The 144,179-nt window shown below is 44.1% G+C and overlaps 4 protein-coding genes across 7 annotated transcripts in view; 2 read left to right on the plus strand and 2 right to left on the minus strand.

The window, feature by feature from the left end:
* The first annotated feature begins 4,825 nt into the window (after nt 1-4,825).
* ACO2 (aconitase 2) lies at nt 4,826-30,968 on the plus strand. The gene is made up of 17 exons (XM_083156548.1): nt 4,826-4,935; nt 8,769-8,911; nt 9,156-9,414; nt 9,527-9,619; nt 14,567-14,725; nt 17,221-17,476; nt 19,723-19,814; nt 20,061-20,166; nt 20,262-20,419; nt 20,562-20,635; nt 20,732-20,843; nt 21,881-22,003; nt 22,767-22,922; nt 23,063-23,254; nt 25,540-25,672; nt 26,534-26,655; nt 27,873-30,968. The coding sequence occupies exons 1-17, from the start codon at nt 4,900-4,902 to the stop codon at nt 28,005-28,007; spliced, it is 2,349 nt and encodes a 782-aa protein (XP_083012674.1). The 5' UTR covers nt 4,826-4,899; the 3' UTR covers nt 28,008-30,968.
* Nucleotides 30,969-40,668: 9,700 nt separating this feature from the next.
* Nucleotides 40,669-67,563, minus strand: POLR3H (RNA polymerase III subunit H). 2 transcript variants are annotated; one of them, XM_083156550.1, is made up of 7 exons: nt 67,424-67,563; nt 59,449-59,577; nt 58,245-58,341; nt 54,914-55,000; nt 54,101-54,164; nt 44,584-44,791; nt 40,669-42,838 (listed from the first exon to the last, which is right to left on the minus strand). In XM_083156550.1, the coding sequence occupies exons 2-7, from the start codon at nt 59,557-59,559 to the stop codon at nt 42,785-42,787; spliced, it is 621 nt and encodes a 206-aa protein (XP_083012676.1). In that variant the 5' UTR covers nt 59,560-59,577; nt 67,424-67,563; the 3' UTR covers nt 40,669-42,784. The 2 variants fall into 2 exon arrangements, with proteins under 2 accessions (XP_083012676.1, XP_083012675.1); XM_083156549.1 differs by lacking the exon at nt 67,424-67,563 and adding an exon at nt 65,709-65,877.
* Nucleotides 66,155-117,546, plus strand: CSDC2 (cold shock domain containing C2). Of its 3 annotated transcripts, none has more exons than XM_083156553.1 (4): nt 66,155-66,341; nt 108,672-108,879; nt 113,387-113,509; nt 116,252-117,546. In XM_083156553.1, exons 2-4 carry the CDS (start codon nt 108,710-108,712, stop codon nt 116,412-116,414), a joined length of 456 nt encoding a protein of 151 aa, XP_083012679.1. In that variant the 5' UTR covers nt 66,155-66,341; nt 108,672-108,709; the 3' UTR covers nt 116,415-117,546. The 3 variants fall into 3 exon arrangements, with proteins under 3 accessions (XP_083012679.1, XP_083012677.1, XP_083012678.1); XM_083156551.1 differs by lacking the exon at nt 66,155-66,341 and adding an exon at nt 66,559-66,860; XM_083156552.1 differs by lacking the exon at nt 66,155-66,341 and adding an exon at nt 66,560-66,779.
* A 17,049-nt stretch (nt 117,547-134,595) lies between these two features.
* PMM1 (phosphomannomutase 1) overlaps nt 134,596-144,179 on the minus strand; it is a 66,085-nt gene continuing 56,501 nt past the window's right edge. The window contains exon 8 of the mRNA XM_083156554.1: nt 134,596-135,637. Coding sequence (XP_083012680.1) covers nt 135,515-135,637 — 123 coding nt within the window. The 3' untranslated portion in view covers nt 134,596-135,514. The remainder of the gene's footprint in view (nt 135,638-144,179) is intronic.

The following is a 144,179-nucleotide window of genomic DNA, read 5'->3' on the forward strand; positions in this document are numbered from 1 at the left end:
ATGGTGTTGAGTGACACTCCATAATGACATACTTTAGTTGAGAAAGTCAGACATAAAGTAAATATTATTCATCTATGTAATAAGGCTTCTTTGGTAATGGGCAGCCAATTAGTAAATTTGCTCCAATAAGCACAATGAAATGAGGAAGATTATGTCATTAAATAATTGGTTGAGAATGGTTTGGCTGCGTGCATATGGTTGGAGTTGCGAATGAATTCACCCACAGAGGATGTTTGCACCTAGGCCCTTATTCTGGTTGGTGCGGCCAGAGCCGCACACGGGGCTCCGGCCGCACAAACCAATCCCCGCCCACCCTACGGATCGCCACGGCCGTCCGTACACGGACGGCTGGCGATCCGCACGAAAATGGTGGAGGCGTACGCCTCCACCATGGTGGGAGCTGCCCCCTGCATTCGATGGTCGTCGACCATCGAAGGCAGGTCCGCACGCCCCAGCAGCTCCCGCAAGCTGAGACCACACGGACAATCGTCCGTGTGTTAGCTTGTATGGGGGCTGAAAGCTGACATCCGGCGACGTCAGCTTTCCGCCCCCATGAGTTGCGTCATACCCTCATTACCATGCGTACGCCCCGCGTTTGCATGGGAACGCCCATGAAACGCGGGGCGTATACATAGGGAAATGAGGGCATGAAGCCCCTCACTCCCCTATACGCCCCCTTTGCGGCGTAGTAACGTTATGTGCGGCGAATTCGCCTGCACATGCGCAGATTGACCTCTGCGCATGTGCAGACGGAAAACATCGGCGGTACGGCCGCACGCGGGCCGTACCGCTCGAAACAGAATAAGGGCCCTAGAGCCTAACCCAATCCCCGTACTTATCTCTGGGACTATCAGGATCTTTCTGATGGTTTTCTGATTGCTGGGATCCTGACATCCTCCCACACGGGTGTGTATGGTCCACACACACTGGCCTGCACACACTGGGCCTGCTTCAGATCCAATCGGTACTGCGTGCATTTCGCACGCAGTACCGATGTTGTGCGTCTGCGCAAGTGGGTATCTGCGCATGTGCAGGCGTATGGTGCGTGCACCCACGGCGACCTTTCGGCGTGGGGGGGGGCGGAGATGGGCGGGGGGCGCTGGACTGCCCCATTACCATATGGGAACGCCCAGCGTTCCATTGGCGTTCCCATGAGAACGCTGGGCGTTCTCATGGTAATGAGGCAGTGATGCGGGTGTGGGGGGCGGGTAGCTGACATCACCGGATGTCAGCTGCCCGGCCATATCCACACCAGCGTGCACACATATATCCGCAACTGAAAAGTCACTTATATATGCGTGCACGCTAAACATCATTCGATGGTCGGTGACCAACAAAAGATGTGGGCGGTTACCCGAGCCATGCGAATGGATGTTTATGCAAAACATCCATTCGCAGCTGTTCGGGCGAAGCCGCACTTTGAGGGGGCGGCGGGGGGGGCGGTCGTTTGCGGGGCAAAATCAAAAAACATGACAAAATCAAAGCATGGGTACATTCCCATTAGTGTCTGTCATTCCTGTCAGGGCTCGGGTCTCTGGTGTTCCCGGCTGTGACAGCAGTGGGCCAGTGGTGGATGCTGGGAACTGGAACATGGGATTTAGGTAAGGACAGTTCTTAAGAGTAACACTGACACTGCGGGCACAGCTGGGCGGAGTTGACGAGACTCTGGTCAGAGGCGCAGAGTCTAACACCACCGACGGTTTTCACCAGGGACACCCGCAAGCAGGGCCGTCTTTTCGTATGGGCTTAATGGGCACTTGCCCAGGGGCCCCAGGTGTGTAAGGGCCCTATCCTGATAGCTGAGGATCCCCTTTTTCCAGGGATTCCAGAATTTTGAAAATCGGCCCTGGGGAACTGGAGATATTCTACTTCAAAGCAGCAGTCCACATCCGACCTGTTAATTGCAATTCCTAGTCATATTTCTCAGGTTTTCTATAACTTGGAGATTGTCTGAGAGTATATTCCAAAAGCGGGGACTCTCCCCTTTCTGTTGACACTAGCAGCTTGTCTCTACCATGCCGAGAACCAGAGATATCAGGCTTCCAGCAGCCAGTCCCTGCTCCAGCTCCAAACGTCTGGTGTACAGTTTTATATTTTTGTCAATGGATTGCTCTGGCTCCTGATCTCTGATCCCCAAGTCTGCAGCACCTCCTGAAAGTTGGGACTCTAGGTTTTTAAACTTTTGAAGGCTAAGAAATCTATTTTTTAGATAATGGCGATACCTGCAGTCAAACAAGCTGCCCTTCTATCGGAAAATGATGAATATTAAGCCCACTCCATTATCCAACCCTCCTCTGCATATAAAACACCCCCTCCTCCCTGGAAGTCATTTACAAGGGACCCTTCATTCAGCTCAGTGCCCCCTTCCACACGTTAGTGTTCTCCCTCCCACCACCTGTGCAGTAAAGGAGTAATAAGCAGAAGTTACTGCTCCAGGTCCTACATGTTGAATGGAAGATAGAGCACCCCCTGCCACCCGTGGGACATCAAAGCTGCTGCTGATACCACCCCCCACCCCTAGGAGGGGAGAATGGGTAAGGGCCCCAGTGCATTACTTTGCCCAAGGGCCCACACTGCTGTTAAGACGGCCCTGCCCGCAAGGAGGTTTGGACTCTGCTGAGTTCGGTGGCGAGGTCTTGGCCCTCTGACCTGAGTTCCCCACAGCTAACTGGCCAGTCACAGGAGAAGGAAAGTGACTAGTGGCAGTGACACTAGGGGAATACAGGAACTGCAGAGTTGACATCTGTGTCGATTTGGAAGTCGTAGATGGTATGGCCCTTTAAGGGCAGTAGCAAACTCTGCTGAGTGATGCTGTAATGCTCTATCCTGTTCCCTTGGGAGCTGGAGATGGTAGACATCAAGGAAGGTAACCTGGCAGCCGGGGAGAGCCAGGAAGCTTTAATATCAGCAGCAGATGACAGGGGCCTGCGCCGCAAGACACACCAGCGAGCGGGTAAGGAACGCAGACGCAATGTGAACCATGGCCTTTTCTAGGTTTTGTTTGTGAAAACACAGGCGTGACCAGGCATTTTTCGGGTGGGTCTCTAACATTAGCGATGACCACTTCCAGCTTGGTTCTTGAACAAATTAGTGGAAACCCTAGAATGGAGCAGATGGGAAAAACTGCTCAATGGTTCTGTTTTTGAGAATGGGCCTCCAAAAATTTCGCTATTTGCGTTGCATTTGCAATTGTGCAAGGCTTATCGTCTGGGCGGTGGCTTTCTGCTTGCAGTCTACAGCAAATCTTCTGATTAGCAATCCAACCTGAATAAGCACCTAAACCTACAAGCAATTGCTTATCAAAAATTCATCGGTCAAATGTGCAGAAAGAGTTAGGGGTAAATTTACTAAGCTGGGAGTTCTATTGAAGATGGAATGTTGCCCATAGCAACCAATCAGAATCTATCTATTATCTTCTAGAAAGTGTTTAATAAATAAGAAGTATAATCTGACTGGTTGCTATGGCATACCTCCCAACTGTTGTTGAAGGCAAGGAGGGACATCCTTGTGCGGCGTACGAGCGTTACCGAAATTAGGGACGTGTCCTTGTGGCAAGGGACGTGGCCTATAAATTGTGTAATTTCGCTATGCCATGCCCCTGTTTTCCGACACTGTGGGGTCATGGCTAGCAGCTCTGTAAGCTGCTGGCCAGCCCCCAGCCCCTCTGCTTGCTGGAATAGACGATATTCATCGGGTGATGGGGGGGGGGGGGGGACTCCCAACTGCCCCCCCCCCCCCCGCCAGGGGACACTGCCGGAGGGATGCGGGAACGTCCCCAAAAACTGGGATGTTCCTGCGGTATGTGGGACACTTGGGAGGTATGCTACGGGCAACATCCCATCTTTAAAAGAACTCCCATCTGAGCATATTTACCGCCATGATTAATGAAGATTTCCCTGTCCATTTGTAATTCATACAGTGATCTTTAGTAGTACATGGGGTCTAATTCAGACTGGATCACAAAGAACATTTTTTTTCAAATGGACAAAACCATGGGCCCAATTCAGACTTGCTTGCTCTGCTGCAAATTCACCCGGCCCAGCACTTTGCAGGGACAGGATTGCTTTCAGAGCCCTGTCCCTGCACATGGGGGATGATACATCGCGCTGATAGGATCACATATTACAATGCAATGCAATCCTGGGCGGTAATATTCCACCCGCGATCCTTGATAAATGGGCCCCCATATCTATGTAGACCTGCGCATGCACACTAGACTACTAGTCTACTAGTGACCCTAGTGTGCTGCTGGCTGTCAACCATTAGTGGTTGACCTAATGACCGTAGCACGAAAACACATTAGGCACAGTAGTGTGTTAGCAGAACTTATAGCACTACAATCTTCATCATGCCATTGTTTAATGAATATAATTGAAACGTACTTTGTATTAAAAATTTCAAGTACACCTATATAATGTACAGGGCCTGATTAAAGGTTCCAGGTGCCTTAAGCTGATACACTTGGAGCTCCCCTTACAGGCAGCTGCCGGGTACTTTGCCTGTGCCATACAACCATGTGCTGGTGTGTCCCCAGCCTGCAGCAGCAGCAGCCAGCAGAAGGACACCAGTGGTCACCTTCATCTGGTAAAGTCACTCTGCACGATCCTAGCAGGGAGCTGCCTGTGTATTTATAACCAGGTACATCCATGGGTGACTTATACCAGATTACTGCATGTCCTTATGTCGTCCAGACACACATGCTACAGAGTAGATCGATAGACGGTGTTAGGATATGTGACATTTTTATACATGTTGTGCGAGTTGGCTTGTGTTATGCATCTGACAGGACTTTCCCAGGCACACCCACCCTTCATCTCCAGCTCCGCCCACTCATTGCTCTTTATAAAAACTATCGATGGACGTCACATCCATGTGACCTCATCTTTGTCAGTGAACAAAATGGCGCCGTACTGTGTCCTGGCAGGCCGGCTGCAGGTGAGCGGGCGGAGAGGGGATGGGTAGCGTTGGTCAGCTAAGAGGGCTGACACTGCTGCTAGGAGCACGGGATGTGTTGGCGGTGCTACGGTATGTCGGATCGCTGTGTAGGTGCTGTCATCATGAAGTCTGGGTGCTTCTAACATAGGGGTGACCTGGCTCTTGTTGCCATGGCGACGAACATGTGTTCTTTACCTATGGCTGAATGTGTTGCCGGATAGTTGTCTGTGGCTCCTCATCCTGAGTTAGCTGTCACCTGCCAACCAACTGTTATGTTCAAGGTGATCCCAAGGTGACAGAGCGTGCTACTACTGCGACTCTACCGCGGCACTCAGTGCCAGCTATCACATATGGGTATTCTGCTCCATGGTAGGGAAGGAAATAAAGTGGCTGCACCGGTTATGATGTTTGGCTGAGAATAGGCCCCTGCACATCATTTAGAAATTTGTTTCACATCATCTGTTAACTTGTTTCCAAGCAAAGGAAAAGTTTTTGTTGTGCTCTTGGGAGGGGGAGAAGTACAATGATGCCCATAGCAGACTCGAACTATCATTTCGAGCATGTACTATGTATATAAAAGCTAGAATTTGGTTTCTATGAGCACCACCTTATACTTCCCTTTTTCTCTCCTATCTGGTAAAAGCCCACCTCATTATTGACACGAAGCAGGAAGCTTTACCAACAAGATGCATGATCCGGCAGACAAGATAATACATGTGAATACTCACCCCTCCAGTGTTATCTGCCAGTGCACAAATCTCACCAGTTTAGTGCTTATGCGAAGTCTACCTGCCCTTTCGGTTCCATTGCAAAAGTACGAGCTCATGTGCCAGATGCAGTAAATTTTCCAGGAGAGTCTGCGAATGTAGCGCAGCTCAGTCCGAAAAATTTCGGCCATACAACGAAGTGGTTAATACATCTGTCCCTCTGTTTTTGGTACAGAAACAGTTCATGTCTTCTGGGTCAACCTTGGACCTTTTTAGAATGTGACAGTTGGTCATACATTGTGCAACTGTAACATATTGAATATGTTAAGGTTCCTGAGAACTGGACTTTAGACACTACATTAGTTTAATGTGGTGTTTTTGTTTTTTATTTTATTTTTCCCATGACCTGAAACGTGTATCTTGCAAGATTTGCTGTCTTCCCAAATGTCACATGCTATTACTTTAGTTTCCAACATGAACAAATGAGCAGAACAAGAAAACCGTACATGACAATGCAGGGCAATTACAGATGTGTCAGGTGGTGTTGTACGCATTTGGGCATAGACTTCTGGTATGCATAGACTTAAATGGCAGCCAGGCAGGGGGAAAACCACTCAGTGTGTATGCACTGAGCGGCTTTCCCCCTAGTGGTGACCACGATCATCACTGCCCATACATGCTGGGCATAGTCCCCCAGTGTATATGGACCTTAAGAGACTGCATCCGGGCCATAACTTTATCAACAGATACATGGGAAAGAAGTGAAGGCCCATACACACTGGGCGCCTTTGAGCTGAAACCCGCTCAAAACAACATGTTTTAGCGGCGTTCAGCTCAAAGCCGGGCAGTGTGTACGGCCCACCGATGAGCGGTGATGCGTGCTCCCGCATCATCGCCGGGTAATACCAGCAGATGGTTGGCTTTGCATAGCATAGCACTGCGCTATGCAAAGCCCCATGCCCCCCTGCTGACTGCGCCGGGCAGGGGGAAAGTCGCTCAGTGTGTATGGACCTTCAGAGCTGCTAAGATGGAGCGGGCAAGGTGATGAGGTCTTGGTGGGATTGGATGTATATGGTACAGTTTGTATGTGACGTTTGTGGCAAGGGCAGAAAGTGAGGAAGTGGTGGCCAGTTTTATGGTCCGCTACCTAATATGCGGGGGGGGGGTGTTTGAGGGTGCTGTGTGCGTGAAGAAGCAGACCTTTAAACTGTTATGCTGCTTTCCCACTACCTACATGGGTGAAGACACATTTTTTTTTTTTTAAACGGGTAAGAGCCATAAAGATCCTTTCCCACTGCAGATTTTAAATGGTAAATTACTGTTTAAAAGCCGTTTTTGGCACATTCACACTTACCCGTTTAAAAACCCGTTTAAACTATAGTAAAAATGAGGGTGGGGGGGTCCCCCCCACTGCGGGCTGGTATTAAAAAATCAGGAAACCCGACAAATAGGGCTTCGCTGTTTTTTTTTTTTTTTTTAAACCAGCTCCAGGTCCGGGGCTGGATCCCAAAATACTGGGGACAAAATGACTAGGGGTCCCCCGTATTTTAAGAACCAGCCCCAGGCCAAACCAGCCACCAGGGTAATGCCACAGCCGGGGGGAGACTTTTTATACAAGTCCCCCCCCCCGGCCAAAGCATTCAGCCCTCTGACCGGTCAGCCTGGCCAGGGGCCCTGGGGGAGTGGGGACCCCCCAATTAAGGGGTCTCCCCCCCCCCCCCCCCCCTCCAGGACTTACCTGACCAGGCTGAAGCCTGGTGCTGTCCCCGGTGACCCTGTGCGATGGTCACTGGGCTGATTGAAGTGTAAAAAAAAAAAAATAGAATAAAAACTATTGTCTTTTTTACTGTGGAACTATGAGTCCCAGCAAGCCTCCCCCGCATGCTGGGACTTGGAGAAACACAAGTCCCAGCATGCGGGGCATTAAAGGGCCCGCTGGCACTTGTAGTTCCACAGAATAGTCAAACACACACTGACACACAATAAAAATAAAACTTTTTAATACATCCAAAGCCCATACATACTGATACTTGCCTATCTTGAGCCCGTCGGTAGGTCCCTGGTTCCGGGGCTCTAGGGCTGAAGAGTCCAGGGTCCTGGATCCGAAGAAATCCATGGGGGACCTGTGGAAGGAAATCCTACTCACCAGGTCTTCTGGCGACGATCCCGTCATCTTCTCCGTAGTCAGCCGCCGGTACCCATCCGACTTTGAGAGGCGCAGAGGTGTTTCATCTTCCGCGCCTCATCCGAATGATTCTATTGGCCACTAGGCAGCTCTACCTGTTTAGAAAGGCTAAAAAAAGGGCAAATTACCGTTTAAGAGCTGCAGTGGGAAAGGGGTATCACACTACAGTGTACTATTACACTTCTAAAGCATTATTGAAAAGATCAATGAGTTTATGTTGACTCTGACCTACCTTCAATTATTGTGCTATTGTTTTTTTGTTGTGTTGTATGTGAGCCTGGCACCTGATGCTTCAATATAAACCTTTTCAAAATAAAAAATATCAATGATTTCTAGAAACACTAAGAGGTAAATTTACCAAGTGTGTATTTGCCATAGCAACCAATCAGATTCTACTTGTTTATGTAGCACCTTCAAGAGGATAATAGCTAGCATCTGTTTGGCTGCTTTGAGCAACATATCTAGTAAATTTACCACTAAGTTTCTTCTGTTCCTCTGTGTGGGGGTTACTCTGATTCACTCGGAAAGGCACAATCACTCTCTAATGGACAAAACCATGTGCACTGCAAGTGGGGCTGATGTAACATGTGCAGAGAGAGTTAGATTTGGGTGTTTTATTGTTTCTGTGCAGGGTAAATACTGGCTGCTGTATTTTTACACTGCAATATAGGTATCAGTTTGAAGTACACACCCCACCCAAATCTAACTCTCTAACCCCCTGTGCATGGAATGTAACCGTTGCACAATGAAGACCTAAACCCGATGTGAATAAGAACAAAGTAATTGAACATTAATTCCGCTGTATGATATATACTTAATATGCTATAGTGGGTATAGGCATTTGAATGTGTATATTGAATCGATGGCACTTATATAGATTGTTACGGAGTTCATAACTAGACTGTGGTTATTTATTCCTATCTTTTCTTTATTTCCTATAGCAAGCCTTGGGCTATGGAGCTCGCAGATACCACATTTCAGCTGTCATGTGCCAGAGAGCCAAGGTGGCAATGAGCCACTTTGAGCCCAATGAGTATGTCAACTATGAGAAACTGGAGAAAACCATAAACATTGTTCGTAAGCGGTAAGGCATAATGATTACTCAGACTTCGCTTCACATTTCTCCATTAAACCAAATCCAATATGTGACTATTAGTTCTTAAACTGAATTCTATAGACATATTTAAATTAAGAACCAAGCTCCCAATTATTTTTAAATGTTCTTCCTGTAACAACTGTATTTGTGTTATGCAGTAGCTATAAATGAGAGAATTATCTGTCTTCTCTAAATGGTTTGTCTGATAACTCCTCCCAATGTGTCTTCCCAGTTTGGACCGTCCCCTTACCCTGTCAGAAAAGATTGTGTATGGCCATATTGATGACCCCGTGAAACAGGAAATAGTAAGGGGGGAGACCTACCTTCGGTTACGCCCTGATAGGGTAGCCATGCAGGATGCCACTGCCCAGATGGCCATGATGCAGTTCATTAGCAGTGGGCTGCCTAAAGTGGCTGTGCCCTCAACCATCCACTGTGACCATCTGATTGAGGCCCAGCTTGGTGGAGATAAGGATCTCAAAAGAGCCAAGGTATAAACAATACTGGACAATTCCTTATCCAAATAATGACATGTCAGTGTGTGTGTGTGTGTGTGTGTGTGCGCGCATCTTCACATATCAGATCTTCTCGTTTCACCATTAGGATGTCAACCAGGAGGTTTATAACTTTTTGGCAAGTGCTGGAGCGAAGTATGGTGTTGGTTTTTGGAAACCAGGCTCAGGCATCATCCATCAGGTAAGTCTTCTGTGGCATATGGGATGGTTGTTTACCATGGCTTTTTGCTGCTATCTATTGGTTCTTGATCTCACTCCTTTATATAACCCTTCTAAATGTTCTAACAAAGTTGTATAATATATTTGTTATGATTCCCATACAATCATAACACAGACTGGTAAACTTTTATTCTGATGAGGTTGGACACTAGGCAACAAACACTCCTCAGCTGGGGACAGTGCCCAAAGTATGTGTGGAAGAGCATGTCGCTGTACATCGCTTCCAACAGTCACCTGAGATGACCTGAAGAGTTTGTGCAGCTTAGCAGGGAAGAGATGCCAACTATAAATTTCTTGCTGTTCATGTAACCAGAAGCAGCGTGTTGTCTAATTTCTTCCTGGCCCTCCTCATCCGTAGACTCTCCCAAATCTATCCTAAGCCCCCTCTGGAACATAAGGCCTGATTTTTAAAGGTGGATTCAAATCTGTTGTGATTGTGAAACTGTATGCATTGATTATCAGAAAATATGCTAATGCCACAGCTGTGGGGATTTGTCAAATATTCCCACCAGCAAGGTCTCATCTGAGACAAAAGTTAAACCTTGCATCTTTTGTACTTTAAAGTATCCCTATGGTTGCTCAGAATTGCTCAGGCAATTGGATCTAAGATGCTGGGACCAGTGAACTGTGACAGTATTCTTATAACCTACCTGTATTTTAAAAAGCCATGTGCTGTTACTGAACAGAAATGCTCAGTGACTGCTGTCAATTGCAGCACATGTGTAGCCACCCCCCCCCCCCTAACAAACTGCACAGATCTGCAAACGTTGGCATTGAGTCCACCTCAATCAGACTCCGTGTTTCATAGACAGATTAACATTTCATATTTGTTTGGTCTGTAGGTAAAGGTAGAATCTCAGAAAATATAAGATATTATATAAAGGGACCATTCGTTCAGACGGGAGTTTATTAGAATTGTACATTACCTCTGTCCCAGAAGCTGAAATTGGACTTTGTAAAATTCTTGATAATAGATCAATCTGTGCTCTATAATGGAGCAACGCTGATGGGGACCAATATTTAATCAATCATTGAATTGTTAAGCCAGTTTAAATGTAGTAACATTATAAAACGCCCTGTATTCTCTTAAGGTCTATAAATTCATAAATTGGTCCAATTGCCTAAATATTCATGTATTGCCAACTACATAAGAAATAGGTGGATGATTTATACTTTAGAATAATACAGAGGAAGGATAGTTAGGCGCTCACCTAGTGTGTGTTAGTAGTAATATATATGATGCATATGCAGTAAGTAAAGAAAATATGTTTATTGTAACAACAATTGGTATTTACAGTAAGTAGAGGTAAAACAAGTGGGGTGTGGGTGCCCTGGGCACAAATGTTACTCTGTAATTGAGTTGGAGGTGATAAGTCAATGACAATGAGCCCTGGTGGGGAATAAGGGTGTCAGCAGACCCCTTTTTACCATAAACCTCCTGCAGTTTATGTCTCAAAGTAATGGTGGAGTGGGAAGGTGTGCTGGGACCCTGTAGGGAATGAGGGAATCAGCGGATTCCTTTGTGACCATAAACCTCCTAGGTTTATGTCCCATGCGGTGGGAGCCTGAGGTGCGGTATGAGTTAATGTTATTGCGGTGAGGGGGTGTGATGGCAGTGAGCGGCGTCCCACTTACCCTGTCAGCCGGCGGCAGAGATGCGTAACGGAGCTCAGTGTGCCGCTCCGTGTGATGTGGTCCTCATTCTTGTAAGTTCCAGCCTGGTGGGTGCTGGATCCAACAGACGGTGCGGCTGGGGATGGACGTGCTGTCCGCCGCTGCCCGGCTCACGGACTGTGCGGCTGGCGCGTCACTTCCGGGTAGCGGTGATTGGCTGTGCGCCGCTTGTCCCGGAATGACGTTACCAGGAGTCCGTGCGCTCAACTCAGAGTGGAGGAGACTTGGCCGTGGATCTGTCAGTCTGGATGTTGCTGTGCCGGCAACGCGACGCGATTTTTAGCCCCTATACGATGAAAGATTGTATAAGCACCCTAAAGGGTGCTTTTAACCGTAATGGGTGCTTACAATGTTAAATGCACCCCCCACTATAAACGTGAACCCGAAGCGTGGCGAGCGCAGCGGTACGCGTCCTCCAACCTTTTCATACCCCCACTATCCACGTCGGCCCTGGAGTTGAGAATAGAGTGGCGAGCCCGAAGCGTGGCGAGGGGACGCGGATACCTTCACAGGTATCGGAGTCCACTCGCTGGCTTTACAGGTATCCGCGTCCCCTCGCTGCGCTTGCCACGCTTCGGGTTCACGTTTATAGTGGGGGGGGGGTGGCGTGGGGGTGCATTTAACATTGTAAGCACCCATTAGGGTGCTTATACAATGTCGCATCGCATTGTATGCCATACAATTTTAAAATTGTATGGCATTGTACAATATCGCATACCATCGTATGCGATGGGTGCCGCCAAAATACACAAGTACCCAAAAATTCATCAATCTTTCTCAATATTACAAGAGTGTGATTTTTGTCTAGATAGTGAAAATCATGTGGATTTTTTATTTTTTTTGCACTAACCTTCTAGGCGGTGTTAAACATGAAGTCAATACCAATGCGCGGCCTGCTAATTCAGTATCTCTTAGCAAAATAGACTGCAGACAAGGCAATTTGGACTAGATCAGACTATCCTAGTGAATATAGTCAAAATCTCCAGTGCATGTAGTCAATATAGCTGGGGCAAAATCACCGGAGCGCTAATTAAAGCTAGAGCATAGTCTGAAAGACTTTATATTTACCACGAGTCAGTAAATTAAACAGGGGTCCGTAGCTTCTGGACTGATGTGTTTCGCTCCTATATGGGAGCTTTGTCAAAGAATCGTAAAATTCTTTAGGAATATGAGGATATTTCCAGTCTAATGCATATCGCTTGGCTTATGTTGCCTCATGAATTTAACATTTGACTACTAGACTGAAGGCTGCTTACAGAATTAAATATATATATATTTTTTTCATACATTGCATATAACATGATTTTTCTCCTCTCCCATTCTATTCCTATAACAATCTGTTGCATATTGTAAATGTGTATTGATATAATGGGCCAGATTCTCTAAGCTTCAAAAGTGATAAAATGGAGAGTGATAAACAGCCAGCCAATCAGCTCCTACCTGCCATGTCACAGACTGTTTGAAAAATGTCAGACAGGAGATGATTGGCCCGCTGTTTATCACTATCCATTTTATCACGTTTGAAGCTTAGAGAATCTGGCCCTTTATACGGAATCGCTGAAGAGATTTTTTTTTTTTTAACGAACCTTTTGACACGGTTTCTAACCTAGATTTTGTATCCGGATTTCTAGAATAAAACCATGGTAACACACACTTGTTAAATCAGAGTGTATTCTGCCCAGTAAAAGACACTTGCCTGCCAGCTCTGAGGGGTTTCCTTATTAACAATCATCTCCTGAATCCTTTCCCTTTCCAGTAACAGTACTACTGCTGTTTGCTCTAGATCAATGTGTCCTGGCACAGTGTTGGGTCCTCTGCCATAACACTTGGCACTATTACAGTATGTCAGATCGTCCCTGCTGTGGAGAGATCTTGGCAGCACCAAAGGTGACTGACTGAAGTTCTGGATGTATGTGTAAATGCTGGATCCTTCTCTCCCCAGTAGAAATACAAAAATGTCTCATCCCTTTTTAAACATTCAGCTGCTTTATTTACCCCATTTCTCTGTTAATTCTGTGGATTATACATGCCATATTCAATAATTCTACATATCTTTATATTTTTTTTCTTGTTTTTTTCTATGATATTGTTTTATAGCCCTGTAGTACAGGGCTCGAAATTTCTTTAAAATCTAGGAGCCAGGATGAAGGTATTGGAGCCAGACAAACTAAGGGACAGTGCACGGCAAAGCCACGTGCCAAAAATTTACACTGTAATGCCTATTATACGTGCCGCACACCATTACATATTATGCCATAATGCCCATTAAGCATTGTGCTGCACACAGGAATACCTATTGCATATTATACCACACACCATAATACCCAGTACACGTAATACCAAACACTGTACTGCCTATTACACATTATGCCACACACTGTAATGTCTATTTCTGAAGGGAAGAAATCCTTCAATGGTCGGCAAGCATTGAATGACCTTCGGTCCCCTTCTGCTGCATGCAGGGGGCGGGCGTTCGTTGCTTACCTGCACAGTTCTAGAGGCTCTGTGCTAGAACTAGAATTTTTTTCCAAACCAAACTTGCCTGTTTATGCATGCATTTCATTTGGTTTCTGGAGAAAGTGGGTTTTCTTAAGTTTATTATGTTTTAATGCAAAGCACTGAGTCCTATAAGAATTCTTCAAGCATTGCAATTTGTGCTGCAGTAAGGCACTTAGAGGTTAATGAACATAACAATTGTCTCTTTATAGGAATCCTGGGAAGTGGATTTTGTCTGCAAGGTCCTCATTCTGGTTGGCTCGTAAAGCAGCGTTCATTTGACGCTCTGTCATCCTTGTATCACTGTGTGGTCTAACGCCCGCCCCACCGCTATTCTGCAATTTGTTTTTTTCCCCTACCCCCGCGCAGTGCTGCAAATGAATGTTTTGCAGCCTTGTGTGGGTGCCCGAAATAATTTGATCAATGATTTTTGAAGCGCTTGCTAATGTAAGTCACTCTTTAGTGCCTTCGATTAGCGGTGTCTAAATGCATGCCAATGCCTCCTGCATGATCCCACTGCGAGCACCACGGAGACTATGCAAGTCTCAGGGTGCCCACAGTGAATGCACGCATAAGTGCTTTTGCGTTTTAAACATCGGTTGCCATTGCGAGTTTGCAGCGTAGGTGACCAATCCGAATGTTCAATGTACAGCTATTGCAGGCCATGATTATCTCTCTCTCGTTCTTCTGTTCCAAAGTACGTACATGTTTTTAATTTTTAATTTTTTTTTCACTTAAGATTATCCTGGAAAACTATGCATATCCTGGAGTTCTCCTCATTGGTACAGACTCTCACACTCCTAATGGTGGAGGTTTGGGGGGCATCTGCATCGGAGTTGGTGGGGCTGATGCTGTAGATGTAATGGCTGGAATTGCCTGGGAACTGAAGTGTCCAAAGGTGAGTTGCTTGGGGTTATACTTTCTACTCCTTGATGGTCCCCTAATGTACATCTAACAAGAGCTAGATGTAATAGTTCTCCGCATTTCTAAAGGTTTTTTCCTCACTGCATATGTTTAATGAAATATCTTGCTTCATTATTTAAAGGGAGGGGGGGGGGGGGGGCTGTGTGTGTGTGTGTGTGGTTTTTTTTTTTTGTTTTTGTTTTTTTTCTTCCTCAGTGATTCATTGTCTTCCGGAATCTTATCCAGGACCAATTGTTTTAGCATGGTTCTATACAGGACTAAGCAGAACTTGCTTTTAAGTAAATTATAATATCTCAAGGTGACATAACTTTTTTTTTTTTTATTTTGTTTCTTATATAGCGCACACATATTCCACAGCGCTTTACAGAGACTTGAACAATCACATCAGTCTCTGCCCCAGAGGAGTTTACAATCTATATTCCCTACCACGTATAAACCGACATTCTAGGGTTAATAATTTATTTTTTTGTAAGCCAATCAACTTACCAATATATTTTTGGCTTGTGGGAGGAAACCCATGCAAGCACAGGGAGAATATACAAACTCTACACACAGAAGAGCCATGGTGGGAATAGCTGCCCCAGATACTTGTATAAGTGTTAGATATTCTCTCCACACATGAAGGATGGTCCTGCTGAAATGAGCTAACAGTATAATCCCGGATTTTAAATCTGGCTTCCTGGAGGTCACATGGGATAGTTACAATTACTGATATTGTAGATGGCAAAATATGGTCAGATTGTTAATTGGTAGCAAGCACACTGTGATCTTCCGGACCGATACTGCTGCCCACCTCTAATATTTGACTAGGATTTCCACTGGTCATTTTAGGGGCTCTATTAGATTCTGGTACATTATGACACAAGGTATTACTGAGGATAGTAAATCTCCCTCACAACTGAAGATGGAATCTGATTTGACCTGCTTATTTACCCAGAAACTGAGTCTATTTACACCTCATCACATACGATGTCTAAGTGGGTATGCAATCTGGGATCACGTCTGTTGATCCCCGCCGACAGCCGTGATCCTGGCCCATTTGCTGTCAGACGGGATTCAATGTCCCGCCTGCCGCTGGGCGAAAACGGCCACGGATTGTCGATCTGCGGCCTGGATAAGGACACTCCACTGCGGTTATCGGCAGAAGGGGCCCGACAGCTTCTGAAGTCTGCCGTGATCCTGCATTTTAATCATTAATGACGGCATTGAATAGGGAGCCGCCGCTATTTCTACATCAGAAATAGCGGCGGCAAATTGCATTCCCCCCCTAAATGTAGTAATTGCATAGAAATGCACTTCAGTTTAATACATGGTCTATATTGTACACCTGCTAAATTGTAGATGATCTGGCCTACAGTATCTAAACGATGTTGGAGAAATTGCCTACAGGCAGGTGATATCTTTTGCTATATTCTGGTCCTGTCCCAAGATTCATCAGCTCTGGAAAAATGCTTTTTGCTTTAGCATCTACAATCCTCCAAACTTCTATCCTGATGTCACTTGCCCTGGCTCTGTTACATATTTATCCGGGAAACTTGCCTAATGCAAGTTGCTACGTGTTCAGCAACATACTACTTGCTACTAGAGCTGCTACAGCACAAGACTGGAAGAATCCCTCTTCCCCACCCCTTTCTAAAATCCATTCTGCCTATCAGATGGAAACTTTAGTTTTACACTACTCACCTCAAGGCAACTTCTCCATTAGCCAATTGGGTTATCTGGCACGAATATTCAGCCTCTAGAGATGGAGCAGATCTCTTATGCTGTGTTCACTCTGATTCAGGGTCATTTTCGATTTGGACTACTTAAAGACATTTTCCTTTTTTTTTTTTTTTTTAAATTTGTGTGATTTAAGATCGAAGATTCATCAGATGCCTATTTTAAATGCTACTTTAATGTCTAATTGATTTTATGATACAGTTTCTGTATCCCTTTCCATAGTTAATGGAACACAACACTCAATAAAAAATTGATGCAAAAAATAAAAATTAGCTTAGTCAGAGTTGTGTGGAACACCTAGTAAGGTGTTAGGTTTAATATAAGTTGTATGTTCCCAAGCAATGTGCTGTTGCTGGACCTTTACCTTGGTCCCAGAGCCCACTTTTGCTACACATATTTCTTCCATATCCAAACTTTGGTAGTAGCACCTTATTTAATGTTTCACTACATGAAAATGCACAAAATAAAAATACATTACTTTTGGGCTATAAATGCACTTCAAGGTTTAGATTTTGGTCTCTTCCCCAAGGTGTCTTAAACTACCAAATTATCTCTGTGTAATACAGGTCTGAAATACTTGGGACCAGAATTATTTGGTATTTCACCAGGTAAGTTTAATGACTACCCAGCGGGAAAGTACTAATGGACTGAGACTATTATAAGTCAGAATAAAATATAAAAGCCTATAAAATATGAACATTCACTGGGTAGTAAAACTTTATTTATTTTTCAATATTTTGTCTGTTTCAGGTCATTGGTGTTAAATTGACTGGAAAGTTATCTGGATGGACTTCACCAAAAGATGTCATTCTGAAAGTAGCAGGTATCCTGACTGTGAAGGGCGGCACTGGAGCCATTGTAGAATATCATGGGCCCGGAGTGGACTCTATCTCATGTACTGGAATGGCAACAATCTGTAATATGGGAGCTGAGATTGGAGCTACAACCTCTGTATTTCCCTACAACCACCGCATGAAAACCTACTTGGATAAAACAGGGCGTTCAGGTGTGTTTGTGGTTCTTTTTCTCTACTTGTTTATACAGGCACCTTGGCTGCAGTGCTAGTTATATGCAATATGACCTCAGTCTTTCGCATCTCTTATTTCACTATATATTGACATGGTTACACAGTTGATTTATACAAGCCCTAACAGTGCCCACACATGGTGAGGTGTGCTACGTTAGATTTGAGCTATACAATGTTTGCTATGCAATTTGAACATTGTACAGTTTGAGTATTCCTTATTTGAAATGCTCAGGACCATGAGTATTTCAGATAAGGGATTTTGGATTGCTTTTTAATTTTTCATACTTGCCTGGTCCCACGGCGTCCTTCAGGATCTTCAGTGGTCCCAGGGTTGCATTGAGCGAGTTTGCAGGTGCGCCGTTTATGTCACCCGCACAATGCACTCTTGAAGAAGATGCTGAAGGCCGCCGTGGACATCAGGGGACTTGGTAAGTATGAACAAAGGGGCAGGGGGGAATCCAAAATATTCTAAATACCACGGTTTTTGGAATATATTTTGGATAAGAGATCTCCGAATACAGGAGACTCTAACTGTACACTCTGCTATTTGCATTACATAACATTTGAGCTAGACTACAATATGTAAAGTACATATTATGTGATTTGAACTAGACGCTGTGCAATGTAGTATAAAAATACCTGCCTGCACATACTATCTGACTTGCAATATGGACTATACAGAAGCGTGCATCATAAGGCAAAATAAACCCTGCGATTTGCACTAGATGTGATTTTTAGCTAAAGTTCAAAGCGCATGTGGGAATCGCACCATGTGGAAACTAACTCCACTATACCCCATAAGTTTTCGTGCTATTTAAATCCAGAGTTCTCAGGCCAGTGATTCTTCAGTCCTTCTATATCTGCTTTCATATTTTGAGTGGCTGTAGACAAAGTGGCTTTTGCCCTAAAATTCCAATGTAGTTAACATTGAAACATAGTTTGTGAGGTTGAAGACTTGAAGTCCATAGAGTTCAACCCATTTATAAATTGTGTGTGTGTGTGTGTGTGTGTGTGTGTATCTATCTCAGTACTGTTACTGGCTACCTAGCTGGCTGTGCCATCACCATGTGGTGCCGCTGAATGGCGGCCTGGGTACGGCACAGCTCGGTAAATATGTTCCCCATGTTCATCTCCCTTTATTAGAATGCGTCTAGTGTGTGTGTGTGTGTGTGTGTGTGTGTGTGTGTATATTTGTACTGCCATTGTTGCCTGTTCCTTGTATCGATAACCCATTGTATTGCAGTATGTGCATTGTTTTTAATGTCTGTAAAGCGCCTTGAGTCCTGTTAGAGACAGTACGCTATATAAAAAAAAAACTTACTTAGTCTAGCATTCCCTGAGCCCCTGGCTGATATTTACCCTACTGTACCGCCCACTATGCATTCTCATTAATCGTTGCATCCCGGATGTAAGCTTTCTAATCACATTAAATTTCACCCAATGTGTCTAAATTCCTCATTACTTCATTGAAATGAGTCCTTCCATCTGCAGTAAACCTAGTATTTCGTGTCCTGAAAAAAGCAGAAACTTTATCCTAATTAAGTTTCACACCACAGTAGAACTAATAAGGTACACACTGCTCCTTTCCCCTTCTCCCCCCACAGACCTTTTTCTGTATATAGTTGGTTATGGGATTTCCTCCAGAGGAATCTGGTTCAGTGAATGCTCTTTTTACCTGTTGGGAAAGAGGAGTTTGCATACCCTGCTAGTACCAGCAGTCGTGTTGGCACTTCACCTCTGTTTCCATGAAAGCGGGTCTGGTAGGGGGCAGAATGAAATGGAGGGTCCAATACAAGGCAGTAATGAGATCGTGTGTGCTTTATAGTCTTAGTGCTGGGTTTGGGGGAATAGGGGGATATTCCTTATGGCTTTTTTTTTTTTTTGCCTTGGGAAAGCCTCAGACACGGAGACTCATAGATTTCGGAAGGATTTAATAAGTCTGACCTTTTTAGTTCTTTGGACTCCTGTCTGTATTGACTCCCTCCTGTGTACTATAGTTGCCAATTTTCCTAATTTATTTTAAGCTCTCACAATATTGTCCCAAACTAGGTGCACTTGCTACCTACCCATAGTCCTATGGGTGCTTAGGTAGCTAATGAGAATATCATTCTTTGATCACACGTTAGTGCAGACTTGCAGAATTAACCCTCTTTCATGTCCAGTAAAGATGTGTATATGGTTTACAGTGTGGTGCGTCATTATATATTATCTGTTCCTTATTTCAGAAGTTGCATCTCTAGCCGATGAGTTCAAGAGTAATCTGGTACCAGATGAAGGCTGTGAATATGATGAATTGATTGAAATTAACTTGGATGAGGTAAGTGCTCTCTGACTTTACCTGCTGTAGTTGTTGGATGGGGATTATGGCAGTAGGTGGTGGTTAATACTTAATAAAGGTTGAACTACTTCATTTAATGCCTCTGTGCTGACATTTAGGCATGGTGTTCAGTCCTTGCTGAGTTTTTAGTGGCCACACTACTGCTTTGTGTGCTGGGTTTAGGTGACCTTTATTACTTTGTAGGCAGGTAGTAATGGATGTCTAATGTCTGCTTATCTCCAACAGCTAAAGCCATACATCAATGGGCCTTTTACGCCAGACCTGGCCACACCGGTATCTGAGGTGGGAACTGTTGCAGAACAAAAGGGATGGCCTTTGGATATCAGAGTTGGTAAGCATATATCTAAATTATTTTTTTTCTTTCTTTTAAAAAAATCTAGACTTTAATGTTTTCAAGCAAACATCGCTTTCTTCTGGTTTTTGTAGGTCTGATTGGCAGCTGTACAAACTCCAGCTATGAGGACATGGGCCGCGCTGCGGCTGTAGCCAAGCAGGCTTTAGCACATGGACTGAAGTGTAAATCCCAGTTCACCATAACTCCAGGCTCTGAACAGATTCGAGCCACCATTGAGCGAGATGGTTATGTGAGTGCTAGGCTGTAAGAGGCAATGTTCTATGTTAGTGCAGTAATTGGCCCTTTATACCATAAATAAATTCCCTTCCATTTAATAAATGTAGCGCTTTGCAGTATTTGAAAATAAATACAAAATGTCTTTTTATTAACAGGCTGCCATACTCCGTGATGTGGGCGGTTTAGTGCTTGCAAATGCTTGTGGACCATGCATTGGCCAGTGGGATAGGTAAGGTTGCGTGCAGACATTTTTGTGATGTGACCAGTAGGGCCTTTAATCTATTTTCCAGCTTTATAATGAACTCCTTGCATGCCTCCAATTTAGGCAAGACATTAAGAAGGGAGAAAAGAACACTATTGTGACCTCCTATAACCGAAACTTTACAGGAAGGAATGATGCAAACCCAGAGACTCATGCCTTTGTCACATCCCCAGAGGTACTCTCACTACTTTGTTCAAAAGAATAAGCCACCACGGTTATTTATAGTTATATTGAAATGGTTTTAATTTAAAATGAAGTTCTGCCTCCTGAACCCACTGGCAGTATCCCTTCGTCCATGTAGTCCTTGGCACTTTTGAGAACTAGTTGCATTATATTATGTAATTTTTTTTTTTTTTTTTTTTCCAAGTAGTAGGTTGCTTTAAAAAAGGGGCAGACTAGATGGGCTAAGTGGTTCTTATCTGCCATCAAATTCTATGTCATTAGTTATTGTAAATGGTTATTCTTAGACTTTGGTCTCTGCAGTTAAGTGAAGGAATACAAGTCATAGGAACTTTATATAGGTACTTGTAAGCCCGCTTGACGCAAATGCTTCAAAAGCTAGTAGCTGTAGTTTCACTTGCTGCCAACAGATGGCCGTGTGTCGGGAGTCCTCTCCCTTTCCCTCTCGGCTTTAAACCAAAAGTTATCCAACAACTCAACCCCAAAAAAACCTACACATCTTATCTGATTTTAGCCATTGATACGTGCCCAAATTGAATGGCTATGTCTTCACACTCTTATATCAATATGTATACTTTGCAGTCTAAGGGGCATACACACCGGTCAATTTTAGCCCACTTTCTAAGTGATCTGACTAGATTGCTTTGAAATTTAGCACTGATTGCTCTGTGTGCATGCCCCCGAGCATTGGCAATGTGCGTTGCCTTCACCTGACTAGATCTTGGCTACCTGTGTCAAGATCTAGTGAAATCGCAAGTGTTTGCACAGATCGCCCATACACACATTGTTTGGGTGATCTAGCAAGCCCGGTGCGCTGAGCGATATGACTAGACTAGATCACTGAGGAAACAAGGCTCATACACATGGAGAAAAGTATGGGTGCACAGCTGCTTTTGGTTTTCTGTCTGTTCCCAGAGGGCTTGAAGATGGAGCCGCTTTTCTTCCCAAAAGTTTAAAACCGGCAACTTTTTAGTGTAATAAGACATGCTTAAAGTGAATAATTTCTGTTAAGACTGTTACATTTCTTTCTAGATAGTTACTGCTTTATCGATAGCTGGTACCTTGAAGTTTGACCCAGAAAAAGATCATCTCACTGGTGCTGATGGGAAGAAATTCAAACTGGAACCACCAGATGCAGATGAGCTGCCAAAATTGGTATGTGTCATTATAACTACAGAAGTGACAATTGGTTATAACACTCCAGAAGTACAATATAATTCCAGACCCAGGAAATGTCACTTGCATTTTGAGCTACAGTTCTGGTATTAGGAGGGAAATCTACAAAGATGGGAGTTCTAATTCACAAGGGACGTTGCTATGGGCTATCTACTTAGTACTAAATGAATATCTAGAAGATAATAGTATCTGGTTGCCCATGTGAAATAAAACTCATATCTTGGTAAACATCCCCCTAGGAGTCTGTTCAAATGTATTATGTGCTCTTTCACCACAACAATTATGATTTTATATATATATATATATATATATATATATATATATATATATATATATATATATATATATATATATATATATATATATATATATATATATATATATATATATATATATATATATTTTTTTTTTTTTTCTCCTCTTCCAAAAAGAGTTCTATTGCGCCTGGCCATTAATTCTTTTAGGACAGCATCTTCTGACCTTGGTTAACAGTAAAGCCATTACGCACCCTGATATGTTCAGTAGTTCTTTCCTTATTTCTGTAAATCTGGTGTTAATGTTAGGATAATACTATTTTTCCTACATTTAACCAAAATGAAACATTCAGAATTTTTTAAATTTTAAAACTTTTTTTTTTTTTTTTTTTTTTTTTAAATGATTCCTACCATTATATGAAATGTTAGACATCGCAATGATTGCTGTAGGATTTGTTACATATTGGGTCCTTTACCACTTCCTACAGAACTTTGACCCCGGTCAGGACACCTACCAATATCCACCCAAGGATGCGAGCAGTAAACCAGTGGATGTGAGTCCAACCAGCCAGCGCCTACAACTCCTGGAGCCTTTTGACAAGTGGGATGGGAAAGATCTGGTTGACTTGAAGATTCTTATAAAGGTAAACTTTTACTTTTTTTTTTTTTTTTTTTGTGGGGGTTGGTTTAACCGGGGCTTTTAATTTTTTTGTCTTATATTTAAACAAATTCTGCACCAACAGTGTTGCCTGTCCTAAATGTTGTGTTTGTTTTTTTTCCACAGGTGAAGGGCAAGTGCACAACAGATCACATTTCTGCAGCTGGCCCATGGCTGAAATTTAGGGGCCACTTGGACAACATTTCTAATAATTTGCTGATTGGTGCCATCAACATTGAGAACAACAAGGCAAATAGTGTGAAGAACTTTCTGACCCAGGAATATGGATCTGTCCCTGACACTGCTCGCTATTATAAGGTAATGCTGCAAGTCATTCTGGCCAGTAGAGTTAAGTAGATGTAACCAAGGTACTGTGAGGGTTAAATGACTGAAGGTGACATTACAATAACGAAGATGTTTTTTAAAATGTATAACTATTTGGCAATAGTGGTATTTATCACATAAGGTGGTGACTTTCTCCTCATACTTTACAAATAGTCATCTGGAACTAAAAAAATTTACAGACCAAGGCTGAATAAACCAAATGCACAATTTGCTGTGCCCTTGTGTCTAGAAGGGCAGCTAGATACAAAAGTTTTATATTCACTATAAATACATAATTATAAAAATAAATATGCACATCAAAATCTCCTCTGGGTATTGTTATGGTCTAGTCTGTTCCACTTGTTTTTGTCTCTATACCCACGGTCTATGCTGTCCATATATACGAGTTGATTTACTAAAGTATGAAAGGACAAACTACACAGAATGTCACTGTACCACAATGGACCTTTTCAGAAAGGTACAATAACAGGTGGTAGTGGTAGTAATGAAGGTACCAGCTTTATATAGGGGAGTTGTTAGCTCCTCCTTTCTCAGAGTTCAGGAGCAAACAAGAGCTGCCGACCACTTGGACTCCGGGACACAAGTATTATTGTGTTCACATGGATTGAATAAACTGGATTGGCGCATGACCACTTACCCATAAGGACCAGGAAGGGAACATAGGGGTACATTTATTAAGCTTGGTGAAGTGATAGTGTCTAATCTTTATCACCGGCCAATCAGCTCCTACCTGTCATTTTTCAAACCAAGCCTGCAACTTTACAGTTAGGAGCTGATTGGCCTGTGATAAAGTACCAGCCACATTCTCACTTCACTGAGCTTAATAAATCTGTCCCTCAATCCCTTGTAGTAAGGAACTGCTGGTGGGGGAGCATTAAAACCTCTAATGCCTGTTGTACCTTGTCTTAAAACACGATTTTGGTATTTTTTATTTTTTGATCTCTAGTTTTACACTTTAACACTTTAACTGCACTATGAGAATTGTCCATGTCATTTCAAAATAACAGAAGGGACAAAGTGCAGGGCTTTAGACAATGCAAGTGCAGAGGTCCACTTCTGACATAAGACTTTCTTTTTGGACGGAAGTTCTGAATACCCAGAAGAGTGCTTGATACGTGTGTGTGTGTGTTTATTATTTTTTTTACGTTGGCATTGACTCAGATCTATAGACCAGGGGTGGCCAACCAATCCGGGCAAAAAGCCAAAAAATGTTCTGGTAAGGCAAAAAGCCGCTACAATGCGAAAATGGGCTTGGCCTATATACATATAAAGCCAGTTTCATCTATCTGGCCTTAAATTTCTTAAAGGGCCCTGCTTACAAGGGACCTTGGGGCAGCCAGGAGGGATCAGGATGGCAGGCAGAGCATTAACTGAACAAGCTGTGAGGGGCGTAACTTATTGCACCCTAACCTTACCCTGCACCCCATGCCCTCTGCCTTACTGAACCTCCATGTTACTCTGCAGACAGAAGACACATGGTAAACCTCGCCTTCCCATGCCGGTCAGCTATTTCATGTGGAAGGCCATGCTGGTAACCAGGGATCAGTGTCCACTCTGCAACCACCATTGCTCGTGGACACTCTCAGACCAAAGTTCAGCATCTTGTCCATCTCAATGTTCCCGGGGTGCACACTGCAGAAAGCCAGTAGTGCAGGAAGAAACTGCAATGGGTGGGACTGAAGCAGGCGCTCCACAGTTACTTCCTGGCCAGCCTCTCCCTGCTGCACTTTTCACAGTAGTGCTTTGCAGCATGGGAAAAGTTAGAGGGGAGGAGGGAGGGAGAAGCCAATGGTCTCAGGCTCTTTTCTCCCTCTGCAGAACTGCTACTGTCCCTCTAATCGCATCTCTTATCCCCCGGGGGAGGATGTTAGTAGTATTGCTGGAGACGCTGCTGCCGCCAGTGTCCTCCTAGTGCGACCGCACATGCACAGCACCTCCGGGCCACGGCTGCATAAGGGGTGACCTGGCGTGTGTGCTGTATCGCTAGGAGGATACTGGCAGCAGCAACTCAAGCGCCAGTTCAATACTAGTAGCGTGTTCGGGTCTCTACTTATGCGGTGGCGCTGTGCACACCCGAGCTGCAGATAAGGGGGAGAAGAGCCACATGTGGCTCAGCCACACCTGCTATAGACACTTGGATTAATATACCTGATTTGTGTGAAGCCTCCAGGATTTCTAGTAGGTTAAATAAGGGAGCTGTTCTGTATGTAATGGTATCATTCAGGTCAGATGGTTACCAAAACACTTCTCTTTTGTAGGCACATGGGATTAAATGGGTGGTGGTCGGTGATGAGAACTATGGAGAGGGATCCAGCAGAGAGCATGCAGCCCTGGAGCCGCGGCACTTAGGAGGCAGAGCCATTATTACAAAGAGCTTTGCAAGAATTCATGGTGAGTTTGTAGTATGACCTAGACCCATTAAGCCATTCTATATGTGGTTTCTGAATGCTGTTCAGGGTTCATAGAATATTTTTTTGGTCCCCTCTTTCCTCGCCCTTTTCTTTTGACAGTCCAAATTGAGCATAAAACAACCTTCCTAATGATAGTTGTCTGTAGTTTGGCTTTTGGGCATGTCCTTTTTCTAGAAAAGCATTGTGATTCTTAAACGATATGGTCTTTTCCTTGACCTACTCCATCACTCACATGTTCCCGCAGATTGGGTGTTTATGTTAAGGATAGTAATATTGGGGCAGATTTATTACGCTTGGAGAAGAGAGAAACTGGAGATAAAGCGGAGAAAAGGTAAAAGGAGATAAGCACCAGCCAATCAACTCCCAACTGTCTTTTTCAAACACAGCTGATTGGCTGGTGCTTTATCTTATTTTACCTTTTCTCCGTTATCTCCAGTTTATCTCTTCTCCAAGCTTAATAAATCTGCCCCATTATTCCTGTATAAAGGTTGTTGGATTTCTGTTTCGCTTTCCGGAATCACCAGGGTAACTTTATTTTTATTTTTTCTTGTTTTGACCCACAATATCCCTGGGCTAAGGAATGACTTAAATGATGGTTCTAGGGCAATCTCTAAGTTGGATTTTTGTTTAGATCGCTAAATATGGTTACAAACAAACCTATGAATTTGCTTTCTAGAATATACTCATGGTTGTCTTAGTATGACCGTTGGGTTGTATTTTACATTTTTCGCGGAAGGAGGGTAGCTAGTCTCCTAGTGGTTACATGGTCTGTCACTCAGTGGCCAAAGAATTATGTAGAAGTATTTTTTTTCACAGCATCCTAATGCTAGATTTATTGCAGAAACTAACCTGAAGAAGCAGGGACTGCTACCTCTCACCTTCGCAGACCCAACTGACTATGAGAAGATTCACCCTGAGGACAAGATATCACTTGTTGGACTTAAGGATTTTGCACCTGGAAAGGTAAGTGTATAAATCCTGACCCTTTATGGTACACCATAACCTTTTGGTTTTATAATGTTTTAGATTTCACACTGATAGCTTACAAATAAAATCTATTCAAGGGAATCCAAACCTGAAGATGGCATCGTGCTGCCGGGACTTGGGTTGCTGGCAGTTAAGACACAGCAGCATCCCAATGCGCATGTTCTAGACACCTGGGTGTCAAGTACCCTAATCCTACCTTCATGAAGCATGGCCCTACCTGGTGTCTTCCCCCCTTTGCATAAGTTCCCCTATACTACCTAGAACTCAATTATTGAGCCCAGTTCTATTCAGGGGTGCCTGGGCAAGTCACTATTTTTCCTACAAGTAACTATTTGGGGGGGGGAAAGACTGAGGGGTTAATTGACCAAGATGGGATGTTGCTACAAAAAGGAGTGCAAACAAAACCTTTGCATCTGTTCAGCAGGGACCCTGTCCAATATAAGAGAAGGACTAGCAAAAAGTAGTGCTGGTAAGGCACAGCCAAGACCAACCGCTGCCAGGACTACTTCTTAATATCACTAACTTAATCCCCATCAGGGGAGGAAAGTTTATAAAAGGAAGAAAGCCTGTTCATTCATAAATTTTAATGCCTAAAAGAAGTGGCTTGAGTACAACTTACAAACAGGGGTGTAACCAGAATTTGGTAAGCCCCATAGTAACATATAAAATGGGCCCCTGTCCTAATTCTTCTGGTGACATCTCTGCCGCAGTTGTTAGTGCTCTGAACCATAGTAGTGGTCTTACTGCATTGTTGCCCTACAAAGTACCCCAAATCACTTTGCCATAGTGCCCCCAGTCCTTATACAGTACAACCACTATATAATGTGCCACATTACAGTTCCCCAGTTCATATTATGTAACCTGATAATGACCTCTACTACATTTTATACCAAAGTAGTATATCTAGGAATGCCCCTTGACAAGCTCATTGTAAAGGGTCCCATGGCAAAAGTGTGTAAGAACCCCTATTTACCACTGAATGTTGAAAAAGTATTCAAGTTTTTGTTTTCACATGGAAGGTGGGCCCCATAGTAGCTGCACTCCTTGCACCTATGGCAGTACTTGGTTACAAACATTAATGAAGTACTATACAATATGGCATGGAAGACTTAAGCTAATGTTATAGGTGAAGTTTAATGGTACTTTTTTTTTTTTTTTTCTTCCCTTTTTTTTTTTTTTCTGGCCACCTGCAGCCTGTGCAGTGCATAATCACTCATCAGAATGGTAAACAAGAGACCATCCTCCTGAATCACACCTTCAACGAGACACAGATTGAATGGTTCCAGGCTGGCAGCGCACTCAATCGTATGAAAGAGCTTCAACACTAGAATCGCATCACTGGCCACATGTGGTGGTTTTATATTTTCTCTCTTCCATTTAACAGACTGTTCAGTGAATGATCCATTAGAATGGTTAATCACTTAATGATGCAGCAGTATGAAATACATCTTAAATTGTACCCTCCCCACTTTTTTTTTCTTTCTGCGAACTTTTCCAGGACCTGCTACAGTATGATTTGTACACCATGCCTATGTATTGTATTTATTGCAAATTGCTGTTGCTGCTGTGATTTTGTTTTCCAGTCTGTGGAAAACTTAAAAGATCTATGCGCAATGTTAACAAAAAAAAAAAAAAATCTGTATTTTAACGCCAAACAAAGTGGTTCTAAACGTCCCATTGTACAAGTTATTTTTTTTTCTACTATTTTGGTCATGTCTAAATTAATATAATTTTTCCTGTTGCATTACATCATTTTAAACATGGTGTTAAATGGGGTTTAATCAGCCTGTTCTGTGACTACTTTCCACTGTTCATTTTGCATGGCTGTAAGCTGTAGAAGTGAGGCTCTGTTGGCACTGTGGTACAACATGTTGCTAGTTTTTATGTGAGGTGTCACTAACATTATGGTTAATACCTGGTATGGCAAAGTGTGGAAAGCGATACTGATGCAGTGTAATGCTCTAGAAGGAAATAAATGGATTATATCTGGGATAAAATATAACCTTCCTTCTGATGGTGTTATTTCACCCATGTACAACTATTACCTGCATAATATAATACTATTCTGTTTAAGTGATGGAAGATGTATGCCATCTTGTCTTTGGAACACCTACTTTTCTGGTTAGGCAAGAAAATCTTATGCAGTTGAAGAGTTTGGTTTGTAAGGCAGCAATCTCCCTGAGGACCTTATTCCTTGGTAGACGCTGAACATCTGCGATGACTCACAGCAGCGTAAATAAGCAAATGCCAACTTCAGCAGTCTCATCAGTTTTAAACGCCCAAGTCACTCCCACAACACCGCATATTACAAGCTTTTTGCCTTTTTCTTCAGTCACCTCCCAGAAATGCCTATGACTTACGGCCTTTACTTCTAATTATACTGATCTTGTGGCATTTCCTTACAGTAGCTAGAAAACAAACCTAATCTGCACTCTGTCCGCCTGTGAATCAGGCCCTAAATATCAAATGAGAAACTTTGAACAATGGGTGGGGGGGAGAAAAAGGTATCGCCAATGTATTCCAGTTCAACAGTCTATGGAAATGTGCTGTCTTATTCAGATCGCCATTTGTGTCCATTTACAATATGTTACGGTCTTCAGAAAACAGGTTTTCTCGGTATACCAAGCTCATGCTTTACTCAACTACTTGAGACAGTGGTTATTCTCTGAATGTATGTTGTATGAAATCTATTTACAAATCTGTAAATGCCAAACTAAGATAAATATACACTTTAACTTTCTGCACAAAATAGAAATACAGGCAAAATGCACCTTCTAATCTCCTGCACAGAAGTGATGGGCGCAGGAATATTTGATGTAATATCTGCCTCTTGTTCCTGCAATATCTTGCATGTTCACATGGTCTGTGAAGGGGCTCATTGAGGCTGGGTACACATTAGACGAACTGTGTCCAGCTGATTGCAGAAGCAACAGAACGCTATATGGCGCGGTGCATGCACTGCACAATCTAAACAACTGCATGATTTAGCATGACCCAGCCACATATAAATGCATGGGGTTGTCAGTTCCATCATCAGATTGCACCACTTGTAAACTAGATCTGCAAATGTGACTGTCAACCTTGTCTAATGCGTACCCAAAATGCATGGTAACTATGTAGAAAAGGGTAAAGGCTAAGGGGCCCGTTCCCTATGAGATTGCATATACAATGTGGTCTGGATGGGATCTATTACTGCCCAGGATCACCTAGCTATAGTCAGACGCTGGGACAGGGGCTGTGCATATGCCTTTGGTGCTGTGCGGTAAATTTCTAATCTCAGAATAGCGGTAGCCGCTGGAACCAATGCAAAACTACTTAATATGGATTCTATGGGTTAAGCGGCTGCCAGCAGGACAGGAGGGATTGGAAGTTGCTGCAGTCCCTCCTAGATACATTTGGGGGATACTTAATATTTGTGGTTAAACCCTGAAAACACAAGAATGAACCACAAATATTACATGGTAAAAGAGCCCCTAAATACTGAATGTAGCTCCAAGATGCACACAATGGGGTCGATGTTCTAAGCCTTGGAGAGAGTAAATGGGCTCCTCTTTTATAATGAACATTTTATGTAAGGATTGCATATACAATGTGATTGGGGTGGAATCTTAACATCCGGATGTATCTTCCTTCATATATGCGGGCCCTGAAAGAAGCCTGTCCCTGCAATCATCTACATACAGGCCGGCAGCACTTAATATTTGAGACTATTCAATTTTGGGGATTAAGATAAATCTTAAATGAAAAATGGGCCTCATAGGGATCTATATATTAAGCCTTTGACAGAGATAAAATACTAGGCAAATATCTCCGCACTGCCTGATTTTGAAAAATAGCAGAAGCTGGTTGCCTGATACTGTATCACAGTCCACTTCTTTTTTTCTTCTTCTCGCTCTCTCTATCCAACGCTTAATACATAGAACCTTTTAAACCAGTGGTCATGCAGTGCATGTTTTGCAGGTCTCCTCACAGAATCACAAGTTCTCCACCTGCGGACCTTATAAAATGTGTCTGAGTAATTAGTACACCTGTGCACCTGCTGGGTTACCAGCAAAACCTGCACTGTGTGGGGTAATGAGGACGAGTTCCCTGACCACTGTTTTAAACAATCCTTGGGAGTTTCACCTTCTAAAATGCACTTATCGAACGGTTGCAGTTGTGCAGATTATGCTGTTGATCAATGATTTTTTTTTTTTTCTGCAATGCAATATCTGAAAGACTTACTTCAGGAGTGAATAGTTTTTGTGTATATAAATCTTACAAAATAAAAAGGTAATCTTACATGAGGAGGAGGGTTCTTTGTTTTTCACTTGCGCTTTGTTTTTGTGTGTGTGAAGAATATTTTGATCAGTATTTCGGGAATGCAGTCATGATGCAGGGGAAAAGTGTATTTTCAGGCAGTGTCTCCTGCAAATTCCTATTACGAGGAATCTAGATGGTCTTGTACACATGACACTGCTTGGCATACTGCAAGAGTGCTATGATTGGCCTAGGAAAACTTGCTATATTGTCATAGTTGAAGCATGACACTTTATCTACAAGATATAACAAGTTATAACCACCCTGATTCCCACCTTGGGGGAGTGAAAACTGCCCACATTGGATGTCAGTTGGATGATACCTGCAGCTTTAGAGATTGATAGCTGTAGGTGTTGAAAAGGTCAGTGCCACTATCTTTTCACACATTGGCAGGTTGTCTTAAGGTGCGTACACACAAGGGCGATTTTGTGCAAAATCGCGGGAAATATGGTTGCTGAGCGACCATATTGCCCGCAATGGGAGTGTGCACCGGCGATATATCGCCGGGTGTGCGCTCCCGTTTTTGCCCCTGTGGTGATCGCTGGTCGCAGGAACATGCTCCTGCGACCAGCTGATTACCACTGCCGGGCTTCCCCCGGCAGTTTCTTTTTCATCAGCGACCATCTCTGGTCGCTGATGTAAAGTAGAAACTGAGCAATATATTGCTCAGCCATATATGGCTGAGCAATATATCTCCCCCGTGTGTACACAGCATTACAGATGACAGTGCCAATAATGACAGGAGCATACAGCGACCCTGTCATTTAGCACTCTGCTGCATTAATGCATGAGAGAGAAGTAGTATCAGCACACAATGGGTCAGATGTATTAAGCTTTAACAAGAGTTAAATGCAAGGGTGATAAAGAGAGATAAACGTCCAGCCAATCAGCTCCTAACTGCCATGTTAAAGGCTGTGTTTGAAAAAAGTCAGTAAGGAGCTGATTGGCTGGACATTTATCTCTCCTTATCACCCTTGCATTTATCTCTTGTTAAGGCTTAATACATCTGCCCCAATGTGTGCGGATACCATTTCACCCCTGTAACAACCGATAATACACCTACGCATCAGTCTCTTAATCCAACGGTCCACAAATTCTGTTACAATGTCCAGACTGCCCTTTTTATAGGAGCCATGAGAGGGGGATGCAGTGCCTGCTCGGAATCTACAATTTGATCAGGAGTGTTTCTCTTTCGTCCTATCCTGGTGACACAGCTAACCTTGGGATGTAGGAGGGTCCGCAGGAGCCAAGACACCTATGCTGAAGTCTTTGGACACAGGCTTCTCCCTTCTGTATCCCATGATGCTTCAGTTCGTTTTAGGTGCCCACAGGAGTGGGTGCTATGCTGATCGGTTGCTCCAGCAGCCAATGTTTTTTGGACAATTTTTTTAACCAGTTAGGAATTTGTATTTTTATTAACTTAGTGGTAGCACAGGTTTTCCCAGTGTGCAGCTTCTATCAGAAGCGCGGCACACAGAGTGCTCCAGAGACTGACAGAAATGCGTCCGATCAGTTCTCTGGGTGCAGGAGAACGCTGTCTGCGCCCACAGCACAGCACTTAACCCTTTCTTTACAAGGGTTTGCCTGGGTCTGGGGGTGTCCTGAACCGGCTCCTTGTGTAGAAGGGGATCGTGGGGGATAGACCCTCCGCTATGGCGGGTGCCATCTTGGAAGGCTTCCAGACTGAAATCCCACTAGGGAGGTAACGTCTGGTACAGGTTGATCCCAAAGAGACGCGGAGGTAAGAAGAAACACTTGTGAGAGCGGCTAAAGGGGGAAAAGGCGCCAATCTGGCTTCCTTACCCCGCTGAAGCAGAGACTAAGTCTCTTCCCACTCTGTGTATGGCGCCATTTCTCTCCTGGCTGCGGAGCTGAAATTGTATTTCTGCAGGAAAAAACCCTCAGTGGCAGTTTCTCCTGGAAGGCGCTTCCCCCGCTGAAAGCAGACAGTTAAGTACATGGTTTATATCTCTGTACTTTGCCTGATATTTTGCAGCGTGTTTTTATTATGATTGATGGTGGTGACATTGCTGCTGTGGGGGAGGAGGTGCGGGGCATTGTTATTGACTGCAGATTTTGCGGGGTAAAATTAACAAACGAACAGATGGATCAAGGAGATTTGTGCCCAGCCTGTGACTCTGTGCGCAGTGGATCGCAGGCCCAGAGGTCTGAGCAAATGCCTGAGTGGGCTGCTGCGTTGGGGAGGTCTATGAATGACCTGGTTGAGGCTTTGAATAGACAGGATAACTTGTCAAAGAGGTTTGCAAACATGTATCCCATGCCAGAAGAGCATGTAAAGTTGTGGGAGAAAGTCCCATTAGTGGATGCTCCTGTAGCAAGATTATCTAAGGCCACAGCCTTGCCGATGGAGGGTGGTGCAGCCTTTAAGGATCCTGTTGACAAGAAGGTTGAAGGATGCCTAAAAGCAGTGTTTGAAGGAGTGGGTTATACACTCCGTCCCATTATTGCTTCAGCATGGGTAGCCAAAGCTATGATTAAGTGGGCTGAGGCTTTAGGAGATCAGCTACAGCCTTATTCAGAGGCCTTTGCCTTAGCTGAGAAACTCAGATGTGCAGCAGAGTACATTACTAAGGCTGGGGAAGAAGGCTTCTAAAGTGTCTGCAACATCTGTGTCTGCAAGAGGAGCCTTCTGGCTTAAGGCTTGGGAAGCTGAAAGTGAGTCAAAGAAATCCCTAGAGTTTCTGGCTTTTAAAGGGGAGTTACTTTTTGGTTCCAAACTGGAATTCATAATAAAACAAGCCACCAGGGGTAAAAGTACATTTCTTCCTACCACCGCAAAAGCTTCTAGTTCAAAGTTTAGAGTGTTTAAACCCTCCTTTCGGGGAGGTTCTTCCAGTAAAGTGCAAGCGGGAAGAGGTAGATTCCCAGCAAATAGAGGGAAATCCTCCAAATCCAAATTTGGAGTTTTCAGCAAGAAGCAAGTGTCAAAAGGTGAGGATAAGTCCTCTGCATGACGGGGTACAGACTCCCCGTTCTGGCCTAAACAGAGTGGGGGGGGTCGCCTCCTACAGTTTCGGGACCAATGGAACCGTCCAACTTCAGACCCTTGGGTGAATTCCATGGTTTTAAAGGGTTACCAGATAAATCTCAGGGGTGCTCCCCCACAGATATTTCTTCCCACTCCGCTACCAAAATAAGCCAGTTCTCATTCTACTCTTCTGGGAGCAGCATTGGCTCTCAAGGAAAAGGAAGTGGTAATCCCGGTTCCTCAGGAGGAGCGAAGGAAAGGATTTTATTCAATCCTCTTCTTGGTCCCCAAACCAGACGGTTCTGTCAGGCCGATTCTAAATTTAAAGTCTTTAAATCAACATCTTTGGGTGGATCATTTCCGCATGGAGTCCCTGAGATCAGTGCTTTGCCGTATAGAGCCAGGGGAATTTCTGGCATCAGTGGATATTCAGAATGCATACCTGCATATCCCCATATGCAAGGAATGTCACTCCTTACTTCGCTTTGCGATAGGGGAAACTCATCTGCAGTTCCAGGCCCTACCCTTTGGGCTGACTACGGCTCCAAGGGTCTTCACAAAAGTGATGGCTGTCATGGCAGCGACCCTCAGGATAAAAGATGTATTAATTATACCCTACTTGGATGATCTGCTTTTCAAAGCAGAATCAGCAGACAGACTTCAAGAACATTTGACTGTGGCGACATAGTTCTTAAAGATCATGGGATGGATGTTAAATCCATCCCATCAGTCTCACTTGATTCCCACACAGAGATTGTTTTTTCTGGGAGTAATCTTGGATACTCATTTGTATCGAGTATTTCTGCCAGAATCCAAAGCAAGAGACATCTGTCAATTGGTGTTGAGGATCTTGCAAGCATCATGTTTGGGAAGAGGTGAAACTCTTGGGCAAGATGGTAGCAACGTTTGTGACGCTCCAGTTTGCCAGGTTTCATTCCAGGATGTTTTAATGGAACATTCTGTCCTGTGGGTCAGGGAATGCAAAAACCATGAAACAACAGAGATTACTCCTGTCTCAGGAGACAAAGGAGTCCTTAAATTGGTGGATCGACATAGAAACGGTGCAGTTGGGGCATTCTCTTCGTTCCTGGGACTGGGTGGTGATCACAACCGACGCCAGTCTCAGGGGTTGGGGGCGGTTGCTCTTCATCTCCGATTGCAGGGTCTAAGGTCAAATTAGGAATCCAGACTGCCAACAAACATATTGGAGCTTCGAGCCATCTGAAAGACTCTTCAGCAGGTGGAAGAAATTCTAAAGGGCCTCACGATAAGGGTGCAGTCGGACAACGCCAATGCGGTAGCCTACCTGAGTCATCAGGGCGGGACTCGCAGCAGGATGGCGATGCAGTCTCAAGGATCTTCACTTGGGCAGAAATCAACATTCCTGTTTTGTCAGAGGTTTTCATTCCGGGGATCCGGAATGTGGAGGCGGATTACCTCAGCAGAGAGGACCTGCTGGAGGGGGAGTGGTCATTACATCAAGAAGTATTCCAGGAGATTGTGAGTCGCTGGGGGCTCCCAGATGTGGACCTAATGGCGTCCAGGTACAACTGTCAGGTTCTGAGGTTTTGTTCTCGGACCAGAGACCCAACTGCTTGGGCAATAGATGCCATGACGATTCCGTGGCACTTTCACCTGGTTTACATATTTCCCCCGTTTCCTATGATTCCACGGGTGCTGAGAAGAGTGAGGTCTCAACAAGTGCAAGCAATTCTGATTGTACCAGATTGGCCCAAGAGGTCGTGGTACTGAGATTGTGAGCAGAGTCGTGGCCTCTTCCGCTTCGACAGGATCTTCTAAGACAAGGACCATTTCTGCACCAGGACCTAGCTCGGCTCAGTTTGACAGCCTGGCTTATGAAACCTCCATATTGAAGAATAAAGTAAAGTATTTTCAGATGACGTTATATAGACTATGCTCAGAGTTTGTAAACCGGTGTCTGCTGCAAATTATCATCGAGTCTGGAAAATTTACATCCGGAGGTGTGAACGCCATAAGGTTCACACCTCTAGATTTGAGGTGTCTAGACTACTAGACTTCATCCAGGACGGTTTCTCAAAGGGTTTAGGATTACAGTCTTTGAAAGGGATGCAGTTAAAATCCCGGCGTTCAGAATCCCGACACCGGAATCCCGACCGCCGAAATGCCGACACATTCTCCCTCCTGGGGTGTCCACGACACCCCTGGAGGGAGAATAAATTAGTGTGCCGAGCGTAGCGAGGCACCGGGCCCGCTGCGTGGCGAGCGCAGCGAGCCCGCAAGGGGGGGTGATCCACGTCCCCCCCTTTTCGGCATTTCGGCTGTCGGGATTCCGGCGTCGGGATTCTGAACGCCGGGATCCCGACTGCCGGGATTCAATACTGAATCCCTTTGAAAGTACAACTTTCTGCTCTGTCTATTTTCTTTCAGAAAAGTATAGCCTTTTTACCGGCGGTTCAAACCTTTTTGCAGGGTGTAACCAGGTTAAAACCCCCATATAGGCAGCCAGTGGCGCCTTGGTATTTATCGCTAATTCTGACTGTGTTACAGAATCCTCCTTTTGAAGCATTAAGGTTGGCTGACCTTAAATACATTACTTAGAAGTTGGCTTTTTTGTTAGCCATTGCGTCAGCTAGACTTGTTTCGGAGTTAGGAGCGTTGTCCTGTAAGTCTCCGCATAATTTTTCATGAAGATAGGCACTGTTTGAAGCACAGCCCTAAGTTTTTACCAAAAGTGGTTTCTTCCTTTCATTTAAACCAGGAGATTGTACTCCCGGTATTTTCCCCGCCAGAAGGGGTCAAAAATAGGGACAAATTAAGGAAGTTGGACGTAGTTCGTGCTTTACGTATTTATGTGGAAAAGGTAAAGGATATCCGCAGAACGGATCTGCTGTTGGTATTGCACAATGTACATAAAAGAGGGTGGCCTGCTTCTAAGCAGACTATTGAGAGGTGGTTAAGGTCAGTGATTGCCTTTGCTTACACCTAGGTAGGTAGACCTGTTCCTTCTCGGATAAATGCACATACCACCAGGTCAGTGGCTTCCTCCTGGGCTGTGCGTCATGGGACTACAGTGGAGCAGTTGTGCAGGGCTGCCACTTGGTCCTCTGTTCATACCTTTACCAAAGTTTACAGGTTCCATGAGTTTGCGTTGGAGGATGCTTCATTTGGACGGGCAGTGATGAGAACTGTGAGTCTGAGCGTACCCTCCCAAAGGACCGGCTCGTGAACGTCCCAAGGTCAGCCATGTCACAGGATAGGACGAAAGAAAAAAGGGGATTTTTGTAAGAACTTTCCGTTCAAACCCCTTTCTCTGAGTCCATCCTGATGACACAGCGATCCCTCCCTTACTCTCAGTAAATCATACCATTCATGTGTTGTCATGTTATGGTAATATGATGTGCATATATGTCGGGGTACTTATGTAATATCTGGACTCCCGTTTTTCTTATGAGACTGCGTCCCCTCGCGGGGCTCGCTGCGCTCTCCACGCTTCGGGCATGGTGGCTCGCTGCACTCGCCACACTATATAAAATCAACTCCATGCATAGTTGGATAGTAGGGGTATGAAAAAATAGGGTGCATTTAACATGGGAGTCCAGATAATACATAAGTACCTATGTCGGGCATTGTACTGAGTTATGTATCCTAGTGTGCTTTAGAAAATTAACTGAAGCATCATGGGATGCAGAAGGGAGGAGCCTGTGTCCAAAGACTTCAGCATAGGTGCCTTGGCTCCTGCGGACCCTCCTACATCCCAAGGTTAGCCGTGTCAACAGGATGGACTCAGAGAAAGGGGTTCGAACTGTAAGTTCTTGAAAAAATCCCCTTTATGACTGGCCTATTCTGGTTACTGGTTTCCTTTTGGATTAATAAAACACTCCCTTTTCTTGGAGGGATAAGTCTGCCATATAGCATGCCTCTTCTTTGGGTACTGGTTTGAGAATTTTCCGTGTCCTCTTGGTACAGTAATATTGTAATTCTCCATTGCAGTAACCTTTAAATACTCTGCTGTAAGGTGAATGTGCAACAACTGCCTTAAGAATGTGGCTTCTGCTGTTACATTTACTTGTGCTGAACTAATTGGAAAATGAGGAGGATCTGGGAGATTACAGAAGAAGGAGATGGTCAGGTTTCTCTTTCCCATGTTCTCCAAGGTCAGAGGTAAAACAACTGAAAAGGGGATTTTACAAACTCTGGCTACAATACTGCTAATAACTCCCTCTAGTTTATTAATATACTTTTGCTGGCCACACATCAGACCAGCTTTCCTCCAACTAGTTGGTTGGATGGAATAAAAATCTGGTACTGGATGGGAGCAAATGTAATTTGTAATTCAGTAATTTGCTCCGAAAATCTGGAAGCAGACAAAACCTGTCGCTCAAAGTAATGTAGTTTTGTCCGTTTGATTTAAATAATTTCACTGTATGTTTTTGTCCTTTTTCCTAGGTTTGTGGGCAAATTCCTCATTGTCATTTGCTCCCATCCAGTACCAGATTTTTATTCCATCCAACCAACTAGATGGATGAAAGTTAGTCTGATGTGTGGCCAGCATTTCTGTAGGTGAATTACAGCACCCCTAGAATATTAACATATTTTTTTCCCACGGCTAATAAGTTTATTATTGAAATATGTTGTGTACAGCAGTATTACTGTTTATGATATGCTGTAGTGGTTTTGTCCATCACTTTCACTATACAGTATTCGGTACTTGTTTCCCACGATATTCAGTCGTATGGCATCTTATGCATTGTATCGCATCGCATGCCATATACCTGCATGCAATGCGATTATAAATTGTATAAGCACCCTAATGGGTTTTTTTCAATGTTAAATGGCCCCCCTATACAATTTTTAATTGTATAAGCACCCTAATGGGTGCTTACAATGTTAAATGCACCCCCACTATCAACGCCAACCCAAAGCGTGGCAAGCGCAGCGGTACGCGTCCTCCGACCTTTTCATACCCCCACTATCCACGTCGGCGTGGAGTTTGATTTTATATAGTGTGGCGGAGGACGCTTACCGCTGCGCTCGCCACGCTTTGGGTTGGTGTTGATAGTGGGGGTGCTTTTAACATTGTAAGCACCCATTATGGTGATTATACAATTATAGGGGGCCCATTCAACATTGAAAACACCCATTAGGGTGCTTATACAATTTTAAATCGTATACCATTGTATATGGCATACAACGCGATGGTATACGATTTAAAATTGTATAACATCGGCTGCCATCGCGTAACATCGCATCGCATACCATTGTATGGCTTTATGGTATGCGATAGGCGCCGTGCTAGGAAACAAGTACCATGTATTCTATGTATCCTGGCCCACAAACCTGAGGCACCCAGTTTGGGAACCACTAAGTTAATGGATGTAGAGGCTTAGGGTGAAATTTAATAAACCATGGTAATTTAAAATAGCAAATTGATATTTCTATGGGCTACAGGTGGGAGGGGTAGCAGGGTTGGAGGCTAGGACCATGAAGAGGGAGAGTATTTTATGCACAAACCATAAAATGTCCATATTCATCACAATGGGGGGGGGGGGGGAGGAGGAGAAGCCAAGCCAGTGATAGTTACATTTGACAAGAACAAAAATACGCTGCTTGGCATAAATGGTCACAGTCCACACTCTGATAGACCCGTGGGAATGTTTCTAATAAATTGTTGAATGCAAGGTATTTTGTTGGTGAAAGGGGCATTAGTATATCTAGAATAGGTGCAGGGTGTGCAGAGCATGAGTCACCCTGCCACATGTATAATGTACTTTACTTATCACTGCAATTTTCCTTGAAAGAGCTGCTTATGCTGTAGGGCAGTGTTTTTCAACCACTGTGCCGTGGCACACTAGTGTGCCTTGAGCTGTTCTGAAGTGTGCCCCCAGATTTCGAAATGCCCAACCCAGTTTACAGCAATCACCAGTTCAACTGTTATTTACTGGTCTCTACTTTTCATGTAAAGGGCCAATGTATTTTATTTTGTTACCAGTGTGTTTGTTTTTTATATGGGGGCCAATAGGTTTGTTTTTTTCCTGTGCGGGCCAATGTGTTTTGCCCTGTGGGGATCTCATGGTGTGCCTTGGCAATTTTAAAATCATATTTAGTGTGCCACAAGGTAAAAAGGTTGAAAATCACTGCTGTAGGGAAATGCCAGAACATTCACAGCATATGTGCTGAGGTTGCACAAAGGTCCTTCCATTGGCCCTAACTAATAAAGGGGCTGCTAAGTTAATATGGTCCTCACTGTAATTAATGTGTCCATTTTTATCCAGTTTTCCTTGTCCCTATTGGTTTTCCATATAATGGTTTTAAAACCAGGAGTCAGACTGCAGTACTTATCTTCCATCTACAAAATACACACAACGCAGCAATATAAACTCAATGAAAGGGATGCTTCATAAGTACTTTGAGTTAAATGGATCGTGCATCATTTCTACTACAGTATAGGATTACATGCCCTCACCTTACCTAAAACAGCTGACACACTGCACACTGTATGTAGCTCTGAAATCTGATGCTGTCATAATGGTGGCATCTCGTTCAAGGTTGCGAGAAAGGTGACACCGGTGTTTAAATGCATTCACTTAGAAAGTCTCAAATAAAACAAAATGACTTAATTGCTGTATTATAACAGAGGGGTTTATAAACTATCAGAAGAAATGGGTGAAAGGTCATTGAATCTACATGGTTTAGGTACACACCTGAAATAAGTCGACATGTTTAAGGTCAACACAAGCATTTATTTATTTACAGTTTCTTATATAGCGCAGCAGATTCCGTTGCGCTTAGGTCATCAGTGTCTAGGTCCTTGATGGCTAACCTTGACAGTCCAGCTGTTGTTGAACTACGCATCCCAGCATTCTGGTTACCGAAGGTCCCCCATACGTTCGGACGGGGGAACAATGGTGAAGTTCTTGATTGTCATATGTTCTTGATTGTCGCCCTCGCAGACCTGCATGGGACCGCTCTGACATGGGAACCTCAAGTGTTTCATGGACGTTCTCATGTAAATTCTGGCGTAATGCGTGGTGCCAGACGGCAGGTGGGGGGGTGTAAGGTATTCACCGGGGCAGGCACTTTGGGACTCGGTAAGCTGCGAGCTTTGCATCTTACAGAGTCAACCAGAATAGGGGCCTAAATCCACTACTCCACTCCCACCACTAAAAATGATGCAAGATTGTGGATTCTGCCTTAGATATGTTGGATTTTATTTTGTTAGAGCTGGCTACAGAGTGAGACAAATTTTCATGCATAGCCTACAGTATATCTGTTTAGTAAGTAGTCTATGAAGCAAGGGATTCAAACAAAATATAATACAGGTTCTGTCATTTTGGATTTAGCCCAGGGTTGCCGACTTCTAAATGCTCCTCTCCGGGAGAAGCCCGGAGAGGAGACTTTCCTTACCCGATCGGGGGGTGGGGCTTGACTGTGATGTCATTAAGCCCCGCCCCCATTACGGGAAATAGGATAAATGACTGATCTCCATGGAGGGGGCGGGGCTAAATTGACACAATTGTGCCATTTTAGCTTCGCCCCCTCCTCTGAGACTCGCGGATTGCGGCATTTACATGCCGCGATTCGGGGGGCCCCCCAGATTCCGGGAGGGTTGCCCACCCTTCCGGGGGGCCGGGAGGGGGACCCGATTTTCGGGAGACTCCCGGGAATTCCGGGAGGGTCGGCAACCCTGATTTAGCCCCAGAGTAGCAGCATTCTTAGCTCTATTTTCACAAAGGTCCTTATAAATACATGGACTTTTGTACAGAGTTTCACAATGAGGAGTGCTTCGAGTATTGGCCAAAAATAAAAGCGTTTCTAGCAGCAGATGAACCACTGCCAAAGAAAATATTCCTGCAGTCGGGAAAACCACTGCCTGAAAAGTTCAGTAGTTATAGAAGAATAAATGGGTGTGGCATGTTTGGCTGCCGGTACTCAGAACGGCGAGCGCAAAAAAGCCCCTCGCGGACTCACGACACAGGTTCTATTCTCCTGCTATGGGGTTCATGGACCCCCACAAGGAAGAATAGTTAGTCAGTCGTGATCCTGACTGTCAAGCAATTTTTGCACTTTCAGATTCAGATGTCGGCGTACTGACCGTTGGTATCCCGATTGTTGCTCAGTCGTACGGCGCCTGAATAAACACATCCATAGAAGTTCTAAGATGAATAAACACCATGTCTATAATAGCGTTAAATAAATTATGAAGCAACATGAAATTGACAAATCTATACAGAAATACAGAACACAGAAAGGATACTGCATAATGCACATGATTTCTGTTCAAAAAGTTATTTTATAAACACTACCCGTGATCAACATTCTTTTCTTTTTTTAGCTGAACAACTTCCTTTTGCTTACTGTACAGTATACTTTTTTTTATAAACAGATCAGCTATTATTTCTTGTTTGTCAGGTGACTACCATGGCTCCCACAGTCACATGACAAATAATACAATGAGGAAGGAAAGCTTTATTTACAACTGAAGCCCCACAATATCTCCACATCATGTAAATGGAGATATGGCTCACATATCAGATGACCATCTCTTTGAGTTAGAAATGAGTTTGATGGGCTATGTAGCTTCAAAAAAAATAGAAAGTTTGATTTTCTTGTTTCAACCTCATCTGTTCGAGTAGAAAGTATAAAAAAAAACCTAAGATAAAGAGCCTAATTAGCTGGTTATTATCAGTCTTTAGCATGAAGGTAAATGTAGGGTTTCAACAGCTCCCGTTTGTCTCATTAATAGAGGAATGACCTTCAATGGCTACAGGAAAGAGGTAATTTAGTCCTCAGTATTCTGCAGAATATAACATTTACAAAATACAGCTCTGTTGTTCTTCAGTTGTTGGTCCACCAGGAAAGCAGGCCCAGCCCTGGCTCACTGATGGAGCCCTAAATGGAATGGAAACAAGAAACAAGTTTTAGCATTCAATTATTATTATTTTCATTAAAAATTTAAAAAGATGTTTATATATTCACCAATGCGTGATCTAGGAAGTGTAAAAACCTTACTAAAACACTTCAATATGCATATTAATAGCCATTATTTTTTTTGTTACACTTGCAAAACCAGCTAGGAGAGCCTCAGTTTACACAATTGTGCCTAGCTTTCACAAAGGGAACGTGTGCAGAGATGCTGATGTTTGCACAGACAAATGGAAAGATTTGTGTGGGGGAATTCTCCTTTGACAAGTACACAATAGGTGTGTCTTATTTGGCAGAGCTAGACTTCGATTTCACCATGAGGAGATTAACATAAAAGGGTGGAACATGCACATTAGCTGTGTTCCATGATACGCAAAGATAAAGCATAATGAAACCACAGCTCACCCAGCAGGAACAAGTTGCTGGGGTGCCATTTAGGAAATGGTGTAAAACAGCAATCTAATAATATTGCGGTATATCCCCTAATGGGAAATAAATTGCACTTACTAGACGTCAGAGAGATGTCCAGGTTAAAAAAAAATAATAAAAAAAAAAAAATAAAAAAAAAAAATGGCCAAAAGTATAAGCCAAGTTTCGGTCCTCACAGGGACCTTTCTCCAGTCTAAATTACTGTAGGTATATAAAGAGAAAAACGGGCCAACAGGTGGGAACAGGAAACCAGTTTTCAGTTCCCACCTGGTGACCCATTTTTCTCTTTAAATAATGAGTGCCATTTCTTCCACATTAGGGGATATACCTTGATATTATATATAGCTTTAAGTAATTGAGACCCCCCACTTCTTAATAGTTTGACCTCTGCTGCGGTGCGGTCGCTCAGCACTGACAAAGCAGTCAGTTGGTACTGCGAAACGCGTTGGTGACCACCCTATCCTTGGACCCCAATCACCTGAGGACTTTAACCCTTTATTTCCAAAGGACTGCCCCACCTGCTTATTTACCTGATCGGACCTCCACCATCTTGAAAGTCTCAAGCCACAACAAGTACAGTTGGACACCTGACCACTCGCAGTAGTGGGACTCCTGATAGGCTAATTCCATCGTTGCCATCAGTTGTAGTCCATGCTAACACCTTCAGGATACCACCAAGTGGCAAATAAGGACTTTCCAGTTCTCTCCAAGGATCAGAGCAGGTCAAATTCTACCTCCAAATTGGTGATTATAATTATTGGGTCCACCAATACATCATTACTTGAAATTTGCACATGCCAATGGTTCATTTTAATATATAATTTATGTTTTTATTATTGTGTACAATAAATTTTTCATTGTAATTTACAGCGCTGCTTTACCTTTTATTGTTGTTTTTTCTTGTATAATTGGGAGCTGACTACTCCCTTAAGCAGCTGCTGTGTTGATTAAACCACTCTTGGTAGGCGCTCCATACCAACCCAGGTTGGCTTTGTTGCTCAGCACTGACAGCCCACACCAGCATGATCGGTCAGCGCTGTGTACTGAGGGATTTGAAAGTGCCAGTGTTTTCCTGGCGACAGCTTGATTGATGGTCACTGACCATCAATCTTGGCCAGCGACGCACATTGCTGTCGCTATAGCCCCTACACACACACAGATATATATATATATATATGCATGTAGAATGCTTATTATTCTCTACTATTTTTATAAGGATTGTGTGGCTTTACATAGTAAGTTCTCTCACACACAGACACATAAATATATGTTGTGCCTCTCACCGCTAATGTATATGGTGCCTCCTTGCGTTGTGTCTCCTCTGCAGTTGTGGAGGAGGAAGCTTCGGCAGAGCTGGGCCCAGTTGGAGATGTGTCTATGAAGGTCTCATCCACCACACGGAATCGGATGTCCTCTCCGATATCCATGTACAGATCATGAGCTCCTTCCTCAGTCTCATACTCCCATACCCAAACTTGCTCTGCTTCATCACTGGTGCAAAGGCGTTCAGGATACATAAATGACTTTTTCCACATTAAATCAGGGCTGAACAAATGCTATAATAATTTTTTGACAATGACTATGAAAAAAAAATGCCAGCAACATACTGTACAAAACATAACGCACATAACAAACATAAGACACTGAAAAACTACTGCTGGTGGGTAAAATTTGGGAATGCACTTCTATTGTAATCAATTGATAAACACAATCTTTTGAGGAGTTAGGTATTATCTACTAATTTGTCCAATATTTGTATGCCCATGCATTACAGGTCAATCAGGGGTGTGTCGAAACAATGCAGGGTCCAGGTACAAAATATGTGCCGTGACCCCTCTATCTATGCCCACAATGCTCCAATGTTTTATGCCCTGCCTCCAGCTACCTAATAATACAGATTAGTACTACACAATACACGTTAAATATATACTATAGTGAAGGAAATTATTATTATTATTTTTTTTTAAAGTCTTCCAACAACTTTAAAAATGTGGATACACATATGTGCCCCAAATTGATCAGGCCGAAATGTGCATGGTTTTCTTACAGATAGGGTACCAAAGAAGTCAAACAATTAAAGATTATTATTATATATTAAGAGATTTTATAGGCTACAATAATCACTAAATAATACTAAAAAAAAAAGCAACAACTCTTTATTGAAGCCTCACATTGCATTTGAAAAGTTGCATCTGTTCAACATAAAACAGAGTTGAAATCAATTCACTGTTGCAATCGCGTAGGATACTAGTAATGAAAATCATATTTGCATTTCATATAAATCATATAAAGTGTATAACAGATTACGATGCATTTATAACCAACCATGACAACCAAAATGGAGTTCAGATTTGGCCACAGTCCATTCTACTCATGTAGCGCAATATGGGGGTCTCCCAATAACCGTCTATTTTCGTACCATTCTGGGGTGTAATGGTTAGCATTACTGCTTTACAGCGCTGACATCATGGGTTTGATTCCCACCATGGCCTTGTGTGGAGTTTGTATAGTCTCCCCATACTTGAGTGGGTTTACTCCGTTTTTTTCTCACAATCCAAAAATATACTGGTAGGTTAATTGGCTCCCAAATAAATTAACACTAGAATGTCTGTGTGCGTGTAAATGGGATAAGGAATATAGATTGTAAGCTCCTCTGGGGCAGGGATGGATGTGAATGTTCAAATGTTCTCTATAAAGCCCTGCAGAATATGAATATATAAATAACATAATAATAATATTCCTTAGGAGTACAAAACACATTATTTAACATTTACCGTGATGATATCAGTCTGCAGATATCCTAATGTAGCTTTAGGGTTCATTAAGAACTGTGTAAATTGACAGCTCTCCGTAATGAGACTTATTTCTTAGTAATATTTATTACATGAGACTCATTGTTTGGAAATTGCCTCATAAACCTTTACAAACAGATGACCAGCAACAATTACCTCACTGCTACATTGCAGATGTTATTTTGCACTAGTGTTAAACAGAAGCTTGACTAAAATGTAATACTTCTATACAGAGAATAGCACTTTTTGCAGGTGGAATTTATTAGCAGTAAGTGAATTATAAATATCTGTATGACTAGAGAGAATTCTTATGCCAAAAAGACTCAGAGCACTTGAGATGTTTGCAGACAGGTAAGGCAGCCATCTTTAATGCTGTTAAAGTCCTATATATTCAGTCACATCAGTTCCTGTATACACACAGGTTCATTCTTGTCAGATGCCACATAACCTATCCATATGCTTTGGAGCAGCTGGGGGGCACATACAAACTCCACACAAACAGTCTCTGGTGAGAATTACACACGTGAGGCTGTGCACTGCATAGGTAAAGTAGACACAATTCGACTGTCTGGTTGTGACTGTAAACTCTTCCTCAAATTCATGTGAAATATCAAGGCACAGACTAAAATGAGAGAGAGAGAGAGAGAGAGAGAGAGAGAGAGAGAGAGAGAGAGAGAGAGAGAGAGAGAGAGAGAGAGAGAGAGAGAGAGAGAGAGAGAGAGAGAGAGAGAGAGAGAGATTGATTCCCGGCACTCACTGTTGTAGAAGGGAGAACTTCGGTGCCACACGATCCTGGAAGGGATGGTAATACAAAGTGGTGGGTTGGCAATCATAACGTTTTTCACGTCTGCACGGCGGCAGATGTCAATAGAGTTGAGAACACAATCGTTTGTGGGTCAACGTTTCGGGCTCATGGCTGTTTATCAAGACATAAAGGGCGAGGAGCATGAAACGTTGACCCACAAACGCTTGTGTCCTCAACTTTATTGACCACTGCCACCATGCAGACGTGAAAAACCATATGAGTGCCAACCCACCACTTTGTGTGTGTATATATATTCCCACTACCACCGAGTACAACGTTGCTGCTGTCCGGGCCATTATTCAGGTGGACACCAGAGTGACCATTCCACAGTCCGAAAAGGAGACCAGCATCTGAATGGGATCCATCTGCTTGATACTTCCCAAAACACTTGGCCTGAGCAAGGTTTCTGCATGCTAGGTGCCCCATCGGCTGTCTTGAGAGCATGAGACATGACTTGAGACAATAAGTGGATCCCACTAAGAGGTGCGCTGCCAATGAAGTTACAATGGGAATGCAGCATGGCCAAGCAGATGGTGGTAATGTTTGTGGCCAAGACTGGTTATGTAGCAACTGTACCACTAATGTAGCAGCACATCATCACTAGAGAGATGCATGCATGCCAAAAGTACTGGAAACCATTTCCAGATGCCATCCAAAAGATTGCGATCACGTTGCCCTTCTTAATCACCACTATGCAATTACCCACAATTCCAAGAAAGTGCTGCAATTTCTGGCCTATGAAAGCATCAAGGAACTTTGTCATCCACCGCACAGTCCAGTCTGAGACCCCTGCAACTACTTTTTCTTCCCATAAATCAAGCAGAGATGTGCAGAATTTGTTTTGAGTTACCGGAAGCTGCAGTGGATACATTCATCCAGCATTTAGAAGACAAACCTGATTCAAACTGGTCCAGCTACAACACCAAGTGGTTGGTGATGGTGACCAATTACCTACATTTATGTAAATTTAGGTGTTTGAAGAATGTGAAATAGAAGAAAATAAGCAATACAAGTTATGTTGTTATACATGCTACATGCTGTTATAAATGCTACAGATCAGATATTTTTTTGTGGGAATCTGCCTTCAATCCTGTCAGAAAGTGGCACCCGCTATATCCCCCAGCGGGAAATACCATCCGAGATTGAAAATCCTCCATAGAAGATATGCACAAAATTGGCATTATGACTAGTCATTATCGCAAATATCCTTTGGAATATTGCCCAGTTTGTACGCACATTAACATTTGCTGGATACTTGCAAAAGTAGCCAGTATTTGCCCTGCACATAAAAATTATAGGACTTTGATAAAAAGTTATTGTCTTTTTGTTTGTAATGATCTTGTATAATCTTTATTGGTCTTTTAACATTTTATGGAGTTTAAAAAAAAAAAAAAAGTTTTTTTTATGTATTTGCTTCCCTTCCTTTGCATTGCATCATGGATTGCTTTACTTCCCAATCAGAATCAGGCCCGTTTCAACCTTTTTTTTTTGTAGAAAAGTTTAGTGTCCAAAACATTGCAATACAGTATGCATATATGCTGACATAACAATAAAAGAGTATAAAACTGATACATTTATGTATGCAAAGTCAGAAAAATAAAGTTCAGACATATATAAACTATAACCATTGGTGTATTATTATTATTTTTTAACAGTAAAGGGAGGGGCGTTTCAACCTTTTAACTGCTCAGGTGGGTGGGTGGGCACCAAAAGAATGCAAAATGTCAAAGTGCATTTCTGTTGTATAAACACATCCAACACATGCATCACACACATATAGACTTCCCCGGCAGCTCAGGGACTTCGGTGGGGCCAGGAAAGCACCCTTGCGCCACAGTGCCGGCCGGCCTCGGCCCCTTTAGTGGTGGCGGCGGCCTGGGACCGCCCACAACGATGATGTCAGTGGGCCCGGTCCGTCCCCCTTATGCTGCCCTACTTAGTTCCTGGAAGGAACACTAGGGGGCTGATGCAAGACATCCCCATGAAAACGCTGGCCATTCCCCTGGGTGTGCAGGCGGGACGTTGCCTGCTCAGGGCAGGTGGTTTACGTCACGACGCCAGACTTATTTGCGAATGGGCAGGTGCGATTGTTCACCTGTCTGGCAGCACGTGAGGGGATGTGTAAGCGTACACATCACCTCACATGCAAGGATTTGTGTGACGGGAGGGGGTGAGTGTTCGTCGCGATTATTTGTTGGCTATGCTGCGGAAATACGCAGCCTAGTGAACAGGCTGAATCAGGCCAAAGGTTCAAAACATGAAAAAAAGTTTGTGTACTCTCTCAGGCACCTAATGTGAATGCTAAGCAATCACCTTCTTGCACATATTTAGCGCCCCGGTCCCCAGCAGTGCCAGTTACAAAAAAAAAGGGGACATTCCAGAAACTATGGTTTTCGGAATCATTTGCATAACAGATATCTGGATAAGGGATACTCAACATGTAATTCAAAAGCCTGATTTAACATTGGGTTATTTTAGTATGTTTATAAAATACCTCACAGAACCTTTCTGCACACTACATCTACCCCCACCTGCAATGCAGCAAGGTTTTGCCCAATCTGCTTTACTTACAATCATGAATCAGGCCCATAATACTGTACACATTGTAAAAATAACATGTAAAATGACACTTATGATGCTGTAGGCAACTGTTAAACATTTCTAGCAGAACAATAGAAAGAACAAACAAAGGGCATTCTCTGAGGGCGGGCTTATTATTTTTTTCCAATATTTTTTTAATAATAGGGTAAATACAAAACTCAGCATGTTGTCACCTGTAGAACTGCTAAAACTCAACTTGCAGAATCCACTGAATGAATCAAAAATACAGAGTGAAGCTTAAAGAAGATGCAAATGACCTTTTACTTCTTCAGGAAGACAGGGAAGAAGCTGGCAGGACACCACAGACTCACCCAAATAACTCTGCATTCCTGTTCTGTATGGAAAGCAGTGACTCACGATCTTCCTGACAGCTCCCCCTGTGTCTCTGACATCAGTGTCAGCTTCCAGAACTAATAATAACCAACTATAAATGAATAAAGTACCTCATATCCCGAATGTATCATGCAGAATGTACTACTTCTATTAGCACCTACTGCAAAAGGGGACAGATGGCCACACCCTTATGGGCCCTACACACATAGGGGGTTATTCTAGTTCATTCTTTCTGACAAAATCCTTCTTAGATGGACAAAACCATGTGCACTGCGGGTGGGGCAGATGTAACTTGTGCAGAGAGAATTAGATTTGGGTGGGGTTTTTCTTCAAAGTGAGATCTATATTGCAGTGTAAAATAAAGCAGTCAGTATTAACCCTGCACAGAAACAAAACAACTCACCCAAATCTAATTCTATCTGCACATGTTACATCTGCCCCCCTGCAGTGCACATGGTTTTGTCCATCTAAGAAGGATTTTGTCAGAAAGAATGAACCAAAATAAGGCCCATAGCGAGGTATGTAGGGCGACCTAGCTATGCTAGGTCGGGCACTGCTGAACAGCTGTCACTCAGCACACAGAGCTGACAGCCCACACAGTGCGAACTGTTAGCAGAGAACACTGGCGACCAGCAGGATTGATGGTCACTGACTATCAATCTCGGCCAGCGACATTTGGGTATGCGCATTGCTGTTGCTATAGCCCCTACACACACACACCGATGTAGGGGCATTTTCTAAGCGACTTTGCCAAACTAAGGAAAGTCGCTTAGAAAATGCCTTAATATCCGCATGTGTGTAGGCCCTATAACATTTCCCAGTCTGCTGCTTGAAGATTGCCTCCACCCAGCATACAATATTGAAGGTTCCCATCTCTGAGCCTAATGCTGGGTACACACCTAAAGATTAATCTGTCAAATCTGTCTGGTGGGAGCAAAAAACTGGTAATGTGTCGCAGCGAACTGCAATAAATTATTCGCTCACAAATGCTAAAAAATGGACAAAAACTATTGTTTAAATCCATTTGATTTAACAAATGTATCCAATCAATTTGTGTGAATGGCCTCACATATGCATGTTCAATAGAAGACATACTTAGTTATATTGATATTGATATGTAAATAAGAGCTAAATACACATGAGCATTATTGGGAACAGGAGAGTTCTCCCTCTCCACTTTACCTGCTGCCAGGGTGCAATGAGACTTCACCTTGAGGCAAATAGCCCCCAGCAAGGAAGCTTCGACCAGGCAGTTTCTAGTTTAGTAGACATTTGGCTACAAGCCTCACTCTGGAAGACTATGGTCAGTGAACATGGTTCTGGTCCCCTATACATTCTAGGTAATCATTTTTAAACATGAAATGGCATGTGTTATAGAGCAGGCTTCTAAAATGGTGAGTCATGTTTGGTTTGCATAAAGGATGTGTGCTTTGTTACCTAGCCTGGTCCACCCCAAGCGTGCCAGCGGGATCACCCCAAAATTGTCTTTACAATTGGCAAAATGCTACCCTTTGCTATATACCTGCTTTATACAGGGGGAACAGACTCTTCCTTTGCACATAAGCTACTTCTGGCCGATCTGTACCACGCTACTCCAGTATTGCATCTGTACCCGCTATGCAGATTTCTCCTCCACCTTCATCGTGCCACTGTCTGCAAACCCACACAACCACCACCTTTGTGTCTGCCTCTGTCTCCAGTTTTGGACATGTACCCATGTTGCCCAGGAGGGCTCCTAATCTCCCTTTCTCTAGTGTCCTTTATCTATTCTGCTAAAGCCGACTGGAGTCATGTTGGCTGCCAATCTAAAGCACAATCATCTGAGCAACTGAATAGTTATGATGTAGGTGGTGTATGCATTGCAGAAAAAGTCCAGTTTCTTGTGGAAAGAAAGATCTGCACTTATCCCTTATATGTAACCTCATCTTAGATTGGTCAGTGAGATAGATTGTAGAAATGTATTCCCTTACCATACCCTCCAATCATATCTAAATAGTGACTTAGACTTTTGGTTCACATGAACAAACAGCGGTCACCTGATGTTGTTTTGTATTGTACTTTTTAAGTATTAAATTATGCACATCCGATTAAGATTAATTTAGAGGTGTGTGTATATATAGAGGCCCCCAGAAACTGCTCCAATATTCCAGCTTATGTAGAAGGTGTGTGTTTGCCAACGAAACGTGTTGAGCCATATCCATTGCATTGGTCCCGGACCAGATTAATCATCCCAGAGGTCACATCACCACCGTCTTCATACTTCCCTCATTCTGCGAGGATGCCTTACTAATTATAGACCATCTCAGATGGACTTTGACCTCCATTGGTTAACTACCAGTCTTCCGCTGGGCATTAGACCAGAACTTTTACCTTCACTGCTCTGCATTTGCTACTCTATTTACCACATTGCCATACGCATGGAAATAGGTCTTATTGTGACACTCTTCCAACTAAAATTATTGTGGTGACTTACCAACATGCTTCATTTAGACCCAATTGAGCAATTGATGTCCTTATTGAGGATTTACATATGCATACCTACATATTGTACCTCATATGAGGTTTTATTATTTTATTTTTGATGTGTAAATAAGTTCTATTGCAACAATAAATCAGTTGTATGTTTAAATTTACATTCAGTGAAACAAAGCGCTGTTCAAATCCCCTCTTTTTTGAGATATTAAAAAGGTAACGCTCTGAGCAAGATCTTTAAAAAAAAAAAAGACTAGTGTGCATGCTCAATATCATTAATGATGCGCTCCCGCATAGGTTTAACGCCCGCCCCAATCCATCTGCTGTACATGCAGGTACATTTTTGCTATGTAGCCAACAACCTACATGCGTAGCGGCCACAGGTGATGCCAATATGCGATATCAGTAACAACTTGCACGCACTATATCATTCAACAGCAGCTACCGCCAATATAGTTAACAATATCGTCTATGCTTCGGCTCGTCTAATGTGTTTGGGGCCTTAGTCAGGAATGCGCCAGTGAAGGCTTCACCGTGCAAACTCAACAAGTATTGAGGGGATGCAGAAACCGCCTTTGGGTTACCAGGTTAGACATTTTCAGTTATGGCTAGCTCAGGATTGCGAAAGCAGGATTTGAGGTTATTACTTAACCCTTTGCCAACATCTGTGGGAGATGTGCAAAATATGTGCTAAAAATTATAGCGTTACTCACATGTTATATAAATGAAAATTAAAAAAAGTTGTGTAAAAAAAAATCCTATATAAAAAAGGTAAACATTACAGGTCATTATGAGGAATAAAAATGTCTGCTTGGCAATTTTCACACCTATTTTGACAAATTCACTTGGCACTCAAAGGGTTAATAAAAAAAAAAAACACACACCTTTTAATGGACTAATACTAACGAACCAGCTTGCAAATGCGATTCATTGTAATTATTTGCACTGTTATGAACCCAGGAAAATACAGTGTTCCCGATTAGGCTTGTGGTGTATGATAAACAGTGCCATGACTGCAGGAGTTGCTCAGTTTCAACGTGTATAGACTCCTTTAACCATAGCAGGTACTTCATTACACAGATCATGGCAGACCCGGGCAAGGAATACAGATGTGTAATACTTACTACACAAAAGTAGTATACAGGATATACATTGTTATAACTGACTAACCCTCAAAGTAATCCAAAAATATACTGGCAGGCTCATTGGATCCCAACAAGATTAACCCTACAATGACTGTGTGTTCGTGTACATGTGGTAGGGAACATAGATTGTAAGCTGCTCTGGGGCAGGGACTGATGTGAATGTTCAAATATTCTGTTTTCTGACTTTACATACAGACATTTATTGGCTTTATATTTTTTTTATTGTTATGCCAGCATACATTCATATTGTATTGCAATGTTTTTGATGCTAAACGTTTCTACGGTGTATATAAATAAAGAGATTACAAAAAAATTAGTAAAATGCTACAGAATAACTGGTAATAAATAACCATGTTGAAATAATATATCTATATCCACACACATATAAATATACATAAACTGTCCCACGAAGTATATATTGAATAATAATATCCTCAAAGGCTATTTCAATCAATATAAACTCAGGAGGCCAGTGAATTTTATGGAGGAAATGATTTACAATAGTCAATAGCAGAGATTGCATACAGTACTGGATGTTATTTGTCATAATATTCCTGAAGCTGAAGAAATGACCTAACTAATCACTATATAGATTTTCTGCATATAGTAATAGAACACTCGCTACAATTCTATTCATGACAGAAAAGGATACAATTTAGCAGGCTGCTGCAGGGACTCGGGAGGTATAACAATATCATCAAAAAAGCCAAGAGACACTGAGGGAAAACAGGAGTGAATTATTAGTGACTGCTCTGGAAGATCTTAGAGTACAGTGAAAATGTGACAGATGTCTTGTTTAATAACACGCTTAGCAGCATTTCCTACCTAGAGAATGGGATGTTTACATTATATTGTCAGGTACATAAAATAACCGGCTCAGTATTACTATTGCAGTTCAGTGTAGTACAGAATGTAGCAGATTACACTGTCAGACAGCATTTTATGTTTATGCCACTGAGATAACAATGCTCTTCCCAAACTGTGTGCCGTGGCACCCTGGGTTGTTGCTCCAGGACCTATTCAAATTATTTATGGTCAATCTAAGAGGCAAAAACCAGTGCTGGTGGCTGCCAATCATATCATATGTGGCCAAACAGGAGCAAATCCTTACCCTCACCATATAACTAACCTAAGGATGACATATAAACACTTTGTGTAATTAGTTTTCTACATTTCTTAATAAAGAACATTTGGCCTAGGGGTGACGTAAAAACATTGTTAATGCTCCAGGGCCCCGTGTTAAAAAAAATAAAAAAAAAGCCACTTCATCTCCAACTGTGTCGACATTCGGGTAAAAAAACAGTGAAAAACTCATGTCGACCTAATGACTGTCGACCTTGGCCCATGTCGACCTTGAGGCCAGTCGACCTAATGACTGTCAACCTAAGTGTGATCTGACAGATGACCGTTTCCCCTGTAAACTTGCTATGCTCATTCATAGAAAAGGAAGACCAGACTCTCTTACCATGAACCCCTTCCTGGCTGCAGCCTTTAATTTTTCCCATTAGGATCTCATCAAGAAAAGGATGGAAGACAACATATCTGAAATGAACTGAAAGACAAGAACACAACACAAGTCAGAAGAGAACCAGACCTGCCAAGAAATGCTGCTATAGAGGATGAAATCCATTACAAACCTAATGTCATGCCTTAGAATATATGTAGAACGTCAATACAGTTAAAATGACTACATATCAAGGAAATAGTAGTTCTCGGTTCTGACAGCTTTTATCTGTAGGTTGGTAGTATTTTCTATGAAAAAAAAAAAATGCTACCAAAGCAGTAAACAAGGTCCATACACACCGAGGGGTATTGAATTTCTCTCAGAAAATATTTGCATTCAACTATACACCGTTTTAATGTGAAACCACATCAGATCTGGTATAAATTCCAGAATCTATGTGAAAAAACAGGGATTATAGGGCTGGCTATCGGGGATTTTGTTTCGCATTCTTAAGGCACGCAAAACAAATCCCTAATCCAGGGGCAGTTCAGGGTGTAGACTAGGATTTTACCTGAAGTCTATGCAAAAATTAAGGGTCCACATGTAAATTTGGCACGCAGCTGTAATCTCCTTCATAGGACCATAGTTACAGTGGGAGTAATTCAGAGATGGACATACACAACCTATATGTAGAAATGAGAAACACTGACCGCTAGAGTAGGTCTATGGCTATGCAGACTAGCTGCAACAGTACAAGGCAGATGCCATATTCTTGTATGCTAGGACTGGCAGCTGACATCAGATTCACGCTCTAAAACGGCAATGACATACCTGTGTTTTTACAACTACACCCCGCTACATCATGTTGGCACCCCCTTATTGTGTGCAGATACACAGCGGCACTTTTATCGCATGCGCAGTCTGTGATATAATCACTCAGTTCTGTTAAACAAAGACTTTGCGTCCACCTCTGAATCAGACCCAGTAGCCATATCTAAAGAAAGATTTAAGGGAGATGCTGCACAATGAGGGGTTTATGGTCAATGGTTGGATCCACCAGCACACTTCAGCAGTGCTCGAATATGCAAGTGGGCATTGCAAAGTCTTAAGGTGTGTACACATGGCAGATCCTGCCCTGAGATGAGATGAGTCCCGATGTGATCAGATTGCATCTCACGGCATGCTAGAGGGGCACAATTTACACTATATAGTGCAGATCTGCACTATATAGTCTTGCCTGCCCTCTCTATCTGGCTGCCGATTTGCACTCACACGGGAGCGTGCATCGGCAGCGCATCGGGCTTGCAAGCCCTAAAAAAAGTATGCGATTTGCATGCGATATGGCTTCCGATTCTCTCTATATCGGGAACATCGGAAGCCAAATCTTACCATCTGTATACACTATTAAAGTAAAATGCCTAAACTCGCATTTACATATTGTGCACTTGAAAAATCCATGAGTAATTGCAGCCTTGCATGATCATAAGATTATTTGTGTTGCAACATTCATTCCATGCATTATGGAACCATCTTCCAACTAACACCATTTACACAATAGGTTGGTGAATAAAAAGTGATGCATCACATTGTCAACAGCTTTGATTACGACATTACTGTAATGCCAATATTGAACAGGTAGACAAATGGAGAATGTAGACATGTGAAATGTTGATATACTGCATTACCAGCAGTGGGTTAGGCGTGAAGAGGATGGTTATGGTTAGGCAATAGGGGATGGTTATGATTAGACATACAACTGGAAGCTTTGCAAGAGGTGCTTGAAGACATTCTGATGTCACTGCCGGAGCCACCATATAAGGTAAGTCATTGCTAGATCACCAGGGACGTTTTGTTGATATTCTAATCATGTCAGCGTTTCATCGGAGCAGTCAATGTTGACAATCTTATAATCATCAAAATATACCACAGCCACTTAAAACTAGCCCCTCTAATCTGGAAGCTCTGACCGTTTAGTACTCACATCTTTAAATTACTATTTTTGTAGACTTTCATTTCAGATAATATAGTCTTGCAACGTTCAACTTTTTTTTCTCATATTCAGCAAGAGAGTCAAAACCAATAATATAAATATATGCACTGCATTCATATCCCTTAGTTCCTTGCTTGAGGATAAGTCCTCAGTTTTAAACAAGGCTGAGAAATCCCTTCCAAGGGGTCCCCAATATTGAGAGTTAACAGATCTAGAAGATTTTAATGACTTGGCGATTGTTGAATTTATGTTCTCCTGGACTGTGAAGTATGCACTGTAAATTTGGTAAAAATAACCACAGACAATTTCAAACTGGCCCATTTTGCCAAAGTCACATTGCTTCAAGAGAACACGCCGATACCAATGAAGCCTGTCCTTAAATATATTCCAGATTTTCATCCTAAACTCACCAGCCTTCCTGCTTGGATATTCCAGAGAACAGAAAGAATGTGCAGAACCATCACTTGAAGTCTCAAAACCAGATACACTTCAGAGTAGATCCACCAGGAAAAAGAAATTAAACTGCAAAAGACTGCCTCATCTAGAGACTTCTTTGGTAGAAAGGAAGTAGTATCATATACTACAAGTGCAAAGGTCTACTATACAGTGGTCTATTTTATCCCAAATCTGGGCACAAATTTTACTTTCCACACTGTACTTTGTCCACAGCATGTTTAGAGTTCCCTCCAAAACCCAGACATTGGTACTGCAATCTTGGATGTAGTCAGGTTACTCTCCACATCTGGATGCTACTTCAAGACCAGCTAACCACAACTCCCAGCTTCCGCTTTATGCTATAAAATGGGACTTCCTGCCAAGTCAACTCACCAGTACAACATTGCTTTTGTTGAAGTTACTACCAAGTACTGGATAGCCTCTCTGTTTGCTCTGGTTATACCAGTTTTGCCCTCAGCCTGATTGCACTATGTTAATTTGCCTGAGTGCTCTCCAGCTTCCAGATCTATCCTGGTAATCAAGAACTACTTCTGCTGTACTAGTTCCATTGGTATTTTATTCCAGTCTGGCAAAACTCTGCTTTAGTTGTATACCGAGTGCAGTCCAGTTCTAGCTGTACTCTCCTCAACTCCATCTTCAGTTGATTTCAGAGTGTGGACCAGTTTCAGTTGTATTTCAAATCCTACCAGTGCCATCAAGTTTCAGCTCCTAGTTCCTTGCAGACCAGTGCTTGCCCTGTTCCTGTACACCAGAGTTTAACAGTATTGTTTGTAATATGCCTCTTATACAGACGATGGGAGCTGGGAATGCATATCACTAGCGATGTGGTGGTGTGGAACAATTTTAGGAATTTGTCTTAACATGTTGTTATCACCAAGAAACAAACAGATAATATCTAGCACTAACCTTTAGTGTGTGAAGCTCCATCACCAGGAAAAATGTAAGAGTCTTCCAGCTTAGTAATGTCATACAGGCAAATACAGAGGCCCACATTATATACAACCTGGTCATAAAAGAAGTTTTAAAAAATAAATAAAAATCAAGAATAAGTGGTAACATGTAAAGAATCGCAAGTAAGTTTTTTCATTCTCAAAATGCAAACAAATCAGACACAGCATGTTTTAACACGTCACAAGGGAGAATTAAAAAACAAAAAAGTAATTGCAGGAAGGTTACTAAGACAATACAATTTAAGGGTGAGAACGGGGAATAGCAGTAAAAACAGAGGATTGGATGCTTTCGGGGTGTGTATAGGATATCAATTGTGATCATGTACATAGAGAAACACTAGCGTCACTAGTGCCCTGGCCAGTATGCATGACCATAGGGCTATTCGAGCAGTCAATGTTAATAATTATTGCCTACTGGCTGCGTTTGTGTACACAGATAACAATGAGTTTGCGATGGGCATCTATCTTCTTTTCTAGATCTCCGCTTCACTTGTGATAAGCAGTTCTGTAGCCTAAAAATGGCAGCTGCATATTCAAGTGTATACAATTACCTTTGTACATACTTCTTCTAAACAGATTGCTAAGATCACCTAACTTGCTGCCCCCACTCACTTGTGTGGCCCAATTCTTCTAGTGTGCTTCCCCCCGCCAAACACGGCTTGCCACTAGACGGAATTATGTAAGCAGACCTTTGCTTGTGTGGAACCTATCCTAATATATTAGAAGATACACATGCAGCAATCATGACAAGCACACTACTTAACAAAACCGTTTCTTAGTAAATTACTGTTGAAACATGACTTTTTCTGTAATGTTAAAAAGAGAAACAGTCACAATCCTTGAAAAGTATTTTAAAGACTGTGGTCTTGAATACATAAAATTATAAATCCTATTTGTGTTTCATCATCAATATGAAGTCCCACTGTGTACCAATTAATCAAACTACAGAGAGGCCCCCATCGCCGCCCTTTGAATGATTTGTCCAGGGCTTGCAAATATAATCAGCGGAGACTGACTTATATTTGCGGGCTTCCGGCTAAAGACAGGGTGGGTGGCTGTCGTGAAGTCAGCCACCCGTCCACGGCACCTCATTTGCATGGGAAGGTCCTGTGGAATTCCCATAAAACAGTGGAAGAACTTATATAATTAAAACTTCCCACCTTATTGGCCAATTTCTTGTTCAGTTCTTCTGCGATTGAGTCATTTAGCTTGCGTTCAAACTGCCACGGAGTTGTCCGTACAGTGTCCACCATTTCTACTAGGACAAACATAGTAGACAGTGGCGAGGGCTTCATTTTAGAGGAAACAAAACAAAAATTAACAAAAAATAAAACTTAAACATATTGTAACAAAACTCACTTACAAAATCATTAAAGACCAGAAGAGGTGCATTCAATTTAGACATCTAATATTGCCCAGGATGCTCATTAAAATTAAAAAACTATGGAGCAGTTTGCTTAAAACATTGTGACTACAATAAAGATAAAGAAAGTGTTGCTAGCGCTAGAGAGAATAGTGATCTATAATATGCTATGTAAAACAGCAGCCACTTGAAGGAGGTATGTCAGCCTCCAATAATAAATAGTACATACGGAAGAGATAGCCTTATTACATAACACACAGAATGAATAAAATATAACAATTTATTATTACAGCACAATATATATTCAAATAACCTCCGGGGGGTATAAAACATTAATGCATGAACATGCTAAAATATTTAAAAATATTGGCTAATTCTTAGCAGTAATAAAAATAAAGCCAGATACCATAAAATTCATATAAAAAGGTACCTTGTTGCGCTCAACTAGATCCTTTAAAAGGTTCTGGGTTATATAGAGCAGTGGTTCTCAACCTTGGTCCTCAAGTACCCCCAACAGTTCGGCCAGTATTCAATGCTTCAGATTCGCCGTTTTTTTTTCAGTGAATCTGGCAATTCGCTGGGTTAACGGCAAATTTTCTGTTAGAAAAAACAATTCGCCATATTCAATGGAGGCAATTCGCCACAAATGAACAGCGAATGTCTGCCGATTCGCCGTAAATGATTCTCCACAATTCGCCTGTGATTTTCAATGGGGTTTTTAGTGGAATTCGCCGACAGTGTATTCAATGCTGAAATGGAGAACTGCTTTCTCCATAGATTTTTGCCATGATTCTCCATTTCACATTCGTCATCTTTTTTAGGTGAACTGGAATGTGATCCTTTAAAATGATGGGGATGATGGGGGTTTTTTTTGGGGGGGGGTGTAAAAAAATCAGTTATTAAATTTTTTTATGAGTCTTTCTATTTTTTTAACTGGACAAGTAACACAAATATATTTTTAATTATATAATTTTTTTTTACATACCATATGCAGGGGGGCGCTGCTGGTTACATATGCTGTGCGGCTGATTCACTTACATATTGCAGGGGGGCCCCGCTGATCTCAAATAAGGGTTGTAGGGACCCCCTGCCCGCTGGTGGGTGGCATGCAGTGGGGTCTGGCAGCGCAGGGTCATGTCAGGTAGTGCTGGCGTGCAGGAGGTCCCTGCAGTGTATGTGATATCAGTGGCGGGGTCCCTGCAGTGTATGGGAACTAGTATTTCACATCCACTGCAGGGACCCCGCCGTTGATTTCACATACACCGCAGGGACCTCCTGCCAGACCCTGCTGGATGCCACCCACCAGCGGACAGGGGGTTCCTGTCAGATCAACGGCGCCCCCCCGCCCGTTCAGTGTTTTGCGGACCTCTGCGGAGGGGAAAGGAGGGGGGCGCACCTGACCTGGAGGAAGCTGCCGCTCAGCAGCCCGGGCACCTCTCAGCCGGGATCCGACACGCAGCCCGCTCTGCTCCCCGACCCCAACAGGTGGGACACTGACAGAAGGGAGAGACGGCTCCAGCAGCAGCAGCACTAGCAGACCTCCGGCTCCAGCAGTCCCAGCGCGGTGATAGCAGATGTCAGCACACTGGGACTGCTGGAGACGGAGGTCTGCTATTGCTGCTGCTGGACCCGTCCCTGACACCTGAGGCTGTGCGGGGGCACCTGGCGGCATCAGCGGGCTCCCCCGCCGTGACTCCGCTCCATCCCCTGCAGTGGCAGTATTGCCGCAGAAGCAGGGGAGAGTGCCGGGAGCGGTATTCGCTGCAGGGGGGAATTTTCGCCGTCAGGGGTGGAGAGCCCCTGACGCGTTGAATAGGGTGGACGGGCGGCTGCCTGGCGAATCGCCCTACAGGGAGAATTGCGGCGAAAGTGCAGCTAATCCTACACAGGATTCGCTGCTGCCCGCGATTCTCCACATTGAATACCTGCCTTCATGTTTTCCAGGTCACCCGGCAGGTGAACAGGTGCACTCATTAGTCACTGACACATTTTAAAAGATCAAGTGGATCTCATTACTTAATTTGCGATTCTGTGTGGAGACCTGGAAAACGTGCACTGTTGGGGGTCCTTGAGGACCGAGGTTGAGAACCACTGATTTAGAGTACAAAGTTAGTTCTTGAATAATGATAAAGATATAGCTGGATTGAGTATAGGTCAGCCTGCAATATAAAGATGTCAAAATAACAAGAGGATCTCATATGCACGGCTGATAGATGTATAGACTGCGGCAGATGAATTCAACTGTGGCTTCTGTAAACTAAGTCGTCTTTAACTGTTGAAAAGACCCCTGGGAGCGGTCTATGTGGTCAGCAGATGTGTGGACTGTGTCACAATCCATCTAAGTGCCTGTCCAGACTGTCCCTGCATCTCAGGCCTGGGTGCTATCAGCACCCTGTGTGCAGAGCAGCTGTCCCCTGTGTCCATCCAGCGCCACTCAATCTGTGGCTGTGCAGCAGGTCTCCTCTCTCCCACTGGCCCACAGTTCTCAGCTCCCGAGGCCTTCTAGTTAGCCACCATTGTCCCGGCCACAAGCAAGTTGTTTCCAAATGAACTTTCCCGCCAGTGCCAAACATGAGGTCTGCCATGTCTAGTCTGGTCACCTATTCTCCTGAGTCAATCCTGTGAGACCTGTTTTCCGGTCATACTGTCTCAGTTAATCCCCGCTTCCCAGTGGGTAGAAGTATGCTGGGAAATCCAGTCCTAATTGCTAGTACTTCAGTTGACTCCTACTGGTACAGTTGTCTCTCTCTGCTGGTACAATTGTGTCTCTCTGCTGCAGTGTGCTTATTTCCAGGTATTCCAGCTCCTGTGATCCTCTGCCCAGAGAAGGATACTTACCTCAGCGCAGTCCTGCCTATTGAGCTATCGATGTTCCGCCATCTTTAATGAGCTATCAATATTCCGCCATCATTTATGAGCTATCGATATTCCACCATCGTTCCTGCATCCAACATCTGCAACTACAGTAACGTACCCCTCTGCATATTGTATCTAGTGGCCACTGTCGCATCAAATAAATGCAGGAGTGTTTACACTGCACCTGTTATCTTGTTCATCCCAGTATATGCAGCTATTGCCTCAATTGGACCTTAGTGTGCGCCATACGTTACTGTCGGATTCAAGTTGCCAATTCAAGTCTTATTCAATGCTGTAACCACCTATTGCATGATTAATAAAGACTGTGCTTTTACTACCTGCTTCCTCCATTCTGGTCACGCCTCCGGGCTATCATCAAGTACCACAATGTGGTTTCATGCACAAGAGCCGCATTAAACCTCCCCGGTTTATACATCGGTCAGAAGCAATGCCAGTGGCCTTCGCCACTCAGCCTCAGACCGCAGGCATGACAGACTGCAGTCAGATCTCCACAGCGCCAGAAGCCTTCAGACTCCACAAGACAATCAGCTGGGCAGCTGTGCCGTGCTCTGCTCAATTACAGTCAGATGGACACTGGTATAAGCGCAATTCTGTACTGAGCCATTGAACACAAAAATGCACCAGTCTCTACACGTTTCACCACACACAGGGTGGCTTTTTTTCCCCCCAAAAGACAGGGATGGTGCATGTTTATAGGTCTGCAGTTTTATACCTGTGTGGAGATTTATTGCTGACCAATTGGTCAGTGCCTGGTTCCTTTCTTAAGCTCCGTACACACGGGGGGGGGGAGATATATTGCCCAGCAATATATTGCTAGCAATATATTCCTGAGCAATATATTGCCCAATGTCTTCTTTGCATCAGCGACCAGAGATGGTCGCTGATGAAAAGGAACCTCTGCTGGGGGAGCTGCAGAGGTAATTACAATGGGGCAGTAAACGGGAGCGCGCACCCGGCGATTTATCGCTGGTGCGCACTCCAGTCACTGGCAATATGGTCGCCTGCGACCATATTCCCAGCGATTATAGCCCCTATCGCCCCCGTGTGTACACAGCATTGCTGATAGGTTTCCTATTCATTAGTCAGCAGGTGGGCCAGGTCTTCTGTCTGAACTTGGTTAATTCTCAAGGTGCCCATACACTGTACAATTATTGCAGGCAATTTGGACTAGATCACATCACATAAGTTTTGCAATGCAATGAGATGCAATCTAGTACAAAAAGTATCTGTGATGGGATGTGCACGGGAGACATTTAGACATTGTATTAAAATATCCGTAACCTTGTTTTGCACGCTAGCACCATACAACACATGAATTTGACGGCCTATGTAAAGCAAGCAAAGCTCAATCTGAACTAACTTGTATCTTGAAACATTTAATTTGTATGATATATAATGTAGTGGCATGCATAATGTGTAATGGGCATCACAGTGTGTGGCATAACGTGTAATAAGCATTACGGTGTGCATAATCCTGGAGCAGTGTGTCTAAGGCGGCTCTAGCTGTCACTACTGTGTGGTGTAATGTGAATTGGAACTATTATACTCCAACCACACTGTAGCTCCACCCACAATATCCACAATGAGGGGCGGCAAAATCTATGTTGGCTTGGCCACTCGGGCTGACCCTGCGTGCTTAGTCACTGGGGGGTATTCAATGTTGTGGGCGAGCGGTGACAGCGAGCAGAGCTTCCTGCTTGCTGTCACCACTCACCCTGACAGTATTCAACGCAGCCCCCACATACGCCAATTCCCCCTCGCTCCATTTTTTGAGCGAGGGGGAATTGGCGTATGCGGCTCCTGAACCAGCGAGACTCGCGGCTAAACACAGCGAGTTTTCTGCACTAGCCACGGGTCTCGCTGTTTTGGGGAATTCTCGCCGTCCTGTGATGGCGAGGATTTCCCCAGAACATTGAATAGAGCGAGCGGCCGGCGCGGGGGTTAAATGGCGAGGATCGCTGGTTTTCTGCAATCCTCACTGTTTAACCCCCTCGCCGGCCGCATTGAATACATGCCTATGTTGCAACTGGAAAGGGGAGGGTCAGGAGTCATACCCCCCCAAAAATGTGTAGATCCGCCCTTGGTCTGTGCATCACTGGCAAATGGCTAAAGAAATTGTGGCACTTTAAAAATGATATAATAATCATAATGTTCACTTCACATAAACAACATTCACATACCTCCCAACATAACCATCTCCAGGAGAGACAGAATGCTCTATTCCTGGACTTTAATTTATAATTACAATCAGCTGTGTGGCATCACCTTTCTTATCCATTTAAAAGAGGTGATGGCAATCAAACATAGGGGTAGATTTATTATAGCGGCGCCTATCGCGCCGCTATAACAGTTCCTGCTTCGCCTCATTAGCGAGGCGAAGTAGGAGGGGACACTGACAAGATCTATTAAGATCTTGCCGCCGGAGTGGGGGAGCGCTAACTCCCCCCTACGGCGATGTCCCTCCTGGAGACAGTGCATCAGTTTATACTGATGCGCCGTCTCCTTCCCCCCGGCCGGCTGACTGCGCATGCGCGGGATCACGCTAGACTCGCGAGATCCCAACGCAGCTCAGCAGCAGGGACAGCGCTGTCCCTGCTGTTAGGTATAGGGCATCGCCGCCTGCAGCTGGCGAAGTCGACAGCTGCAGGCGGCGGAACGGTCAGCGATGCTGACCGATCATAAATCTGGCAGGAGGCAGGGGCGCAGTGCAAAATATCGCCCCTGCGCTATGCCTCCTGCCCCACACCGCCGGCGTTAGAGTAAACGCTCGGCGGGTGTGATAGATCAGGGGAAGCGCTATCCCCTGCTATAACGCACGGGGATAGCGCAGATTCCCCTGATCGCCGAATAATAAATCTACCCCATTAAGAGAGAAGTTCAGAAACAGAGCATTGTGTCCTAGGGATGGCCATCGTTGCCAAAACTATTCAAAATCAGCCATAAACCATCGATGATTTCTAATCATTGATGGTCGATGGCCATCCCTATTGTGTCCTACTTGGAGAGGGTCATGTTGGGAGGTATGCATTCAGAGTAAACCATTGTGGATGAAGAAATCTGTTTTTCTTCTCAGTAGCCTCACTCTCCATCTACCATTACTTGGAGCTCCCTCTGTCAGCACATGCTCGGTGCCCACACCCAGCAGGCTTTCCCTATCCTGCATTCTGACAGCATAAGTACCTGCAGCCCGCCTCAGGCTCCTGCATACAATGCACGTGTGGGACACCGGCTACAGACAGCTCTCAGTCTCTAGCCTCCATCATTTCCGCTCAGCAAACGTCACCTAGGCAACAGTTCCGCCCTGTCAGTCCACCAACCAATCACCTTCCGCAAATGTGGCACGAGTGACAACGCATGCGTGGTCTGCACACTCCCCCAGGCGCGTCAGCGTGTATGTGAAAACTCTATTGACTGCGCAGACGCACTGGGGACTGTACGATACGGGTGTTTTATTTTTCTTTTTTTTTCTAAATCCCAAGTGTAGGTGTCTTTATGCGCATGCGCAGTGGTCTATTTCGCCCTGACTGTAAACAGAGTAGGGCAGCAGTTGGAAGTGTTATTTGTCAGTCAGTATGTATGTGCCTGCCACACCATACCCAATATATGGCCGCCAGGACCAGTATCCCCTGTGCTTGTATCTCGTTCTCTCTCTATTACTGTGCCACAAGATAGAGACCTAGCAATCTGTCACTCTCCATGTCTTACAAGCCGCATAATGCACTGAAAGCCCCTGACTTGCTGCCACTTGTAGTTCCATAACTGCAGAGCCACATGCTGCATCCAGGGGTCTTAAACAGACATAGCTGGCACCAGGTATGCCGTTACAATATTAAAACACTGTTCATTTTGTTGAATTATATTTTCATTTACTCAAAGGCTCCATTAGCTTTGTCACACACACCTGACACATAAAAGAAATGATTGTACAATTGTAAGGACTAGACGAGATTCGGGTCATCCGAGGTGTCATCTTCACTGCATGCCACAAGTGACCCAAAAGACCAATGATTGTCTAGTCCTCCGGCAGCCAGTGGGTTAAGGTGCCCTGTCCCTGGCACAGGTGGGAGAGGTGCTGTGTGAGCACTGCAGCCTGGCACATTGCTATTCACGCTGTGACTTTAATGGGACAGCCTTTTAAAAACCACTCCTATCTCTTGTCACGGACGTCAGGCTAAGGGGTGTGAAAGAGAACGTAGCTACAAAATAACAAGGAAGATCTGGATCGTGGAAGAACGTTATAACCTCTACAAGGTGAGGAATGGGGTACATACAGTAATACCTGTGTGGGAAGGAGGAAATCTTAGTCACCATCTATTACTGTGGGCACACAAGGTAAGGAATACCCCTAAAATCCACAATCCAAATGAGCTTTGGCGTGCAAAGGGTTTTAGAATGAGATTTTTCTGCAAAGGCTTGGTATGCACATGGAGAAAATGAACTGGTTAAATTAGGCATTTCCAATGTTATCACACACAAAATCTGGTGTGCTAAAATCTATTTTTTTTTATTAAATGTGTGAAATAACTATTGTTACATTGTTAAGATGTTGACAAGTGTGTGCAAAACCAATTTCTAATGAAGACAATATGATATGCTATTTGTATCATATCTGTTCCCAGGATAATATACATCATTTTAAGGTGATTACAAAGACAAATAATGTCTTGGTTAGATTGTTTTGTTCTGCCCTTCCCAAGTTTAATATTCTGTTTATTGCTGCTAGCCAAATAAGGACAGATTTCTTAGTATGTCACAATCCCAGCAGAGTGGGGGCTGATTGCAGTAGTGCATGTTTAGCTTCCCTGTGTGCTTCAGTAACCTTACATTTACTAATAGTATGCCTGATGGTAAAAGCTTGTTCTTCTTCTAGAATCTAGATGTTCTGTAGCACGTACCTTCTATATGAGACACAAAGAAAGATCCAGATAAGTTCAATGGCAGGGTGTTATATATAATCTGTTGAAATCCTTTTGCAACAACACCCCAAGGGACTAGCCAAATAACAATTGCAGGCAGTCTTTTGCAGAGCAGCTTATTAAATGGCTGGCACTTTCTCTGCAAAATATATTTCCCTAGTGTTGAGTACAGATAATGCTTTGGTCTGGCAGAATGGAGGTGCAAACTGAATTCAGAAGGAATACGTGATTCATCATTGAAATGAACCAAGTCATAGGACTACCCAATATAAATAGAGGAATAGTTTGTAATCATATACATTTATACTTCTTTTTGTTCTTGGTCATTTATATTATAGTTGGTAGATATAAAATTGTATTTATTTAATCAAAGGCAAGGGGCTGTTATACAATAATGTCTAAAAAATGTCAACGCATTCAAATAATGAGCTTAAAATTGTGTCTTAACAACATGATGAGAATATTCTAGCATGTGATCATCTGTCTATAAGAAGTGCATCATTATTGCCTGTAGTCTGTAAATTGCAGTATGTGTAAGAATGAAGTGTGTAACATGTTCTATAGCATTACTGAAGCCAAAGCCTGTTGCAGCATCTAATGTAAGGATATTTCTTTTTATTTTAACATTCACTGCATAGTGGTGCACAGGAGAGAACCAATTTGTGATTGGTGCATGTCCCTGTGGGTGCATTACCCTTTATTGTGGCCTAGTAGCTACGAGATATTGTATTGTCACTCATGAAAGAAACATGTGTACAGGGACAGACCTACAGTAGGTCTTAGCAACTTTTACCTGGAAATTACCTTATTCTTTAATATTGATTATTTGCATAATACAATTCCTGTTGTGCCTATTAGATGCACTGATTGTATACATTTATTATTTGCAATGGGTTTTATATTTAGCGAAGATAACTATTTAAAACATGTTATTGAATTCCAGGGACTACGACCGAGCTCGATATCGTTTTTTTTTCCATGTTGAGACCCGGGTCGCCTGTAATGCAAATGCATCCAACGGCTGTTATAAATCTGACAGGGTGTGGTGTGAATGCAGCCATTGCCTGTTCTCAATATGACAGGATGTGGTATGATGGCCTGGCAGTCGGGATTCCGGTGGTCAGTATACTGAAATTGGAATCCTGACTGGTAGGGGGGTGAGCACATCAAAGCCCCTTGTGGGTTTGCTGCATTCGCCACAGGTTCTATTCTCCCTTTATGGGGGTTGTGGACACCACAAGACGAAGAATAGCCCCTGTAAGTCAGGATCCTGACTGACAGGCATTTAACAGTTGGGATTCCGATGTCAGGGTACTGACTGTCAGAATCCCGACTGTCGGGAGGTCATCTGGCACCCATCTGTCAGAGAAGAAGCTGCTGACAAGCCATGGAGCAGCGTACAGGTAACGTCTCTGGGTCTATGTTGGCATCTCAATGTAGTGGGGCAGTGAGGTAATGTGATATATTGTAGTTCCAGAGTTCTGCTATACTCCTTAGTATTCTACTGTCTCTAGCCATCATCAGCAGGTCTGTTGCCTTTAATATTGCACTTTTTAGATTTTCCCACCTGTAATCACTTCTGTCAAATTCCTGTAATCCACCAATGAATTCCTCAACCATCTTCTTATTTTTGCAGTCTATTTTTAAAATCCAACACCTTTTTGTTTTTTGTGTGACAGGAGTTGGACCTTGTCTTTATACTAAACTATAATGATCACTGGTTCCAAAGTTCTACACACACACACACACACACACACACACCTATCTATCTATCGCCATACATCAGAAAGATATTGCACCCAATCATACAAACTCAATGGATTGTGTGTATACAATCACACAATCTCCCTAACCCCGGGAGATTGGAGGATTGATCCTCTGATCTGACGTGCTGCATGTCAGATCAGTTGGGATTGAGAGCAGATTGCATGCGCTTTTAAGGACATGCAATCGGACTTTAGATGGCTCATACAACCAGAGTCATGTGACACTCCCTCCCTGACTAGCAGAGAAGAGAGGTGCAGCTGCCAGGCGACCCATGGTAGTGAAGATGCTGGGAGCCGCAGATGTATCCAAGCGGCAAACGGGCAGGCGGCTGAAGAGAGCGGTGGATGTCCTTTTGCACAATTCTGACACTACTCTGAAAACAGTTTTCAGACGATTGCTTCATTAGGGCTATTTAATAATGGCATAACACAGCAGATGTGAGTAGATTGGTAGATGCTGGCAACCTGTAAATTTAAAAAATAAAAATAAAAAAACTGGATTTTTTTGGTACTCCTATCCTTTTGATCCTAGTAGGCCAGCCCCCTACTTAAATGAAGCTGCAATCATGCAGCAGTTTGATAGTATGACAGACTGTGAGCACATTGTGTGTCCAAAACCACCAAGGACTGCCAGAGAATTGAAGGGACATTGGACACAATCATGATTGTAAAACCGGTCTTTCTGATGTATGGCCACCTTATCTCTCTGATAATCTAGCTCTATTGCCTGACCAGATATTATGTCATCGTGAGTTGGCTCCACCTCCAACTTAAGGGATGCTCCCTGTAAGGAAATTAGAACTATGTCACTTGTAGCTGAACTAGCAAAAGACCCCTCCAAATTTACATCAAGTAGTTTAAAGTCTACCCCAGTGTGAATAGTATCCTTCTCCTCCATTTCTGTAATCACCCAAAGGGCCTCCATTTTTTTCATCAATACTTTGTGTTACAGTAGCATTGCCCCCCCCCCCCCCCCTTCTTAGATGGACAAAACCATGTGCACTGCAGGGGGGGCAGCTGTAAATTGTGCAGAGAGAATGAGATTTGGGTCAGTTATTTTGTTTCTGTGCAGGGTAAATACTGGATACTTTATTTTTACACTGCACTATAGATCTCATTTTGAAGTAAACCCCCACCCAAATCTAATTATCTCGGCACAAGTTACATCTGCCCCCCTGCAGTGCACATGGTTTTGTCCATCTAAGAAGGATTTTGTCAGAAAGAGTGAACTAGAATAAGGCCCACAGTACCTTGCTATCCCTCCTCCGATTCTTCCCCTTTTGTCCTTCCTAGTTTCCTGGCAAAACTATGTCCCAGTCATGTGTCTCATGCTGTAGCCTTATATCTAGTGTCTTAAAAATAAAAGATAATAAAGACTGATGCAGATTTGTTGGAAAACGTTTTTTTTTTTTTACTTTTTATTTATCAACCATTTGTTACATTTTTAAAAGCATCTAGTAATTTCTTTTTGCTGACTAGCATTCCTCTACATGAATATGTGAACAAAATTAGGTACTTAAAAGAGGTACCCCTTCAATGCGCTATAGGGCTATTTGCTGGGCAGTAATTCCGTTAGTCCCGCCTGTTAGTGGGGGAGGTAAAGGGAAAAAGAATGGATAGAAGAAAACAGAGTGCTCCCCTGGTATGTATTCCACCACCAAATCCAATAAGAAGAACCATAGTAACAATGTACAAATCACTGTTCAACAGGTTTAATACACATTTTTTCTATAAAATACAGTATAAAAGCACTTTTTTCATCTGTATGGAGAACAAAAAGCGCTTGATGATCAGGTGCGCATAACACAAAAGCTGCTTATCAACTATTAAGGTGACATTCAAAAACCACCTGGTGTGAGCAATATACAAAAAGGTAGAAATAGTCGAATTAGCGCTGATGTTGTTCCCGAAGAAATAAAGTCAGTGTGATAAATCACAAATCAGTTCAAAATAATGTCACCAATGGGGTCCAAGATGAATGGGAATCCTATTTTATACGGGTCCTCAATAAACCACGTCCTCTCAGCAGTGGAGTACAGTATGAAATGACTATTACTAAATCCATGCTTTTATTTGTTCTTCAAATTGTAAGTGCACATCTTTTATTAAAACTCCCTGTTTAAAAAGTTATGCACTATACTTTCTTTTTTGTGTCATTTCATACTGTACTCCACTGCTGAGAGGACGTGGTTTATTGAGGATCCGTATAAAATAGGATTCCCATTCATCTTGGACCCCATTGGTGACATTATTTTGTACTGATTTGTGATTTATCAAACTGACTTTATTTCTATGGGAACAACATCAGCGCTAATTCGACTATTTCTACCTTTTTGTATATTCATCTGTATGGAGTCAATGATTCAGTTCAACAAACAATTAGGTACTTGTGTAGTTTCACGGCGGCAGCGCGCGCCCGCTCTAGCTTTGAATCCTGGCAGCTTGCCAAACTGCCTTACGCCAGCGCGCGCCCACTCTTTCTAGCTTTGAATTCTGGCAGCTCGCCAGCTGCCTTACTTGTGTACTTTCACGGCGTAGTGACTCTGCGCAAGCCCAGCGCTGACAGGTCATTGTGGAACCTGTAGTTCCACAGAGAAATAGACAGCCCGGCACACCGCTAACAAAGGGGGTGTCTAAAATGTAAACTCTAAATTTAGATGCCAAAGCGTCTAAATTTAGTTGGGTATAGGGGTACATAGTGCTAAACACTATTAAACCTGGTCACAATGACACTAGTCGACATAACGACCTTGTTTATTCCACCATCCATGCCATCCCGAAGTGTGGCGAGCGGATGCGGTACACGTCCTCCCGAAATTTTCATACCCCCACTATCCACGTTGGCTTTTGCCACAGTTTATAAAATGAACTCCACGCCGATGTGGATAGTGGGGGGTATGAAAAGGTCGCTGCGCTCACCACACTTCTGGATGGTGGGGGTGTTTCAGGAACACATTCACACCTGCAAAATCATACACCTGAGACAGTAATGATGACATGTGTTAACAGTTTTTTAGTGAATGATAAAGAAGATGAATGAGGAAAAAATGATTAAGTAACGATACAATTAATTTTAATAACAATAAAAGACATAAAAAAGAAGAAAATCTAGAAAGAAGTCATTATTAAGGAACTGCAGTGCCATCATCCGCACTTGAACTGGAAGCAGCTGCTGAAGTGGACGCTGTCAACTTTGGCTCTGCGGCGTTGACTTTGTCTAGTTGGGGGAGCAGGGTCAGCATGTGCAGGATGCGTTTAAAGGGGTCCTCTGCACCTACGCTCTTCCTCCAGATGAACTCCTGGAGATACGAGTCCAGGAGTTTATTGCGCCATTTGCACAATCCCCATAGTCTTTCGATATTTTGGGTGTGAACCCCAGGGTCCGGATCCACGAAGTGGTACCGGTGGTTCACCCTGGCCAGCTGCTACCCAGCCTGCTCCAACTGCTGCGTGTCGCTGCAGTCGCTGTTGATAGTGGTACCCGGTTCCACGTGGGTTTCAATAGCAGCCATTAGTGTGCTGGCATCACGCCTCTCCACTGCCGTGATAAAGCACTGGCCTGTCTCCCTTGAGATGCCCCAGAAGACCCACTGCTGAGGCAGCATGCGGCCAAAGTTGCTCTTTCGCTGGACGTAGAGGCTCTCATCCACCTCCATGATGGTGACTGGGCCACCAATGCGCTGGTGAGACTGCGATAGCAGATTAACAGTGCAGGCCTCCCGCATCAAATTATTGTCTTCTGCGATATGCCCAGGTGACGCTCGCAGAACTGGATGCTGGTCATCTCTTCAGCCCAGCAGTACACAAAGCGGATCAGGGTGGCAAATGTCAGATGATGCCCACTGAACCACTGCGCTGTCCTGATGCTGACCTTTTTCCGGCAGCTGCAGATATGGCAGTGCCACATCCGCTCCCTCACACTGAGCCTCATGGGGTGACCATTGGGGCAGGTCTGGGTGTGTGGCAGGAATTGGTGGCCCTACAGGAATGCCACCGCCTCCTCCTCTGTCTGGGGCAGAGAGAAGATAGTCAGGTTCGCCATCATGTACGTCAGTCTCTCACACAATCCTACAGCTGACTGACTACGCTAACTGCGTACTGCTCTGACTGACTATGTTACGCTGTCCGCAGAAACACTGTACGCTGCTTCCGACAGGGACGCTACTACGCTGCCTCCGACTACAGGGACGCTATTCTACGCTAACTAAGGTGGTCACGGGGACACGATAACTGCAGCTAAAAACACTATCTTTGCTGACTAAAGAGGTGACGCTCAGCTGAAAACAAAGGTAACTAACGTAGCTTAGAGAAGTAAGGCAGTTTGGCAAGCTGCCAGGATTCAAAGCTAGAGCAGGCGCACGCCTGTGCCATGAAACTACACAAGTGCCCAAAATTATAATTATTCTGAGGTCCAAGAAGGTCTCTTCACATTTTGATGTTCTTCTCCCACATTACATATTGTAGAAAAGACACACGCCCATACATGCCGACTTTTTAAAACCCGGAGAGGAGTAAAAGGGGGCTGGATGTGGCTTCATTTTGGGGGCGGGGTGGGGCTGACGTCACCAAGCCCGCCTCCAAGACCGGCAGCTGCATTAATTCGTGGGACCGTGGATGGGGGGAGGGGCTAAAATGATGCGAAATTACACGATTTGCATAATTTTAGCCCCTCCCCGTGGACCCGAGGAATTCGGAAATTTATGCAGTGGGGAAGGGCAGGGGCTACAATTCAGGAGACTTGCCCACCTTCCCGGGGGTGCAGGGAGGGGGACAAAATGTGAGGGTAGGCAAGTAAGCACACACTTTGCTGCAAATATGGGGGGGAGGAGGGGCTACAGTGATGCAATTTACATTTGCTCCCACAGACCTCCCGCCGCAAGAGGCTGCCCGGATTCCGGGAGGCTTGCATACGTGGAGTGGGGAGGTTGACCCGATTTCCGGGACCCTTCAGGACATTCCGGGAGGGTATGTAACCCTTGTTAATAGGAATGTTTCATGATTTCAGAGTAATGTACTTAAAAAATCCCGAAACCATCTGAGTTTGTGAGTGATTACTGTAGTTAAATGAGTCATTGTTGCTGATTCCTCTAGTACAGTGGTTCCCAAACTGTGTGCCTAGGCTCCCTGGGGTGCCTCGGGACACTTGCAGGGGTGCCTCGGGTTGGTCGTCCAGGACCAATTCAAATGATTTATGATCAATTATTTCTGGACAAAACTAGTGCTGGTGGCTGCCAATCATAAAATGTGTACAATCAGAACCAAATCCTGCCCTTTACCACATAAGAACCTAAGAAGCACATATAAACTCAATCTACTTAATTTGATATATATATATATATTTTTGGGGCTTAGGGGTGCCGTGGAAAAATTCTGATACTCTAGGGCAGTGGTTCCCAACCCTGGTCCTAGAGTAGCCCCAACAGTGCACGTTTTCCAGGTCTCCACACAGAATCACAGGTGACATAATTAGCTCCACCTGTGGATCTTTTAAAATGTGTCTGAATAATGAGTGCACCTGCTGGGTGACTTGGAAAACGTGCACTGTTGGGGGTACTTGAGGACCAGGGTTGGGAACCACTGCTCTAGGGCATGGGTCTTCAAACTGTGGCCCTCCAGATGTTGTGAAACTACAAATCCCTGCATGCGTTGCCACAGTTTTGCTATAAGGGAGTGTTAAAACTGTGGCATGGCATGCTGGGATTTGTAGTTTCACAACATCTGGAGGGCCACAGGTTGAAGACCCATGCTCTAGGGCAGTGGTAGCCAACCCTAGCCCTCGAGAGCTACCAACAGTTCACATTTCCAGACAACCTAGCTGCTGCACAGCTGCACTCATTAATCACTGACACATTTTAAAAGATACACAGATGCAGCTAATTAGCTCACTTGTGATTCTGTGAGGAGACCTGCAAAACATGCACTGTTGGTAGCTCTCGAGGACTAGGGTTGGCTACCCCAGTTCTAGGGTGCCGTGATTTGAAAAAGATTTGGAACCTCTGCTCTAGTACACTAGACTAGTAGTCTCATTTTGGGGCGGAACTGTTCTGATATATGGCAACAGTTGGAAGGTTTATTTTCAAATTTGGAAATGAACTCTACCTTTCTCAGAGACCACAGATTTGATCAATTTAGAAACCAATCTGGCCGTTTACTTACCAGTCTAGTAAAGGGACAAAGACCCCCTATGGTGGGATACGTATACGGTCACTAGGTCACCAGCATGATGGTCGACAAGCATTAGGTCAACATGCATTAAGGTCGACATGGGTTAGGTCGAAACACAAGCATTAGGTCGACATGGGGAAAGTCGACAGTCAAAAGGTCGACATGGGGTTTTTAACATTTGTTTTTGAGCCGACATGTGCCGTCGGGCGGTATTTCATGTCCTACCATCCACTAGGGCAGGACAGGCCAACCTGTGGCTCTCCAGATGTTGTGAAACTACAAATTCCAGCATGCCTTGCCACAGTTTTAACACTCCCTTATAGCAAAACTGTGGCAAGGCATGATGAGATTTGTAGTTTCACAACATCTGGAGAGCCACAGGTTGGCCAGGCCTGCACTAGGGCATGGTGGGAGAATAAAATAGTTTGCCCGAAGCATGGCGAGCACACGCAGTGCTACGTTTCAGTGTCCATGTCGACATTCGGGACAAAAAATGTGAAAGACCCCATGTCGACCTTTTGACTGTTGACCTGTCCCTTTTTGACCTAATGACCCTGCCGCCCTAACCCATGTCGACCTAAATGCATGTCGACCTAATGGTGTCTACCTAATGCTTGTCGACCATATTGCTGTCTATCTAATGATCCATATCCGGTGATGCGTCCCCTCAAAATGTCAGATGGTAACCAGATTCTAAATAGCTCTCTACTCTCCCCTGTTTACTCCCACACTTGACATCACTCTTTTTGGGGATAATTTAGGTTTTTTTTACCCATGTCACTTCCTTAAACACTATTATTACTACATTTAGAAGTTTCAAACGCAATTACAAATTAAAAAAATGGGAAGGCTACGGGACCGGATGGCTTCAAAAATGAATATTATAAATTGTTAGAACCGACTGTATTGACATTATTTTACAATGTATTGCTATCGGCTCCTCTTTACCGCTTTATTTCATAAATTGTTAAGGTGCCCACACACGCACCGATCCCGGCGTGCGTTGTGGGCTTAACTAGCACACATAGCATCGCATCGTATGCCTTGTGCATACGATGTGCATGCGATGCAATGCTATGCTAGAAAAAGCTAGTACAAAAAGTATGTGCAGCACATACTTTTTGTACTGTGCGATGAGGTGCAGCGGGAGCGCGCCCCCCATCGTACAGCATCGCACCGCCGGGATCGGTGCGTGTGTGGGCACCTTTATAGAACCGACTGTATTGACACTATTTTACAATGTATTGCTATCGGCTCCTCTTTACCGCTTTATTACATGACCACAATTAATGTGATTCATAAACCTGGTAGAGACCTGTCTGATCCGGGGTCATACTGACCTATATCGTTACTTAATATCAATTTATAAAATGTTGACAAAAATACTAGCAGACAGATTAAAACTCGTTTTACCAACCATTGTCCACCCTGACCAGACAGCCGTAATTTCACTATCAGTATTCGTATTGGCAGCAATAAATCATAAACAACTCATTTTGTTTATGATGTCAAAAGGCCTTTGACATGGTTCATCTTGACCATCTTTATTTTTCACTTCCAAAATGTTGGTTTTCTGGAACAATCTACATATGAATAATTGAATGTTTGTGTGTGTGTGTGTGTGTGTGTGTGTGTGTGTGTGTGTGTGTATCAATGATCCATGATAACTCTTGCATGTTTGAACTAATTGTCTTCAAACTTTGCACACTACCTTATCATCTTAAGGGACAATCTTTTTAGATGGGTTTAATCGGACAACCCCTTAATAGTGCTGTCATAAGGATCCATGCATAGGTGTGCGCAGCACATTTTATTAGGGGGTGCACAGTCAAAGGGGTGTGTCTAGCACTACCTATTGGGCATGTCTAACACCGCCCATTGGGTGTGTCCAAACAGGCGTGTCTACCATCATCTATTGGCACTCACTACAATATAAAACCTCTCTCTGCCACACCATAATCTCCTGCCTATTTCTTATTTATTCTTTTAATTATTCTGTTACAGTACATGCAAATAAAGTCAAAACATACTGTATATGGATGACGCAGGTATGTAGTGATACATACCTCCCAACTTTTGAAGTTGGGAGGTCGGGACGTTCGCGCGGCGAAGCCGTGTGCGCTCCCGAAAAGGGGGCGTGGCCTCGAGAAAAGGGGCGTGGCCTCACGGGGTGACGCGAAATCCGGCCACGCCTCGTTTTCGCCGCTCGTCGTAATATAACTTCAGCCTCGTCGCTTCTTAGGAGGCACTGGCAATTCCCCCCCCCCCACACACACACCAACCAACCCCCCCCCCCCCCGCCCGTCTGTCCGTACTTACCGCTCGCTGGCTCTGCAGGACTTCATGCTCGGATGCTCCACTCAGACGCGCAGAGATGGCAGCTGCTGGATAGGAAGAGGACGTCACTGTGACCGCCCAGCAGCTTGCGCACATACGCTGGAGGCACAGTGACGTCCTAGAGAGCGTGGGGGCGTGGTTTATATCTCCCAACCATCTCGGGAAGCCGGGACTGCGGTCAGCAGTACCGGGACGACGGGACATCGGCCGTAAATCGTGAATGTCCCGCCGAATCCGGGACGGTTGGGAGGTATGGTGATATTACAATAGTCTAGTACAATTAACAATCCACAAAACTCATAATTACATAACATACAAACAGAAAAAAAGGGATTGTATTGGGTGGACGCACACCATGGGAAGTTCTTGCTAATTTTTTCAATGTTTATTAAAACTTCACCTTTATTATCTAAAAGATCCCATGTAGGGAGAAGCCAGCGGGAGGCACATTCTACTGTTGTTAGCACTGATCGGGAGATCCCCTTGTGCACACACCTACATATAGAGGCACAGATCTCTCAGTATCATACACACTGTGTGAGCATAAGTGAATATTGGTGGTAATTTGAGGGGTTTATACCACCATAATCACCAAGCTGTATCACCAAGCTAAGCTATACTTAAACACAGAGGCACAGATCCATAACTATTTTTATACTTGTATGAGCAGAAGTGAATGCCAGTGAACACCCCCAGCATAATATATAGCCGACAAACTTGAGGGGTTTACAGCACCAGTAATCACTAATCTACCTTACTGTGCGACTCAGATAATTGTGAATTGAGAATCACATAGAATTACTCAAACACCAAGTCACCTATTTGCCCTCCAATTAATAAAAGAATACTCACTGATTCAAAAGCGCTGACCCAATCTGATACAAAAAGTTTACAAAAACCACAACATACGATTGAGGGATACGGGGGATCCACTACGTTGGGGCTAATTCCCCTTTTTTTAATACTTACCTTGTCCTACCCTTATATGTGTGTTTTTATATGTCTCAGTTCTTAAAATAAAGAATAAAAGTTATATTTTATAAAAAAGATTCTTCAGGTGCGCCTTCCATGTGACAATCTTTCTTTCCTTCTCGAAAGGTACAGGATTAATCTCACAATCGACAAGCACTAGTTTTGGCTATTACAATGACCATAAATAATTTTATTTGGTCCTGGACTATCAACCTGCGGCACCCCTGCAAGTGTCCCGAGGTACCCCAGGGTGCCATGCCACACAGTTTGGGAACCACTGCACTAAGGCCTTCCTTGTTTGCACAATTCTCAGGGGGTGGGCCAGAGGGGAGGTTAAGCCCAGTTTCCATGGATAGGCTGAAAGAGTTGCTAAGCATAGTAAAGCTTGTTTGCAGCAGTTAAAGCAAGTCGTTACTCTTTAGGACCGCGTTTCTCGTGGCTTTTGGAGGCGCCTTTAGAGTGGGTTGACGGATACTCAGCCTGCTGTTAAAAAATGTGACATTAAAACATCTTTCCTGGCACTGGAAATTTCCTTGGAAACATGCAGAAATGCACAAATCTGTTAATTGTATCCTATGTTGTCTTTAATATAGATATCATAGTAACCCATATTAAAAGAACACCAGTGTCAGAAACAATTTCACCAGAGCATGCGATGGAAGCAGATGATGCCTGAAGGGTTTTAAATAGCAAACTATTACAACATAACTGGCAAGTGGGGACCTGTTTAAAGCAGCTCAGCATATGGGTTGTGGCAAGAGCCTGTTGGGTAAAATCACAGATCATAATCTGTATGTTAACAGAAGATCTTCACAGTACAGAAATGAACTCTTTATACCAGAGAATAATTTTATGTTTTAATTTCAAGAGGTATTACTTATAAAGAGCCAGCCTAGTGTTGTTTACTGCAATATGCAAAATATGTATTGGCCTGGGGTCGGACGCAGTAGCTCATAGCGTTGTCTCTGCGCAGTTACTGTTCTGAACTATGTTAATGCTGAAGGAGTAGTTTGTGTACATAGACTCATCCAGGCCGCTTATACAATTTTGTTGCTGAGTCCACAAAGCCGGCCCTTACAAAGTTGGTGCCCTAGGCAACATTTTTGTTTTGCCCCCTAGCACAAAATCCAACCACCTTCACTGAAGCAATGCACTGGCTGACCCAGTAGCCCTATTCCATAACCCTATTTAACCCCACATTCCCACACCCCTTATTCCACACATACATACTTGCTGCCAATAATCCTCCATGGCCCACATACACCCCCTAACACATATCTCCATACCCCAATAACCATCACACACCCTACTCCCCCCTGTCCACCCACATACACCTCATATGCCTTTAAACCCTTACGTACCCTACTGCCCATGTCTTTTTACATGCTCCCCTTAAAAAACTCGCCCAGTGGGGAGCGCTACCTTAAAAAAAACAAAAAAACACCACTGAAGGGGTTAATACTCCAGGAAGCGCCCCCTTCCCATTTTTCTGTTTTGCAAAGATTTGTTGCCTTCTCAGACCCGGGAGGATTGTCCACATGTGAAGTCCAACATTGGACTTTGGTGATAATTCATCCACCTTGCATAATATATATATATATATATATATATATATATATATATATATATAATGCACATACATCTTGAGGAAGACATTATATATGTCGAAATGCGTTGGTGCTTTTATTGAGGTACACACTGCAGGATTGAACTTACTTTGGGTGAACGTGTCCGGGTTCACATATCGCCCTTTTAGTATATTTCTTTCCATGTATTCCATCTAAGTGTGGTACCTGTTTCTTTCTACATCTTTTATAAATAAATTGATCTTAAAATTTATTATACTATTTTTTGGAGCCTTTTAAAAAGCAACTGGACCGCCCTTTTAAAGACCGTGTGAGCATATATTTTGGATTGCCTGAGTGGTGTGTTTCTTTGGCTAAAAGATACCTTTTATGTCTGGTGCCCTGATAAGAACGAAAGAACTCTTCACTACCCATAGTAGCAGAAGGGGGACCCCATCTCCACATAAATAGAACTTTTATTCTGTGAAACTGGTTACACTATGGTATTTTCCTTTTGTTCCCTCCACATGTTATAAACTCTTTGGAAAGAACAAGAAAAAAGGAATCAAAGAAGAACTGTACCCTGACCACTAATTAGTCCATGTGGTAAGAGCGCAACTAAAGGGACTATCTACATTGTTCATTGTATTCTAGCATTTAGAGGTTTGGCAACCTCTTTTGTGATAGTATCTAGGTACCTGCTCATAGCGCGGTAGTATTCTGTTATTTTCTGTGTGTGTGTGTGTGTATATATCTATATCTACATATATACACATATATATGTGTGTCCAGCACTCGCAAAACTAATAGACATCCACTCTGGTGCCTTTACAATGTTATATGGAAGATATATGGAAGATATAACTCACACAATCGGCGGAAATTTTTCAATCAAATAATAAGGCAGCACGGCACATATACCTTTCGGCAACAAAGCCCTTTGCCAAGACATGAAAACACAATAAAACATACTTACATATATACAGAAATGTATATTCACCCCACATTCAAAAACTGCCAGGGCCTATGACATCACATGTACCACTCAGCATGGGAACCCAGGGGTAGTGGGTGTATATCTATATTGGGTGCAGGGTGTGTGTTTCATCTAGGGGAAACCCACACTACACATGCTATACCCCTTGATAATATTTACCTCTCCATCGGCAACCACAAATATCACCGGAAACGTGATCCAGGCACCTTGAGATCTGTGCATGCACACTATAGAAATCACTTGGGAAAGTCGTACAGTGCAGTAGATTCTTGGCACTAGCCAGGAGTCTACTGCAGGTAAAGCTAGTGAGAGAATGAAGGCTGTCTCCTCTCTAGATTCATCCCTGCTTTACTGGCATACACAATTTATGTTTACTTGTCCCTGATCATCAAATGATTTCTCCTGCCTTCGCAAATAAAAGTCAGTGGAGACTGACTTTTATTTGTGGCCACCTGGACGAAGACATAAGTCATATGATGCCAGCCGCCCGCCACGACACACTTCATCCTGCCTGCATTCCCATGGGTATGCCCAGTGTTTTCATGGGGACGCCCATGAATCGTTGGGCGTACCCATGGGTGACACCGACTCTGCCGCCATATGCACCCACCCCGCCACAATCCCTGTGAACGGTTTGGCGACTATGGAAGTCACAGAAGCCGCTCATGAATGTGACCTGCACATGCGCATAAAAGACCATGCGCATGCGCAGTCCACCGACCATCAGAACTCTGGATTCGGTCATGTCCGAACAAACAATCACCCCGTATGTCAGTCAGAGGAGACCAGATTGGGGAGACCATTAAAGGATATAGATGAAGCTGTATTTTTAATCTATTCCTGTAACGCTAATACCACAACAGGGACCTTTTGTTGATTAAATCTTACATATCTTTTTTGGGGACTATCCTTAAATACCCATCAAGATTCAGACCTGTTCGCTAGGCTGCATATGTTCGCAGCCTAGCAAACAGGTAAACACTGCCTGGCCGAACACCCTCCACCCTCTCCTGTGTGAATCCCCTATCTAACATGTGAGGGGATGTGTACGCTAACACATTCCCTTGCATGCTGCCAAACTGAGGAGAAATCATTCAATGGTCGCTTACCATTAAATGATATCTCCTGCCTTCACTAAAAAGTCAACTTGGACTGACTTTTTCTAGTGCCTGTTGTCCTCCAACTTCGGAGCGGGCGCTGACATAATGTCATCCTCCTGCCCCAAGTATGCATCGACACACCGCTGTTAGTAGGGGAACGGCCAGCTGCCGCCATTCCTCCCCTCCCGGAATGAACGGCCCGGCGAGTATGAAACTTGCCATAGCCGTTTGCTCCCATGCAAACCCCGAACATCTGGGATGGGGGTGAATTTGGCCCATAACAAATGGGTCTGAATCGGCTCCTATGTTTGTTAGTATTATTAATATTCTGGATGACTCCGTGCCAGACCGCTCTACAAATCATTTACTTTATACAGGTTGTAATACAATCCACAGATGACCTTCAGGATAGTCAGTAGTTTCCACAAGCAAAGTTTTCACTTCCAGTGAAGACACCCTCCTCTATTTAGGGCTTTTGATAGACCCCTGCATGCTTCATCCGATGCTATTCTGGAGCCCAAGATTATAAATGTCTTGTCAGTTGCCTACTGAGCCACACTATATAGAATAACATAGAACACATTTCTAGTGTTACCAGATCTCTCCAGAGATTTTCAGTCAGATTCAAGTCCAGGCTCTGCCTGGGCCAATGAAGGACATTCACAGAGTTTACCTGAAGCCACTCCTTTGATATCTTCTCTGTGTGCTTAGGGTTGTTGTCCTGCTGAAAGATGAATCATTGCTTCAGTCTGAGGTCGAGCCTTCTGGAACAGGTTTTCATCCAGAATGTCTCTGTACATTGCTGCATTCATCTTTCCCTTGATCCTGACTAGTTTTCCAGTTACTGCCGCTGAAAAACACCACCAAAGCATGATACTGCCACCACCATGCTTCACTGTAGGGATGGTATAGGCCTGGTAATGAGTGGTGCCTGGTTTCCTCCTAAGATGTGACTCCGTCTGGCCACTCTACCATATACACTTGATTGGTGGATTGCTGCAGAGATGGTTGTCCTTCTGGAAGGTTCTCCTCTCTCCACAGAGGAATGCTGTAGCTCTAATTAAGTGACCATTGGGTTCTTGGTCACCTCCCTGACTGGGGCCTTTCTCCCCCCGAACACTCAGTTTAGATGGCCGGCCAGCTCTAGGATGAGTCTTGGTGGATCCAAACTTCTTCCATTTACGGATGATGGAGGCCACTGTACACATTGGGACCTTCAAATCAGCAGATATTTTTCTGTACCCTTCTCCAGATTTGTGACTCAAGACAATCCTGTATCTGAGGCCTTCAGACAATTCCTTTGACTTCATATTTGGTTTGTGCCAAGCACTATCATGTGTGGGACTTTATATAGACAGGTGTATGCCTTTCCAAATCATGTCCAATCATCTGAATTTACTACAGTTTGACTCCAATAAAGCTGTAGGAAAATCTCAGTGGAAACAGGATGCACCTGAGCTCCATTTGGAGGACATGGCAAAGGCTGTGAATACTTATGTACATGTGGTTTCTTTGTTTTTTCTTATTATTAATAAGCAATAGTCTCAAGAAATCCTTTTGTTGCGTTATTATGGGGTATTGTATAAAGAGTTTTTAGGGGAAAAATGAGTTTTGTGGAACAAATGAACTACTTTGAATAGTTTTATGGTAGCTCAGTACAATCAACTGCTATGTATTGACATCCATGAAAAATAGATTAGTTAGGTACAGTAGTTGTTTCATATAGAACCATTAGTTTATGTCTCAAAATTTTAGTTCCTTACTTTCAGTCTTGTATTTTGGTATTCTATATATATCTATATATATTCTATATATATACTGGTTACCCACTGGTGTCCCATACCTTATCTGCTATAGGGGGGTATTCAATGTGGGATTCCGGCAGTCTAAATCCTGGGCCATTTACAGGCAGCTCATCTGCAACTCAACAGGTGGAAATCAATGTTCCACATGTCAAAAGTGGGCATGTCGATGAAAACGGCTGTGGATTGTTGAGAAATAAAACAATCCATGGCCATTTCCCAACTTTTTTTTAAATTCGGATCTGTTTTGTCAAAATCCGCCTTCAATGCTTTGGGAAATGGCAGCATTGAATAGGTGGCGAGTGCTATTTCCTCTGTCGGAAATAGCGCCCAACATTGAATACAACCCATAGCCTTCACTTCAACTATATAACTGTTTTTAAAGTGGTGTATTGTATATCATTTGTTTAGAAACACACAAACATTAAGGGGGACATGTACTAAGAAAAATTTGTGGAAAAAAAAATCGTATTTTCATACGAAAATACAACTTTTTTTGTTTTTGGGCGTTTAAGGCAGGAAAATACACTTTATTTTCCTGTCATATTTGGCTTTAGCCTGCACGGATCAGTCAAATCCATGCAGGCTTCAGTGTGTAAAAAAATAGAAAAATAAATAAAAGAAAAACGGCTTGGGGTTTCCCCCATAGCCGTAACCAGCACCAAGTTGTAAGAGCCGGGTCTGGTACTAAAAAATCAGGGAACCCGGCAAATAGGGGTTCCCCGATTTTTATTTTATTTTTTTTTAAACCAGCTCCAGGTCCGGGGCTGGTCCTGAAAAAATGAATAGGGGTCCCCCGTATTTTAAGAACCAGGCCAAACCAGCCAGCAGGGTAATGCCACAGCCGGGGGACACTTAATATATAAGGTCCCGCGGCCAAAGCATTAATCCTACCGACCAGTCAGCCTGGCCAGGGGCCCTGGGGGAGTGGGGACCCCCCCCCATTAAAGGGGTCCCCCCCTCCAGGACTTACCTGACCAGGCCGAAGCCTGGTGCTGTCCTCGATGCCCCTTGGCGGTGGGCATCGAGCTGATTCAGTGTAAAAGAAAGATTTAACTATTGTTTAATACTGTGGAACTATGAGTCCCAGCAAGCCTCCCCCGCAAGCTGGGACTTGGAGAACCACAAGTCCCAGCATGCGGGGCATTAAAGGGCCCGCTGGCACTTGTAGTTCCACAGTATGAAAAATACTAAAATAAACACACTGACACACAAGAAAAATAAAACTTTAATACATCCAATGCCCACACATACTGATACTTACCTATCTTGAGCCCGTCGGTAGGTCCCTGGGTCCGGGGCTCCAGGGCTGAACAGTCCAGGGTCCTGGATCCGAAGAAATCCATAGGGGGACCAGTGGAAGGAAATCCAACTTACCAAGGTCCTCCGGCGAAGATCACGTCCTCTTCAGTCCGAAGTAGTCCTGGTCTTCTGAAAATAAGAAATACCGGCGGCACCCGACACGGACTGAGGAGAGGCGCAGAGATGTTTCATCTTCCGCGCCTTTCCCCCGAATGATTCTATTGGCCGTTTAGCGGCCAATCCGGAGCCGAGAAAGCCGGCCCCTGACTGGCCGCTAGGCGGCCAAAAGAATCATTTGGAGGAGAGGCGCAGAAGATGAAACATCTTCTCATCTCCTCTCTTTTTTTTTTTTTTTTTTAAAGAATCATTTGGAGGAGAGGCGCAGAAGATGAAACATCTTCTCATCTCCTCTCTTTTTTTTTTTTTATTTAATTTCAAACTGTGGAACAAATAGCTCCTGCACCAGTTGCTGCCATCATTCATGGTGACGAATATGGTACTACTACTAATACTAACGCCGTCGCTGGTTTGTGTTCAAGTGTGCAATGTGTATGTCATTTTTACAAGCTAAGGGTGCATGGGTGGGCCCAGGGACAATTCCATCTTGCACTTTTTTTTTTTTACATTATGTGCTTTTTGAGGCCTACTTTTTCAAACTGCCATCCTGTCTGCTGCTACAGTGCCACTCCTAGATAAGCCACGTGTTTGTGCCGCACACTTGTTTGGCTAGCATTGTTATCCAGCTACCTCAGTTCAACCTTTTGCCCTAAAAACAATATTGTAAGGTGTAAAGTGGTCACAATTGTCTGGAAAGGGCTGGAAATTAATGTTATTGAGGTTAATGCAATAACATATTAAATGCAAAAATTATGTGATTTGGGCTTGTTTTGACCATTTTTCAAAAAAATCAAATTCCAAAGCTTTTCACTGCCGCTCGACAAAGCCAAATCCAAATCTTGGCACCAAATCTAAATCTTTGGCCCCAGCACTCATCCCTAGTTCAAATTCGATTTAGAGCACTTTAGAGTTAAAGATTTTGAAAATATAAATATTGTGTTATTAAAAAAAATGTCCCCACCTAAATGTGATGTTTATTTAACCATAAATGGATTATTATTTAGTTAAGATTTTTTGAGTATTTTTTTTGAGACTTTAAGTTAAGACTATTTGAGATTTCCCTCCTATGAACATCATTTAAATTGTTGATTATTATTATTAGTATAATTAAACTTAAAGTGTGCGTTTTTAATAGCAAATATATGATAGAATTTGCCTGCTAGAGAAAAGGTGACCTATAAAAATCCTAATGAAGGGTGAGACATAGGGCCTTATTCTAGTTCACTCTTAGAGGCAAATTCCTTCTCAGATGGACAAAACCATGTGCACTGCAGGGGGGCAGATGTAACAGGTGCAGATAGAACTAGAATAAGGCCCATAGAGAGGTGGATTAACACAGATGTATGTAATTGGATAATTATATGAGAACCAATAGGAACGTGCAAGTTGGGTTCAAATAAGGTCCAAAAAACAACAATGGCACTCTGATAAAGTTCCCGATTAGTATTGAAATGCGTTAGAGACCTTCGGACCTGTGTACCCCCATGGGCTTTACTGGTCACTAGATGATCCACTTCCCAAGGACATCCTAAACACCTGCTTCAGCTATCAGAACGTTGCACTGCTAGTGCTACTCAGCACAAGCTGGGAGTGCTACCATCAGCACTTGCTGGAAGGAACTGGTCACTCCAAGGCACTCGGCACCACAGCACGTGGCGGCTAGTTGTATAGTAATGAGAAAAATTGTTTTATGCTTTGTGACTGACTTAAGGTATTGTTTTTTGACCGGTCATTTATTTATTTATTAAATGTATTTTATTGTTTCATATATGTATCTGAATTAATTTTTCCACCAAATAAAAAAGTGTAGTAAAGACTACATTTATGGTATACTATATGTATATTATTCTATTTAATATGCTAATTTATACTAATTAGGTATTGATTTATTTACAAAATTAACTCTATAGTGCCTGATTATACACATTGGTGTAGTAAGGGTTAGTTAAGGGGCCTGTGGAAACCCACGTAGTCGATCTTATGTCAGTATAGACATTGTGAATGCTGACATTTGACATGGTGTGCTCCTGTACATGTTGCTAGACTGACTGTTGGCATTAAGACCATATTGACATGGTGAATGTTTATGTATTCTACCACACCCTAGAAAATATGTATATGACCAACCAGTACCAACTTTATTAGACCAATGTTTCCAGTTGCATTAAAAATACTTTAAACATGCGTTACCATGAATCCCTATGTTATGTTATGTTATCATCTGTTGGGCAAAGAATCTAAATTGTCAAACAGTTCTGAAAGCAAATTCTGGACACCAAACTGAACCAGTTTAACCCATATATCAAGTTGTATTGAGGACTGGAGTAAGAAAAACACCATAATGTATTTTGTACATTTGTACAAGTCCAAACCTTAAACTTTATAGTTTGCAAGAAGCAGAAAGGGATCCTAGTAATAGAATAAGTGCAGTGGCAAATGCAGGATTTTTTGAGGGGGGTTTCCAAATGTAATCCAAAGTCTCACACTCTGCAGTACATTGGAGTAAGTACGGGAGTCTGGGGGAGTGGTAGCAGCCCTGAAAATTAGACTTTATATACACTGAATACAGTATTAATATTTAACAGTGGTCTATAGTACAGGCTGTTTCAAACATTTAAATAACATAAGTGGTAAGGAAAAGGTTAAACATGCCATAATAAATTAATAAATACACAGACATAATAGAACCAGTACTGCACTTTCTAAGCTCATATTCTCCCACCTCATGTTAAGGCTCCTGTCTCTTCCTCCTGGCAGCTACTCTCTGGTCTATTGCAATGCTTGCGTGCTCAGATCCACAAACAAACACACACACACACACACACACACACACACCAAACTTGGTAGAAGCTGCTCCCACAGGGCATGTACAGCAGCTCTGCACTGTCCCTAAAACTGATTTGTTGGCAGCTGTATTGATCATATTATATACCAGTGCTAATATTATCATAATTTAAGGCACTTGCTAATAGGAGGGGGGTTTCTGTGCAACCAGAAACCCCCCCCCCCTTGTGAAGTGACCCCATTTCACGCTGAGTTTATAAAAAAAAAAAAGAGGGGGGGGGAGTATTACTAGATTTCTCCCTATATTGAGTTCTTGTACTGTGTGTGCAGTCTCAAAAATGATGTATGACACACCCCAAATAACTAAGGTTGTAAGGCAGCATTTAAAAACATTAATACAAGTCTTTGGGATCATCCGCATCATTTTCTCAGTCTACATAAATGATTACTTCTTTTTTTACAGATCTGTCCTTTCATTAGCAAGATGTTAGAGTTGCAACACCTACAAGACAGCAGTCTCTCTGCAAAATCCAAGACGTTTCCTTTCCTTTTTTTTTTATTATCAAATGAGTTGCAAAATGAATAGAACATATAGTGAAGACATTGGCAAAGTTAGAAATAATGATTTTTATTTCAAATAATAATTTTGTCCTTCAAACTTTACTTTCGTCAAAGAATGCTCATTTTGCAGCAAATACAGCATTGCAGACCTTTGGCATTCTAGCTGTTAATTTGTTGAGGAAAAACGTAACTTAAGTAGTTCTTTCATAATTTGGAGGTATACATTGTCCTGTGTGAAGAGGAAATTGGCTTCAATTTATTCAAAATCCCTTTTACCCTGTACAACTCTCCCACTTTACCAGCACCAAAGAATCCCCAGACCATCACATTACCTCAACCATGCTTTATAGATGGCATCAGGAACTCTGCTAGCCTCTTTTCACTTGTTCTGCATTTCACAAATGTTCTTCTGTGTAATCCAAACACTTCAAACTTTGATTTGTCTTTCCATGACACTTTTTTATTCAATCTTGCTATATCCAATGTTCTTTTGCCCATATTAATCTTTTTATTTTATTGGCCAGTCTCAGATATCACTTTTCTTTGCCACTCTGCCTAGAAGGCCAGCATCCCAGAGTCGCCTCTTCACTGTAGATGTTGACACTGGCATTTGCGGGTACCATATAATGAAGCTGCCAGTTGAGGACCTATGAGGTATCTAATTCTCAAAATAGAGACTCTGTACTTGCCTTCTTGTTCAGTTGTGCCCCAGGGCCTTTCACTTCTCTTTATACTCTGGTTAGAGCCTGTTCTCTGAAGGGAGTATTACACACTGTTGTAGGAAAAATGTTCAGTTTCTTGGCAATTTCTCGCATGGAATAGCTTTCATTTCAAATAATGAGTTTTACATGAAAGTTAATTTTGAGAGTATAATCGAACCCACATATAAGTGATGCTCCAGATACTCAACTAGTTCAAAGGAAGGCCAGTTTTATAGCTTATTTAATGAGCAAACCCATTTTCAGCTGTGCTAGCATAATTGCACAAGGGTTTTCCGTTCATCCATTAGTGTTCTAATGCAACTATCAAACACAATGTACCATTAGAACAGTGGAGTTATGGTTGCTGGAAATGGGCCTCTATAAACCTATGTAGATATTCCTTTAAAAACCAGACGTTTGCAGCTAGTATATGTTATCTTCATTGAAAAAAAAAAAAAAAAACATGCAGTGACCCCAAACTTTTGTACGGTAGTGTGTATATGTATATAATATATATTTGTGCAGGGAGGGTGAAGCACTCCAGGTGACTTAAGCAAATAAATTCACAGGACCATTACAAGTAATGGTCCTGTGAATTTATTTACCCAAGTCATCTGGAGTCCTGCACCCCATAGGTGCTGAATTTATGTTTTTGCTGGTGGGTGCTCAAGCCAAAAATATAGGGGAGTGGCTTCATGGGAAGGGGCGTGGCCACAAAATAATACTGATTTATATTACGCAGCACAGTTGTCTCCAATATTCAAATTATGGCCACAGTGCAAGTACAAAAATCCCCCCACAGTGCCAAATACATACATGCCCCCACAGTGCCAAATACATAAATGCCCCCACAGCGCAGGTACATAAATGCCACAGAATCGGCACCTATGCTGCACCCTCCCTGCACAAGTTCCTGCTGTTCACAGGGAGAGCCGGATTACTTTGCCCACTATATAGTGGGGTGCCTTCCAAAAACTCCACAGGGAATAGCAAATATATACGACCAGGTGGCGGCCCTCCCAATAATGACCACTGTACAATGGCTGTAATATCAACATTTCAAATTCTATTTATTGGTTCTTTATCATGACATGAACTACATTACAAACCTAACCCACATTTATACATACCACCATGTAAATGCCAGCCTCCCGCGATTAGGTCACATCCCCAAAATTTTACCAGGGCCCGGCATACCTCTCGGCAGCCCTGTCCCCCCAGCTAGCTTAGATGCTTAAGATGGAGAGACAAGATACAATCTATGCTGATCTTTCTTGAACAAGACATCTGGCAGGATGGAGCTAAATTCTCCAGGATGAAGGTCCACTGGAATGGTTAAGTATGGAATGTGTACCGGACCTTAGGAACTTGCCAGTACTTGGCGGGGTAGGGGCAGGGCCGGCGCCACCACTAGGCAGCATTAGGCATTTAGAAAAAATAGAGGGAGAGAAAGTCTGTTTGTGGCGCACTGGGGACAATAATTGTTAAAATATAACTTTTATTAGTTTACTGTAAGATAATTGCCTATTGCCACAGTGAAATGTTTTAAAAACTTTGTAGAATGTGTGTGGGGAAAAAAGTGTTTTAAAATAAGTAAACTGTGTGTCCCACCTTTCTAGTTGTGTGTGTCACTTTAATTTCCTTTCTTGGGGCCTTATTTTGGTTCATTCTTTCTGTCAAAATCCTTCTTAGATGGACAAAACCATGTGCACTGCAGGGGGGGGGCAGATGTAACATGTGCAGAGAGAATTAGATTTGGGTGGGTAATTTTGTTTCTGTGCAGGGTAAATACTGACTGCTTTATTTTTACACTGCAATATAGATCTCACTTTGAAGTAAAACCCCACCCAAATCTAATTCTCTCTGCACATGTTACATCTGCCCCACCTGCAGTGCACATGGTTTTGCCCATCTTAAGGCCCATACACACTTGACGATTTTCACCTGAAAATCGTTCAAAACAGCCGTTTTGAGCGATTTTCAATTGAAAATTGCCTAGTGTGTATGCCCCACAGATTGCCTCCTAGCGATGATGCGCGCTCCCGCATCATCGCTAGCGAGGTCCCACGTCGGCTGGTTTTACCAGCATGCCAGCGATGATGGATGGTTTTTTATCCATCATCGCTGTATGTGTACGCTGCACGGGCTGAAAGATTAACCACTTTCAGCCCGTGTGCCGCCCCGCCGCCTCCCCCTGCTCCCTCCCCCTGCTCCCAGCACGGAGACGGAGCAGGGGGGAAAAGAGACTCACTGCCGTCTGCCAGCAGCCGCAGCAAGCCCGCCGCCACGCAGCAGCTCTCGGTCCCCCCTGTCACCGTGACCTGTCCTCCTCTCAGCACTCGGTGCCGGCGGCAAAGTGCTCCCAAGTGTCCCCCTGCTGACGCAGCTTCACTGCCACCAATGCAAGGTGTCCCAATATATATATATATATATATATATATATATATATATATATATATATATATGTATATATGTATGACCATTGCCACAATGCAAGGCTATATATATATATATATATATATATATATATATATATATATATATATATATATAAAATATAAATAACCACTGACACCAATGCAAGGTGCAAGGCTTCCTAATATTAATATATGTATATATATATATATATATATATATATATATATATATATATTATATATGTGTGTGTATACTGTGTGTGTGTGTGTGTATATATGTATATATATATATATATATATATATATATTATATAGATATATATATTATATCGATATATATCTATATATCGATATATCGAGATATATATATATATATATATATATATGTATATATAGATCCGGTATGGAATCCCGGAGGTCGGAATTCCGACCGCCGAAATCCCAACAAGGTGGACGTGGATTGCCCCCCCTTGCGGGCTCGCCACGCAGCGGGCCCGGTGCCTTGCTACGCTCGGCGCGCTAATTTATTCTCCCTCTATGGGTGTCGTGGACACCCACGGAGGGAGAAAGTTTCAGGATTTCGGCGGTCGGGATTCCAGCGTCGAGATTTTGACCGCCGGGAAATTAACCGCATCCCATATATATGCCCACCAATGTATATTATAGCGGTAACGGCCAGGGCGGCATTTACCTGATCGCTGGGCTCCTAATATACGCAGCCCAGCGATCAGTTCTGAATCAGGACCCAAGAACAGAAACGCACTGAAATTAAAGGGCCCCTGCTCCCACTCTTGGAATATAAACCCCGCCCATTATGTAAATATCCTTTTATAATGAAAGATTTTCATCAAAGTCTTTCGCCGGCTGAAAATCTCTCGCTCTTTGGTGAAAATAGCTCAGTGTGTACGAACTACTTTGGTGAAAGATATATCTTTCAGAGATTTTGCCAAAGTCTTTTGAAATGAAAATCTTTAAGTGTGTATGGGCCTTAAGAATGATTTTGTCAGAAAGAATGAACCAAAATAAGGCCCTTAATTAGTCACAAAGATGATTAAATTAGGGTAGATGTCTTGGTAATCAGAATGTATGCTTTAAATTCTGTATTTCATCCAGTGTACTTTATTAGTATAACTTTTGATTAAATACTTTGATATTTTTGTATCCAGCCAAAGTTGCTAGTTTAAATGTAACAGTTACACTCTTTAACCCCTTCATGACAGAGCCAGTTTGTGCCTTCATGACAGAGCCCTTTTTTTCAAATCTGACATGTCTCACTTAAGTGGGGATAACTTTTTTTTTGCTTTTACTTATCCCAGTGATTTTGAGATTGTTTTCTCGTGACACATTGTACTTCAAGTTAGTGGTAAATTTTCGTCGATACAGTCTGTGTTTTTTTGTGAAAAATACCAAAATATCGTGAAAAAATGGAAAATTTAGCAATTTGCAAAATGTTAAATTTTCTGCTTGTGAGACAAATAATCATACCACTCAAAATAGTTAATAACTAACATAGACCATATGTCTACTTTATGTTTCCATCTTTATTTCAACTTCCTTTTAATTTTTTTGGACACTAGGAGGCTTACAATATGAATAGCAAATTCTCAAATTTTCATGAAAATTTCAAACACTGATTTTTTTAGGGACCAGTTCAGTTCTGATGTGACTTTGAGGGACTTGTATGTGAGACACCCCCATAAATGATGCCATTTCAAAAACTGCACCCCTCACAGTATTCAAAACAGCATTTTGGAAGTTTGTTAACCCTTTAGGTGTTTCACAGGAATTAAAACAAAGTGTAGGTGAAATTTCAAAATTTCTTTTTTTTTGCAGAGTTTCAATTTTAATACATTTTTCTAACGAATACAGTAGATTTTACTAGAGAAATGTGACTAAAAATTGATTCCCCCAATTCTTTTGTTTTCAAAAATATCCTATATGTGGCCCTAGTGTGCACGTTGACCAAACCACAGGCTTCATAATAGAAGGAGCACCTACTTGATTTTGGAGCCTCCTTTTTATGAGATTTTTTTTTAGGCACCATGTAGGTTTCTAGGCACCATAAGTGCTAAAAGTTAGGAACCTCCCCCACAAGTCACCCCATTTTGCAATCTACACCCCTCAGGGAATTCATCTAGGGGTATAGTGTACATTTCAAACCCCCAGGGGTTTCACCAATTTTGGTACAACTGGGATGTGAAAATGGAAAATTACATTTTTTTACACAAACATGCAGTTCTGGCTCAAAATTTTTCATTTTCACAAGGAATGAAGGAGACAAAGCACCCCAAAATCTGTGCCCCAATTTCTCCCGAGTACGGCAATGCCTCACATGTGACCAAAAAATACCAGTTGGGTGCATGGCAGGACTTAGAAGGGAAGGAGTGATTTTTGGATTTTGCAGCAAAGATTTTGGTGGAATGAATGGTGGGTGCTATGTTGCATTAGCAAGACTCCCAAAGCACCAATACAGTGGAACCCCCCCACAAGTCACCCCATTTTGCAAAGTACACCCCTCAGGGAATTCATCTAGGGGTATAGTGTACATTTCAAACCCCCAGGGGTTTCACCAATTTTGGTACAACTGGGATGTGAAAATGGAAAATTACATTTTTTTACACAAACATGCAGTTCTGGCTCAAAATTTTTCATTTTCACAAGGAATGAAGGAGACAAAGCACCCCAAAATCTGTGCCCCAATTTCTCCCGAGTACGGCAATGCCTCACATGTGACCAAAAAATACCAGTTGGGTGCATGGCAGGACTTAGAAGGGAAGGAGTGATTTTTGGATTTTGCAGCAAAGATTTTGGTGGAATGAATGGTGGGTGCTATGTTGCATTAGCAAGACTCCCAAAGCACCAATACAGTGGAACCCCCCCACAAGTCACCCCATTTTGCAAAGTACACCCCTCAGGGAATTCATCTAGGGGTATAGTGTACATTTCAAACCCCCAGGGGTTTCACCAATTTTGGTACAACTGGGATGTGAAAATGGAAAATTACATTTTTTTACACAAACATGCAGTTCTGGCTCAAAATTTTTCATTTTCACAAGGAATGAAGGAGACAAAGCACCCCAAAATCTGTGCCCCAATTTCTCCCGAGTACGGCAATGCCTCACATGTGACCAAAAAATACCAGTTGGGTGCATGGCAGGACTCAGAAGGGAAGGAGTGATTTTTGGATTTTGCAGCAAAGATTTTGGTGGAATGAATGGTGGGTGCTATGTTGCATTAGCAAGACTCCCAAAGCACCAATACAGTGGAACCCCCCCACAAGTCACCCCATTTTGCAAAGTACACCCCTCAGGGAATTCATCTAGGGGTATAGTGTACATTTCAAACCCCCAGGGGTTTCACCAATTTTGGTACAACTGGGATGTGAAAATGGAAAATTACATTTTTTTACACAAACATGCAGTTCTGGCTCAAAATTTTTCATTTTCACAAGGAATGAAGGAGACAAAGCACCCCAAAATCTGTGCCCCAATTTCTCCCGAGTACGGCAATGCCTCACATGTGACCAAAAAATACCAGTTGGGTGCATGGCAGGACTTAGAAGGGAAGGAGTGATTTTTGGATTTTGCAGCAAAGATTTTGGTGGAATGAATGGTGGGTGCTATGTTGCATTAGCAAGACTCCCAAAGCACCAATACAGTGGAACCCCCCCACAAGTCACCCCATTTTGCAAAGTACACCCCTCAGGGAATTCATCTAGGGGTATAGTGTACATTTCAAACCCCCAGGGGTTTCACCAATTTTGGTACAACTGGGATGTGAAAATGGAAAATTACATTTTTTTACACAAACATGCAGTTCTGGCTCAAAATTTTTCATTTTCACAAGGAATGAAGGAGACAAAGCACCCCAAAATCTGTGCCCCAATTTCTCCCGAGTACGGCAATGCCTCACATGTGACCAAAAAATACCAGTTGGGTGCATGGCAGGACTTAGAAGGGAAGGAGTGATTTTTGGATTTTGCAGCAAAGATTTTGGTGGAATGAATGGTGGGTGCTATGTTGCATTAGCAAGACTCCCAAAGCACCAATACAGTGGAACCCCCCCACAAGTGACCCCATTTTGCAAACTACACCCCTCAGGGAATTCATCTAGGGGTATAGTGTACATTTCAAACCCCCAGGGGTTTCATCAATTTTGGTACAACTGGGCAGTGAAAATGAAAAAAATACATTTTTTTACACAAAAATGTACTTCTGGCTCAAAATTTTTCATTTTCACAAGGAATGAAGGAGACAAAGCACCCCAAAATCTGTGCCCCCATTTCTCCAGAGTACGGCAATGCCTCACATGTGACCAAAAAATACCAGTTGGGTGCATGGCAGGACTCAGAAGGGAAGGAGTGATTTTTGGATTTTGCAGCACAGATTTTGGTGGAATGAATGGTGGGTGCTATGTTGCATTACCAATACAGTGGAACCCCCCCACAAGTGACCCCATTTTGCAAACTACACCCCTCAGGGAATTCATCTAGGGGTATAGTGTACATTTCAAACCCCCAGGGGTTTCATCAATTTTGGTACAACTGGGCAGTGAAAATGAAAAAAATACATTTTTTTACACAAAAATGTACTTCTGGCTCAAAATTTTTCATTTTCACAAGGAATGAAGGAGACAAAGCACCCCAAAATCTGTGCCCCCATTTCTCCAGAGTACGGCAATGCCTCACATGTGACCAAAAAATACCAGTTGGGTGCATGGCAGGACTCAGAAGGGAAGGAGTGATTTTTGGATTTTGCAGCACAGATTTTGGTGGAATGAATGGTGGGTGCTATGTTGCATTACCAATACAGTGGAACCCCCCCACAAGTGACCCCATTTTGCAAACTACACCCCTCAGGGAATTCATCTAGGGGTATAGTGTACATTTCAAACCCCCAGGGGTTTCATCAATTTTGGTACAACTGGGCAGTGAAAATTAAAAAAATACATTTTTTTACACAAAAATGTACTTCTGGCTCAAAATTTTTCATTTTCACAAGGAATGAAGGAGACAAAGCACCCCAAAATCTGTGCCCCCATTTCTCCAGAGTACGGCAATGCCTCACATGTGACCAAAAAATACCAGTTGGGTGCATGGCAGGACTCAGAAGGGAAGGAGTGATTTTTGGTTTTTGCAGCTCAGATTCTGGTGGAATGAATGGTGGGTGCTATGTGGCATTAGCAAGACCCCCGAAGCACGGTGAAATGATGAACCTAATAATCCATAGATGTGTGGTATATTTTGAAACACTCCTTTATACATAGGCCGGGTTTGTCGGGGCAAGTTTCACAGTGGAAAATAGTTTCCTTTCTTATTCCCTTTTTATAGCAAACTTTGCACCTTTTTTGTGTCCTGCCCTTTCTTGCAGTGGAGGGGATTTCGTTGGGAAAATGCTGCCCTGGTACAATACGGGGGCCAGTACTAGAAGTACTGGGGCCCTCTGCCTGCTGATTCCCAAATGTTAGGCTCTTTATGACTTCCTCTTGAAAGTGCATAAATGTCCCCCTCTGGCCGGTAGAACGGAATAGCACGTAAGCGTTATACAGTGCCATCTGGATGATATACACGGCCAGCTTCTTGTACCAGATATTTGTTTTCCGCAGGGCACTGTACGGCTTCAGTACCTGATCTGAAAGATCCACTCCACCCATGTACTTATTGTAATCTAGGATACAATTTGGTTTTGAGGTGTGGGTACTGGTACCTCGTACAGGGATGGAGGTGGTACTGTCTCCATGAATTGTTGTCAGTATAAGGACATCCCTCTTGTCCTTATATTTGACCAACAACATATTTTCGGTGCATATTCCCCTGCTTTCACCCCTTCTCATTACTTGGGCAATGTGCGTTTTGGGGAGGCCTCTTTGGTTCTTGCGCACAGTACCGCAAGCTGCTGTACCTCTTGAACCAAGGGCCTTAAACAGGGGGATGCTGGTGTAAAAGTTATCCACATAGAGGTGATAACCCTTATCCAGGAAGGGGTGCATTAAATCCCAGACAATTTTTCCACTAACACCTACGAGGGAGGGGGGGGCATTCTGGTGGTTCAATTCTTGAATCCTTCCCTTCATATACCCTAAACTTGTGGGTGTACCCTGTGGTGCTTTCACACAGCTTATACATTTTTATCCCATACCTTGCCCTCTTACTGGGAAGGTACTGGCGGAATTTAACCCTTCCTTTAAAATGTATAAGGGACTCGTCGATACTAATACATTTATCAGGGATGTATAGCTCTGCAAATTTGGCACTGAAATGATCAATGACCGGCCTGACTTTGAATAGCCTGTCAAAGGTGGGATCATCTCTGGGTGGGCACTGTGCATTATCGGTGTAATGTATAAATTTATGGATTGCCTCAAAACGAGCCCGGGGCATGGCCATACGGTGAAATGGGGTGCTGTACAGAACATCTGTACTCCAATATTGCCTAATTTGTGGCTTTTTTACTATGCCCATATGTAACACCAGACCCCAAAACGTCATCATCTCTACTGCATCTACAGGGGTCCACCTAGCAAATGATGACGTGGGGTTTTGAGCAATAAACTGCTGGGCATATAAATTAGTTTGGTCCACCATTAAATTTATAAAATCATCAGAGAAAAATAATTTAAAAATGTCAATTTCTCTGAGACCTGTTGAATCAAATTGGATTCCTGGGATGGCCAAAAACTCAGGAACCTGGGGCTCAAAATTGTCTGGTGGTGGGGTCCATACGAGATCAATTATTGGGGGGGGGGTCTCAGCTGCTCTACGGGGGCGTCTTTGAGGGGGTCCCTCATCATCAGAGGAGGAAGAGGAGCTTAAGACAAATCCTTCAAATTCCCCGCTTGCCTCACTGGCTGTGTCAGAGTCAGAGGCAAGCATGGCATATGCCTCCTCCACCGAATACATTCTCCTGGATGACTGGGACGACATTTGGGATGACATTTGGGATGCCATTTATATTTTTGTGTTACTGGTAGTGAAATGTTTCAACACGTGTATAGTGTAGGGGGGGGTACAAACTTTATTTCAACCCGGGGGGTATGTAGTGTGTATGTATGTAGTGCAGAAAAAAAAAAATACAAAAATAAAAAAATTGAAGGGTTAAAAAAAAAAAAAATGGAAGGGGTTAAAAAAAAAAAATGGAAGGGGTTAAAAAAAAAAATGGAAGGGGTTAAAAAAAAAAAATGGAAGGGGTTAAAAAAAAAAAATGGAAGGGGTTAAAAAAAAAAAAGGTCCTGCGCCAAAAATTGAGCACAGATGTTGGTCAGTAACGTCCGTCACTGAACAGCGCTCAAAGGCAACAGGAATTTGATTAAAAAAAAAATAAAATAGATCAACCCTGTGCCGAAAAAGCTGATCAGTGATGTACGTCACTGATCAGCGCACAGTGGCCACAGGACACACACAAAATCACAGTGTGTGTAAAAAAAAAAATGTAAAAAAGACCCCACAGCACTCACAAAAAATAAAAAAAGGTGATCAGTGATGCGACACTGATTACCAGTGAGGGGCAGCAGGTGCACAACCTTTGGTGGTACTGACAGGTATATATAAAAAAAAAAACCTCTGCACCCCTAAAAAGTTGCTGATCACCTCAGATATAGTGATCAGCACAAAAGGCGGGGGCAGCAGACACAAAATTTAGCACTCTCTATCACTCTCTGTCACTATCTCTCTCTATCTCTCTATCTCTCTATCTCTCACTATCTATCACTCTATGACACTGCAGCAGCAGCACTGACAGGTATATCTATATATAAAAAAAAACCTGCGCCCCCAAAAAGTTGCTGATCAGTTAAATTATACTGATCAGCACAAAAGGGGGGGCAGCAGTCAGTTATAAAAAAAATATATAGCACAATCTGTCACTATCTCTCTATCTCTCTCTCTCTATCTCTCTCTATCTATCTCTCTCTATCTATCTATAGCTCTATCACACTGCAGCAGCACAAAATATAGCACTAGGCCTCTCTATCTCTCTCTATCTCTCTCTATCTCTTTCAGTTATATAAAAAATATATAGCACAATCTGTCACTATCTCTCTCTCTCTCTCTCTCTATCTCTCTCTATCTCTCTCTATCTCTCTATCTATAGCTCTATCACACTGCAGCAGCACAAAATATAGCACTAGGCCTCTCTATCTCTCTCTATCTCTCTCTATCTCTCTCTCTCTAACTCTCTCTCTATCTAATAAATCGCAGCAGCACAAGATGTCACAGGATGTCACAAGATGTCACAAGCATAAGCAATCTCAATGATCAGGTAAGTATTTTGGATGGGTTCTGGTCAGTATAGGCGGCAGCTGGGCACGGTGACCGCACTGCACGCTATTCCAGACCGGAATGGCGTCTGCAGTGCAGTCACCGTTAGTTTAAACCCCCCTCCATGGCTGTGATTGGTCCGTCGGTCCGACGAACCAATCACGGCCTTTGGGGGCGGGAGGGGTGAGGTGGGGTGACACCAGTGTCACCCTTACACCCCGCGGTGATTGGTGCTGTACTTTACAGCACCAATCACCTCCGATCCCGTGTCACCGGCGAACGTTATTCGCCGGTGACACAGAAAACGCTGTGAATGGCTGTTCACAATGAACAGCCAATCACAGCGATCGCCGACGGGGGGGCGGCATCGCCGCCCCCCCTGGGCATGCACGGACATGTCTGCTGTCAGGGACAGCAGACATCGTCCCTCTGTCACTGCGTCTCTAGACGCAGTGACAGTTTTAAGCCATGACGTATATATACGTCAACGGTCGGGAAGTACTTCCCGGCCATGACGTATATATACGTCAAATGTCGTGAAGGGGCTAATAATGTAGTGGCTCAATGCCCAGTTACTGCTGAAGAACTAACCACGGACTTCACTCTTATTTCTGTGAAGCATCTGTGCTGTCGGTATATGTTGGTTTTTAATGTGCACATAATGCAGCTGGAGGAAATCTAAATGTAATTGCGGGCGGAAGGAGGCCGAACAGAGTTCCGTCTTCAATTACAACTGCCGGAACTCCGTTCCGGCCCACTTTAACCCAAGGTTATAAATAATCTAAAATAATTGGAGTTTTGCTTTGGTTAACTTGGTAGGTGTAAATGTCTGTATTAGATGATGGTAATTAAAGTGATCTAAATTGTGGCTATTATGATTGTGAACTGGGCTTACATACTTTGATTGGTAGATTAAGTTTGTGATATATATACATATTGTCAGGATTGAATAGTTTAGGAAACAGACAGCACACCGTGTGCAATTAGTTGTGGTGCATTGGCTAGTGTTTTGTGGATTCATATAAGGGCATATGTATTTACATATATTAGAATGTAGCGGGCTTTTACATCATGGTATACAGGGGCAGATTGGCAATGCCGGGAAACTGGGCCATTTCCCGGTGGGCCGAACTCACTAAAACCGGGCAGGCCACGCTCCCAACGGGATGGCTGGACCAGGCAACAGTGGGCAGCGGCCGTGGCACTTTGATCAAATCCATAATGGCCACTGGAGGGCTGCTGAGCATGCACGACAGCGCACAGCACCTCCCATGGGCCTTTTTGTTTTCCTCCCTACTGTTGCTGCTGCTGGGACTCCTGTTCCCCCTTCGCCCGGCTGATGAAACTCCGCCCCCTCCACCCGGCATCTGGAGCCACCGAGCAGAAAGCAACAGGTATTTAATGAAGCACTCATTACATACACCCCCTGCATTACATACACCACCCCACCTACCAGGGCAGGTTTGTCCTGCCCCAGCAAAACCCACCACAGAACATACTGCGGCAGTGCAGCTGAGCCCGGGAAATTGCTGGGCATACCACTGAAGTGGTTAATGTTTAATAACTTTAACTGTGTTTAATCATATAATTGTTAAACTATTAATACTGTGTTTTGGATCACAATACATAAACATATATATTATCGCCCTTCGTGTATTGGTTATATAAGGGGGGCCTTCTGTGCCGCACAGAGCGGAGAGCCATCAGGTGTGTTAGAGGTGGGTATAGGAGACCTGTGTGAGACGGGCAGGGTGGGTTGCATGGTTGTGTGGCAGTGGCGTAACTATAAATTTTACTCCCCCCTGCCAAAAAGTTTGTGGCACCCCCCACCCCCTCCAGGCTCCTCTCCAGCATATTTCCCCGACGTGATGACCTCACATGCATAAAGGAGAAGCTGAAGCAGAAGAGAGGAAGAGAGACAAGCATACACTGCTGCTTCCCTTGGCTCTGACGCATCCCAGGCCGCCCAACATGTACACAGTAGCCAATAGCTGGCTCTGTACAGTCAATTGAATCAGTGGGGGAATTTGTCATCTCTGCCATGGCCCCATCCACGCTGTGGCTGGTTCGCCTCCAGTGCTCAGTCAGTGGGCAGCGGCAGGCAGCAGTATGTCAGTGCGTCGAGCGGGTGCCGGCGCTTACACTGACCCTGCTGCTGCTTGCTCCCCCCAAGCGGCTGCTGGGGCTGCCTTACAGTAGTTACGCCACTGTTGTGGGGGGCAAAGAAGACCGCTCAGCTGGTTATGAGACTGTGGTGGGGTTTCTGTGTGCAGGGTAGGTCTGATGCCAGATGTTGGAGCAGGGTGGGGTGAAGTCCGCTGTGGGGGAGTTAGGACCTGCTGAACAAAATAAAAAATCAGTGCTTTAAGAACTATAAGCACTATATATATGTCTTGATAAAGGGCACTGAGCCCAAAGCATTGACTCACACTCCATGTGCCTTGCATTATTGAATGTCTTTTACTTGCATAACAAATCTTAGAAGTGCCATTCAGATTCACCCCTAATATCTTCCTTCCGGATGTTTAGGCACCCAGGTGGCTGTGTTTCGTTATGTGGGTGCTGGGTTCTGCCACACCTAATAAATACATATATTATATGCAGGGCCGGCAACAGAATGTTTGGGGCCACATACACTGATATCTCTGGGGCCCCCCATCCCCTCAAACACTATAAACATGTTTCCTTACCCCAAGGCTTGCGCTCTCTATCACACTAACGCACTCCCTTACCCTACGGCCTGCGCTCTATCACAGTGATGAACTCACCTCAACCTGTGGCCTGCATTATTTCCCACTGATGTGTCCCCTTACCCCAAGGCTTGCGCTCTCTATCACACTAACGCACTCCCTTACCCTGAGGCCTGTGCTATATCACACTGATGAACTCCCCTCACACTGCGCTCTATCCCCAAGGCTTGCACTCTCTATCACACTGCGATCTGCGCTATATCACACTTCTGATGAACTCACCTCAACCTGTGGCCTGTGCTCTATCACACTGGTGATGCAGGGGATATAGGAGGGTTTGAGGGGATGGCGGGTGAGAAGGGGTGAGGTGACCGGGCTTAAGGGGGTGATGGGGTGAGGTAACGGGGGGCTAGAGGTGGGGAGGTGACCGGGCTTAAGGGGGTGATGGGGTGAGGTAACGGGGGGGCTAGAGGTGGTGAGGTGATGGAGGCTTAAAGTGATGGGGTGGGTGAGGTGACAGGGAAAGGGGTGAGAGAATTAAGTGATGATAGTGAGATGAGGTGACAGGGTGAAGTGATAGGAGAGGAGGCAGGTCTCCCTCTTTCCCTGGCCAGGCACGCACCAGTTCTGCCTCTCTCCCCCAGGCCAGATGATCATGCCACTGCTCCTTCTCTCCCACTCTCCCCTCTCTACCATGCTGGGAGCCGCTACTCACCTTCTGCCCGGCCAGGAGCCACTGCTCACTGTCTCCCCAGCCGGGCGCCACTGCTCCCCTCTCACCCTTGCCGGGCGCCGCTGCTCACCTTCTGCCCGGCCGGGAGCCGCTGCTTACTATCTCCCCGGCCGGGACCCGCTGCTCCCTCTCCCCCATGCCGGACGCCACACTGCTCAAATTCTGCCCGGCCGGGAGCTGCTGCTTACGGTCTCCCCGGCGGGGCACCGCTGCTTCTCTCCTCCAGGCCGGTCGCTACTGCTCCTTCTCCCCAGGCCGGAAGGGGGGACCTGAGAGGGGGGTTGGCAGGCCTTGGGGCACCCTCAGGACATCGGCTGAGAAGGGGGATGGCAAGCCTCGGGGCCCCTCAGGACGTCTTGACCCCCCCCTGTCGCCGGGCCTGATTATATGTCTAGTGCCCATTTGTGTGTCTCCGAAACACTGCCATCTGTTGGCAGCGAGTTACTTTACTTGCCATATTAATACCTGTTGTTAAGGTGTCCTTGCTTCTATAATATACCTCCCAACATCCACTAGACTAAAAAAAAGGGCGTGTCCTGTGTACAAGTGGCAATGACTCAACCGAAAGCCACACCTCATGTTTATGTCACTTTGAGGGGGTATGCCCGGCCTCTCTGTCTCCTGTGAGTAGAACCTTCCAACCCTGTCAACCTTAGTCATGTCGACCCATTGCATTGTCAACCTAATAGAATGCACATACTTTCCCTCCTGCGACGGTCTAACCTGTAGCAGTTTTATACTGGTCTATTATAAGACATCTTGGGGCAACAGCTTTTCGGGTGTGTTTTCCATATAATATTATTGCTTTTTTAAATCATGTGGGCAGCAGAACCGCTGACTTACAGTATGTGCTACTATTAGAGAGCGAAGGAATTTATATTTGCATTTCGATAGAATTAAAAGAGAGTAATATTGACAAATCTAAAGCCATGCTCTTATATGGACCCAGTACCCCCCCCCCCCCCCATGGGCAAACCATCTCACATTAAAATGGCAGACTTCACATATCCCATATTTAGGGGTTTTACTACCACGCAACCCTGCAAACCTGTATAACTTGAATGTCACCAAAGCTATTACCACCCTAACTGACGATATCTCTAGGTGGAAACGTCTCCCACTATCATACCTAGGAAGGACAAATCTATTAAAAATGGTAGCAATCCCTAGACTACTTTACCCCCTACAAATGCTTCCTGTGTTATTAACGAAAAAAGACACCCAACACATCATAATGCTCTTCCGAAAATGTATCTGGAAAAGTGGGCGAGCACGTATAGCTATGAGAAAACTTGTGCAACCAATATTTAATGGAGGCATAAACTTCCCAGATGTCACCACATATAACTATGCAGCTCTATTCCGACACTTACGTGACTGGTTACACAACAGCTCAATCTACACCAACACAACACTAGATCAAGGATCTTTAGGTAATATCAGTCTAATCAGCTTTTTACACCAACACGACCAGGAAATACCCGAAAATGTGAAAATTAACCCTCTCCTGTGGACCACTAGAAAGATATGGCACATACTGCGACACGCAGCAGGTTTGAACCAACACCAATCCCTTTACCTACCCCTCTTGAATAACCCGGCATTCTTGGACGGCATGGCTGCTCACCCTTTCACTGCTTGGAAACTGGCAGGTATCACCTCAGTAGGGTCGTTAACAATAAAAGAGGAGAGGCGCCCTTTGCGTTTCTCCGAACTTTCAGCTCAATATACTACGGTCAGTCCATACCCGTTGGCATTTGTACAGGCTAGGTTTTATGTATCGCATGTTCTTACTCACTTTTCAGATGCTGACTGGGCCAACACTTTGGATACCATGTTGTCCTACTCAGTCCCAACCTCTAAAGCCATATCCATACACTATACCTATCTAAGAAAAATCATTGATCATTCAACAAGAAAAGGGGGAATGTCTACTTGGCTAACACACTTTCCCTCATTAGACATATCACAACTGCAAAAAGGTCTTCTTTACTCCCGACAGACCCTCAAGGCCAGCATGTACACACAACTTTTTCTCAATATATACCATAACTCCTACCTCTCCCCTATTAGAAGGTACCACATAGGAACTTCTAATGACCATACTTGCCCAAAATGCCACATGGAAAATGCAGACAGCTTCCACTGTCTGTGGGCTTGCCCAATAATCCGCTATTTTTGGCTTTTAGTAAAACGTTATGCGGAGGCCAAATTAATTACATTTGTCCCTATGAACCCAGAGTGGGCAATTCTGGGCATATTTGATCCGGACCTTCGCATGACGAAAGAAAGCAAAAAACTCTTGCTGGCCTTGAGTGCTGCAGGAAGAAAAACCATCCTCCAGAGTTGGATTGATCCTACCCCCCCACAATTCCCCTTATTTTTAGCAAAATTCCACTTCTTATTCAGAATGGATTGGATAGAAGCTATTGCCGACAGAAACAAATATGTAGAAAAGTTTTTCCTTCTGTGGGACTCCTACATACCCACCCTACCGCCTAATACAAGAAAAATGATACATGCAAGTTTAAAATTGACCACATGGTACCTCACTAGGATGGCTGCCCAAGACCCTTCCTGTCCCTCTTGATTGATACTTGACTATGGCATATAACAGATAGATTGCCAAATCTGTTTATATAAAAGTTATGACGGTTGGATTTATGACACCAGACTCTTGTACATTGATCAAAAATGTATTATATATCAAACACTGTACAATGTTTATTGTATAATACCTCTTTTATGGGATTCAGTATTGAATCCCGGCGGTCGGGATCCCGGCATTCAGAATCCCGACGCCGGAATCCCGACAGCCGAAATGCCGACAAGGGGGGGACGTGGATCGCCCCCCCCTTGCGGGCTCGCTGCGCTCGCCACGCACTAATTTATTCTCCCTCCAGGGGTGTCGTGGACACCCACGGAGGGAGAAAGTGTCGGCATTTCGGCGGTCGGGATTCCGGCGTTGGGATTCTGAACGCCGGGATCCCGACCGCCGAGATGGTAACTGCATCCCCTTTTATGTATACAATGTCTCAATAAAAAGTTTATTTAAAAAAAAAAAGAACTAAAAGAGAGTGCAGTAGATTAAAAATGTTTTAATTTACTACACTCTCTTTTAGTTCTATTACTATTCCTTTGGTTACTATATTTAAGAGTTGGCCAGAAACTCATTGGGAGCAACAATAGATTATAACATTATTTTATTTGTATTAATCCTTTATTGCCCCTGATTTTTAGAATTGTCCATCTCTTGCATTTCAATAGAATCTGCCTAAATCGCTTAAAGTTTCCCTGAATCGCCCCGTGTGTACAAAGCGGGCGATAGAGAGGCTGCGGGCCCGCGCATCGTTATCGCCCTGCTTAATAGACACAGCATGCAAGAATATTCTTGCGAGATGCTGCACTGTCTATTCGGCTCTATGCACGGGCTGATGCTGGGGAAGGCCACTGGCTTATCTCCAGCAGCGACTGTGCAATTTTGACAAAGCAAATCGCCCATCTGCAGCCCATGTGTACACACCTTAAATAAGACATTATAATACTGATATGTAAACAGTTGGCGTGACAGAGCTGCAGGATATTTTCAAGGCTTGCAATCAAGCAGCAGACTATTTTATATTAAAGGTATCCCAAGCATCTCGTATAGACCGCTTACTTGTGCATGGTCAGTCAAGACCGATTGTATTTGCGAAGGGGAAAAATTATTTGATAGTCGGTGACCATCGAATGATTTAGCTTCCTGTGGATGTTTATGTAACACATCCATTCTTAATGCGCCGGGAATGTACGCGTGGTGGTGGGGCGGCGGCATTTGCTTGCCTGGTGGGCGGTGCTAGTAGGCTCACTAAGCAGCGTAACATTTTACACTGCTTAGTAAGTTGGCCAGAATTAGCTCCTAAATGTAACTGCAGGAATACAAATAGGAATTACAGATCAATAGTACAGAATGGTCTCTAATTTCCATGAAACGTCCCAAGCTTTTAAGCTGTGTCACTGAAAATGTATCTGATTAGTCACACTTTGCCATTGGTTGGATGTCTAGAAGATTAGAAGGAGGTAATGCAGACTGCCACGGTTATTGACCTCACCATACTCTACTAAAGCTGGATGCACACTATGCAATATAATGTTCATACAGAACAAGAATGGTTTATTGCAGAAAGGGACCGGGGTCTTGTGCTTGTAAGGCCACACACCCTGATGTTTATCTTTTTAATAGGCCCTGACCATGTCCCGTTCCCTTTCCATTCCCTTTACTTGTCACTCTGGGAGCAGCACAGCACTCCAGCAGCTGCTGGGCCACCCCCAGCCTACTGCCAACACCGAACGTCTATTCACAGGTGCTTTTCCAGACATAAGCTAATAGCTTCTAGCTGAATATACAGTACAAGGGTCAAAGTCGCCAGATTTCAAAGTGAAATTTTTGTTCTTAAGGAGAGGAAGCAGAACATAGTAAAAGGGCCATGTACCAAGTACATCTCAAATATTTAAATTTTCCTGAAAAAAAAACAGACTTTTTGGGCCGCCACCAACAGCAATTCAATTGTTGTGTTGTGCCGGCGCGAATGCAGCAGGTGCCCCCATTAAGTAACACTTGCAGTCTCCCGGGTGGCAAGCAGAAAAGTGTGGAAAAGGTCACATTATGGGCAGTATTATAATCAAGTTTAGCTAAACCTGGTGCTTTTGGAAAGGTCAGAAGTAATGGATCCCCGATCAGAGCAACAATTGAATTGCTCTGACAGGCACCCAAAAACAAACAAACAATTGAAGCATTAATCAGTCTGTTGCTGACTCTTGAAGCAAGAGTATTTTGTCTATTAATAATATAATGTGGAATGATACTATCTAAAGAATTGGAACCATGTTAAAATATTTTATAATTATAAAATTCATCACAATTGCTGTGAGTAATATTTACATATTATTACTATACTTCAGTAATGAATTATCTTTTTCTTTAGGTAAGAAGATTAAACCCTTCCTTTTGATCTGTGCAGACATGTCGTCAAATCCCACCACTCCAACGCAACCTATAGAGTCCCCAAAGTCCCCAATGGGTCTGTCCTATCCTTTCCACCGAGAAGGAAGCCGACTCTGGGAAAGGAGTCACCTTCATTTAGGGGAGTTGCCAAGCCCCCTCCCAACCAAAAGAACTCGGACATATTCAGCGTATGTATCATACACTTTAAAACATTTTATTTGCGTAGTTTTCTATATAGTAAAATAATAAAATTACAGGAATGAAAATGGATCAGATAGCAATTTTACTGTTTTTTAAGGTAGTATATTATTCTTTTTGTAACCATTTGAAGTGCAGGTAAGTGTTTTGATATAAATCCATTTTATTCCATTTAAATCCATCTATGCATCCTTATGTGCAAGGACTGGGAAGCCCACTTACAGTGCCTGTATACGCTGAATTCCCACCTAGACACACTGGCCCTATGGCAAGAACAGATTCATAGAAACATAGAAAAGCATTGAGCACCAATATTGCAGAGTGGTGATTCTTAGCCGCTGGTGTAACTTAGGCACCACAAACGGGAGTGGGTGGTGGCCATCGTGGATAGATGAGCGCCGCTACATCTGTAGTAATAGCTATGTTCAGCTACTTAAGTGACAGCTGTCATATTAGCTATAAGCGCGAGACCCTTCACTGCACGAGATTCATACTGGCATTTAATATTGTCTGAAACGCAGGGGAATTATAATGGGCAGTTCAGCCCAGCATCGGGCGCAACGGAACCTTTGTGGCGCCATGTAAATAAACGCTAATAATGAAATCAGTGGCCTATTTAGTCCCATTTACCTAAAATGTAGGTATCAGGGGCGTAACTACTACCTTCTGGGCCCCATAGCAAAATTTCGAAAGGGCCCCCCCCCCGCCACAGGAGAAGAGGGTGACAGGTGTGTGGGGGGAGGGAGATATAGAGAGATTATATGGAAGGGGTGGGGGTGTAAAGGGGAGGTTGTAGCAAAAGAGAGGGAGAAAAAAAGGAGAGACATGGTGGGGAGGGAGTAAATAAGAGGAGGTGGAGACAGACAGACAGAGAGAGACAGAGCGAGAGAGAGACATACAGAGAGAGAGAGACAGAGAGAGACACAGAGACAGAGAGAGACACAGAGACAGAGAGAGACACAGAGACAGAGAGAGACACAGGGACAGAGAGAGACATACAGAGAGAGAGACATACAGAGAGACATACAGAGAGAGAGAGAGAGACATACAGAGAGAGAGAGACATACAGAGAGAGACATACAGAGAGAGAGACACATACAGAGAGAGAGAGAGACATACAGAGAGAGAGAGACCTACAGAGAGAGAGAGACCTACAGAGAGACATACAGAGAGAGAGACATACAGAGAGACATACAGAGAGAGAGAGAGATACATACAGAGAGAGAGAGACATACAGAGAGAGACATACAGAGAGAGAGACACATACAGAGAGAGAGAGAGACATACAGAGAGAGAGAGACCTACAGAGAGAGAGAGACCTACAGAGAGACATACAGAGAGAGAGACAGAGAGAGACAGAGAGAGAGAGAGACATACAGAGAGAGAGAGAGAGAGAGAGAGAGACATACAGAGAGAAAGAGAGACATACAGAGAGAGAGAGAGGCATACAGAGAGAGAGAGGCATACAGAGAGAGAGAGGCATACAGAGAGAGAGAGGCATACAGAGAGAGAGAGGCATACAGAGAGAGAGAGGCATACAGAGAGAGAGAGGCATACAGAGAGAGAGAGGCATACAGAGAGAGAGAGGCATACAGAGAGAGACATACAGAGAGAGACATACAGAGAGAGAGAGAGAGAGAGAGAGAGAGACATAGGGCCAGATGTATCAAGCTTAACAAAGTGATAAAGTGGAGAGTTATAAACAACCAGCCAATCAGCTCCTACCTGACATTTTTCAAACACAGACTGCAACATGGCAGGTAGGAGATGATTGGCTGGCTGTTTATCACTCTACATTTTATCACTTTTTGAAGCTTGATACATCTGCATACCCCCCAACTTTTGGGGGCGGGGTGTATGCAAATGAGGGTGCGGCTTATGCTAATTAGCCGCAACCTCATTTTCATACGAGAATAGACGCTGTGCGCATGCGCACAGCGTCTATTCTACTAGATTGGGGGGTCTCCCAACTGCCACCCCCCCGCAGCGGGACAATGCCTGCCGCGGGTGGGACAGCGGGACAGGACCCGAAAATCGGGACTGTCCCTCTAAAATCGTGACAGTTGGGAGGTATGCATCTGGCCCATACAGAGAGAGAGAGAGAGACATACAGAGAGAGACAGACAGAGAGAGAGAGCAGGGAAGAAAATGAGGAGGGGGCACCTGCATCACTTTTTTTTTCTCCTATTCACATCCCCTCCCCTCCGGCTCCAACCCACAGTTCAGGCTGCCCTGTCCCCCCCTTACCAGTATAATTGATGCTGTCAGTGCAGAGTCTTCCTGCACTGACAGCTCCGTGTCTCCTGTTTCCCAGGGCCTGGGTCTCCGACTCTCACACAGAGCAGGCAATAAGAAACAGCGTGTTTCGCGCCGGGGCTGGTCACTAGATAGTGATGTCAGTCCCCGGAAGCATCAAAGAAGGGAGAGGTGGGAAGGCTGCAACAGCCGGACCACCACATTCCCCTTCATTATGTAGCGCATCGTCGCTAGCGGGGGAGGGGGCAGAGGCACCACCAACACTGCCAAGCGAGCTCCACTAATAAGGAAAAAGGGTGCAGGGGATGCCTGCTGTGCTATGGGGCCCCCCAAGGGCCCGGGCCCCATAGCAGCTGCATCCCCTGCACCCTCCATAGTTACGCCAATGGTAGGTATGGAGGCTCATTTACAAGATAATGGATCTAATTCAGCATGGATTGCTAAATAGAGAATTCACAAATCTAGCGATTATCTAACAACTGTGCATGCATACTATACACATCGCATATGCGCACAGGAAATTAGCGACAGACGATTGATATGGACCGTAATCGTAGTTTGACTGACAGGAAGCCGCATTTAGGGGTGGAAACCTGCTGTTTTCTAGGTGTACACAGGCAATTTTTTTTTGAGGAGAGTCTGTGACATTATCGATGACCACTTCCAACCTGTCTCTGTCACAGACTAGAGGAAGCCTCAGATCTACACACTATTGCGCAGACAGTAAAAATAGTGGGAATAATAGGAGCGCGGCTAACCCCGCGAGGGGACGCGTATCCGCGTCCCCTCACGGGGCTCATCACGCTTCGGGCTCCGCGGCTTGTTACACTCACCACACTTTATAAAATCAACTCTACGCCAACATGGATACTGGGAATATTAAGCATTGTGTATTTTTAGGGCTCCAGAGCCACTTACGTAGTTTACGTAGCCAGCATAGTGCTGTATTGCTATTCTCAATACACCACTACATAAACTATGTAATGGGCGCTCTGATAATACACACGTACCGACTTTTTTTGTTTGATGCTTCAAACCTTGGGAAAATTACATCTCCGCAAAAGGCTGAAATAACTCTTGCGATAAGAGCAGTCCTTTGCTATGCGTCTCTGGGGCTGGACTTCCAGGTCTGGGACCCGGGAAACCCTCTGTGCATGCGCAGAGTGACGGTGTTACACAGTGCTGTGGAGAGAAGCCAGCTGGCAATACCCCCTGCAGCAGTGCCCGGCATACGGCTTTATTGCATTCAAAAATGAGGTAAAAACTACGAAAAAAAGGTTTAGGTGATTTTGGATCCCGTATTCTAAGGCTTGTAGAGTTATAAAGTGATGAGAGATACAGGGCGAGATTTCCTAAGCTGCAAAAAGTGATAAAGTGGAGAGTGATAAACAACCAGCCAATTAGCTCCTATCTGTCATTTTTCAAACCCAGCCTGTGACATGTCAGTTACGAGCTGATTGGTTGGTGGTTTATTACTCTCCATTTTATCACTTTTCAAGCCTAGTACATCTGGCCCTTTAAAGTACCAACCAAGCCGCTCCTGTCATATTTGAAACATGACCTGCAACATGGCAGTTAAGAACTGATTGTTATTTTATCTCTCTCCACATTATGACTCTCCAAAGCTTAGCGCATCTCCCCAAAGTGACCAACAAATAACAGAAACAATCTGTGTATGGGCTGATCCAATATGCCATCAGTGAATTACTAAGAATCGGTGACATGACATAGGGCCTTATTCTGGTTCACTGTCAGAGGTAAATTCCTTCTCAAATGGACAAAACCATGTGCACTGCAGGTGGGGCAGAAATAAGATGTGCTGATAGAATTAGATTTGGGTGTTCTCAGGTATTTTATATTTGCCAACCAGATGCCTCTGTTATATGTACGTTGCATTTCTACATTATGCTGAGGTATGATCAGAAGGATAGTAATTACCAGGTTAACCCGAGTTGCAGCTCATCCCTGATGGGATACCAACTACATCCCCTTTTTTTCTTTAACACATTCTTAACAACTGTACCTATTCCCTAATAATAATTCCATACTACCGGTAAACCTGTATTAACCGAATAGGCGAAAATAAATAGTACATATAAACCGAGGACAATACACCTGTTCTAGGTGCTGTAGCCCACAGGTTCTCAAAGTATTTAGCATTAATAAAATGTACTCTATTTTCGGCATAGTGCTTTACTCTTCTGACAGCTAATACACATCTTCATGCTTTGGTCCACCCAGAACCGCCCGGGCATCTGCGGGGCCTATATACAAAGGTGTGTGCAAGCAGTTCTCCCGCTCCCAGGGCCACGGATTCATCACTCCTGAGAATGGAACAGAAGACATATATGTGCATATTTCCGAGTAAGTTGTCTGCTGAGTATAAAATAATAATAAATATTCTTATTGGCTAACTGTCCATTTACCATTCCCCTATGTTCATGTTCCTATTCTTTTTTTTTTTTTTTTTTGCTCTTTAATGTTAACAGATATATTTAGCTGTGTGCAAAGATCATTTTTTTCTCTCTGCATAAGCATATGCTGATCAGTGCTGATAACTGATAATTCAGGACAACATATTGTAGCACATCATGATATATGTAGTATATTAAGTTCGGGGCAAAGGTAGGATTTAGAAGGGGGGGGGGACTGATCTCTCTCTCTATACCAGGACAGGCCAACCTGTGGCTCTCTCCCAGCATGCCTTGCCACAGTTTCAACACTCCCTCATAGCAAAACTGTGGCCAGGCATGATGGGATTTGTAGTTTGACATCTGGAGAGCCACAGGTTGGCCAGGCCTGCTCTATGCTAACTTTTACAATGCTGCTGTTGTGGATGACGTCTGTATGAGATGCATTCAGTATCCTGGCAGAGGGGATACCAGCTGGAATGCTGATGTTGCTGAGGATGCAGGCACGGGAATCCTGACTACCGGGCCTCCTGAACTCAAGTATGCAGGGAGCGGTAGTGTTAGGCTGGGGGAGGAGGTATTTAAGTTTAAGCACTGGGGGGCAGGGGTTAAAGTTAGGGGGAACGGGGTGGAACTGAGTTCCACCACCTCTAATGGTGAGGTGGAACATTTGAACCTCCACATTGGCCCTGCACAGTAATTCTCACAGAAAAAAAAACATTCTAATTGGCAGGGGGATGCCAAAAACTCTACCACTGGCCCTGTCTCTGCCTAATGGGGGTAATGGAGGGGAGGTAATTAGGTGGCATAGAAAAATGAGTTCCCCCACCTCTGCATGACCACTTTATGCCCGGCTTGGGGGGTCTTAGGGTTAGGCTGCAGGGAGGGAGGGTTAGGTTTAGGCATTTTGAAGGGTTAGGCTGCAGGGTAGGTAGGTTAGGGTTAGGCTGCAGGGTAGGTAGGTTAGACTGTGGGGAGGGTTAGCAGTGATCTATGTGAGGGCACCCAGCTAAGAGATAGATAGATAGATAGACATAGACACCCCCTAGAGAGAGATGATAGACAAACTTCCTACAGAGACACAGACACACACACACACACACACACACACAAACATACTTCCTTTTGTAGGATACCAGATACTGCCCCCCCCCCCCCCCCCCCCCTTCTGGGATTTCTCTGACTCATGAGGTCTCTCCCTAAAGCTGCCTGCTTCTGCCTCTGAGCCCATCCCTCGGTAGGGATGGCCATCGACCATTGATGATTCAAAATCATCAATGGTTTATGGCCGTTCTCCAATACTTTTTGCCATCAATATGGAAAAAACAGATTTTTCCCTCTATTGATGGCATGACAAAACCAATATTTTACGGGGTTTTTTTCTTCCAAAAAATTGCTGGGACATGAAACATAGCTCCACCCCCTTACACCCATGAAGCCTCACCTCCACATTCTGATTGGCCCACGGGCCAGTATTGATTGGTAAAACTATTGATGGTCATCCATCACATAGTTTATTACTATCAATGGCTGGTTGCAGTATCGCCATTGATTTCAACTGCAGCGATGGCCATGCCATTTCCCCCAGTCAGCTCAGAATTCAGCTTGTAATAAACAGGGCTGACTGTGGCAAATGGGACAGCACAAATGGAGTTGGGGGCATCTAGTGGCACCCAGTAGTACTGCAGTAAGCAGTGACACTGAAGGCAGCTCTTTAGGGGATGCGGTCATTAAGTTGGAACAAGAAATGTTGACACCGGAAGGTCGACAGGCAGAAGGTCGACAGGGCCTTAGGTCGACCAGCGGAAGGTTGACAATGCAGACGGTTGACACAGGTTTTTTACAGTTTTTCCCCCACTGTGGTTACAGAACAGTCCTTCCGCCTGTTGACCTAAGGACCCTGTAGACCTTCTTCCTGTCGACCTAAGGAGTGTCGACCTTTCTTGGGTCCACAGAATGATCTATACCCCATTTTAGATGCTGTGCGCCTGGCAGCTCAGATGAGTTATCTTTTGATTGGAGTTGGAGATAGTGTCTGCAAGCCAGCACTGATCAGGGGGGTTTCTGTGTACTCGGAAACCCTCCTGCGTGTGCTACAGAAGATTAATGCCGCCCATACACGGAGCTATAAACTCCATTGCGATGGGCGAAACCACTGTGCGTTTTGAACAAGATGCAATGCGATCTAGTAAAAAAAATTAAAGGCAGCCCATACTTTGTGTGCTGTGCAATGTGATGTGATACCTTCTTCTTTTTCATGTGCAATAAATATATATATGGCAAAGATATATATATATATATATATATATATATATATATATATATATATATATAGCATATTGGATATTAATGCAGCAAGAAGGATAGGGAAAGAGCGAAGAAGTAAATTACCCAAATTTAGAAAACCAATCTCAAGTGAAGACGCAAGGGCTGTGACAAGAAAGGGGATCTTAGTTATGACAGGTGATGCATGTGGTAGAGAGAATTCCTAGGACATAGACATTGTAGAACAAGAAAAGTACTAGGTGACAGGTAAAGGTAAGTATCTTGCTGTATACAGGAGATGCGCTGCTGCTTGGGCTGTTTATATGAAAGCTGAGGTAATAGAATCATTGTATTTTGATTAGAATGATGGATACAATTGATACGTATATTCTGTCTCATTCTAATTCAGGCTTTTATTACTCTCTTACAGCATTGAGGGGGAATATGTTCCTGTCGAAGGAGATGAGGTAACTTACAAGATGTGCCCAATTCCACCCAAGAACCAGAAATTACAAGCTGTGGAGGTTATCCTCACTCACCTTTCTCCTCACACGAAGCACGAGACATGGTCAGGACAGATCATCAGCTCCTAGACTGTGTAACAGCCCTTCACAGGTGGTGGGGACCAAAAAGAGACATATTACTTTCATATAGACACAGGGACACAGTGTCTACACCTACAACAGTGGCCCCAGATCTTCTGGAAAGGTTGAGCCAGTTTCATGCTGGGAATATTTCTTTATAAAGGAAGATGAGGAATATGGACTGGTTCAAGCTGTCCCTAAGATCTGGAATCAAGCACTAGATTTGTCACTTGTCATAAAGCCAATCTTATTGAGCTGGATTTCCTCCAGTTCATGGCATGATTGCCCAGAATATGAGATCAGCAGATAGCAGTGGTAACAGTAGTGAGGGGTTGTCACCTGCTCCTCCCTCTTCCGTCATTCTTCTCATACACAGAAATGTATAATGGTCACGTTTTGTGTCTCATTAGTTATTATGGAGCTCTCTCGCTCTCTAGGGGTTCTCCAATTTTATAATCTCTCTCCAGAATTCGTGGACTTCAAGTTTTAAAGCATTAACTATCTGCTTTTCTATATTTTGTATCGTTGTATTATCACTGGTAAATTGGTATTTGTATCATACAGTTTTCTAATGCTTCATTATAACTGCAACATGTCGGTTAATCTGGGGGTTTAATATATAGTACACTGACTGTATAGATGGAGGAGGAAAATAATTTTATACATTTATTAGTGGTGGACATGAATGTGGCCTGCTTCCCGCCGTCGAAATAGAGCTGTCCTTTTAAGTATTGTTCGAAGAATTTTATTGTGAATTATTTTTTTATTTAATATATTTTTATGTGTGTGCCTTAACTCTTGTAGCCTAGTGTATCGTTTTGTATTGAACACAACGTTCATTATTTTTGTTTCTTCCTTATTTAGTATTCTCTTTTAGTTAATAGATTATTGTTGCCTATTATGCATGTTGGGATTTTTTTTTTTTTTTTCATTCTGTTTTGTTCCCCTTAGACAGCACAACAGTGCAATTGTGTTTTATGTTGGTGCTTTACAGATTCCCTATTACAGATCTTCATGTGATGTTACTAATGTACAAAAACACCATGAGCTCCATCAGTCACTTTCTTCTTTATATCTGTGACATGACTGTACACTGCCGGATGATATGTACGATCTCTCTCCATAAAAATATCTGTCATGACTTTGTTTTAAATATTGGAAATTATTCAGCAATATGCCACAAATAAGATCTTAGTGCATACATACAGTGTATGTGTATATGTATATATATATATATATATATATATATATATATATATACACACACACACACACACACACACACACACACACACCTATATCCAGGGCTTAAAGTGGTCATGCAGAGGTGGGGAAACTAATTTCTCTATGCTTGTTAGAATGCTTTTCTGTGAGAATTACTGTGCAGGGCCAATGTGGAGGTTAAAATGTTGCACCTCACCATTAGAGGTGGTGGAACCCCGTTCCCCCTCACTTTAACCCCTGGCTATATCTTTTATATGATGACTTTAGTGTTCTTCTTTGGCAGTGAAATACCAATGCAAGAGCAGCCCATGTAGCTGTTATGAGACCTGTTGGTGAGGGATGGTGTGGAGGGGAGGCGATGGGATGGGGGGCTACTACAGAAGTCTCTGCAGTGGCATATTTATAACGGGGCCCACACATAGGGCTTTATTCTAGTTCACTCTTTCTGACAAAATCCTTCTTAGATGGACAAAACCATGTGCACTGCGGGGGGGGGGGGGGGGGGGGAATGTGCAGAGATAAGAGTTATTTTGTTTCCGTGCAGGGTAAATACTGGCTGCTTTATTTTTACACTGCAATATAGATCTCACTTTGAAGTAAAACCCCACCCAAATCGAATTCTCTCTGCACAAGTAACATCTGCCCCACCTGCAGTGCACATGGTTTTGTCCATCTTAGAAGGATTTTTTTATCAAAAAGAGTGAACTAGAATAAGGCCCATAGTGCCCCCATTTTTTTCAATATTTACCCCCAACAGCGCTGCAGAAATCATGGGCGCCTCTTGGAAAAAATGGATCTAAATCTAAACAAGATCATAGCTATAACAACTATATCACATTTAATATACAGAGGTAGTCGGAGCTATCACCCATACAGTTCTGAAAACTAATAGGAGAATAAGGCTGATGGATGGATCAGATAATCAAACATGATAGGCACTGTAGGTGCTTCATTCTACAGCCATATGGAAGGGTGCTGCGACTTAATGTAATGAGGGTGGTAGCTGCAGTGTGGCAACATCAGTTACTAAATATAAGTGAAGCAATATTTGGCTTTGTCCCCAAAATTACAGGGAGGTAAAAAAAAAATTTAACAACCTAAGACAGTGGTTCCCAAATTGGGTGCCTCAGAACACTTGCAGGGTTGCCCTGGATTGGAGGTCCTGGGCCAATTTAAATTATTTATGGTTATTTATGGTTAATTATTTATGGGCAAAACCAATCATAAAATGTGTACAAACAGAAGCAAATCCTGCCCTTTACCACATAACTGACCCTAGTTCCCTTACACTTGTGAGATTTTGTGAGATTTGACCCAATTCAGGTGGATTGAGTCAATTTATCTGACAAAATCTTATGTGCCTGATGTGTAGGACACAATGCACAATCCTGTACCATTGGGTATAACCAATAGATTGATCCTCCTGCACATAGGAAATCTTGAGTCAATCAGGTCCGATTTGTGGAAAAATATAAGGTGGACAAGTGTAAGGGGGCCTGCATATAAACACAATCTACTTAATGTTATATTTAGCAAAGAAAAGGAGAAAAGAGGACTCTCTTTGTGGGGCACTCTTGGTATGTCAATTAGTTTTATTTAAAACGTAACTTTTATTTAGTTTTAATTTAAGATAAGTTTGGACAAATAGGCCTGTCGTATAAAGTAGTGATTAAATAAGTTTAATGCTTCCTCTATCTCTTTTGCAGTGAGCTTTTATAATATATGCTATGCACTAAGGGGTGTGTTTTATTATAATAACTAGGTGATTCATCGCGCCCTACGGGCGCTCTTCACACCGTCGTAAGGGACTGCGCCCCCTTAATTTGTGAACATTTGTATATCAGAAAGATGGTTAGAATTGTATGACAGATGCCTGTATTGCAACTTGAGTTATAGGTGAAATGTGTTTAATAGAGAGCATATGATGTGGAAGGGGGTGTATATTGTTTTGTTTAATTAAAAAGCGGTTACAGAGTAAGATGTACATTGATAGTGTGGATGGTACAGTGACATTTGTGGGTGTGGGGGGGGGCTGTGTGTGCATGTTGTTTAGGTGTGTGTGTGTGCAATAGTATAGTAGGGTGTTTTTGAGTCAGCGGCTCCCCACTGACGGAGGTCACAACACAGGAAAACAGGAGGCTGGGTAGTGATAGGGGTGTGTGGGCATAAGGGGGACTAAAGAGGAGGGTGGGAGATACTGTGCAGCTTCTGCCAGTGGGTGAGGGTCCAGTGTGGCAGTACATGAGTACAGGATGGTGGCCCTGAGTCAGTGTCTCCTCCTACTGGGTGGGAGTTAGTGTCCATGAGAGCAGGAGGCTGGGCTATGAGGCATGATAGGGGCATGTGGGCAAAACAGTGTCAGCGACTCCCCAGTGATGGAAGTTACGGTTCAGGAGAGCAGGAAGCTGGGTAGTGATAGGGGTGTGTGAGTTTACGGGGGACTAAAGAGGGGCTTAGGGGTGCCGTGAATTGTGGGAGGGGCGCGGGGGGTGCCGTGAATCAAGGGAGGGAGGGGGAGCAGGTGTCCGTGAATCGCGGGAGAGGGCGGGGGTCTGCAAAGCGTGGGAGGGGGCGTGAATTGCGGGAGGGGGGGTTGCGAATTGCGGAAGTGGGGGTGTGCGGGGGGTGACGTGAATCGTGGGAGGGGGGTGCGCGGGGGGTCCGTGAATTGCGGGAGAGGGGGGCACGGGGCGCGATGAATCACCTAGTTGGTTATATATTCTTGTAGAAGGATGGTAGGATGTTGCTGTCATTCAGAATGCATTTACATAAACAGTAATAGTAGCAGTAAAAGATCTGACTTAAAACACCTACAGTAAAACAGAACAGGTGTTGTATATTGTACAAAGAATTGGTTGATGATGTGTAGGTTGACGTGCACATAGTTGTCACTGGAAAAAAATTGCTACAAGAAAAAATCAACACAGAAAGGTCAACACATGTAAATGTTGACATAAGTGTGGCACTTCATTGGTGTCCATGTCAACACATGAGAATGAATATGAAAACATTCAAAAAAGAAAAATAAATCTTCAAAAACTCATGTCAACCTTTTTCATTGTCGACCATAGCCGTGTCAGTGTTTTGCATGTGCCATTTAATCCTGGGGTTGCCGTGAATCGCGAGCGGGGGTGGGGGGGAGGGAGGAGGTGAGGGGTGTCCGCAAATCACGGGAGGAGGGGTCGTGGGTGGATGCCGTGAATTGCGGGAGGGGGGGTCACGGGGGGTGTGGGTGCCGCGAATCGTGGGAGGGGGGGATGCGGGGATGCGGGGGGTTGCAGTGAATCGTGGGAGGGTGAGTCGCGGGGGCGGGGGGTTTGCCGCAATGACAGGAGGGGGGGTCAGGGGGGGGAATCGCGGTAGGGGGTGTCGCGGGGGGTGGGGGGTACCGCGGGAGGGGGGGCCCGGGGGGTTGGCGCAAATCGTGGGAGGGGGGGTAGCGGGGTGTCACGGGGTGGGGCCGCAAATCGTGGGAGTCGCCGCGAATTACAGGGGGTGTGCTGCGAATCGCGGGAGGGGGGTGCCTCGAACATAAGTTGACATAAGTCATAAGTGTGGCACTTCATTGGTGTCCATGTCGACACATGAGAATGAATATGAAAACATTGAAAAAGTGAAAAATAAATCTTCAAAAACTCATGTCAACCTTTTTCATTGTCGACCATAGCATGTCAGTGTTTTACATGGGCCATTTAATCGTGGGGTTGCCGTTGCCGTTGGGGGGGGGGGGGGAGATGCATACCTCCCAACATGACCCTCTCCAGGAGGGATACATTGCTCTGTTTCTGGACTTTCTTCTTAATTTATGGATTACCATCACCTGTGCTTAAACACCTTTCTTATCAATTACCCTGTTTAAAACAGGTGATGACAATCATATATTAAGATGGAAGTCCACAAACAGAGCATTCTGTCCCTCCTGGAGAGGGTCATGTTGGGAGGTATGGAGATGTGGGGCGCTCACCTGGTGTGTCTGGTAAATAGCTGTGTCTTTGCTGTGTAACATGGAGAGGCAGAGGGTGTCTGGCACTGTCTGTGGGCTCACTGGGCTGGTTCTCTGTCATGTGAGTCAGTCATGTGAGTCAGAGGCTCCACCCAGCGTTACAGCTTCAGACACACTTTGATTGACAGATGTAGCCAAATATATAAGAGATTAGTAGGAAGGATTATTGCCCTCTCAGGGGTTTTAAATCAACGATGTGTTACCCAGTACGGCCAAAGCTCTATGGTCTGGGGATCGTTTGGAGGCAAAAGTTTGATAGAATCCTGTGTCAAATAATTAAGGGGTGTATTCCCTATTTTTGATGAAGGATTCTAAATTTTATTGAGGAGGGTAAATTCCCTCCACGGAGGAGCCTGCTATTGTTATGGTACAGGTATTGTATATTATGGGTCAAGCTACAGCAGACACTTGTCTGAGATAGCAAATTGCAACTATTGACTGAGGATGCTATTGGCACTTTGCAACATTCAGGATGTCTTCATGAATGTTGCAACATTGTCTAGCTCAGTGTTGCCAAGAGCTTGTTACATCTGTTTTATCTGTGTTCTGAGAGTCATAGGCATATGTTTGGTTGTGAACAACAGATTGCATTCAAAAAGGTCACAGTCCAGAAAAGATTGTTTATTAATTATGCTGTGTAGTGCATACAGCTCGTTTGTGCCCAGCAGTCTATCTGTGTACGCAGCTGACCCTTAGGTCTGTGCTGGAAATTTTGCGTATGCTTTTTGTCACTGAAGGGGATCACAGTCAATTGTTATTGCATCAAACCACAATCCAACACTAGTCTTTCACAGTGTGTCTGTGAAAAGCCAGAATACAATACCGATAATACACTGAGGTCTATAGCAGGCCACCAATATTGGCCGTCTATCTCTATTAGGTATCCGGTTCCAAAAAGCCCATTAGGTCTATGCTGGAAGTTTTGCCAACGCAACAGGAATATGTTTTTTTGTCACAGATAGAGATAACAGTCAATTATTATGGTTACACCAAACAGACAATCAATTGCTTGTCTTCCACAGTGTGTCTGTGCAAGATGTAAGTACACTTTGGTCTGTGGCAGGTCACATGGTTTGCCCACTTATCACTGTTAGGAGACCTGTACTCAGAATAATTAGCATGTATTTCCGGTTATAGGGGACAAATCCCAATCACAGCAAATAAGAGTAATAAGCATGTATTTTAAGTTGTGGGGAACAAATTCCAATCTCTAGCAATCAACAGTTCACTAGTGCTTGATTGCTAGAGATTGGAATTATTTCACCCAGTGGCAGCATGTACACTGCAAAAAGCATGGAGGATAGTATAGAACCTTGTGGGACACCACATGGTAGTGGCACTGATGGTGATGAATATACTCCAGATGACACACTTTGTGACCTGCCAGTGAGAAATTATTTGAACTAGCATAGTACTGTGCCATCCAGTCCACAGAACATTTTCAGGTGCTCAATGAGAAGCCCATTGTCCACAGTATTGAATGCTGCAAAGAGATTCAAAAGGACTCAGATTGAACAGTCACTTCTGTCTCTTGCTATCAGTGGATCTTTTAGCACATATACCAGGGCTGTTTCAGTGCTATGTCTTCTGAGTCCTGATTGCAATGGATCATACATATCATGAGTTGTCAGGCGGGTTTCTAATTGATTCGCAACCACTTTCTCAATAACCTTTCCTAGAAAAAGGAGGTTTGCATTCGCTGCCAGCCCTCCGTGTCACTCTATTCAACCTGTCAGGGGCAGCGAGCCCCTGGCGGCGAATCCGCAGGGAGCTGGGAGACGGCGGCAGGCAGGGAGCTGGAAGTCTCCCTGCCTGCGCCTGACACTGAGGAGGGCTGCCAGGACACTGACAGAGCCCCCCCCCCAGAGCTGGCAGGGGGCTAGGATCATCAGGCGCTGCACTCTGGTCCCGATCGTGCATATGTAATGATCGGGACCAGAGTGCAGTGAATAAATGAATATTAATGAGCTGCGCCCGGCCCCCTGCTGGCCAAAGTGTATATAAAAAAAAGTTTTCAAAAAAATGTAAAAAAAAAATTAAAATAAAATTAAATATATATTAATGTGCCTTAAGCACATGATTACAAATAGCATGCTCCTTCTTAGAAAAAAAAAATCAGAGTTTTTGACACCAAACTTCCCCCGCAAAACCCTTTATTTCAAAAGATCACTTTCCTGTTCACCTAAAAAAGATGCCGAATGCAAAACAGCAAATCATGGCAAAAATCAGGGAGAAAGCAATTCGCCATCCTAGCATTGAATACACTCTGGGCGAATTCCACTAAAAACCCCATTGAAAACCACTGGCGAATCGCAATCAGCGAATCGCCAGTCATTCGCTCTTCATTTGCAGCGAATTGTGTCCATTGAATAGGACGAATTGATTTTTCAGTGAGAAAATTCGCCGTAACCCCGGCGAATTGCCTGATTCGCTGTAAAATGTGGCGAATCAGAGGCATTGACTACTGGCCTTAGTTCATGTGCGATACTTTAAAAGCTTTAAAAGGATTTAATGAAAGAACATGTTTATTCTGTATGGTTTGGTTACAATATGTAGATCATAAAAACCTCTGAATATGATTATTGTAAAGTGACGAGCCTGGTATGAGTGATGTCTGTGCCAATTTTACACAAGACTTGCCAAGCAGACTAGCCCCATTGAACTTTATATAGCATGTGTTCCTGTGGAAATCCCCAGCTTTGTGATCAGACACTTCACAGGACAGATCATCTGTATGCAGTGATTTCCAGCACTGGGCGGGCATTTGTATCTTCTTAACTAGCATCAGCCAGAAGTGGGACAAGGGTAAATAAGATACTGTAGCAGGATGAGTGTATTTAGTAAATAATTGCTTATGCCATGGAGAAAATCAGTTTATGTAATTTGTTCGTTAGTTGGGACTGGTCAGGCCATTTTAACAGCATTATAGGCCCAGGGCAAAGCATTGTACTATGGGGATTAATCCATACTTGCCTATCCTCCGGAAATGGGCGGGAGGCTCCCGCAAATCAGGTCCCCCTCCCAGCCCCCCCCCCCCCCCCCCCCGGGAAGGTGGGGATGCATCGCCCCCACAGTCCCCGCACTCCCCTTCCCAGCAGCATTAAAGTTTGAATTTTCAGGGGTCCGCGGGGAGGGAAAAAACTGAGGCGAATCGTGTCATTTCCCATTATTTTAGCCCCTCCCCCAAACCGCGGACCCGCTTTTTACTGTCATGGGGCGGGGCTTGGCGACGTTGGCCTTGTCCTGCCCCCTGACTCGTAGTATGTGGTCAAAAAATAGGCAAGTATGGATTAATCAGAGTGAGATCCCGCCCTGTGCAAGCCTGAGAATTGATGTGCAAGGCTTGGGAAATACTTGAGAAGACATCGCAGCCCTGTGATTAGCAGCAAATCCATACGCTATCTGCTCACCAGCTAATGTTTATTTTTTTAGTGTGTGCAGCCTGTACTTACTCCAGAACTTGGCTGGTGCGATCAGCTGACATCACATGACTTCCCTTCAAATAGCCTAGGTACGCTTGCATTTTCCCTGACACCACGAGAAAACGGCTGGCTTTCTGTCAATCAACTTGCATATGGCCAGCATTTTAAAAAAAACAACGTAGCAGGGTGTTTTCTGGAGGATGGTCATGTGCATTCGCAGTGGTTTATCACCCAGCCACGAATTCTCAGCTGTGCAAATATCAGAACTTACACCCCCCCCCCCCGCAGACCTGCCCCATTTCTCCATGTTTCCACTCAATGAACGACTGTCAGCCCTGCAATTGATGCAAAACTCCAGCCAATCAGCTGTTATTCACAATTAGAGTGGCTGGGGATCTTTCTCTACCTGACTACCAAAAAGTTCTATAAGCACCAGCCTGTGCAGCAGATGCCCCCGACCCAGAATGCCCCAGCCCGTAGGCCTGAGAGTTGCGATGCCCTGGGCAGCTGCCCAGTGTGCCCATCCATTAAGATGGCTCTGGAAATGTTAAAAGCTCCACTTCAAGTGTCCTTTAAGCTATGCCTTGATACAGAGCAGAATTGCAGAGAAAGAACAGGGCAGGTGGGAAGTAAGTGCAGGTATTTAGGTATTTTAGAGATTCCTACTTGTGGAAACAAGGAATTGAGTTACCAAGACAGTGCTAACGGACTATCCCAATCAGTCAGAGTTAATTAATTAAGGTAGGTAAAAATCAGGTAACATGACAAAAGAACAAAAAGGAAAAATATATGTGAACAAAGTATACTAAAGTGATGTAATTAATGTATTTGCCAACACAAAATATTATTTTTTTATATAAAAGGAGGCGTTACATTTTTTTTCCCAAGCAGAAGATATTTGCACAAACACATTATTATTGAGAAGCACAAATTGTTCACATAGAAGCAGAAATGTTTTAATAGAAAATGGTATATAAATTATTTTGTTAAAATGTCTTTACATTTGTAATATACTCTGTAATTGGCATTTGATGCTTATTTTCTAATGGTTAGAGCTTACCTGTAGTGAAAGCAGCCAATTTGATGTCTGTAATTAATGACAATGGGACTCATTAATTCATTATACCCCATTTACACCAGAAATGCAGGGACAAACCTGGGAATTCAGTTCCCGGGACAAGCAGGGACATTCCCGGGTTTGGACCCATTCACACCAGAAATGTCCCTGCACTTTCAGGTGTGAGAAGGGGGCGGGAAGGAGGCCGGCAGGAGGTGGGGAGGAGGCGGGCAGTCAGTGGGCAGGCGGCGGAGGTGGGGAGAATACTCACCCCGGTTGCTGGTCCTCCATGCAGGCCAGGGATCCACACAGGCGGCGCAAATGACGGGACAGGCTGCGGATGAAGATGACGCAGCTCTCCGGCGTCCTCACTGCCGCCGGAGAGCTGCGTTATCATCATCCACCGGCTGTCCCGTCATTTGCGCCCGCCGCCTGCATTAATTCCCGTCGGACAGGACACGGAGGACACGCAACCCGGGTAAGTATACCCTGTACCTTTCACACCAGCCAGGTCCCCGGGTTGAACCCGGGAACAACCCTGGTACCTAGCCGGGTTGAAATTTGCCCGGGATTTTGCCCCACCATCGCTAGTACCGGGTTGTCCCCGGACTCAACCCGGGAATTTAGGCTGGTGTGAATGGGGTATTAGTAATATCACTGAGGCACGTCCTATTTACAGGGTGTGCATTCTCATGAGCACTGGTTCCACAGAATGGCTGCCTCCCAGTTGGAGACATTAGCCATTTTCTATGGCTCTTATACAGTACACCAATGGTTCCCAAACCTTCTTGAATCACGGCACCCTAAAGTATCAGCATTTTATTTGCGGCACCACAGGAAAAAAATATTTTTTATTGATAATCTGGAAAAAAATATTAAGCTAAGGAAATTGAGCCTGTCACTTGTAGGGTCAGATACGTAGTGATGTACAGCGGTGCTTCTGATTGTCAACATGTTATAGGATAGTTTATAGTCAACAAACACTGACTTTGACCATAAATAATTTGATTTGGTCCCCTGCAAGGGTCTTGTGGCACCACAGGGTGGCTAGGCTCACAGCTTGCGAACCACTGCAGTATACTCCTCTTCCTCAGATAATAATTATGGATACAATGGGAAGAGGGTTTACTTAGATACAGTACAAGTAAAGCTATGGACCATCTCAAGAAACCTACTCAAAATACAGACCAGTAGCAAGTATTGTTTAACATTATTTTGATGTTTTCAGGATCTTGCATTCAGCCTTGGACAAATGCTACTTCCTAAATTCTTGACAGCAATTAAATTGGTGTTTTTTTTTTGCATACAACATTTATACATCTGCACAACATGCATACATCGGGGGTATCAAATTACCCTGGTAAAACATCGGGAGCTGTAAAAATGTCATAGATGTTTTGCTGATGATTTTTATCTGCCTATCCTATTGGATCGCCTGATAATACCCATTTCCGCACAAGTACACACAGGTCTAGTGAAACCTGTGTGTTTTCTCACTGCTGCAGAATCCCAATAAGCCACAGGGCTACTGACTGACAATTACTTGGTGCAGTATAGTATAAGGCTAGTGACATTTGTTTAAAATTCTAATTTTTGTGGTAAATTGCTGTAAGCTTCATAGAATATTACCAGTGCCTGGTAATTCGTAAAATTCGTAAGATGGCTGTGCCAATGTAACTTAGTGATGGAACCAGCACCAGCTGGGCAGCCTAAAGCTTGTCTCCTTCACACGCCACAAACATTGGCTCCTACATACCAGTGGTATAACCTCCATTGTTACATGCACATGGGCAGTATGACTGGCGAGTCCCTAAACACGCATACACAGGTGTAGCAGCATTACAGGGGTAGCTACATGTGTATTAGCCTGGGGCACCTGAAACCTTTATTCAGACCCTGGATATTACCATAAGCTTTTACAAAAATCTGTGTTTTTAATCACTTAAAGTCTTTTAACAAAAGTAACAATATTTGATAATATTACCAAATCCGCACCATTTTATATAAGAACACACAACTACCCTTTTTTATATAATACAAACACAAGCTCAACCGTTTTGTATAGAAAAATCACAGAACAATGCTGTTTTGTATAACACACACACACAAATACTTTATACAACAAACGTGTTTCTCTTTTTCATATCGTTAATGTTCCTAAATGTTTGTTTAAATATACTTTGGCCTAGCTATATACTTGCTTGCAAACAGGTCTCATCACTTGGAATGTCATTTAAATGAAGTCAAAACAGATGCACGCAATACTGCCATCTTGAGGACACTGCAGAAATTGTCTACGTGTCTAGATTTATTTAAAATCTTACGGGCCCTACAAACGGAGAGCATTCTGATTGTACGTGGCTCAGAACGCTCAGCACACAGCGCTGCAAAGCACTGTGTGCTGAGCGATGTGTCGATTAACAACCTGTGTGTGGGTTATTAATGGGTGCCAGGTATAGACCTGCGCGCAGGGACGCACATTTACATCAATGTGTACCCTACACACACACAGCGGTATTCAGGCATTTTCTAAGCAATTTGGTGAAATTATGTAAAATCGCTCAGAAAATGCCTGAATATCACTAGGGAACATTACTTCTAACAGAATGGAAATGCTGCCTGATTAACCCCTTTAGTGTTTTGTTTTTTTAGGTAACGCTTCCCACTGGGCGAGTTTTTACAGGGAGCTCTCCCTAAAAACAACCCCAACACTGTCTCTCCCAGGGCCAGGCAGTGCCGCTGAGCACTAAATCAGCCGTTGCACAGCCCTGCCCCCGGCAGGCTGTGTGGGGGGGAGGAGGTGGGGCTGGGCAGCCAGAGCCAAGCAGCGGCTAAAGTGGAGTTCAGCGTTCAGCTCAGTGGTGCTGCCCGGCACTAAGAGACAGACAGTGGCTATCCCAAGAATTTACTGGGTTTGCCAAACTGGGCACTTTAGCATAGCCCAGAAAATTATCGGGAGTGCCAGTGAGGGAGTTAATCCATATAATAAAAAAAAATACAAATAAGAGATTGTGAAATAGATTTTCCTACTGTACATGTTGATGTACAAATATTATTTGCCGTCAATTTGTAAACTTGGTATTTCACTTCCATTTTCATTGTAATCAGATGATTGTGTTCACATATCTGAAAGCCATTAGTACAAGGAAAAGAAACAGATTGGACCCCTGTTATTCACTAACGGCACACGCGGATAGGTCATGCTTTATAAAGTAAAAGACATTTGCTAGTATATAATTCCCCCGTAGTTTCAAGTACAATCCATCTATGTTCAGAAATGTAAGTCTGATTGTTTCACAGTTTGTGTGTTGGCAATAAATCAATAAAAATGCAATAAAACGAGTTACACTTTTGTATATTCTTGTGTCCATCAAGTGCAGGGTAATAGTTTTGCATGAAACATTCAGGACAAATAAGTTTCCCATTTTTCTATATAATTACATCATTGATGTTATCTATCAACGATACTGTGAGTAAATAGATAAGACGTAAAAAAGCACACATGTGGAGGCCAAATGAAAATGACTTTCAATAGAAATGATTTTATTCTTTGCAGAAGACAAGCTTTCAATAAAATATCATTTTTAGCAGCATATAAACATTTCCATCATTTGTCTCCAGAACCCCAGGATTATAGATACCTCCTTAAGGCCACTGTGAGACAGTTAGAAAAGGGCTTAGTTCCAGTCAGTGGCATAATTTCATCCCAGTTGCCTGGAGGCAAGATAAATATCAATGCCCCCTCCCCCCTTCCCCACAAGCACACAAACATACTGTACCACCTTATATAAATATATTGTTGCGTGTATATTATATATGTTATTTGTATTATGTTTAAAATAAAGGGAGTGTGACTTCTATGGTCCTGCTAGGGGGGGGGGATCAGCAATAAAAGCAATATCAATGGATTTCAAATAATGGATTTAAACTCGCAGGAGAGGAGAGGTGCCCCCTTGGGATCAGGAGCCCGGCAGCAGATGACTCCATTGCCTCCCAGTGTTTCAGTGTTACAAACCGGATATGAAGTTGCCTGCTTCAGCCATAGTCAGAGCCGGCCTTAGGCATAGGCCAACTAGGCAATTGCCTAGGGCATTTGGAATGCCTAGGGGCATCAGCAGCTTCTGCTGATTAAAATGATATGCAGCATGCCTATATTCTGTGTGTGAGTGAGGCTGTATCTGCATATGAAATAGTGTATTCATGGAAATCACTGTAACATAGCATTCCGTATGCAGGTACAACCACAGTCGCACACAGAATATAGGCATGCTGCATATCATTTTAATCATCAGAAGCTTCTTGTGTGCGCTGGTCATAACATTGCAAATAAGATGAATTTTCAGCAAAAAAGGCACCGAATGGGTGCGCTGGTTCTATTTAAAATATTGCGGGTAGGGACACCAAAATGATGACTGCTATGATGAGGATTGATGGTGCTGGGAAAGGGGAGCAGGGTCAGAGACGGAACTAGTGGCGGTGCTAGGGGGCAACAGTCAAAATCTTGCCTAGGACATAATTTAGGCTAGGGCCGGCTCTGGCCATAGTTACTGCTGCATCTGAACTTCTTCAAATATTGACTATATGTCAGTGAGGGCAGTGCGATGTATAACAAGTCATTTGTCTGTGCCAGTTTCTTTTTTTTACATTTCCAACCCTTTAATTCCCATCAAATAGGCATAATGTGATTACAAGTAGTATTTGGTTTTGAGTCTAGACACTATGCGCTGAAAATAAGGCCTGCAGCACTGATCACTAAAGTTACTCCCTTAGTAACGGTAGGCTTAAATGGATACAAAGGATAAGTGATCTTGTGCGCTGGCACCGTTCCCAAAAAGAAAACACCGTGAGGGTACAGATTGATAATAAACAGAATGGTACTTTCCTTATCCTTAGTTTCTTCGCCTGACTAGAGGCTCACCATAGGTTTGTTTAATGGCGATATGTAAAAAATAAAATGTATATCATAGTGTGATACTGTCACAACATTTTATTTATAACAAACATTAAAGGTAAAGTCACACAAAACAAATATTCAGCAACCCAGTTGCTATAAAATAAGAAAATTTGGGTGGAGGTTTACCAGATTCTGGTGTTTAAAGAGCCTGTAGGAAGATCTTGTTATCCTAGAAGGACCACGGTTCTCCGGAAAAACCGAAAGTCCCAGCTGCTTCAAAGATCAGGTCTGGTCACAATCCACCTTTAGTGACACACTCCAAGCTGCTGCTGCAACGCGTATCGGAATCCAGTATCCCTTCCTCAGGCCTGGGTTGCTGAATATTTGTTTTGTGTGACTTTACCTTTAATGTTTGTTATAAATAAAATGTTGTGACAGTATCACACTATGATATACATTTTATTTTTTACATATCGCCATTAAACAAACCTATGGTGAGCCTCTAGTCAGCCGAAGAAACTAAGGATAAGGAAAGTACCATTCTGTTTATTATCAATCTGTATCCTCACGGTGTTTTCTTTTTGGGAACGGTGCCAGCGCACAAGATCACTTATCCTTTGTATCCTTAATGTGATTACAATTTACATTTACCAATAATGAATTACAGTAATTGTAAATCTCCATTATTGTCTACACATAGTACAGACTGCTATTTTGTGGGGTAAACAAACCGAAATGAGAATATCGTCGATATTCATCTTAAGAACTAATGACATCACTATCACAGAGAGGTGCACAGTACCTGAATTGGTTCAGACCACAAAATGGCTGCCTGCGCTGTATAGTTTAATGACTACACAACATAATGCTTTGAGATAGCAAGTACAGATCAACATGTATGGCTGCAATGGTCCAATAAGAAAAATACTGTGTATTGGTGCCCAGGGCTGCCGAGAGGGGGGGGGGGGGGGGTGCGGATACTAATTGGCCATGGTCGGACCCCATACCTTCCCCCTCTGTCCCTCCCGGGCAGGAGCAGCAGCACACACCTACAGCATGTGCTGTTTCGATAGCAGGCTGTAGGTGTGTGCTGCTGAGGTGGTAGTGGTAATGGTAATGGGGGGGGGGGGGGTGAGGGACGACTTTAGAGTGTTTTCTCACCCACCTTAAACATTTTGGGTGCGTGGCCTAATCGTGGGAGGTGGCTACGCCTCCTGCAATTAAGTCACGCCCCAAAAATTTTACTGGGGCCCAGGATACCTCTCGGCTGCCCTGTTGGTGCCCCTGCAGTAATTTCATGGCACATTTATATTGTAAGAGCTTTTCAACAGGATTTGTCAATCCAGTTAAAACCATGAAAAATGTCTTATTGGAATCGTAAAGTATGAATCTCAATGGTGTCCAAGGTAGAGCAAACTTTGAAACTCAAGGAAGAACCAACATTATATACTGAAGTTTAGATGCCATCTTATTAATTACAACTGGTGATATGGACATTAATAGCAAGGAATAAACATGATTAGTGTAACCAATGTATAGATAATGTACACACTGACACCAAAAATACAATACAAGTCACACACAATTATATTATACAATTCATGTATCTATAAACATTGGTATATAAAAAAAAAATGGACGTAACAAAAGATTCAACCATAAATATTCACATCTAATATAAAAACCCTCCATCTAAAAACACTTTTGGGATAACAACGCTTCTAATTTGAATGTTGTTTTGCTTGGCAGTTAGAAAAGCACTTGTTCACAGATATGTCAGACTAAAGGGGTGTACACATGGTGCAATCGCCTTGCGATTAGATCCCGATCCGAATCGCATGGCAAGCAAAAAGCATTCGATTTTAAATATATAGTACAGATATAGAGAAGATAGTACAGATCTGTACTATGGGCCTGATTCTGGTTCACTCACAAAAGCAAACTCCTTCTTTAATGGACAAAACCATGTGCACTGCAGGTGGGGCTGATGTAATATGTACAGAGAGTTACATTTGGGTGAGTTATACCCCTTTTATACCAAAATGCCGGGTCGCACCCGGGTTTTTGGACCCAGCTTCAAGCCGGGTGCGACCCGATGTTTGGTCCCATTTACAACTGCGGCCCCCCTACCGGCGCAGGTGGTTTCTGAGCCGGCGCTTGCACATGACATCTTCTCCAAGTGCCGATCGCCGCCGCCGGGGGCAAATTTAGCATTCACCTCGTTCGCTGCTGCTGTCTGCAGAGCATAGCAGACAGCAGCGCAGGCTGTCTGTGCCCCCCCCCCCCCTCCAACCTGCAGACGCTGCGGTCCGCAGGTTGTACGTCCCCCATTGATGTAAATGGGAGCCGGGTCGGATGACCCGGCGTACCCATTTACACCACCCTCTACCCAGGTCCTAGCCGTGTTCTATCCAAGTCAGGACCTGGGTAGAAGTCCCATGTAAAGGGACACGGCGTGTCCCATTTACACCGCCGCTGACCCTGGTCTGACCCGCCGAAGACCCAGGGTTTTGCGGCGGTGTAAAAGGGGTATTATTTTATTTCTGTGCAGGGAAAATATGAACTGCTTTATTTTACACTACAATATTGATATCAGTTCAAGTACAAACCCCACCCAAATCTAACTTTCTCTGCTTTTGCTAGTGAATCAGAATCAGACCATATATCCGTACTATATAGTCTTGCCTGCACATTCTATTTTTCTATTAGATGTAGAGTAAAAGGAAGTGCGTATCAGGATTGAATCGGAATTGAATGTGGCTTTTCAATTCCGTTACTGACTATATACAGATGTGAGTGACTGCTAACAGCTACTGGATATGATTATCTGGTTTATGAACAATTTCAAAGATCAGTAAATAGCAACAAGCTACAGTAGTGGATACAATGCTGAGTATTACTGGAATATCAATTAAAAAGAAGTGATCCATTTCTAGTAAAAAACAATGCAGTTACAGAATCATTCATTCGGCAATACATTTTTTTATTTCTTTGTTTGAACAATTGGAATCGGTACATCGGTCAGAATGAACTTAGGTCTACAGTCATTAGGTCGACCCCACTAGGTCGACTGGCTGGAAGGTCAACCTGATTTAAGGTCGACATGGGCCAAGGTCGACATGACTTAAGGTCGAATTTGCATAAAGGTCGACATGAGGAAGGTCGACTGGTCATAAGGTCGACATGGGTTTTTCACTGTTTTTTTATCCGAATGTTGACACAGCCGACATGGACACAGTTGGCAATGAGAATCGGACCCTTGCATCGCTCGCTTCGCTCGCAATGCATCGGGCACGGTGGCTCGCTTCGCTCGCCACAGCTTTAATAACCTCCTCCGTGCCCTAGTGGATGGTAGGGCATGAAATACCGCCTGTCGGCACATGTCGGCTCAAATAACAGTGAAAAACCTCATGTCGACCTTATGGCCAGTCGACCTTCCTCATGTCGACCTTTATGCAAATTCGACCTTAAGTCATGTCGACCTTGGCCCATGTCGACCTTAAGTTAGGTCGACCTTCCTGCCAGTCGACCTAGTGGGGTCGACCTAATGACTGTAGACCTAAGTTCATTCTAATAGATGACCGCTTCCCGAACAATTGTATCTCCCCAACTAGAAGACCAGCTTCACAGACCAACATAACAACTACACACAATGTAGGTACTTGTTAGACCACTTATAGGGGGAAATGTAATTGGGTGCGAAAGGACTTCCATCTAAAAATATACAGCCATTCTTGGAAGAATTCCAGCACCTCCGGCTTCTCGCACCCTATAACATTTGCCCCATAATGTCTACCATGTATGTGAACCATCATCATACTGATCCTGCGGTCATTAGGTCAACGTGCATTGGGTCCACTACTGAAGGGCGACAGGTCAACACATGAAATAGGTCGACATGGCTGAGGTCGACACAAGCATTAGGTCAACATTAGTTTTTCATGCTTTACCATCCACTATGGCGTGGAGTGAGAACAGTATAGTGTGCCGAGCGTAGTGAGGCACCATGTCCGAAGCATGGCGAATGCAGCAAGCCATGCGAGGGGATGCGGTACACTTTGACAGTGTCAATGTCGACATTCGGGACAATTTTTTTTTTAAACTCATGTCGACCTTTTGACTATCGATCAGTGTCGACCTTCCAACCCTGTTGACCTTAACCATGTCAACCTTATGTGGTCAAAACAATGCAGGTGGACCTAATATGGGTCGACCCAATGACCCATACCCGATCCTGCAGAGTCAGAAGCTAAAACGTAGTAGCGGAAAACGCCCCACTGTTTCTGGTCTTCAGGTTTGCTGTAAGTGATGTATCCGGAACCTTATCCTGATTACCACGAAAACAGATCCAGGTATAGCTTCCAATATAGCCAGCTCTTCCCAGTAATGACATCCTTTAGGAACATGAAGACAGCTACTGACCCATGACACCAGACCTTTCTAGCATGGTGTCTTTATAGACTAGTCTCTGGTATAATTCTCTCTTTCAGTGACACTCAGAACCCAGGTTCAAATCTCATGGTTTCTCTCCGAGAAGAAGAGCTTCCGACACCTCCGTACAGTGTCCTCAGGAGATGCCACCGTATGCCCAACCGTACGTGGGTCTGTATATATCTCATAATCATTTCCACCCTGCAAAGCAATAATACAGTTATTAAGGTGAGGTCTAATAGATATAAGTTCTTTATACTAATAGTACTGAAACACATAAAATTAATGGCCTTTCTGAAAGGTTTGGAGATTTTAACAATTGCAACAGCGTTATACTCAATAAAGTGCAATGGGGTTCTACAGAATGTACATTAAATATTAACAAAATGTATCAAGCCTTCAAAAGAGTGAAGGTGCAAACCTATTGTTTTATAGAATGTACCTAAAAATGGTAGCTAGAAGCTCACTAGTTGCTATGGTCAGCCTCACCAGGCTTAGAGGGCTGGAATGATGGCAGAGCTGTCTGAAGACTCATCGGATCTCTAAGAGTGATCAATGGATTGTTAAGGAATATACAATTCAACTGATTTTTCAGACTCCTTGGATCACTGGCAGAGAGATCAAAGGAGTCTGATGGACTGAAACATCCTGAGATGGTTGGGAGCCTCTTTGGGGTCCCCACCAACAGTTTAAGTGTCAGGAGCCAGGTTTTATGGTTCAATCTGTTTTGTTTCTGTTTGGCTTTTGACTCACTGGTGACCTCCAGTGGTAGGTCTGTTGCCATTACAGCCCTGTGTTCTTTGAGCTATTATTCACAGGCTGTGAGGTATTAGCTCGTTAATCAGGAGCAGCCTGGAGATTCACCAGCTGTTTCAATCACCTGAGGCCTTTATAAGCCATGCTCTCCTGGGGATCTCTGCCAGTGATAGCTTGTTGTTTTTCTGTGCTGGTAGCTGCAGATATACTGCTCTCTGGTCCTAGGTCCTGCTCCTGTTCCATTCAGTCTGGATTCTGTCGGAGTCCTTCTCACTTCAGTCTGGGTCCTGTTTACAGTCTTGTCCTGTGTTGTCTGGGTCCAGTCAAGTGTACTATCCTGCTGCAGTCTGGATCAAATATCATTGTCCCCTTGCTGTCCTAGTCCAGGGACCTCCAGCCGTGGTGCAGCCATTGTCCAGCTGCCGTCTCACTGCGGTCACTGTACAGCCGTAGTCCAGCCGTTATCCAGCCGCCCGATTGCTGCGGTCAGTGTCCAGTCTTGGGCAGGTCACGTAAGTGCTCCAGTGGAGCCTGGTTCCTTATTCTTTATTCCTACGGGCAAGCGGCCCTTCCTCCTTAGTTATAATCATTATTATCCTGGTTCTGCTCTCTGTGGTTCGGAGAGGCCCACAACTGTGGGTTTACGTCTGTTTTGGGGTACCGTCACTTTAAGAGTACTATTTTTATGTTGGCGTGTGTTGGTTTGGTGGCACCCTATTGTTGCTTTGTTCTGGTGTTTGCGACTCGGTCGCGCTGTCCCGTCCTTGGCCTGGTGCCGGTTAGTCAGGGGTTTTTTCAGGTAGGCCCGTTAGTTAGATCTGCCTTTTGAGATACCCCCTGGCGATCGCTCACCCCTTGTCACCACATAACACCTGGCTGCATCGGGGTCGGAGCAGGCTTAACCGGCTCCTTCGAACGCGGCGGCTACAGGCGAAGCCTAGCACTACCGCAGGGGTATTCCATCTGCCCGGGGGACTCAACAGAGTCAGTGTAGGGTTTCGCTGTGGCCGTTCTAACCAGCGGTCCCGGCTACGGGCTCACGCCTGATCTCCAACTCCCTGCCTCCTGCATCCTCACGTACTGTCTCTGGATTTCCACGGTGGGTAACCCCCAAGTCCGTAACATTATCACTGGCCATACCGATATATGCATGTGTTCGCAGTAGTCATAGGTATACATGCATATATAAAATTTTGTTTCAAGGTGATTTGGGTGTTTTTGATTGGTTGCGGGACTTATAGATTTGTTCATATTAAGATTTTTTTTTCTTCCCGCATTTTGCCCCTTACAGGGTTTTGCTTTATTTAGCTTGCCCAGTTGGTCTTATCTGTTTGTTTCATTGCTGTACTTATCATGCAGGCCTTGCAAGCTTCCTTGATGGCCTTAAATACGGCCTTTACAGAATTAAAACCTGAGCGGGTTAAGGGTCTACAGCAGTCCTTTCTGCAATTGCAAGATCTGTTAACCCAAATTTTCCTGGATCTGTCTGAGGTTTTTGGGGCTCAACCAGCTCCTAGGGAGACCCTGGCTAAGGGGGTAGTCAGTCAAACTTCAGATCAGGAGATTCAGAAGGGACATAGAAGTTTTTTAAGGCCAAGGCTCACACCCGAAGAGCGGCGACGGCGTAAAAACTTTAACCTATGTCTGTATTGTGGGGAATCAGGCCACTTTCTCCAGTATTGCGAATTGCGCAGACCTGGTGGTGGTACCGGGAAGGATTTTCCTCAATCCAAGTGGTATCAGGAGGTTACATCTATACCTGTCTCCTCTAAGCAGGAGGAACCTGACCACACCCCCCACATACGTAGCGCTCCGACTTACAACTGGGGTCCTAGGACTAGAGCGCCCCATGTTGTGGTACGGAATCAGACGGGAATGTGGAATTCATCCACAAAGATTCCAGACAGAAAGACGTTGGATGCTAGTCTTCCAGTCAGGGAGCTCAACGTTCTTTCAATGTTGGAGTTGCTAAGTCCTGTAGAGGAGTCTCAGGTTTTTCCCTCAAAAGGGGCTTCAAGTGGCATAATCCCAGAGGGGGTCCTTGAAACAGTCGCCCCTAAGAGGGTCTTGGGGAACTTAATCCCACATGGAGTTATGGAGGTCATTGCTCCTGATGAGGCCTTGGGAGGCATAACTCCGAAAAAAGAATCCCTGACATCAGTCTCAGCCGGGATTTCTAGTGACATCTTCCCCGATCTTGGGGTTCTCGGTGTTGCCTCTGAGGTTGTGGATCCAGGAGTCCCGGTCTCCTTAGGCGAGTCCGATGCCGGGGGCTCATCTAGCGGCAAGGGCGCTTGGGGCTCATTGAAAGTTTGTGGTGCTCGAGGTCAGTCGAGCCAATTTGATGCCCAAGGCCCGCCGGGCATGTCTGATGATACTCCTAACACTCCATACTTCGATGGAGATTTGGCCCAGCTCCGACCAATTGCTCAGCAATTCCTCGCTAAAATGGACTTCTCACATAATATGAAGATAACTCCTACTTCTGCTGTTCGTTATCTCTTATCATGCTTTAGAGGAGGAGCTTTGGAGTGGGTTAAACCTCTCATAGAGGCTGACGATCCCATCCTAAGGGATCTTCCGGGTTTCCTAAAAACCGTGCAGAAAGTGTTCAGCCCGAAGGCCGTAGCCCCGAGTGGGGGCCCAAAGGCCGTAGCCCCGAGTGGGGGCCCAAAGGCCGTAGCCCCGAGTGGGGGCCCAAAGGCCGTAGCCCCGAGTGGGGGCCCAAAGGCCGTAGCCCCGAGTGGGGGCCCAAAGGCCTGTTTCGCCCCGAGTGGGGGCCCAAAGGCCTGTTTCGCCCCGAGTGGGGGCCCAAAGGCCTGTTTCGCCCCGAGTGGGGGCCCAAAGGCCTGTTTCGCCCCGAGTGGGGGCCCAAAGGCCTGTTTCGCCCCGAGTGGGGGCCCAAAGGCCTGTTTCGCCCCGAGTGGGGGCCCAAAGGCCTGTTTCGCCCCGAGTGGGGGCCCAAAGGCCTGTTTCGCCCCGAGTGGGGGCCCAAAGGCCTGTTTCGCCCCGAGTGGGGGCCCAAAGGCCTGTTTCGCCCCGAGTGGGGGCCCAAAGGCCTGTTTCGCCCCGAGTGGGGGCCCAAAGGCCTGTTTCGCCCCGAGTGGGGGCCCAAAGGCCTGTTTCGCCCCGAGTGGGGGCCCAAAGGCCTGTTTCGCCCCGAGTGGGGGCCCAAAGGCCTGTTTCGCCCCAGAAGGGGGGCAAGTCTGTTTCGCCCCAGAAGGGGGGCAAGTCTGTTTCGCCCCAGAAGGGGGGCAAGTCTGTTTCGCCCCAGAAGGGGGGCAAGTCTGTTTCGCCCCAGAAGGGGGGCAAGTCTGTTTCGCCCCAGAAGGGGGGCAAGTCTGTTTCGCCCCAGAAGGGGGGCAAGTCTGTTTCGCCCCAGAAGGGGGGCAAGTCAGTCCGGTCCCTGAGGGGGACTCTGCCAGTCCGGTCCCTGAGGGGGACTCTGCCAGTCCGGTCCCGGAAGTGGACTCTGTCAGTCCGGGCCCTGAGGGGGGCTCAGTCCATCTAGCCTCAAGTGGTATCATAGAAGCTGTGTCCCCGGAAGGGGTGGCCATATCCTTGTCTGAGGTCCCAAAGACCACAGCCTCAGCGAGGCTCTTGAGGGCCGCAAACCCAGTGAGCATTTCTGTCTTGCCAGCTTCTCGGGAGGCTTCAGAAATCTTAGACCCAAAGGTTGTAGCTCCCATAGAGAATTCCAGTTCTGAGGTCCCAGAGGTGGATGTTCCTACGTCCATCATTTTTGATGGAGATCTTGCCCATTTTATTGCCCTGGTTAAACACTATACTTCCCTTTTTGAATCAGGACCAGCTTCAGGGGTCACTTGGACTAATATTATATACCTCCTCATTTCTGCCTTTAGGGGTAGACCTCAGACATGGGCTTACAAGCTGATCAGGTGTTGTGACCCTTGCCTTCAGGATCTCTCCTCTTTTTGTGATGCTGTTATTAAGAAGTTCAGTCCCAAAAAGAAGGATGGGGTTCCACCAGCTCCTGGAAATGTGGTGCCCAGCATAAGCCAGGGGCTTAAGGTCCTGGCTTCTGGAGACTCACAGTCTCTGTTTGTTCATTCTTCTGCCTCATCGCTTGGTCCGGAATCCAGGAGTTTAGCTATTGGTTTTGTCTCACTGACTCCTGACAAAAATTTTTTGGACACATCTGGTACCTGTAATTCTGGGTCTAGGGAATCCAATAAGAGTTCTGCCTATGGCCAATTAAGACATTCTTTCCTTTCTGAGATTCCATCTGTTAAAAAGACTCTCATGATCTCCTCAGATCGAGACTTCAACTCTGTTTCTGATTTGGTAACCCATAGCTGTGATTTGATAGAAGGTACCATCAGATCTGATAATGTGTGGGGCCTTAAACTGCTGATTCCATCAAAATCTAGGAAAAAGAAAAAGAAGCATTAATCTTTTTCTGCTTTCCTGGATCATCTTATTTGTCTTTTTGGTTGTGCCCTGTGGTCACCCTCTAGGGGGGGCACTGAGACAAGCCGTGGTTTTAGCTTGTGTTCACCTTTCTGTTGCCTTTGCCCCGTTTTCCAGGGTCCAGATGCTCATTATTTTTTGGAGGTCTGGATTTTGGGGTCTGTTGACCCCTCCTCAAGGGGGGGGTACTGTCAGGAGCCAGGTTTTATGGTTCAATCTGTTTTGTTTCTGTTTGGCTTTTGACTCACTGGTGACCTCCAGTGGTAGGTCTGTTACCATTACAGCCCTGTGTTCTTTGAGCTATTATTCACAGGCTGTGAGGTATTAGCTCGTTAATCAGGAGCAGCCTGGAGATTCACCAGCTGTTTCAATCACCTGAGGCCTTTATAAGCCATGCTCTCCTGGGGATCTCTGCCAGTGATAGCTTGTTGTTTTTCTGTGCTGGTAGCTGCAGATATACTGCTCTCTGGTCCTAGGTCCTGCTCCTGTTCCATTCAGTCTGGATTCTGTCGGAGTCCTTCTCACTTCAGTCTGGGTCCTGTTTACAGTCTTGTCCTGTGTTGTCTGGGTCCAGTCAAGTGTACTATCCTGCTGCAGTCTGGATCAAATATCATTGTCCCCTTGCTGTCCTAGTCCAGGGACCTCCAGCGTGGTGCAGCCATTGTCCAGCTGCCGTCTCACTGCGGTCACTGTACAGCCGTAGTCCAGCCGTTATCCAGCCGCCCGATTGCTGCGGTCAGTGTCCAGTCTTGGGCCGGTCACGTAAGTGCTCCAGTGGAGCCTGGTTCCTTATTCTTTATTCCTACGGGCAAGCGGCCCTTCCTCCTTAGTTATAATCATTATTATCCTGGTTCTGCTCTCCGTGGTTCGGAGAGGCCCACAACTGTGGGTTTACGTCTGTTTTGGGGTACCGTCACTTTAAGAGTACTATTTCCTCTGACTCCGCCATGGCAGCCCTCATGAATGGGTTTCTCCCTGCTGGGTAGTGCTTTGGAAAGGAAAAAAAGACCTCTGGCCCCTATAAGAAGGCTCCTCCTCCGTCCACCAGTGTCTTTTTTTCCTTTCCGGGTAGTGCATGCATGTGGACACCAGCTCACCTGGATGGAAGACTGTCACTCCCTGCAGCTGCCTTGGCTTCATGCAGCGGAGAGAGAGAGCATAAGCTCCTTGATGCCGAATGCGTGCCCCATGGGGTAGCGGTACGGCGGCACCCAGGGGAGAGAACTACTGAGCCAGACATGCTATTGCTGGCGCACGCTCCCCTGCCCTAGCTCTGTGCTAAGGGCGGGCGCCGAGTAGTGCGCGTAACGTGTACTCAGAGGGAGCGCGTCATAGGGCGCGACTTCCGGTACGCGTCATATCTTAGCGGCGGTTGTCAGTATCACGCTGATCTGAGGTCTGGGAGCTTAGCGTCGGAGCGCTGGCTGTTAGAGGACTGCCGGGCGTGTAAGGACGGGACGTCGCTTAGGTGAGTTAGTGCGGGCTGTGTTGTCCATATTTGTGGAGGCGGTCTGAGCTTAACGGTAACTCATTTAGACGTGACTGTGTTGTTATAGAGAGGCGCACTACTCATTATGGAAGAAGACAGGCAGTCTGGTTCAAAGACAGGGTGAGCAGGTGTGGTAAAGGGTGTCCACATAATGTTGGTGTTGTGAGTAGTTGTAGTGACTGGTTGATTTCAATTTTAGGTCTGAGTCTAGCAAAGATAAAGGGAAAAGCAAGCAGAAGAAATTGGTGCACATTAAATGTACAACATGTGATAAAACGCTGCCGGACAAGCATGTTGGAGCTGTATGTGAAGGCTGTAAGGCAGCTCAGCTGTTTCCCCCGGCTCAAATGGCGAGCTTAGTACAGATGCTGAAAACAGCCCTTGCTGATACGTTTGCACCTAAAGAGGATACGGGCAAAGCACCCATCAAGCGGAAGAGCTATGTCCTTAATGAGGATACAGAGGACGCAGCGGGCCAGTCGGCCGGTCCTAGTGTGCTTGGATGTGACTTAGACGAGGAGGAAGAGGATGACCCAGGTCAGGATAGGTCGGACGCGGATTTTAATGCCGACATGGTCGACAACCTTCTGGTCCGGATTTATAAGTCATTAAATATTGAGGACAAGCAGGAGGATGTGAGCTTGCAGGAGATGCTTTTTAAAGATAAGAAGCAGAAAACTAAAACATTTCCCCTGTCTCAAACTCTGAAGGACATAATAACGGAGGAATGGAAACAGCCAGATAAAAGGGTGGCTATCCCGGGGAAAGTTAACAAGATGTATCCTTTTGACAAGGCACAGGTACTCTCATGGGAGGAAGCTCCTAAAATAGATGCGGCGGTGGCAAGGCTGTCGAAGAAGACGACACTGCCACTAGAAGAGGCCAACGCCTTTAAAGATCCAATGGATCGTAAGATCGAGCTGGGTCTAAGGAAACAACATTTAATTTCGGGGGCTTCCCTGAAAGCAGCGTCAGCAATGGCCGTGACATCCAGAATAGTAAGAGGCTGGTGTCAGCAACTAGAGGGAGATATTCTGGATGACCTGGCAAGTTCGGAACTGTTGAAGGTGGTACAGGATGTACAGCTGGCAGTAGAATTTATTTGTGAGGCATCTATGGATGCGGTAAGGCTGTCGGCCAGAGCAGGGGCGGCGACAGCCGCGACAAGAAGGGCGCTATGGTTAAAACAATGGGCGGCGGACGTTCAGTCCAAAAATAAACTCCTGTCCATGCCATTCCAAGGGGACTATTTGTTTGGCAAACAATTAGACGAGCTTGTGGCTAAGATATCTGGAGGGAAGTCGGTTTGGCTCCCTCAAGATAAAGGAGGCAGGAGAGTTCCTCCAGCCAAGTTCGGCAGATTTCAGCCCCAGGACTACAGAGAGTCACGGGCATATAGACCAGGAAGACCCTATAGAAGGGGATCCTGGGTCTCAAGGGGCAATTTTCGTGCCCAAAGAAATAGAGACAAGTTCTCCTCCAAAAAGGAGGCACAGTGACGTCAGGTCACTAACGGTAGGGGCCAGGCTGCTGAAATTTGCAAGCGTCTGGTCCGGGACCACTGGAGACAAGTGGGTCCAAGAGGTAGTATCCTCCGGGTACAAGGTGGAGTTCAACAAAGTCCCCGGAGAGTTTTTTGTTCAATCTCCAATTCCCAAGAACAGGGAGGAGAGGAAGGCCTTACTAGCAAGTTTGCAAGAGATGCTGGAACAGGAAGTAATCAGCGTTGTGCCAGAAGGCCAGGAATTTCGGGGATGGTTTTCCCGTTTCTTTTTAGTAAAAAAGGCAACAGGGGGATTTCGTACCATACTAGATCTGAGACGACTCAATCAGTTCATAGAGGTAAAATCCTTCAAAATGGACAGTATCAAGTCAGTGATTCTAGACTTAAGTCAAAAGGACTTCATGGCGTCAATAGATCAGAGACGCGTATTTGCACGTCCCAATTTGCGTAAGCCATCGGAAATATCTGAGGTTCAGGCTGATGGGCAAGAGTTATCAGTTCAACGCCCTACCATTCGGACTGGCTACATCCCCGAGAACATTTTCCAAAGTGCTGGTCGTGTT

The sequence above is a fragment of the Crinia signifera genome, chromosome 8 (assembly GCF_055691185.1).
Source record: "Crinia signifera chromosome 8, ASM5569118v1, whole genome shotgun sequence".
Lineage (NCBI taxonomy): Eukaryota > Metazoa > Chordata > Amphibia > Anura > Myobatrachidae > Crinia > Crinia signifera.

Coding starts and splice junctions, on each gene's coding strand:
- ACO2 (XM_083156548.1), top strand. CDS start 4,900: ATGGCGCCGTACTGTGTCCTGGCAGGCCGGCTGCAG. Junction 20,167..20,261: donor GCCTTTGGATATCAGAGTTG/GTAAGCATATAT, acceptor TGGTTTTTGTAG/GTCTGATTGGCAGCTGTACA. Junction 25,673..26,533: donor GAGCTTTGCAAGAATTCATG/GTGAGTTTGTAG, acceptor GATTTATTGCAG/AAACTAACCTGAAGAAGCAG.
- POLR3H (XM_083156550.1), bottom strand. CDS start 59,559: ATGTTTGTCCTAGTAGAAATGGTGGACACTGTACGGACAACTCCGTGG. Junction 54,165..54,913: donor CAGCCAGGAAGGGGTTCATG/GTAAGAGAGTCT, acceptor GTTTTCCCTCAG/TGTCTCTTGGCTTTTTTGAT. Junction 42,839..44,583: donor AGGCACCATATACATTAGCG/GTGAGAGGCACA, acceptor CATTCCATTTAG/GGCTCCATCAGTGAGCCAGG.
- CSDC2 (XM_083156553.1), top strand. CDS start 108,710: ATGTCGTCAAATCCCACCACTCCAACGCAACCTATAGAGTCCCCAAAG. Junction 108,880..113,386: donor AGAACTCGGACATATTCAGC/GTATGTATCATA, acceptor TGGTCCACCCAG/AACCGCCCGGGCATCTGCGG. Junction 113,510..116,251: donor ATATATGTGCATATTTCCGA/GTAAGTTGTCTG, acceptor ACTCTCTTACAG/CATTGAGGGGGAATATGTTC.